General features: G+C 52.5%; 45 protein-coding genes across 45 annotated transcripts; 24 read left to right on the top strand and 21 right to left on the bottom strand.

The window, feature by feature from the left end:
* Positions 1–3,918: 3,918 nt before the first annotated feature.
* On the bottom strand, positions 3,919–5,817 carry J4E86_009359 (uncharacterized protein; the record flags this gene model as incomplete). The annotated part of the gene is made up of 1 exon (XM_051449865.1): positions 3,919–5,817. The coding sequence occupies one exon, from the start codon at positions 5,815–5,817 to the stop codon at positions 3,919–3,921; it is 1,899 nt and encodes a 632-aa protein (XP_051299202.1).
* A 2,645-nt stretch (positions 5,818–8,462) lies between these two features.
* On the top strand, positions 8,463–9,646 carry J4E86_009358 (uncharacterized protein; the record flags this gene model as incomplete). Its single annotated transcript, XM_051449864.1, has 4 exons — positions 8,463–8,673; positions 8,724–8,949; positions 9,014–9,551; positions 9,605–9,646. 4 exons carry the CDS (start codon positions 8,463–8,465, stop codon positions 9,644–9,646), a joined length of 1,017 nt encoding a protein of 338 aa, XP_051299201.1.
* A 201-nt stretch (positions 9,647–9,847) lies between these two features.
* Positions 9,848–11,191, bottom strand: J4E86_009357 (uncharacterized protein; the record flags this gene model as incomplete). The annotated part of the gene is made up of 1 exon (XM_051449863.1): positions 9,848–11,191. One exon carries the CDS (start codon positions 11,189–11,191, stop codon positions 9,848–9,850), a length of 1,344 nt encoding a protein of 447 aa, XP_051299200.1.
* A 596-nt stretch (positions 11,192–11,787) lies between these two features.
* J4E86_009356 (uncharacterized protein) lies at positions 11,788–12,690 on the top strand (the record flags this gene model as incomplete). The annotated part of the gene is made up of 1 exon (XM_051449862.1): positions 11,788–12,690. The coding sequence occupies one exon, from the start codon at positions 11,788–11,790 to the stop codon at positions 12,688–12,690; it is 903 nt and encodes a 300-aa protein (XP_051299199.1).
* Positions 12,691–12,982: 292 nt separating this feature from the next.
* On the top strand, positions 12,983–14,038 carry J4E86_009355 (uncharacterized protein; the record flags this gene model as incomplete). The annotated part of the gene is made up of 2 exons (XM_051449861.1): positions 12,983–13,301; positions 13,374–14,038. 2 exons carry the CDS (start codon positions 12,983–12,985, stop codon positions 14,036–14,038), a joined length of 984 nt encoding a protein of 327 aa, XP_051299198.1.
* A 2,390-nt stretch (positions 14,039–16,428) lies between these two features.
* On the top strand, positions 16,429–19,029 carry J4E86_009354 (uncharacterized protein; the record flags this gene model as incomplete). Its single annotated transcript, XM_051449860.1, has 2 exons — positions 16,429–18,279; positions 18,454–19,029. The coding sequence occupies 2 exons, from the start codon at positions 16,429–16,431 to the stop codon at positions 19,027–19,029; spliced, it is 2,427 nt and encodes an 808-aa protein (XP_051299197.1).
* Positions 19,030–21,856: 2,827 nt separating this feature from the next.
* J4E86_009353 (uncharacterized protein) lies at positions 21,857–22,766 on the top strand (the record flags this gene model as incomplete). The annotated part of the gene is made up of 3 exons (XM_051449859.1): positions 21,857–21,977; positions 22,037–22,404; positions 22,455–22,766. The coding sequence occupies 3 exons, from the start codon at positions 21,857–21,859 to the stop codon at positions 22,764–22,766; spliced, it is 801 nt and encodes a 266-aa protein (XP_051299196.1).
* Positions 22,767–23,109: 343 nt separating this feature from the next.
* J4E86_009352 (uncharacterized protein) lies at positions 23,110–26,244 on the top strand (the record flags this gene model as incomplete). Its single annotated transcript, XM_051449858.1, has 1 exon — positions 23,110–26,244. The coding sequence occupies one exon, from the start codon at positions 23,110–23,112 to the stop codon at positions 26,242–26,244; it is 3,135 nt and encodes a 1,044-aa protein (XP_051299195.1).
* Positions 26,245–27,242: 998 nt separating this feature from the next.
* On the top strand, positions 27,243–27,747 carry J4E86_009351 (uncharacterized protein; the record flags this gene model as incomplete). Its single annotated transcript, XM_051449857.1, has 2 exons — positions 27,243–27,394; positions 27,483–27,747. The coding sequence occupies 2 exons, from the start codon at positions 27,243–27,245 to the stop codon at positions 27,745–27,747; spliced, it is 417 nt and encodes a 138-aa protein (XP_051299194.1).
* A 630-nt stretch (positions 27,748–28,377) lies between these two features.
* J4E86_009350 (uncharacterized protein) lies at positions 28,378–29,022 on the bottom strand (the record flags this gene model as incomplete). Its single annotated transcript, XM_051449856.1, has 1 exon — positions 28,378–29,022. One exon carries the CDS (start codon positions 29,020–29,022, stop codon positions 28,378–28,380), a length of 645 nt encoding a protein of 214 aa, XP_051299193.1.
* Positions 29,023–32,402: 3,380 nt separating this feature from the next.
* J4E86_009349 (uncharacterized protein) lies at positions 32,403–33,130 on the bottom strand (the record flags this gene model as incomplete). The annotated part of the gene is made up of 3 exons (XM_051449855.1): positions 32,403–32,449; positions 32,532–32,940; positions 32,993–33,130. The coding sequence occupies 3 exons, from the start codon at positions 33,128–33,130 to the stop codon at positions 32,403–32,405; spliced, it is 594 nt and encodes a 197-aa protein (XP_051299192.1).
* Positions 33,131–36,145: 3,015 nt separating this feature from the next.
* J4E86_009348 (uncharacterized protein) lies at positions 36,146–41,136 on the bottom strand (the record flags this gene model as incomplete). The annotated part of the gene is made up of 2 exons (XM_051449854.1): positions 36,146–40,144; positions 40,195–41,136. 2 exons carry the CDS (start codon positions 41,134–41,136, stop codon positions 36,146–36,148), a joined length of 4,941 nt encoding a protein of 1,646 aa, XP_051299191.1.
* A 1,927-nt stretch (positions 41,137–43,063) lies between these two features.
* On the top strand, positions 43,064–44,712 carry J4E86_009347 (uncharacterized protein; the record flags this gene model as incomplete). The annotated part of the gene is made up of 4 exons (XM_051449853.1): positions 43,064–43,084; positions 43,144–43,231; positions 43,279–43,648; positions 43,695–44,712. 4 exons carry the CDS (start codon positions 43,064–43,066, stop codon positions 44,710–44,712), a joined length of 1,497 nt encoding a protein of 498 aa, XP_051299190.1.
* Positions 44,713–45,533: 821 nt separating this feature from the next.
* Positions 45,534–46,442, top strand: J4E86_009346 (uncharacterized protein; the record flags this gene model as incomplete). The annotated part of the gene is made up of 1 exon (XM_051449852.1): positions 45,534–46,442. One exon carries the CDS (start codon positions 45,534–45,536, stop codon positions 46,440–46,442), a length of 909 nt encoding a protein of 302 aa, XP_051299189.1.
* Positions 46,443–47,664: 1,222 nt separating this feature from the next.
* Positions 47,665–49,472, top strand: J4E86_009345 (uncharacterized protein; the record flags this gene model as incomplete). Its single annotated transcript, XM_051449851.1, has 2 exons — positions 47,665–49,391; positions 49,460–49,472. 2 exons carry the CDS (start codon positions 47,665–47,667, stop codon positions 49,470–49,472), a joined length of 1,740 nt encoding a protein of 579 aa, XP_051299188.1.
* A 941-nt stretch (positions 49,473–50,413) lies between these two features.
* On the bottom strand, positions 50,414–51,303 carry RPS2 (40S ribosomal protein; the record flags this gene model as incomplete). The annotated part of the gene is made up of 3 exons (XM_051449850.1): positions 50,414–51,008; positions 51,059–51,132; positions 51,190–51,303. 3 exons carry the CDS (start codon positions 51,301–51,303, stop codon positions 50,414–50,416), a joined length of 783 nt encoding a protein of 260 aa, XP_051299187.1.
* A 947-nt stretch (positions 51,304–52,250) lies between these two features.
* J4E86_009343 (uncharacterized protein) lies at positions 52,251–53,417 on the top strand (the record flags this gene model as incomplete). The annotated part of the gene is made up of 1 exon (XM_051449849.1): positions 52,251–53,417. The coding sequence occupies one exon, from the start codon at positions 52,251–52,253 to the stop codon at positions 53,415–53,417; it is 1,167 nt and encodes a 388-aa protein (XP_051299186.1).
* A 302-nt stretch (positions 53,418–53,719) lies between these two features.
* On the top strand, positions 53,720–55,871 carry J4E86_009342 (uncharacterized protein; the record flags this gene model as incomplete). Its single annotated transcript, XM_051449848.1, has 4 exons — positions 53,720–53,903; positions 53,960–54,696; positions 54,745–54,942; positions 54,990–55,871. The coding sequence occupies 4 exons, from the start codon at positions 53,720–53,722 to the stop codon at positions 55,869–55,871; spliced, it is 2,001 nt and encodes a 666-aa protein (XP_051299185.1).
* A 558-nt stretch (positions 55,872–56,429) lies between these two features.
* On the bottom strand, positions 56,430–56,795 carry J4E86_009341 (uncharacterized protein; the record flags this gene model as incomplete). The annotated part of the gene is made up of 4 exons (XM_051449847.1): positions 56,430–56,497; positions 56,552–56,614; positions 56,664–56,716; positions 56,770–56,795. 4 exons carry the CDS (start codon positions 56,793–56,795, stop codon positions 56,430–56,432), a joined length of 210 nt encoding a protein of 69 aa, XP_051299184.1.
* Positions 56,796–57,742: 947 nt separating this feature from the next.
* On the top strand, positions 57,743–59,095 carry J4E86_009340 (uncharacterized protein; the record flags this gene model as incomplete). Its single annotated transcript, XM_051449846.1, has 3 exons — positions 57,743–58,233; positions 58,283–58,887; positions 58,980–59,095. 3 exons carry the CDS (start codon positions 57,743–57,745, stop codon positions 59,093–59,095), a joined length of 1,212 nt encoding a protein of 403 aa, XP_051299183.1.
* Positions 59,096–60,651: 1,556 nt separating this feature from the next.
* Positions 60,652–62,077, top strand: J4E86_009339 (uncharacterized protein; the record flags this gene model as incomplete). The annotated part of the gene is made up of 2 exons (XM_051449845.1): positions 60,652–61,051; positions 61,104–62,077. The coding sequence occupies 2 exons, from the start codon at positions 60,652–60,654 to the stop codon at positions 62,075–62,077; spliced, it is 1,374 nt and encodes a 457-aa protein (XP_051299182.1).
* Positions 62,078–62,261: 184 nt separating this feature from the next.
* J4E86_009338 (uncharacterized protein) lies at positions 62,262–62,714 on the bottom strand (the record flags this gene model as incomplete). The annotated part of the gene is made up of 2 exons (XM_051449844.1): positions 62,262–62,395; positions 62,456–62,714. The coding sequence occupies 2 exons, from the start codon at positions 62,712–62,714 to the stop codon at positions 62,262–62,264; spliced, it is 393 nt and encodes a 130-aa protein (XP_051299181.1).
* Positions 62,715–64,238: 1,524 nt separating this feature from the next.
* Positions 64,239–64,745, bottom strand: J4E86_009337 (uncharacterized protein; the record flags this gene model as incomplete). Its single annotated transcript, XM_051449843.1, has 1 exon — positions 64,239–64,745. One exon carries the CDS (start codon positions 64,743–64,745, stop codon positions 64,239–64,241), a length of 507 nt encoding a protein of 168 aa, XP_051299180.1.
* A 3,549-nt stretch (positions 64,746–68,294) lies between these two features.
* On the bottom strand, positions 68,295–70,192 carry J4E86_009336 (uncharacterized protein; the record flags this gene model as incomplete). The annotated part of the gene is made up of 3 exons (XM_051449842.1): positions 68,295–69,413; positions 69,463–69,696; positions 69,752–70,192. The coding sequence occupies 3 exons, from the start codon at positions 70,190–70,192 to the stop codon at positions 68,295–68,297; spliced, it is 1,794 nt and encodes a 597-aa protein (XP_051299179.1).
* A 2,783-nt stretch (positions 70,193–72,975) lies between these two features.
* Positions 72,976–74,460, bottom strand: J4E86_009335 (uncharacterized protein; the record flags this gene model as incomplete). The annotated part of the gene is made up of 2 exons (XM_051449841.1): positions 72,976–73,163; positions 73,212–74,460. The coding sequence occupies 2 exons, from the start codon at positions 74,458–74,460 to the stop codon at positions 72,976–72,978; spliced, it is 1,437 nt and encodes a 478-aa protein (XP_051299178.1).
* Positions 74,461–75,021: 561 nt separating this feature from the next.
* On the top strand, positions 75,022–77,833 carry J4E86_009334 (uncharacterized protein; the record flags this gene model as incomplete). The annotated part of the gene is made up of 2 exons (XM_051449840.1): positions 75,022–75,083; positions 75,274–77,833. The coding sequence occupies 2 exons, from the start codon at positions 75,022–75,024 to the stop codon at positions 77,831–77,833; spliced, it is 2,622 nt and encodes an 873-aa protein (XP_051299177.1).
* Positions 77,834–78,218: 385 nt separating this feature from the next.
* Positions 78,219–80,262, top strand: J4E86_009333 (uncharacterized protein; the record flags this gene model as incomplete). Its single annotated transcript, XM_051449839.1, has 2 exons — positions 78,219–78,908; positions 78,967–80,262. 2 exons carry the CDS (start codon positions 78,219–78,221, stop codon positions 80,260–80,262), a joined length of 1,986 nt encoding a protein of 661 aa, XP_051299176.1.
* Positions 80,263–83,978: 3,716 nt separating this feature from the next.
* J4E86_009332 (uncharacterized protein) lies at positions 83,979–85,583 on the top strand (the record flags this gene model as incomplete). Its single annotated transcript, XM_051449838.1, has 1 exon — positions 83,979–85,583. One exon carries the CDS (start codon positions 83,979–83,981, stop codon positions 85,581–85,583), a length of 1,605 nt encoding a protein of 534 aa, XP_051299175.1.
* A 384-nt stretch (positions 85,584–85,967) lies between these two features.
* On the top strand, positions 85,968–88,618 carry J4E86_009331 (uncharacterized protein; the record flags this gene model as incomplete). The annotated part of the gene is made up of 2 exons (XM_051449837.1): positions 85,968–86,676; positions 86,808–88,618. The coding sequence occupies 2 exons, from the start codon at positions 85,968–85,970 to the stop codon at positions 88,616–88,618; spliced, it is 2,520 nt and encodes an 839-aa protein (XP_051299174.1).
* Positions 88,619–89,046: 428 nt separating this feature from the next.
* On the bottom strand, positions 89,047–89,462 carry J4E86_009330 (uncharacterized protein; the record flags this gene model as incomplete). Its single annotated transcript, XM_051449836.1, has 2 exons — positions 89,047–89,058; positions 89,103–89,462. 2 exons carry the CDS (start codon positions 89,460–89,462, stop codon positions 89,047–89,049), a joined length of 372 nt encoding a protein of 123 aa, XP_051299173.1.
* Positions 89,463–89,924: 462 nt separating this feature from the next.
* Positions 89,925–91,808, bottom strand: J4E86_009329 (uncharacterized protein; the record flags this gene model as incomplete). Its single annotated transcript, XM_051449835.1, has 2 exons — positions 89,925–91,647; positions 91,672–91,808. The coding sequence occupies 2 exons, from the start codon at positions 91,806–91,808 to the stop codon at positions 89,925–89,927; spliced, it is 1,860 nt and encodes a 619-aa protein (XP_051299172.1).
* A 347-nt stretch (positions 91,809–92,155) lies between these two features.
* On the bottom strand, positions 92,156–92,857 carry J4E86_009328 (uncharacterized protein; the record flags this gene model as incomplete). The annotated part of the gene is made up of 3 exons (XM_051449834.1): positions 92,156–92,244; positions 92,309–92,759; positions 92,813–92,857. 3 exons carry the CDS (start codon positions 92,855–92,857, stop codon positions 92,156–92,158), a joined length of 585 nt encoding a protein of 194 aa, XP_051299171.1.
* Positions 92,858–94,126: 1,269 nt separating this feature from the next.
* J4E86_009327 (uncharacterized protein) lies at positions 94,127–95,341 on the bottom strand (the record flags this gene model as incomplete). The annotated part of the gene is made up of 4 exons (XM_051449833.1): positions 94,127–94,473; positions 94,525–94,680; positions 94,737–95,175; positions 95,309–95,341. 4 exons carry the CDS (start codon positions 95,339–95,341, stop codon positions 94,127–94,129), a joined length of 975 nt encoding a protein of 324 aa, XP_051299170.1.
* Positions 95,342–96,732: 1,391 nt separating this feature from the next.
* Positions 96,733–96,997, top strand: J4E86_009326 (uncharacterized protein; the record flags this gene model as incomplete). The annotated part of the gene is made up of 2 exons (XM_051449832.1): positions 96,733–96,935; positions 96,967–96,997. The coding sequence occupies 2 exons, from the start codon at positions 96,733–96,735 to the stop codon at positions 96,995–96,997; spliced, it is 234 nt and encodes a 77-aa protein (XP_051299169.1).
* Positions 96,998–97,867: 870 nt separating this feature from the next.
* J4E86_009325 (uncharacterized protein) lies at positions 97,868–98,765 on the bottom strand (the record flags this gene model as incomplete). The annotated part of the gene is made up of 2 exons (XM_051449831.1): positions 97,868–98,686; positions 98,733–98,765. 2 exons carry the CDS (start codon positions 98,763–98,765, stop codon positions 97,868–97,870), a joined length of 852 nt encoding a protein of 283 aa, XP_051299168.1.
* A 619-nt stretch (positions 98,766–99,384) lies between these two features.
* J4E86_009324 (uncharacterized protein) lies at positions 99,385–101,073 on the bottom strand (the record flags this gene model as incomplete). Its single annotated transcript, XM_051449830.1, has 3 exons — positions 99,385–100,413; positions 100,466–100,780; positions 100,963–101,073. 3 exons carry the CDS (start codon positions 101,071–101,073, stop codon positions 99,385–99,387), a joined length of 1,455 nt encoding a protein of 484 aa, XP_051299167.1.
* A 666-nt stretch (positions 101,074–101,739) lies between these two features.
* On the top strand, positions 101,740–104,175 carry J4E86_009323 (uncharacterized protein; the record flags this gene model as incomplete). The annotated part of the gene is made up of 2 exons (XM_051449829.1): positions 101,740–102,519; positions 102,598–104,175. The coding sequence occupies 2 exons, from the start codon at positions 101,740–101,742 to the stop codon at positions 104,173–104,175; spliced, it is 2,358 nt and encodes a 785-aa protein (XP_051299166.1).
* A 1,656-nt stretch (positions 104,176–105,831) lies between these two features.
* Positions 105,832–108,983, bottom strand: J4E86_009322 (uncharacterized protein; the record flags this gene model as incomplete). Its single annotated transcript, XM_051449828.1, has 4 exons — positions 105,832–106,002; positions 106,055–107,676; positions 107,748–108,906; positions 108,960–108,983. 4 exons carry the CDS (start codon positions 108,981–108,983, stop codon positions 105,832–105,834), a joined length of 2,976 nt encoding a protein of 991 aa, XP_051299165.1.
* Positions 108,984–112,577: 3,594 nt separating this feature from the next.
* On the bottom strand, positions 112,578–113,888 carry J4E86_009321 (uncharacterized protein; the record flags this gene model as incomplete). Its single annotated transcript, XM_051449827.1, has 3 exons — positions 112,578–113,391; positions 113,465–113,705; positions 113,858–113,888. 3 exons carry the CDS (start codon positions 113,886–113,888, stop codon positions 112,578–112,580), a joined length of 1,086 nt encoding a protein of 361 aa, XP_051299164.1.
* A 1,106-nt stretch (positions 113,889–114,994) lies between these two features.
* J4E86_009320 (uncharacterized protein) lies at positions 114,995–116,895 on the bottom strand (the record flags this gene model as incomplete). The annotated part of the gene is made up of 5 exons (XM_051449826.1): positions 114,995–115,207; positions 115,257–115,355; positions 115,406–115,555; positions 115,604–116,742; positions 116,805–116,895. The coding sequence occupies 5 exons, from the start codon at positions 116,893–116,895 to the stop codon at positions 114,995–114,997; spliced, it is 1,692 nt and encodes a 563-aa protein (XP_051299163.1).
* Positions 116,896–119,983: 3,088 nt separating this feature from the next.
* J4E86_009319 (uncharacterized protein) lies at positions 119,984–121,455 on the top strand (the record flags this gene model as incomplete). The annotated part of the gene is made up of 6 exons (XM_051449825.1): positions 119,984–120,201; positions 120,258–120,303; positions 120,363–120,520; positions 120,576–120,687; positions 120,749–121,309; positions 121,402–121,455. 6 exons carry the CDS (start codon positions 119,984–119,986, stop codon positions 121,453–121,455), a joined length of 1,149 nt encoding a protein of 382 aa, XP_051299162.1.
* Positions 121,456–124,761: 3,306 nt separating this feature from the next.
* On the top strand, positions 124,762–125,859 carry J4E86_009318 (uncharacterized protein; the record flags this gene model as incomplete). The annotated part of the gene is made up of 3 exons (XM_051449824.1): positions 124,762–124,843; positions 124,899–125,064; positions 125,148–125,859. 3 exons carry the CDS (start codon positions 124,762–124,764, stop codon positions 125,857–125,859), a joined length of 960 nt encoding a protein of 319 aa, XP_051299161.1.
* A 1,964-nt stretch (positions 125,860–127,823) lies between these two features.
* On the top strand, positions 127,824–129,759 carry J4E86_009317 (uncharacterized protein; the record flags this gene model as incomplete). The annotated part of the gene is made up of 5 exons (XM_051449823.1): positions 127,824–127,991; positions 128,050–128,428; positions 128,478–129,043; positions 129,097–129,457; positions 129,509–129,759. 5 exons carry the CDS (start codon positions 127,824–127,826, stop codon positions 129,757–129,759), a joined length of 1,725 nt encoding a protein of 574 aa, XP_051299160.1.
* Positions 129,760–130,415: 656 nt separating this feature from the next.
* J4E86_009316 (uncharacterized protein) lies at positions 130,416–131,717 on the top strand (the record flags this gene model as incomplete). The annotated part of the gene is made up of 1 exon (XM_051449822.1): positions 130,416–131,717. The coding sequence occupies one exon, from the start codon at positions 130,416–130,418 to the stop codon at positions 131,715–131,717; it is 1,302 nt and encodes a 433-aa protein (XP_051299159.1).
* Positions 131,718–131,984: 267 nt separating this feature from the next.
* J4E86_009315 (uncharacterized protein) lies at positions 131,985–132,975 on the bottom strand (the record flags this gene model as incomplete). Its single annotated transcript, XM_051449821.1, has 2 exons — positions 131,985–132,137; positions 132,196–132,975. The coding sequence occupies 2 exons, from the start codon at positions 132,973–132,975 to the stop codon at positions 131,985–131,987; spliced, it is 933 nt and encodes a 310-aa protein (XP_051299158.1).
* Positions 132,976–134,554: the final 1,579 nt, after the last annotated feature.

Genomic DNA, 134,554 nt, shown 5'->3' with positions numbered 1-134,554 from the left:
CGTCACTAATCTTTCCACCTGGTATATACTAGAGGCCGCCCATGGTGGCTTTGAAGAGCTAGTGACAGTGTGTGCGGGGAGAACAGCCTTGGAATCCGTGCCACTTGACCAGTTGAGACTACTTTAGTCGCAGAAGCTACTCTTGTCAAGCAGTCCTCGACCCACGCTCTCAACGCGGTAGGGGAGCCGTGCATTTTGACAGGGCATGAATCCGCAAAGGAGTATGTGGCTGACGCACGTCAGTACAGCGAGCAATCGTGGTTGCAAAATGCAAGGCCAGAACCTATTTGGGTTTTGCGGCAGGATTATGATCCGAGCCTCGCGGGATGTTCGAATTCAGAGTACGCAATCGATTTAGCTATGCGCCCGCTCCAGAACCACAGTTGAGCCATGCATGAGCCAGCCAGACAGCATGTTTCAGGGTTGTGATTGCGCACTGCCGCAGATCCGTACTCAGGCAGGTAAATGACATCGTCCACGCTGACTGTTGAGCTTCGGTGGTCTCGAGTCGACAAGAACGTATACGGCAGCATCCGAAGAGCTTGTTCAAAACGCAAAAAAGTATGGGAAGTCGCACCGCCACAAATTCTTGCAATGGCCAGAACTTCCAGCGCACGGCATGACCCTGCTGGTCTTGCGTGCTTGGGTATGGGCATGCGGGACACAGCGATGAGAAGGGCCGACAGGAGACAAGCTATAGCGCAAAGGGCCTCTTTCGCGAAGATCCTAGTCGACCTCTTGTTGTGTGTTGCACATTCAACTCCGAACAATTATTGACCAGGTCGTGATTGTACCCGCCTGTATGCAAGACGTGTTTCATTTTCTGTTAATGGTGTTCGAAGGCACATGTCCTATTGGTGTGCGGACAGGTCTGCAGAGGCTTTGGCGACCTCCGGAATATTGACAAGCGATTCCCATCGAAGGATAAGCGCAGAGAGGCTTTCCACCGCTGCCACCAGCTTCCAAGCATACGATTAACCCCAAATGACACGACAGATTGAAGTGGGTTTAGAATAGTCAACACACCGTTTAGATCCGGAGCCGAGACGGCGATGGCGCGACGTTCTCTCGCGTCGTTAACTAGCCACGCGATGTAGGCTCGGGGCTTACTCTGTAGTCTTACTTTCTTCGCTTGCATCAAAACCTGATTCGATCAAGGTTGAAGCGACCCTCCGCCTGTAATGGGGTGCGGTGCTAGACTCACTAAGCGGTATATCCGCTTCTGGAAGGCCACACAAACGTGCGACCACAACAGCAACAGGCCATGGGCAGACACTTGGAACGCCCAAAGCCACTGCGACGGGTGATCAGCACAGGATTACTTGCTACTGAGTACCAATAGTTCGGAACCCTAGTTAAGATATCACGATCTTAGGGTTCCATGCCATGCGAACGATGCTACAACGAATGACAAGCCTTGAATACTCAGCGGGGTGTAATCATGCTTGACTGATAGCGCTGTGCGCCATCGTACACCAAGTCGTGCGAGCTCGGGAGCCAAATTTGGGCTCGTTACGATCGTACACCTCGCATTGCGAATGCATAGTTCCGAGGAGAAGACTTCGAGTGTGGGCGGCATGGCCCGTTACAGGGCTTAAGTGCCATGTTGGTTATGGACCGCCGTCGGCCGGGCTCACCGTGAGGGAGTAGCGAGGCGTGAAAGGTAATTCGTTGGCGTCGGTCTCGCCTATGCACGCGCAACCCCGCAAGCAAGCCACGAACCCAATTAGGAGGGTGAAAACACCGGCCAGATGGTTGATCATCCTTCCCGCGCACCGTGAGCCGTGCCATGCTGTGTTGGGACGCGACACACATGACGGCCCGAAAGCGAACAAGGATGCGGAGTAAACGTACGAGGAGTTCTGCTGTCGCTGCCCGCGCATGCTTTTCTCATCACCCATGCGCGTGTCCAGACCGTGGCTTCGGCTGATAGATTACCTTCCACGAGCAGAGCCTCATGATCATCGCAACCCTGCTGCAGCATGCGTATGGCTGAATCCCAATCTCTCAGGCCTCTGAGTGTCAGGGCAGACACTAGAGATGTCCACACAGTGCGGAGAAGTGGTAATTGCCGGATTTCTCAAGATAGTCGGGAGTGGAAGAGAGCTGACCGCGTATTCTCGTTTTTCAATGGAAGCGCCAACAATACAGTTTGTTCTTCTTGAGTGCGCCCTATCGTTGGCTTGCGCAACAGAGCCTCCTAAACGTGTCGCTGGGCTTGACTGTGACTGCTATCCAGCAAGCACGGCTACGGTACCAGAAGGTTTTGCTTGCCTGGCGCCGCCCCGTATCTGCAGGCTGAAGCGGCTGCCTCATGGTGCACATGGGCGCCCCAGGCTGGCGAGTTTCCGCCGTCGCAGTGGGGTTGAGAGGCCTAAGGCCGAGCAGACCCTGACCAAAAGTGATCAGACCACCTGGCATCTGAGCAAAAGCAATTCTACGCTGCGAGGGGCACTTGTGGAACCACGAGATAGCAGAGCTAATCTGTCCTTCTTTGACACGGTACGTCGCTGGAGGACGAGCCGGCGAAGGACTTGATTGGCGCCAACCTTGGAGTCCTCCTTTAGTACGCTGACACGTTCTGGCCCCCATTCTTCGCCAACCCCAGTCCTGCAGGAGAGTATCAAATCAAGCGACATTCACTCCACATGCGCGCGCGAGCCCATAAGGTGATGAAGAGTCTTGGCTGTGAGGGTCCAGGGTGCCTGCACATGGACCGATGTCGTCCTCCTTGGTGATCCGGCATACGATATCAGAGTGTCTGCTCGCCGACCACTCTATAGACCCTCGCTCCTAAGGGTACTATTTCGAGAGCGGTTGTCCTCTGAGCGTGGCTTTGGATCGGCAGGATCAGCGGGATCGAAGGATGCGCTGCGCGTGTCGCTGTCCTCCTAGGGCACAACATATCGACCAGTGCGTTATCGTTCTATGCGGAGTAGGTGAAGATTTATGTAATGTAAGGAACGTAGAAGAGATGTAGTTGAAGTAGAGTTGATGTGGAGCGAAGGGTCCCAACACTTCGGGTCGCCTTCAGCCCTAGTGGAGGAAGGTACGAATGAGGCAATTGCGCCTAGTGCTCGAACGCCGTTTTCATCGAGGCTACGGAGACTACTCTGCCGACATTGCTCGTATCGTATCGTAGTCGAGGTATGTTCTGCGCACGTTTTTGCTGTGGGAAATGAGGTACCTGCCTGCGGGCATCACTGGGTATATGACGTATTCGATGGGCCCACACAAAGTCTAAGCTTCCAAAGAATCCTGGCAACCACGGAGTTTCAGCAACACGTCTTAACAAGAGGTCTCATACTACGTTCAGAACAATGCGCGCCGTTCCTTCGTTCCAATCCTTTTAAGATCTCGTTGTATCGTGACAACGGTTACGTCTTGTTCAGACAACCAAGTCAGAGCAGGGAGCTGCGATCCTTCGCGGCAGCTTATCTGGCTGCGCGACGCTAGAATAATCATGCACTAAAATGCAACATTGTCTGGGATGTTGTACATCGTTCGCGGCACGGATCCAAGGAATAAAGCGTCTGAGTAATGAAAACAAGTTGGAAATTTCTATCTAGCTAATGTCTACAAATTCTAACTTTAAATATGCACCACATACGCAAAGGTACTCCTCATCAAATGAGAGAGATCGCAATTCTCTGACTCCAACTTTGAATATCAACGCTGACTTACTCTGTATGAAAGGCCCGGGTATCGAAACAACAAAAATGCCAACTGCAAACGAAGGTAATCTCGCCTGACCATACAAGACACCATGGCTCGGCCAAATGCATCGCACCTACCTCTCCCATGGCCTCAATCGGCGATTAATGAAGCGCGGGGGCTTCACTTGCTTCGGTTGAGGTCGGTGGAGAAAGTAACAGATATAGCCAGGATGTGCTTGAGAAGTCGATCAGCTGTACTGATCTACTTTTTCGCGAGTCTTTTCTTTCGCCTTTTCGCTGCTTCTGCTGCTTCTGCTGCCTTCCCTGGTGTCACCGATCCTGCCAATTCTTCTGCCTTCTTCAAATCTCGTCCAGACCATTCGTTGTTCCAGCAAGTGATCGCTGTTGCGAACTTGAGCAAGGTGTGGAAGTAAGTGAACAAAGGATAGACTGGGATGATAAAGTACAGCACGAAATCCCAAGGATGTTCCCAAAACCATGGCCAGGTCTTGTTGAGTTTGGCGAACCACATGAAGAGCATCAGGCAACAAAATCGCGTATTGCCGCTCGGGGAGTCGAGATAGAGGCTGGAGTACCAAAAGGTGAAGACTGCCGCAGCATCCCAGAACAGAGCCCCGTTGTACATCCACGGGAAGTACACAGTCCACACCGAGATTGGCCATTTCCACCAGATGGTTCGGTCGATGAAGAGCGCTATTGGGTTTTGTCGAAAGGTTGTCCGACTCCAGCGTTTGCACTGGTCTATGAATTTGGATCTTTTCACGTTTCCCAGCGACGTGGACATGGTTGCTTCAGGCGAAGACTGGATCTTCATGCTATACCCATGTTTGATGACCCACCGCGTGATGAAATTGTCGTCATCGGCAAGTAATGGCCCGACTCCCTTTTTTGTTAGGCCAATAGATTTGCACCCAGCGAGTAAATACCCTACTAACGGGACATGCCAACTGGTAAGCCATGTCAACCATGTGAAGACGATCTCTCCAACGTACTCGTTCTCAAACTCCTCTTTGAACGTTTCTTCTTGTACTATCTCGGCCAAGATGAGCATGGTTCGACCAGACACGGCAAAGACCCCACCATCAGCGGTGTTAGATGCCTCTGTCTCGTAGCTGTGGCGCATAAGGTATAGCGCACCGATAGTGTTCCACATGCCCGCCCAATACCATTTCTTATAGTAACCCAATTTGCTCATCTTTTCAGGCTTGTAATTGGGGCGGTCGTATGTCACCGACTTGTGCGTACCGACGAGGCCGACTTCTGGGTCATCGAAAGCTGGGAGAGTCGCTTCCAAGAGTTTCTCATGCCAGATCGCAGTATCGTCGACCATAGCGATAACACCCGTCATTACACGATTCTTTCCCTCCTGGTTCACCTTTCCGATGGCCTGACAAGTCTGTCTGCGTTTGTTGGAGTGATTGACGTGTGTCCATTCGACTCTTGTATCTACGTCCATTGGAACATCTTTATCTCCTGGTAGGGATATCTTTATCTTCTCTTTTGCGAGGTCCGATTGCAATTCCCTCATCACATTTCCGATATCCACTTTAGCCTTGTCGTTGTTAGCGGAGAAGATCAGACGCGCTGGCTTGTTGAGGATGATCGCTCTAGCCATCGTTGCGAACCTCTTCGGTTTGTCTCCAGGGCCAACTGTCGGCACAATGACCGTACAGTGTTTTGGTTCGAACTTGGATCCTCCAGATCTCGGTTTAGCTACCCTGTATCCAGAATAGAAGAATCTGGTGACGACAGTACGGTAGTATCGAAATACCATCAAAGCGAAAAACCAGAGTTGCGCCTTATCCTTGACCGACAAACTCTTGTATACGGTGAAATTGAGGAGAGCTATCGGTGCGATATGGAGAAGATTCCATGCTTCGTGGGGCTTGTTCCGAGTAGGGGTGTTCTCTCGATTAGAATCGATCATGGTGAATTTGACCACCCAGGTGGCCCATCCAACTAGTGACGATGTGTTATAGACGTGGAACCACGATGGTGTTGGACCAATTTTCGGTTTGGCTTCCAGCAACGATAGCAATGCTATCCAGAACAGGGACACAATACCGAGGATAGCGGCAAGCTTGTGCATGTTCTTCGTAAGATTCGTATCCGGGGACCGGGGCGGACCGAAATCATCCATATTGCTTGTATTTTGGTTGTGATTTCGCCTGCTGCTGCTTTCTTGAGTTTTGCAGTTGTGCTAGAAGTAAACCACAGTGGAAGTTCGTTCATATAGTCCAAAAGAGTCATTGTACCACTAGAGGTAATGAGTGAAATTCGCGGGCCATGATGGTTGATGAGTCCATCACAGCGCCCTCGGTGACTGTCGTGATGAATTCTGTCCGCAAATACAAGAGAGTGAACTTCCACAAGGCTGAGAATGGTGTGACTGGCATCCATAGTCATCTTTGTGAGTATACACTGCACCAGGATTTGGCAGTGAGACAGTCACGACTCCGAGTGGAATCGGGAGTCTTAAAGCCTTGACCGGTCTCTTGCATCGGTGTACTCCTTCTATTTTGAGAACTTTGACGGAATTCTCCTCTTCATAGAAGGGTGAGTAACTTGGGTGGCAGCAACGTTGAACGATACCCCGATGACATATTTGACTTCGTGTATATGTCAGCGAAAGCACTTATCGATTCAAATTTCTCTCTACAACCTTGAAGACCACGCGAGCATTAAGCGGACATTATACTCATACAAAGCTTTGCGTCGCTGTAAGTGATTGCTGACGATATACTCATGGAAGATGTGGCTGCCGCGTTCACCGCAGAACTCTTTAGATATACTAAGATCAGATCGTCCCTACGAGTCATCCAACACCCGGAATCGTCCGCCCAAATTGCTACATCAGCACGTTCACCAGGCTTGAGCAAGAATACCTAGGTACTATAGCATATATGTAACAAATATAGTTAAGATTTGCGCATCTTCGAGAGTATCATCACTGCGTATGACTGCTGTAGTATCTTAACACAGGAACCCAAGAATATCATTCCCGATCGGGAATACTGCTAAGGCTTTTTGGTATGTATATGCTTCACCAAGGCTGACTCTTCTTCTTTGCCTTCCATACCTCGTGCGCACGTTGACATTAATACATTGATATAACCCAGGCACCATGCATTCCTTACCATTCTTGATAATGCATGATGCTAAAGCCACTCCCTACATCCATCATACACATAGCGCAGTGATTATGGTGACTGGACACTTGCGCAAGGACGGACGGTTACTTGTCTTAGTCATCTGTGACACCGATCGCTAGCTGCTTGAAGAGATATGACTGGAGCTCATGTATTCGTCGGTAGACACCCTATTGGATACAACCGGAAGCACGGATATATGTCTAACAGTCTTGGTGTTATATCATTTCTTTGTCCCATCGAGCCGTGCGTAAATGCATGCCGTGTCCCAACACATTGCCGTGTATACTCGCCAATAGCAACGAGCTCAGTACACCTGACTCCTGAATGATAAGAGGAACGTTCACATAGCAACATAGTTCCAGCTTTGACGATGAAATCTACTCTCCGTGAAGATCCTGACGACGGCATCTATGCTTACGGGAAAGCCGCTCCCGCACTCGCGGCTGCAACCGACCTCTGGACTCAGCAGCTTCTCCTGCTCACACAGCGCACCTAGCTTTCTCTTCAAAACTATTTCATCGTTCTTGACTCACGAGCAGGTAGTCAACAAATCCGTTGAGCGGTGAAGGACTGTCGCAGGACATCAGAGGACCAGGCGCTTCGCGCTCTTAGTCGACCCAAGCAGTGCTACCTCGAACCACGCGAGCTCCCCGCATGCTGATGATAATCCGGGGTCGAGACTCAGACACCGATGAACCCGCCATAGAAAGCACTTGTGTGGCGTGGGAGCAAGCCAGTGTGACCTACAACATCAGATGCCTCGTCCATGGGGATAAACCTTGCGGGGTCTGTACCACGACACACCAAAAACTCATCTAAATCTCGTCCTTACCGTCCACAGGTCGACCTTCTCTTGTCCCGAGACTCTCTGGAATGTTTCTAGTTTTGGAATGCAGATGTGGTCGGGCAAAACAGGCAGTCGCGGGGTGAAAGCGCTATTCCCGAAGGAACCTCGGGAAGGTATGTCGACGCGCCACGTGAACGTCTGGAGAAGGGAAACAGTGACCTTGGCCGCACCCATCTCCTTTTGACACGCATTTCTGTTTGTCACATTTCACATCTCCATGTTACTTTTCCCCCGTTTTGCTGTCGCTTCGCGATGCGGTTCGCGGGAACAAGACCAGTTTGATGAACTGGCGATGGCTCTCCACCACTCACGAGCCCCAGAGGCCGATTACCAGCAAAACTACTGAAACCGCCCAACGACCAGCGAGTCTAACTGCCACTACCTCTACCACGAGGCTACAAGTGTCTAGACTCCCATCATGCGGCACGTCCACGTTTTCTGGGGTCAATTTCGAACTGCTCAACTAGGCGAATTACCCGCGAACCGCTCGAACCTTGCACCTTCGTCCCTACAAGTGCTGCAACATCGCGAGGCTTTTGTCCCTAATCTGATCATCGCGCCCAATGGCATGTGTATACAGCGAGCCAGTAGGTCATGCAATCTCCAACGAGGATCCCCCTCTGCTAAGTGCAGCCGACCTAGATGCATCTTCGACGGTGAGCAAGGGGTATGGAAGCATGCGCATCTTGGCCGCGACGAAGATGCGCATGGCTATAAGTATATCACGGAATCCCGGGTTTGATATCCATTCGTACGACAATACACCTTGATCACACATACGATACCATGTCTCTCAAATCTCTCCTCCTATCTCTCCCCATCCTGTGGCGTGGTGCCACTGCACTACCAGCCGGACCTGGCTTTTGGGCTAATGGTTCATCCTATGTCTATTCCTCAGACGACATTCATGCCTCGGCTGCATACAACTTGATCGACACGTACGATGCCAGTAACTGGGTGAACAAGTTCGACGTCCAGGATATCGGTGATCCTACACGTATGTGCACTGGCAAAACGTTATGTCACTTGTGTCTGACAAACATCTAGATGGCTTCGTAGACTACGTTAACGGGCAACAAGCTCAACAGCTTGGTTTGCTCAAGACGCAAAACGGTCAAGTTTACATGGGTGTAGACTCTACAACGCACCTTGATCCCAACGGTCCTGGTCGAAAGAGTGTACGCGTGCAGAGCAAGACAGCCTACAACCGGGCGCTTGTGATTGCAGACTTTGCACACGTGCCCGGTAGTGCATGTGGCTCGTGGCCCGCCTTGTAAGTTCCTCACCTGCCTGTAACATCGCCTTCATGCTGTGCAAGACTAACGGTGTACTTGCAGTTGGATGGTCGGTCCCAACTGGCCTAACCAAGGCGAGATCGACATCTACGAAGGTGTTCACAAGGCCCCCACCAACCAAGTCACCCTTCATACCTCACCTGGCTGCAACCCAGGGATCGGCTCAGGAGGTGAGACAGGAAGCCGCGGAGGCGGGGACTGCGGTGCCGGCGGCGGTTTCAACGGCTGCGGCATCTCCGCCAACAACCCCGTCACATACGGCTCACAATTCAACGCCAACGGCGGCGGTGTATACGCCACACTATGGACAGACGGCGGAATCAAGGTGTGGTACTTTGCCACCCGCGACATCCCAGCAAACATCCGGAGCGGAAACCCCGATCCCGGAACTTGGGGTACCCCAATCGCGAACTTCGGCGGAGGATGTGATTACAATGCCAAGTTTAGGGACTTGAACATCGTGTTCGACATCACCTTCTGTGGAGACTGGGCGGGTGGTGTCTGGGGCTCGAACTCTTGCTCCCAGCTTAACCCCAGTTGCAATGCTTATGTGGCGAACCAGCCCCAGGCCTTTGGTGATGTAAGTCTTCCTCCTCTGGTGTTGTTGAGAAAGAATATACTAACAGTGACTAGACGTACTGGCTCATCAACTCTGTCAAGGTCTACAGTGTCTAGATACTCACGACTCCGCCTTCTTTTCTCATCCTCCAGCTTCGCCAAGATGGCAACCCCATTCGTTCGATGTAAATACCTTTTCTTTTCACACTTCTTGCTTCGAAGGATCACGCATCTTGGACAATCGCTCTATACCACTTTCGTCTTTACCCAACTCTTCTACTTGTATATACCTACCTTCTATCAGATATCCCATAGTTTTTACTGCGCATCAATAGCCTGCTTCAACGCTTCAACTTCGCCTTTCTGCCACTCAGTGACCTTGCCCTGCCACTTTTCTCCCTTGCCGCCTCCTTTCGCCGCGCTCACAACCTCCTTCACCTTCGCCGCCATCTTCTCAACCAAGTCAGGTTTGCCAAACACGACGATGGATCCAGAGCTCTTGACCTCGCCCGAAGACAAGACAATGACAGCCTCTCGCTCTTTGACAATTTCCTTAACTTCGAAGAGCACAAGGTTGATGAAGTCAAGACCATCTGTTGCGCGATGCATAAAGGCCGTATCGTGGCTTTGTAGGTAGTTCTTTATGCGATCACCCTCGAATGCTGCTATCTCAGCTAGTAATTTCTTCTCCTTCTTCTGCCCTTCAGAAATTTGGTCGCTCATTCTCTGTACTTTTGCCGCAACATCCGCAGGCGCCGACCCGGATGACAAAGACACAGCGATGGAGCGAAGACCGTTGATAGACTCCGTAGCCATCTTGATCGCGCGATCTCCAGCCGTGAAGAAGAGCCGGCAGTTGGTGCCTCGTACCGACTGCATGTGGTGCAGCATTATGACATTGATGTGCGACGAGTTCTGCAAATGTGTCCCACAGCAAGCGTTGTAGTCCATATTCCCAATCCTGATAAACCTGACAACACCTTTCTCTTTATCGTAGTCTTCAGGTAGGCTATCGCTTCCCTTGCCTTCTGGTGTTTCTACAGTGATCGGCATGCTCTCCCTAACCTTGGCATTGCAATTCTTCTGGATAGTTTGGAGTTCTTCTTCCGATGGTTTCCGTGGTAGTTCTACGTAGTTCATTTCTCCGGGCTGACCCATGCTCCAGCCGAGCGTAGGCAGGTCCATGGAGTCCATGAGGGCTGAGAGGAGATGTTGGCCAGTGTGTTGTTGCATGAGGTCCCAGCGGCGGGCGAAATCGACCGTTTGACGGACTGGTGTTCCAGGCTCGAGAGGTGTGGGAGAAAAGTGGATGCAGCGGAGACCGTGACGTTGTATACTTCTTATCGGTACTTCCTCCCCCTTTTCGTCTTTCAGTTTTGTAAGGACACCATAGTCTGTATGTTGGCCACCACCTTCCGGGAATAACACGGAGTCCGCAAGCTCGATAAGCCATGTCTTGCCGGATGCTGCATCTCCGTTTTCAAAACCTTTGGTGGGGTCTGTGGACTTCTTCGTTTTCGACTTGCCATTCTGTTGTGAGGACTTTGGTGGCACGTATTCTTCGCAGGATACTACCTCCGTCTCGAGTGTTTGGAGATAAGAATCCTTTTGGCATTGCAAAGCACCAACAATGGCGGGAGTAGGGGCTGCAGTCACGCCCATAGTGACAAAGCTGTAAGATCGATATGTGGGTTGAGGACGTTGGATGGACGATGGAGTATGACTCGACGTCAAGAGCACTCTGGAGCGAAAGACAGAGAAGCCGAGGGAAATAGTGCGTTTAGTCAGAGCATTGACTACAGACATGGAACGTCACTACTTGAAGGGCTTTCAATATGTATGGTCCCGCCAAGATACAAATTAGATGTTTGAATTTCTCTTCTGACAGCATCGTCGTCAATCCACATTAAGAAAATGCGGATGGAGATAGAGTGGCTGTATTGAGACTAGACTGCAATGGGACTAGCGTCTTCCCGACCGATCAACGCGCTCCAGGGCTTCCCAGGTGCCCGCCACGATACCACTCTGCACTGTACATCATCGCGTCGCGCGACGAACACGGCCTTCGAAACATTGTCCCCACTTTTTGGCGTATTCATGGCGACGGTGAACGCGATGGGAACGATGGCGGGGCCTGCACACCCACCGCTTCACGGTTTAGAAGCGATGATGACGTACTTGAAGTCAAAAGTCGCGAAGCTTTCGAAAGGCTTTGTTGATCACTACTAATGAACAGACTGCTGACCTCCCTCTTTAAAATGTCGCGACCGAAGAAGCCCACGCATGCAGCCGTAACGCGATTCGTCGAGACGTTCCTACCGCCAAAGGAAAACGATGTCCAGCGACTCTACCACACGCCGCGAAACCCTCGATACGACCCTGAGACCGCCGTGGTTGAGCAGATTGTATTGAGTGTTACCCCTACACCAGGGGTATACTCGTTGATCGGCTACCCACTAGACGAGAGCACCATTGGCGCAACGACGCTCCTCCCAAGAATATACCCCCGGCCGCCGCGAACACTATGCTTTCTGCACCGGCCTTTCCAACTCGACAGGCGCAGCGTGCGCAAAGGAACACTTGTACTTTCGAGCCATACATCTTTCGACGAAGTCCTCACTGTTGGATGGAACACGGTGCTGGCGGAGCGCCTGGGCATGGCGACGGCGGACTGCCTCTGCGTGCAAGGCTACAAAGGAGATCCAGAGAGAAAGATTGGAATCTTTGGTCAGGTCTCTAAATCTCTGGATGCAGTCCTGAGCCAAGTACAGAATGAGTTTGGAGCATCGGAGCTCGCGCACGAAGGATCCTCGGACGAGATACGCATCATTGCGATCATGAACGCCTTCAACGAGGACGAGGTGCATCGCGTGTTGGCAATGGCTCAGGAGCGTGGGTGGATAACGGAGGGTGAAGACGGTGGACACTTGCTTTACCTGACTGGTCAACCCAGAGTCAGTGGCATGGAAGCAGCCAAAGCGCTGGGCATGTCAGTAGCCTGCGTAGGACATCGGCAAGGGGAAGATTGGGGCATTCGCTTCCTCGGCCAAGAGCTTAGGAAAGCGTTCCCTGGTGCGCGTGTGGAAGAAGTGTATGAGGAGGAGATACCCGTTGTCAGAGAGAAGAAAGTGCCTGTAACACAAGATACCGCGCCGCAATGAGTCACCTGGCAGATAGTTCGAACGAACCGTCAGCTGGTTCCGACTGCCTCTTACCTTACATTCCGGTCTTTTACCACCAGTGCTGCCCTCATGCCGTTTCCGTGCAAACGGGGGAGTCGCGGTGAGGCGCACCTTCCCATCTTTAAAGACAGCGGTAGCCTCGCGTGCTCCAACTCCCACGTCTTGAGCCACTTCTTCCACCATCTCCCCCACGCTGTCACTTTGTTCCCAATTGTTTGAATTGACCTCATTAATTCCTTTGGGGTTTGGCACTGCAACTGCGCTTCTCAGGATGCCCATTCCTTATTTTGACAACATCAGCACGGACTTCACCGGTGTATGGACAAGCCCACGAAAGCGAAAGGCACCATCATCTGAGCAAGAGGTTTTGGAATTGCCTCCACCGAGGCGCAAGTCGAGCGCAGCATCATGTCCTCACTCCATGACCATTGTCCGAGCTACCAGGCAACTGTCCGCAGAGAAGGCGCAGTGTTCAATCTGTCTCGAAGACTACCTCAGCACCCCCGACGGCCGCGAGAAGGTGATACCAGTCAAGATTGGCTGTTCTCATATTTTCTGCCGAGAATGTATTGAGACGCACCTCTCCTCGAGTACGAAGTGCCCACTACCTTGGTGCGATGCGCACCTTCCCTTACGACCAGATGCGTGCGAGTTGTGCGCAGCATGGGCGCGAGAGAATGCGGCTGCTGGATCACTTGTAGTGACAGTACGTGCTAGAGAGATGCTCGGTAGTATCAAGGATGCCCTTCGACAGCTCGCTCAAGACGACGAAACCTATACACTACCAAAGCAAGCAGAGAAACGACTCCTCGCTCACGTTCGTACCACCCTGAAGCGATACGAATGGCAGTTTCATACAGGTCTCGACCTTGCTGAGCTGCTGGATCCTTTCTTGCTCGCCATCAACATCGCAGATGCGCGCAAGCACTATGGCTCAGAGCTCAGCGCACCCAAACTCGAGCATACCCAATTCCCACCCCGCGAACACGATTTTGACGATTACCCACCCGATGAAGAACCCTGGATTGCAGCGTTCCTGAGGCAATGGGCGTTGGAATACGAGAAAGAGAACGGAGAGATGAAGGAGGGCTGGGGCGTCTGGTCGATGAAAGCAGATGATGAGGCAAGTTGGGAGTGGCCATACAAGCGGATACAGGCACACAAGACTGGCAGTGATGGCCATGTTGAATACCTTGTCAAATGGGTAGGGCAGCGTCACTTGGCGTCTTGGGTCAAGAGGGAGCAGCTGGTTGCTGAGGCTCGCGACATCTACGACAAGGCGCATGGGGTATCTCATCGCTTAGAGGTGATTGAGGGGTGTGACTGAGGTTCTCCTTCCAGCCTTCGTCTTGGGATGACATCCGCATGACGGATAGCGAGTGGTGTGTTTGATGAACATTCTGCACTTTTATTGTTTTCAACGTCTTGACTACCATCTCGATCAAAATTGGGCACGACGGAAACTGTGTCGCACTATATACTTACAAAAGAGCCATACTATACGAACCCCTACTACATACTCTGTGTAGGAATCTCCGCATGCTTGTGTACTCTTCATACACATGGTTTCGATTCAGTGTAGGCGGCAGCCAACACCAACTCTAATATGCTCTAGTGTCGTGTTACCCTGCGATGACGTGGTTTTGACTAGTAACAAGGTTTACTTTTCCATCTAGACTCCTTGCTCAATGTACTCGAGTCATTGTGCGGCTACGCACATGTCGTTCCTTCCAGCCGTGAGTCGCTGTCGTCTAGGAGGGATCGTTTTTTATGGAGTAGTATCGTAATAACATCGCACTGAAAAGTTATACAACCTGTCCAATTTTCGAGTTCCCTATCGTAGAATCGAGTGTAGAATCCCAGGGTCTAGTGTACCAACGTAGCGGATTGGCCGTCTTCTTGAACATCTACGAATCCCTCAATCTGCAAGACTTCGGCTGAATACACGGCGTCGTAAATACGACGTATATCGAACTAGCATTGTAATTGTGTCGACTCAAGAGCGCGCTGAGTGTGTCTAGCCTCCGATTGGAAAACAATGACGACGGTGCTAGAGGCCGAGAAGCAACGTTTCGGCACCGTCTACTACTACTGCATTTATTCCAGCCCGTTCTTTTCGGCACAGTCCGATGCACTACCGGAACGTCCTCGACTACTACATTCACGCTTTCCAAATAATTCCTTGGGTTCAGCCTCACCGATCATCCGATATGAAGACACCTAGACGGGCCTGCTAAGCTAACAGCGCCTCTAATATTGAGCATACGACTCTTGATTTGTCGACCGGCATTCCCTGCGCTAATTTGTTTTGGTGACCGTGCTTGAACGTTGATGAGGTACCTCTGCAAGCCTCGTCAAGGAAAAGGTTACGGCGCCCTTGCACTCCGAGAATTGCGTGTCGCACATTGACCTTTGCTCTTTGCCGTTGCTGCCTGTGGTCTCCAGAGGTGCCTAACGGCTTTTCGTCTCGAGTTTCAGCCTATCTTCTCATCTCGGATCCCGCCCCGCACCCGGCCGTCGCCTGGTTTCTCCTCCAGGGCTGCTACCCGTTTCACCTACAGGAACGCCTCCAGCTTTCGAGTGCTGCAGCTGCACCGACGGCGCTCGACGTTAGAGACGCCCAACATTGTTCCCTTGCTAGCGACCTGCAGGCACCTGAGACTGACGATTTGCGCCAAGCCTCTAGGCTGCATCCGGGATAGAGCGCTCCACAGAACCTCGCTCAGGCTTGCTGTCATCTCTGTATCGCGCGGGCCCTGAAGTTCAGCAAGACGACGCGTTGTCTTCCTTCTCTGCATACGTCTACCCTTCCCCTGGGTCTCATCTTCCCCGCTCCTAAGTGTGGCCTCCTAAGTGTGGCGCTCACCCTCAAGTAAGACCTGTCTTCCTTTTATAAGCTTGCACCCCTCACTCTCTTTCGTCTCGACAACTTTCAGCCACTGCTGCGTGCAGCCAATATCAACATGTATCCGAATCCTCTGCCTGCAAAAGCTGGATTTTTTTTCTTGTCCTACTACAAGGCGCATTCGTACCACCGTAGCAAGTCGCACTACCTGCAGCAACATCCTCATCCCTCATGTGTAAACATGGCTTTCCCATCTGGGTCAGTGAGATTTGCCGGTAGCCCGGCCCTGCTGGTAACATGGGAATATTTCAAAAATCTGGCGATTCCTTCTCTTTCAGTATTACTTTCTCGGATCTTACAGACCGAACGCTAACATGGCATTACCTTTAGGCCTTTCTTACCCATCCATCGGTTCTAGTACCGAACCATTGGGTGACACCTCTTCGTTTTGGAAAAAGTCTAGAAGATTACACATCAAGCAAATCTTATCGAGGAAGAGAAGACCTGTCGACTCCACGGGCTTTGCTTCCAGCGCATATCGCAGGATCCAATCGGAAAACACACCTGAATCCGGTGGTCCTCCGGCCTTGTCGCACGTGCCCATTGTCTATGATCAGATTGTAACACCCGAAAGTCCTTGTACGAATATTGGTTATAGCCCTTCGCGATCGAGTGGCAGTCCTAGCCTCGCTGGCTCTCCATTGCCAAGCGACAAACCCTCCAGCGAATCCAGCGTTTCGCCTCGTCATGTGGAGATTGTGATACCAGATTGGGCTATACTTCTACAAAGAGTCTCACCGTCTTCTATCGATCCCATTTTCGATCTTGGTGGATTTCAGCGCGCACCTACTTCTCTACATATCCCGACCAGGATGGCTAGCCGGACCAACACCCTGAACTCTCAGACATCGGCACCCTATTTATCGAGTCGAAACAACAGCCAGACCAGCTTGCATCATGAAGAAGGCCAAGATGGAACATCGTCGACCCGGACGCCTGGTATCTCTCAGTCACCAGCCATGCTTGCAGGCCTTGCGACACCAACGAGTTCAACCGCGGGGTTGTCGGGCTTAGTCTGCAATGTACATCGCACAACAGGCAGGGAACCTCACCCGCTCGTAGGCGCCACCACCACAATATTAGGCGACAAGCTGTATGTTTTCGGCGGCCGTCGACTTTCCAGAACAAGACCGCAGCTTACATCGGACCTGTACGAGCTTGACCTTGTCAAGCGCCACTGGACAAAAGTCGACGCCAAAGGTGACATCCCGCCTCCTCGGTATTTCCACAGTGTTTGTCCGCTTGGCGACACGAAGCTGGTTTGTTATGGAGGCATGTCACCTGTAAGCTCGTCTTCTAATCAAGCAACTTCCGTGATACAAGGTGCTCCCGCCGATGCACAACCCGAGGTGGTGGTCATGTCCGATGTTCACATCTATGATGCGCCGACAAAAACTTGGATGCACGTTTCTACAAGCGAATCTCCACAGGGTCGCTATGCTCACTGCGCGACCATCCTTCCTAGCTCGGCCGTTTTCAGTTCGACCGGAGCTGCGGTGACAGCCATACGACACAATCCACCTTCATCGAATCCAAACCAAGGTTCCCTGGGTGTGCAGTTGGATGGCGAGGGCGGTGCGGAAATGCTTGTTGTGGGTGGTCAGGACAGCGCCAATCACTACATTGAACAAATCAGCGTATTCAACCTCCGGAGTCTGAAGTGGACGGAAACGAGCACATTAGGCAGAAGTTGTGGCGCATACCGAAGCGTAGTCGCGCCCCTCACTAGCATTGACCCGAACGATATTGGTGGAGGAACACGACAGGGCAGTGAAGCAAGAACACCGGAGGAACGGAGTCCGAACAAGACTGGCGAGTCATCGATGCTCATTTATTCAAACTACAACTTCCTGGACGTCAAGCTCGAACTACAAGTGCGGCACCCCGATGGTACGCTTTCCGAGAAGCCAATGCACGGCAATTTCTCGCCGCCAGGTCTCCGCTTCCCGAACGGTGGTGTTATCAACAACCACTTTGTAGTGAGCGGCACATTTCTGACATCGTCGAAACAAGAATATGCGCTTTGGGCTCTTGATTTGCGAACGCTGAGTTGGGGACGAATCGAAGCCGGCGGCAACATCTTCAGCCAGGGAAGCTGGAACAGAGGTGTGCTCTGGAACCGTCGGAATTGTTTCGTCATTCTTGGCAACCGCAAGAGGAGCTTGGTCGAAGACTATAATCATCGGCGCATCAATTTCTCGAACATGTGCGTTGTTGAGCTAGAAGCATTCGGGCTCTATGACAACCCACGCAAGGTGACGCCTGCGTCAGGGTTCAACTCTGTCAGCGCACCGCCACAGCATGATAGACTTGATATGCTTGCTAGTGGCCGCACACTTCTACCCGCAGCGACCGAGCTAGGTCAAATGGCGTTGGGTATGAAGGAACTTGCCGATATGGATTTCCTCGCTTTACATGGTGAGCGCATACCCGTTAATTCCCACATCATTGCTCGACGCTGGGGTCCTTATTTCAACCAATTGCTCCGCGAGAGTGCTCAAAACGCGGAGAAAGAAAACGCTGAGGCGGCGACTTTACGGCCCACTGCCACAATGCATCCCTCGAGGAACTCAAGCATTACTATTACACCTTCTATCCGAACGAACTACTCAACAGCCACAACGCTTACCGCCAACACTATAACACCATCAGAGGCTACAGCTGTATCAGCGAACTCCTACTCCTCATTAAGCCCACCAGAACCTTCATCACACTCACCATCACAACGGCCTCGAACATTATTCCTACCTCACACTCATCTCACACTTCAAGCGCTTATACATTTCTTATACACATCATCACTACCACCACATAACTCCGCCTTATGTTCACCGCAGATTCTCTGCTCTCTCCTTCAATTAGCGCGACCGTACCATATCGATGGTCTGTTGGAAGCAATTATCGAACGACTTCACGTACTATTGGATAACAGGAATACCGCCGCCATCTTCAATGCTGCGGCCATGGCGGCTGGTGGTGGCTCCGGTATTGCTTTCAAGGGCGTCAACGGTGTATCAGGCACGAACGGGACCACAAATGGCTTCTCCAATTCAGTTTCGAGCAACAACAGCACAGTCGCGGACGTCGAACGAAGCCTGGATGCCGGTCTGCGCGCACTCCGCGTCAACACAGACGTAGATCGAAACCACGACGATGAGGTCAGTTCAGCGGCGTCTGAATCTACGTCGGCCTCGGCCTCCGATAGCGGTTTCGGGGATGGAAGTGGCATTGAAGACAGAGAAACCTGGAATGGTGAAATGAGCGCAGTGGTTGGGCTCCAAAAGCGAGGTCTGCGGGGCCTGATGGAGGGTCGCAGAATCAGGGAAATGGGGAGAGGAAGAGATAGAAGCAGGGACGATGGGGGTTCCATAGGCAATGGCGATGGGGTAGGCCTTGGCCTACAAGGCGCTTGATCAATACGATGAGAGAAGAGGGGGAGGCAAGAATGGTCATCTACATCGCGAGAGGGGGTTGGTAGAGACTGGCGTTAGTTCATTCTTCGATGGGAATTTTTCATGATGATATGGGTGGTTTAGGATCGTGATACAGGTGAATCAATATGATAAGTACTATGGTATCTATACTTCCGTCCCAATGTCATTTCAGTTCCCCATTGCGTCGTTCTTGAAGACTTCTCCTCGGCTCGATGACGCGCTGGCTTTTCATACATGATATGCGTGGCCGTAGCCATCTGAAGAGACTGATGAAGAACGGGTCCCAGTCTTTTTGCTCTGATGGCTTTTAAGCTGTCGCCCTGGTACTGGTATACCTGGAAATGCCCTATCTGGAAAGAAAGATCTTCGTGTTCCAACAGCCGATATCGTTGGTTCGAAGACTCCTCGTGAAATTCGATATTTTCGAGGAGCAGAGTGTATACTGTACTCTGCCCAATCTGAGTCGTAGCAACGCGATGCACTGGACAGGCCACGACATTAGAAGAGCGCCTCTCAGTCGTTTTCTCAAACATAGCGGACGTCCCCTTTCGGGTTTCTCCAACTCTCTCAGTGGCCCACCCTAGCAGCCTCAGGTACCCTCGGCATATAAGGCGGTGGTGCTTCAGATGAACATCTCCCATCCCAGCTCTCCGCTTTCCCGCCAATCACCCTTCCGGACGGTAACCGCACTGTCGCTACGCCATCTTCACTCCTCAACACCCTTAGCCCGCTTCCCGGTCCGCCGTTCATGCGCAAAGCCCGTTCTTGGTCGTGTCTTCGACTCCGGCTACGCACGTAGACTAGGCTGAGGACGACGCCGACGAAAGCGCCAACGAAGATGATGATGATGAGAAGGACGGTGCGGTGGGTGTTGCACGAAGAGTCGTATGTCGTTTCGCAGTATTCTGAGCGTTTTTGATGGGAGGATGGTTTGGAGACTGATGAGTGGATGAAACGGGGTGCCATTATGTGTGTGGGTATCGATAGTATGTAGATATGTGTAGTATAAGGGATGTACCAGATGCAGGCCGTATACACACAGGAGGTACAATCGAATCTCTCGTGCGTAGAAGTCCTTGGTATGAACAAAACACCCCAAAGCGCGAACCCACACCCTACATATCCCTTTTCCCACTCCCCCTCTCCCGGTCAATCACCTCCCTCCACATACACAACTAACAACAAACCACCATCTCGGCCTGAAGGCGCAGCAAGCAGCCTCACACGACTTGTCAATCTGCCAGGTTCCCGCTTACATTTGGTACCGCGCCTCAATAAATCTGAGAAGAGACATTTTTGCGCCGTGCCTTGCCTCAGGCGTCTAAACGGGGTTTCAGCATGGGCGTTCTTTCGTTGGTTGATTGCTTTGCGGATGGGTGGTTGCATGCACTGCCCCGCGGCGTTGGGCCTTGGAGGCAGCCTCACCGGGCGGGATCTAGCGCGTGTGCGAGCGAGGCGCTGTGGGTAGGCATGCGCGCAGCGTAGGCTTTCAGCGACATTGTTATCGAGATGGGCGGGCACAATGGGGTATTTTGGTGGATGAAAGGCGTTGTTGGAACAATGCACTGGGTGCACTGTGGGAGGCAGCTGCGACCGGCTTGCCTGAAGCCCGCAACACCATCCTTTCGAGCGCACAGCGGCTGGCTTTCTCGTGACCTTCACGCTGCGCGCACATCTCTTTGATATTTCCGCCCGCGGCGTTGCTCTACTCCAGAGTCGCTTATCAACTTCCGTTCTCAACTTTGGACGTTTCAACTGCACTGTGAAGGTTGTTGGGCGGCGCTTCGCGACACAGAACTGTGCCGTACGGGGGGCTTAGCTGTGCCTTCTTCGCGCAACATGTGCCTCGATGTTAGGCATCGTGTGATCGCGCAATTGTGCCTAGGCGGCCTACAAGGCGGTTGCTGAGCGATCAGGCCCAGGGCGGTTCATCACAGAAGGCAGGGCAGGGCGCAGTTGGCGAGGCTGTCGCAAGTTGAGTCTAGACGTTGCTTTCGGCATGCAGATGACCAGGACGGTAAGTGAACGCAAACAAAGTGGAATGAGAGCACGTAGCGGTGCTTCTTTTGCTTTCACCATCAATTTGTTTTCTGCACGACCGCGTGTTGGACATGGCTTTCATGCTCTCTCAGACCATTAGAGAAAGCCATCACAGCCTTCTCAGAGTCTGTATGCAGATGGTTCATGGTTGCGTCTGCAGCCAAATCCATGAGATAACGAGCTCATATAGTAACATACATTGTCATCTCGATAGCTACCTCAGCGAACTGGTGCTGTCCAAAACCGCGTTGAGTGACTTGGACTGTGCACTCATACGCGTGTGTCAAACTTCACGCGCACCATGGACCTTTATGTCCCGAACCCGAACTGGATTCTCGCCTCGAGGCCGAGCACCCAACTGGCTCAGGGTCCACGCCACGCTGGTCGACATGGGTGACGTTCCAAAAAGTCCACTTGGAATCCCCCGCGGGGACCTTTCGGTATCCCCGATTAGGCAATCCACAGAAGATGCCGGGAGGCTTCCCCGCAAACAGAGCATCGCGGTCTTCCACAATCGTCCATGCATGCCGTGGAGGAAGACAGTCCGAGGCCAGGCCTATACCAAGAGAGTCCGGTGACCAGACTTCCGCCTGGAGCCGGTTTAAAAGTCCACAATGGCCCCGGCTTGCGTGGAATTGACGAACCGATCTCGCATTTCTTCTTTTGTATAAATACCCTTCCGCGAGCGACGTTGTTTACGCATACTTTGATCTTCAGTCCTGTTTCGTCTCTTTTCGTATATCGCTGATATTCAATGATCCAAACCATGCCTGCTACCCAAGGACTTCCAGAGTTTAGCCTAGCAGGAAAGGTGGTGCTGGTGTCGGGTGCTGCTCGAGGACTCGGTTTGACACAAGCCGAAGCGTTGCTGGAAGCTGGCGCACGAGGTATGCATCTCCACATGTCAAGAGCGACCGGAGGATATCAAACTGACACGCGCCTGCAGTGTACGCACTTGACAGACTCGAAGAACCCTCAGCAGACTTTGCGCCAATCGCCGAGAAAGCAAAGAAAGAATACGGAACCTCGCTCGAATACCGCCAAATAGATGTTCGAGATGTGAAGAAGCTCCACGAGATTGTTGAGGAAATCGCCAACAAGGAAGGCAGACTGGATGGGTTGATCGCTGCTGCAGGTATTCAGCAAGAAACCACTGCGCTGGAGTACACAGCTGAAGACGCGAACCGCATGTTCGAGGTCAACATCACCGGTGTAATGATGACTGCGCAAGCAGCCGCGAAGCAGATGATCAAGTTTGGAACTGGAGGAAGTATCGTGCTCATCGCCAGCATGTCCGGTACTGTCGCAAACAGGGTATGGCGGTCCCAAGTCCTTACCGTTTCTCACACTAACAACGTCAACAGGGTCTAATCTGCTCAGCATACAACGCGTCCAAAGCTGGTGTAATACAACTCGCTCGCAACCTCGCATCGGAATGGGGCGAGCACAACATCCGCGTCAACACAATCTCGCCAGGATACATTGTGACGGCAATGGTGGAGGAGCTCTTCAAGAAGTACCCAGAGCGAAGAGACACATGGCCAACGCAGAACATGCTGGGTCGTCTGTCGAAGCCGGAGGAATACCGTGGTGCAGCAGTCTTCCTGTTGAGTGATGCTAGTTCATTCATGACTGGCGCAGACCTTAGGATGGATGGTGGCCATGCTGCGTGGTAGAGTAGATAGTTAATTGCTAATACGAAGTACAATGTCCAAAGCCCTGTTGCTTTGGGAATATGTGAAGGTGTTCTGTCCAATACGGAGCTTCGGAAGTCGGTGGGATGATGCTGAGTAAGCCGCGTGGCCGCGATTGTCGCAATGTGGGCAGGAGGGTTGGGAACGTTCGCTCTCGCCAGAGCGCGTTTGGTCGTTCTTTCTGCGCCATGAAGACTTCAAACGGGTGACAACAGCACGACTGGTAGGGAAACACCTGCCATGTGCCACTCAACGCCTATTCCATTATATTTACACCGCGGCGTAACCAGCTACCGCCCGTCCAAGACCAAGCATCGTTACGAGCATGACGGCGTCTACGCCCTCTACCCTATCCCGCTCTAGGAACGCCATATTGTTCCTCGCCGGCGTATCCGCTGCATACGCGACATATCTCATTGTCACCAACGTCCAGAGCCCCGGCGCAGGCGATGGCCTCCAGCGCAGCAATGCGGTCCGTAGACGGCGTCCACGCGACCAGCCCTCGGCACCCTCACTCCCTCTGAACGAACGAGAAATACCATTTCTAGGCCTATACGACCTCCTCGGTTACCAGGTACCGCTTGACCCTCGCAATCTGGGCACGCCGAGCGAGTTGCGCGACACGATCCTGCGCGCGCAGCCACACGCCGACAATGATACGATAGAGCGTCTCACCGAGAGCTTCTACAACGAGTTCCTCGACCGCTTACTAGTCGTACTCTACCCAGACCGCGCTCTGTCCCCGTCGCAGGCAGATGATATCCGTATCTGGCTGCAACATCGCAACCCCGATAATGCAGGAGTGCATCGTGCGGCAGTAGCCCGCGCTGCGGCAAGACATGCGCAGATATTCCCTCCTGGCGATAATCTTGCTCTCGATGACGCCGAGAGCGTCGCAGCTACAGACGTTTCGTTGGGAAGCGACGAGGACGCGGATGACGCTATCGATCCCGAAGGCCAAACCCTCCAGCGCACGTTATACCACATTGCGGAGGATCGCGCAAGACTGGAGGGCGTCATACATCGTGGAATCACATGCAATGGATGTGACGAGAAGCCCATCCGCGGCACCAGGTGGCACTGCGCCAACTGCCCGGACTTCGACCTGTGCTCCAACTGCGAAGCAACTAACTCGCATTACAAGAACCACATCTTCTACAAGGTCCGCGTACCTGCCCCATATCTGAGCCTACAGAAACAGGAGCCGCTCTACCCCGGCAAGCCTCACATGATGAGCCCTTCGATCGACCCAGCCCTCAAGAGACGCCTCGTAGCCGAGACCAAGATGGAAGCAGAAGAGATTGAGGCACTGTGGGACCAATTCACTTGTCTCGCAGGCTCCGAGTGGGCGGGTGATGCAACTGGAGTAGGATGGGCCATCGATCGACGCGACTTCAACCACGCTTTCATCCCTCGCTATAACGGCTTCGTCGCCGCACCGAACCTCGTCTACGATCGCATCTTCGCATACTATGATACGGACAAGAATGGCCTCATCGGGTTTGATGAGTGGGTCAAGGGTCTGGACGGCATGCACGACTCTGATGTGAATGTCAAGGCCCGAATAGTCTTCAACGGATACGACATCGATGAAGATGGCTACATATCGCGCAAGGACGTACTACGCATATTCAGGGCATACTACGCCATCGAGAAGGAGGCTACACGAAACTACATCTCAGAGCTGCAGGACGAAGTGACTGTGCGAACAGCTTTGGACACAATACGCTCTAGTCAGCCACTTGGCTCTGCCTTCACGCCCCGTAATATGGCTGCCTCGAACGCCAACAACCCCCGCCTACGACACAAGCGGGAAGAAGACGCGATTACGACTCCACCGCTGCTTGAGCACAATAGCGATGCAGCAGACCGGGCTGAGATGATAGGGACCGCAGGTATCCATCACGTCGTCGCACCCACCTATATACCGCAAACGCCAGGGGAACAACAGGCGGACATCGTCACTCGGAGATGGGCCCGCAGACAATACTACATTGACGAAGAAGAAGGCTTAACGCGGCCCGAAGGGTTTGAGGAATCAGACCCTGGTGAGCCAGAGACTGCCGATGGTGCGAACGGAACGACTGAAGCCGCAGATACAAACGAAGACTTGGCCCGCAACAGGAGCTCGCGGTCATCTTCAAGGGTCCGCTTTCAGGACGACGTGGAGATGGACACACGCTCCAACGCCTCATCATCCAGGCCTGTCGGCGAGCGTTGGGGTGGCTATGAGATACCTCAGCCCGAGCAAGATCTTGGCAAAGAGGTACTGTATCAGGTTACGCAGCAGGCTTTTAACGAATTGCTTAACCCGCTTTTCCTTGAGAAAGAAGATATGGCCATGGACGCACATGAGATGCGCAACGAGCGTCGCGCAAAGGCAGCCGCTATCGACGAGCTGACTATGCACCACTTCACAGAGAGTAAGGCTGCTGTCGAAGCCATTGTTCACGTCGGTGCCTTTCGATACTCCAAGTGCATGATCGATAAATTCTGTCGGGCCCTTAACCATGTACGCCCTATTAAAAGCTTATTCCGCAACGGCGACGATACGCCATGCACTCAAGAAGAAGCATGCCGAGTGGTCGAAGAACTTTACGACAGTGTGGAAGCGAAAGTGCTCCAATCCGTGAAGGTTTCCAGGCCCACAAATGTTGACAACATGACGACGTGGAACACTTTGTTGATCAGGTCACGGCTTCGATCAGAGGTTGTCGATGCTACCATGGAGTGTATAGACAACAAAGGCTGGCTGATACCACCACTTGTGAATGAGAGTCTGCCTAGTATTCACAGGGATCCTACCATGCCTCAATTTCGGCCGAACTCGTCCAATCTTCCATCTGCAGGGACTTTGCAGACTACCTCGAACAGCTCTTCAAATAGTAGTGTCATTTCCGACACTGACACATCCTCGATAACCTCGGGCGAAGATATTATGAATCGTTGTTTCTTCATCGCGGCAGGCTACGATGGCCTGGAACGTTATCCGGGGCAAAGATCCGTTGGCGAAACTGAGCCCCTGATACCTGATGGTATGGACTCTTCTGTAGGGGCTCCTCCGCCTGACTCTTCGGTGCAACAGCAAGACAAAGAAGATGATCCCTACACGATCAATTGGCGATGGTACACCGACAATCCAGAGTTTTACTATCTCTTCGCTCAAGACTCTGAGGGCGTGGACACATTCCTTTGCGCTCGTAACCCGATCAATCATTCCGCGAGTCCACATGACCCTGAGGCGAATCAACTTAAGCCGTTGCAGCGCTCGATTCGACAGCTCGCTATGAACCCGAAGTCTAACTTACATCTCATAATGCTAGCGAGTCTTGAGGCTGTTGAGCAGGAGATTGACGAACGAAAAGGAAGCGGGCTGGTCAACTTCGAGGAGTTTTTGGAGCATATGAGGCAGGGCAGACTGAAGTTCCTTGAGGCTTGGATGGAATGGGTAAGCATGTGAACTCGTGAGCAAGAAGATGGGCGTCCTGCTATGTCCACTTCACTCAGACTTCATATGCTTAAAGGGGATCTTGCAATTCCGACACGCCTCGGCCATCATTCAGCTCACTGTGCTGACGATTACATCTAGCCTAAGGCACTAGCGATTCTCGGATTTGACTGACATCGCTTGTGTAGTTTCTACATTTAACGAGTCTCTCATTACGATTTCACAGCTTGGCTTGCGACTGAGGTGTTAGTCTGGAGCCAAATCTGGTTGGTCAAGGTGGCACTACGGCAAGGGATATACATATCCACGTGAGGAGGAGACAAAGAAGAACAAGCAGGCGCCAGTAGCTCTAGAAGTAGAGCCATTTAGGCCCCCAAAATACCCAGACCTTAGGTCTACAAAATGGACGCACAACGAGTCCCGAAGTTTTGTCCCGGCTGCTAGTCCGACATTTTTCATTCGCTTCGCTTACCTTAGTCTTCGACCTCAGCTGTATGCAAGCTCGCCCACCAAGCCTCATGCAACACTGGATATCAAGTTCCACATTGAGCCCGATACAGCGTTAAGCCACAATCCGTAACTGGAAGTGTTCCGTCTCTACCGTGGCGATAGTAAGCGACCAGCCGATGCACAGCCTAGCGATGACGTCCACCCGAGCTTCTCCATGGGTGATTCTTCTCTAGCTAACGAACTTCCAGCTGTAGAAGACCGTGTGACTCTGGCAAGGTAGTGAGTGGAGTAGGGCATCCTTCTCAAGCCATGTTATTGTTTCCCATTTCGAGGCTGCAGAAACGAGAGATGGACTCAGCGAGCCGGATATTCCAACCCTATGATACGAAGCCAATGTTCTCAAGCCTAGCGTTGGCGTTCGAGGTACTCTAGCGGCATGCATCAGTAGTGGTACCTCAAGAGTATATAAAGTCTCCCATCAACACACTTAATATACTTCTACTCACGCAAGTATTCAACACGACGTGACACCGAACCCATAGTCGAGCCATACAGCCATCATGAAACCCTCAACCTTTTTCACCTCAGCTATCTTCACCCTCGCTGCTGCCTCATCCTTCCCTAGCCCCGAAACACTGGCTACCAGCGACATATGGATAGGCCTGAACTTGAACAAATGTCTCGTCAACGCTGAAATCATTTCCCAAGCCAAGTAAGTTCCCGTTAGTAACTACCATGGTTCTCTCCAAGACTTCCAGAACCTCGAATCTCCCAATACATCCGTCTAACAAACCACACAGTCTCGCCGCGCAAAAGGTCGTAGCCAAAGAAGTCATCGCCGCCTACAACGCCTGGGACATCGAGCGAATCCTCGGCTACCGAACCCCAGACTGCAAGCAAAACATCCTACCCGCCAGCTTGAACCGCACAGCCATGACCAACGACGAATACCGCGTATTCTTCAAAAGAATCGAGCCTTTGTACAAGAACTTCACGGTACACATCCTCTTATCTCCAAAGCACACCAATACAGCCAGACAACTGACCAAGATAACTATAGGCTAGAGTCCTACAAGAAACGCATGACCCCGAGGCACACACTTGCATTATTCACGCGCGGAGTACGGCGACAACTGCGATTGGACCTTATGGGAATGAGTACGCGCTTATCTTGACGTTTACGGAGGATGGCACGAAGGTTAAGTATTTCGATGAGTTTGTGGATTCGGCGTATACGCTGGATTATGGGAAGAGGTTGACTGCTGCGTTGGCGAATGGGACGGGGACTAGTCTTTAGGGGAGATGGGATGGTGTTTGTTTGTGGGGAATAGGTTTTACGATGTATGTGAACATATAAGAGTGGTAACAGTGCATCGTCTGAGAGATAGGTGGTCGTAATGTTCGTCTCTATTGTCTATATGTTTGGGCGAAGCCCTCGCTTCATGCACGTGCCGCGCTGTTATAGCGACGGCACTTCTAGTAGCGGTGGTCACTTGTATATTGTATTTCCCCGGCAACGATACATGGACGTCGTCCTGCGTTTGCGCAGAATGACTCCAGTGGGCCTCTGGTGCTGACTCTGGGACGACCATAAGAGGTGCAAGTCCCTAGTCTTTGCCATTCTTCTCGTATACATGTAGACAGCCGATGCATGTCGCAATGATAGTTTGTTGTTCTGTATCCAAGTAGGCAGCCTCAAGGTGCGATGTGAGGTATCGCTTGTTCCTTCAAACTCAGATTGCGACTTCTGTCCGTATCTGTCGTCTCCTCGCTCCATCTTCCTGTCGGTGTACGAGGTCGTGTGATACGTGCCTCGGCATCCATCTCTTCAAAGTCCTCCGGCTGTGCCGGCTCGCTTATGACCTTTGTTGTAGTGACCAGCTTGATGTCTTTTGTACCGAACCCACAGAGATCGTCTGAGCTTTCACTTCCTGATGGTAACGTAATCCTACTCTTCGATCGTCCTCTCCTTGTATGTGCGTTCGTCGCTTCGATTGTGCATTCGCCTCCAAAGCGCTTGGGCTTCTCGATCCAGAATGCAGCGAAGGTGTCCATGACGTCGTCGTCAGAGGGTGGCTCATCGGAGAATATCATGATGCGTCGGGTGCATGCGTATAGAAGTACATCTAGCCAACCGTTTGATGTGATCATTGCTCCTGATAAGCAGAGGCGAGCAAGCGAGGGTGGGTTGCCGGACATGGACGCCATTCGGGCGGAGGCTAGGGGAATAGTGCATACGACGTAGACGAGCGGGTATACGACCATGAGGTTTGCGATGGAACGTACGCGCTTGGCTTCTTCGGTCGTGTAGTAGCCGGAGCGGATTCGGATCGACAGCATCGCATAGATAATGGCGTATATCAGGACGTTTCCGAATTCACTGCAACAAGTGTTAGAGTAGTAATACGTCTTTTGGGTTTCAGGAACTTACAAGGCAAAAATCCAGATGTAGTGGGTCCATAACCGTAAATCTTCTAGGTCGTGATGGATCCAACACCATACTCCGGATCGTACGTAGATGCTTTGCCCATGTATACCAAGGCCGATTGAAGATACCCCCAAGATGAAGGCCCATAGAAGAAAGATGCAGATGTAGAAACTCCGTGGTTTCAGGCGGAAGTCCAAGATGACGGAAGCAAATGTGTGCAATCCGATAACGAAGCACCAAACTCCACTTCCCAAGTCACCCGTGGAGACCAGCCAGCCCTGCGCAAAACATATTGGATTGGTGACTTCGACGGATCCCAGTCGTAGCCATTCGACGTTCAGTAAGAAGGCAAGCGCCTGTTGGATGTCCGCCCAGAGGAGGTTGAATATCAAAATGACGAATTGGTTGCTTCGTTTCGACCGTAGTTGCCAGGATACCAGTTTATAGGTGAGTAAGAAAAGCAGTGCTACTGATGCAAAGAAGCTGATGAATCCCAGAGCGACAACTGAGCGTAACCACGGATGAATATGTGCCGGTAGTACGAACGAGGCCGATTCGACGTCCAGGGGTTCCCGAATGGTCATTGCGATTGACGAACGATTGATCCTGCAACGTTTCGAAGGGTATATAGGGTACACCTAAAAAGAAAGAGGCCTCCGGCTGTCCAAAACTAACATGTCGAACCTAAAGTCAAAAATATATCGTAGGCGAAGTAAAGTAAAAATATGGCGTTTGACCGAGCACCAGCGCAGGCACAGAGAGGCACTACCATGGGGGCAAGCGGCGATGATGTACAATCGGCTTTAGGGCCCCAGCTTGCTGAGAGATGCCATGAACCCACGACAAGGAGTATCGTAATCTACAGATCCACTATAAGCTGGGGAGAAGAGACGCGATGACCCCGGTCCCCACCCATCAACGCTAGCGTCGCTCGTGGCATCCACATTGTCCTAGCCGCAGCGTGGGAAGGTGCTTGCTAGCCCACAAGCGTTGCAGCGGGTTGTATGCGAAACGTAGCAGGAGGTATTCCCGGCGCGTGGGGATGCTCTAGAAGGCAGTGGCTTCAATCTTGCGCCCGCCGTTATGTCGTCTTTTGCTTCGTGGTTTCTGCGCAACACGGTGGTCTGTGAAGCAACTCACCCGAAAGTCAACAACACCTGAACCTCCCACCTGGGATGAGGGGAACAGAGCGTCATCTGACAGGCGTGCGATCATGCATACCACCGACCCAAAGACCGACCTGCGGCACGGCCGGCATTACTGTATTTTGAGTGTCGAAAAGTCTCGGCACCACTGAAGAGGGTCAGTGGCTTCGGCTGGGCCACGAGGAGCTCTTCCTTCGGTTAATGTGAAGGTCAAACCTCAGATCGTGGTTGGTGGATAGGCAGCGGGAGCTTGTGGAAACACCGGATGATTACACACTCGCAAGCAATGAGCCGTGTTCTTCTCAACGACATCGTGTACTCATCGAGTCCAGGTCTCATGTCGCGGCGCGACTGCGGTGGTGATGAAGGTCACTACAATCTGATCGGCGCTAGCTCCGGATTATCCCCCAGGACAAGATCATCAACACCAGGTTCTCCTAACCAGGTTCCCTCTGGGTGCAAAATCTCCGTCACGAAGCGAAGCACTGAATCTCACTAACATGTTACGCTCTGAACACTGTACGTTCAATCTCACGCAAGCTTCAAACATCGGGCTATCCGAGCGTAGTGTCAATGGCCCGCCTGGCCCGCCTATCCCCAAAGCAGCCGGACTGCCGGTGGGCTCTGCGCACGGCTGCACACCAAAACCATGGCGTGCGCAGGTTGACGACAAATGTGGTACCCTTCGACGCATCCACGGGAGATGGACGTGGGTATCTTTCTAGAAAAAGAGGTATGGAAGCCCTGGTGTGCACAGGCATCGAAACGCATTCGAGCCATGCGACACACGACTCGGAACACAAGACACAAGATCTTGATTAATCAACACCAGCTACTCCAATGAGCTCTTCTCGTCATGCTTTGAGGAGGGCCTTCTTTTGATGAGTATGCGCGCACGGCCCGTTAGCCTTTCTTTTACCCCGGGAAAAATGACTTGGCCGAGCACAGTCGCGATCCTTCTCAGCCAGCCAAGTGCCTACGCCCGATCATGCGTAATATCGCTCCTGACCTTCCGTTCGTGGAAAGTTGTTCGAGGAGCTTCAGCCTTGTATGACAATACGATGGCTCGCTGCACGTCAAACTTTCGGCATCTGCGTCCTTTTTCGCCTTCGGCCCGCTTCCCACGACTTTCTACCGACCGCGACAGAAGCTACCGCCCTCCTGGGCCAGTACGAACTGGTTTTGGGAGGCAAGCGCGCATGTGAGAGAGGCCGTCAGCGTCTAGAGCACGGAAAATTCAAAGTGTGCCTACCACGATGTGAAGCACAGGGCATCGTATACTCAAGTAGAGAGCTAGAAGTCAAGAATGCTTCGTGTAGTTCTAAGATGCTTATTTTTCGTCGCTTTGGGCTACCACGTAGGAGAAGACCTATTCACACCTGTTCGGTTTCTTCCTTGCATGGACAACAGCTTCTTGTCGCTGACATGCGCATCCGGCGCATCCGAATCTCTGGGCACGCACCTGGGTTTTGCAGATCTGACATCGATTATCTTCCTTCTAGAAGGTTTCCGCTATAGTTTAGATGCGTCTAGATATGCGTCACAGTTCTGCACTAAGCTCACTTGAGTGGATGCAGAAGAAGCGAGGCGTTGGAAAGGGGTACCGACTTCGGAGAAAAAGTAAAGTATTTTCCGCGCATACTACAGCTGCTAACTGGGAAGAGATATGTCAAAAGCTGGTCCGAACATATCGACAACGCGATGAATCCGCACGTACGCCTTCGGTGATGATCAAAAGGCCAAATTAACACGACTGTGTTTAGGCTCAATAAGAAAGCGCTAGAAGATGCAACCACAGATCGTGTTGGTGCAGTAATGGAAATAGAGTCGTTAAATCGTAGTCGTGCGCTCGTAGTCGTGTGCTCGTAGTCGTGTGCGCGTGCTCGCACCATCGCCTCGACATATCCGCCAACTGCATCACACACACTGAGCACAAATTCGCGATATGGAAGTCAACATGACAGCCATTTCATTGATATTTGTGCGTAGAAGACGCCCGATAGCGTATGTTGTGCCTCCGGTCCTCGAATCCTGCGTATCTAGCCATGCTCTTTCGGTATACGGCCACTTGGGTTCAGCTCGTGGGTCCTAATTATCTCCCATGTGAGGTCTTCTATAACGATACTGACCATCTTTCTTTTCCACATCTATACCATGTTTTCCGGAATTTTTGCCTCGCTTCCCGTCTCGCTTACTGGACTGCTGTTGTGAAAGTGGAATTTCTTCTTGTGGCTGTGTGGTCACAGATATCCCGCTATCGTTCATGCGCCTATCACCAGGAGCGGCATACACTTGTTGCGCTTGGATATTGTGTTGACCCATCGACTGAGCCGTGTCGTGTGCTGAAGGGGTCTCAGGGTCTGAGACCTCCGGCGAACTAGGTGATGGCTCGCGATCCGTGCTGGGTTGAGCGGGCATCCTTTGGGTGAAAGTGGTAGCCGCAGGTGCTGGGGCTGCCATGTGCGCATGAGCTACCGGAGGGACAGTTCCGGCAGCTGTTTGGACTGGATTACGGATACGAGCGTACGCGATAATGGTAGCTTCGCTGACCTGCTCCTGGTTCGCCATCGCAAATACCCCCTCTGAAGTCTGGGTGAAACCATCCATTTTGAAGTCTCCTTCGGGAGGATTATGGCCGCTCCCTATCGAGTGGAGACCACTGTTAGTAGAATTCTTGATCTCCACCTATTAAACTGTTAGTAAAGCTCTCCACGAAGTCATTGGAAGAGCTGCTTACCCGGGGACCCTTAGTCCGCTCCTGCGTCACTCCAGTCGGCACAGAAGTATTCCCCCGTCTGTCTGTATTTGCGTCGTCCGAGGGTCCCTTTGAAGAAGTATCCGGGTTCTCATACATAGGTCTCTTTGAGGAAGACATATTGGACGTCTTGATAATCTCCCGAAGATCTACGAGGACTTCGTGATGAGTTTGAGAAATATAGAGATGGAGCAACGTTCTCTTTCTGTCGAGTGATTGGAATGCTGATTTGATCTTCTCGTGGGCTGTGATAGGGGTCCAGTTGATACCAAGGACCTTGTTGGGCCGCAGAAGGTGTAGCGCCTGGCACGCGAGTGTAGAAATCGCTATCAGCACAGGAAGTATGGAATCTTCGTTCTCAATATGCTGGCGTGAGAGACGCTGAATTATCCTCAGTAAGAGACTAATATTCGACTCTTCTTCGCGATAGGTTGAATGGCCGTCTTTCAGTTCAGCGCATAGTTTCTCCAAGCGGCCGGAGGACAAGGCTATATAGACCAGCAGCTGACTTACACTTGCCGCGCACCCCACAATCTCCATGGCCATATCTACCCCAAAAGGCCGACACGTCGCACAAGTTTACAACGGCTAAAAGGTAGGCAGGTGTAAAAATGTGCATTTTGTTTCAACAGGTGCAGGATGCAGTCACCTATATTCTACCGGTGAAAGCGTACAGGTGCGACTACGTTTGAGGTTTTAAAATAGTGTCGGGTTGTCATGCCGTAGCCACTGAAGGAAGCCATGATCGGGGGCACAGGGCTAGATTTGCAGCCACGAACCGGTGAAAAGCAGGCTGACGAGAGATCGCCGAGATGCATCTTCGCTGTTTTGGCTACTTTCATCGCATGCATAAGAGCCCAAGTGCACTACGCAGATTTGAAACTCCGAAGAAGATCGCTCATACGCTATCTGATTATCTCGATGAGGAGTAGCGCCACCAACCTCACACGGTTACACAGCTCAAGTCAACAGCCATACACATTCCCTCCTCGGAACGGAACATCGCCCCAACAAGTTTCGACTATCCAGACTCAGATTGGCGGATCTGCAGATTAGGAATCTGGCGGAACAAATTGTGTCGCGACTGCAGCAAGTCGCACTGTGCAGCACTTGGCGACTGATCTTTTGGCCCTCAACCCCATACTCAGCCTTGCATTGCCAAGCTACGAATGCACCTTGCAACACTGCCTTGCAGTGATCTCAATAATTCAGATCTAGAAACAATCATCTCTAGATACATATCCGATTATGCGAAAGGGAGCGCCTTAATTGCCTAGGTACTACCTCAGTAAAGAGGTGATTATCGAAGCGACTTATGCCTATGGGCTGTTTACTGCCTTATCTTCAGCCTCCAGCCAGGCCTTGCAACTGTTCAAAAGCAGCGACTTGCCGATTCCCGGTCAATGACGGTGTGACTAGGCATCCAGAGAAGGCAAACCCAGAGCCCTAGCTGTTGTGAACCCGATCAGGGCCAAGGTCAACTTCGGGGCGGCCTTCAGGGGGCTTCATGCTCTCCGGTGGTATAAGGCTGGCGCTTAAGCAAGGGATTTGTGCTCTGTCTTCGATTGCTGCATCCTACTGATTGGGTATCGATACACTGGGGGCAGAGATGGTGCTAATTACGGAGCGTCCTTCACCTGAGAAACCGCCCCTGGCACAATGCCAGGGGCAAGAGACTCCGTCCATGTGTTCCAGGACATCGTTTGACCCTGAAATATTGGGCATACTTGCAACCCGTAAATGCACTCTCGCTCGTCCACGTACGCCCATCTCTCGCCTAACTTCTCACATGTTGCAGGCCTATAATGGCGAATAATGCGCAATTTGATCTTCACGACAACCACGACGATGGCCTTAACTCCATGGGAAACACTGGGCCTCAGTCCAATCAAGTTCTTACTGTCAATGTGCCTGGGCAGAATACGAGGACAGGCTCACAGGAAGACAATCAGAATTCAATGTCAAGCCCACGCAATCCCAGTGGATCACTACGCCAAAATACCAGCATAAGCTCGCAAAGCCATAGCGAATTAACTCAGCAAAAGAGGAGTCGGAGTCATACGAGACATCATCTGAGAGATCCTTTGACTATAGCGATGATCGCTCTCGCGGTTGTAGCGATCTGCGCCATTCTGGGTAGCGTTATTCCCACGCAGCTCAATTCCAATAACGATAATCACGCAAAGAATGCAGACGTAAGTATATGAGATCCAGATACGGTAATCACAATGATTTAACATGCTCAGTCACCAACGAACCCCCTGCCTTCTCCAGACGCCCCGTCATCACCATCAAACACCACCCCGGGCACGACGATGCTTACTACTACATCCAAAACCAGCGATACTCTCGATGCTATTCTCGGCAGTCCAAGTCCGTCCGAAACGGCATCCACGCCCGCACAAACATCTTCAAACCAATCCCAGCCCGCGAGCGCCGAAATCACGCCAAAGCCCTCAATTTTGCCCCCCATGGCACCATGTGAAGTAAATGCGGACTGCGGGTCGGGCCTGTATTTCTGTTACACCAGAACAGATACTGATACTGGAGAGTCGACGACTAGGACAACAAAAACCTGCTGCGCACCGGAGGTATGGGGTTGTCCGGGAACCGACTGTAGAGAATCGAGTTTCAATGGTTGCTTGGATCCTTATAAGTGTCACACTGTATCGAGTACTTGTATTTATGAATAAATGCATAGATGGGAGGAGACGTTTTTTGTAGCAGCGGCGCTTGGGGGGCACATTGTATACCACTGTTATGTTTGTTTGTACATTAGAGATACCTTGGGAGTTATTCTTATGCGGCAAGCGCTATCAATTCGATATCTGCTCCACTATCGCATCCACACCTTAATGAATGCGTGATCAAACCAACCACCAGAAAACCCTCCATCCCCCAATGCAAACCATGCATGCATCCCCCAACAAACAGAACAAGGAAAAGTGGGGTCATAGTACATGAGTAGGGTAATGAGGAGAACGCGTAAAGAATGCCATAACCACCAAGAGAAAAATGCGTGCCAACGCGACGCTCAGATGAACCTCCCTGTCTGCGCCAAACACCGTGCGCGATGCCAGCCAAACGGACCAACTTCCCCACATAAAGATGGGTATTTACACATTATGCCAAAGCTCAACGACGCGCCTGTGTCTGCGAGAACCAGTCGTCTTGTGTGGAGTGGTACTGCCGCCGTAATTCGGCCTCTTCCTCTTCTTGGCTTGACTTGAGAATCTCTTGCATCGTCTCGATGTCTTTGATGATGACGTTGAACGCCTCGGTGACCTCCTTTAAGACAAGGTTGCGATTGTAGTCTGAACGGTGCTTCCAGATGGCGTCCATGAGCGCGGCGTTGATCTGCTCCAACTGCTCGAGCGAACATCCAGATGTCGAGCGGACCAGTTTGTCATGCAGCGCAATGACCATGCTGTCGTCGAGGATGAGCTGCGGCTTCGGCTCCTCGTCATTGAGAATCTGGTTAAGATTCGAGTGGTGTGGAGGTGCGGGCGCAGGCATGGAAGTAACATGCTGAGACGATTGAGAAGGTTGCGATGGCTGCGAGTTCGATGGCTGGCTGCTGACGTAGTGGACTTCTGTATTTGAAATATGGTCAGTGTTGTGCTCTGGGGAGAAGCGAGTGGAGACCTGGAGTCGCTGGTGGAAGGGGGTTGGCGAACCTTGTGTGTCTGGAAGCTGCGACCCGTTGGGCTCCGGCATCATCTCTGAAAAGTTGGGGACGCCAGATGGTGCAGCGCCGTTGCTACTCTGAGTGCCAAACTTATTGTCCGAAGACCTGTTCGAAGTCTTCTGACCAGAAGTCGTTGTGGAGGCACTGTTGTGGTAGTCGTTGGGATGCGAGTTCGGTGCCATGAAAGTCCGCCCGGACATCTGTGACTTCTGCGTTTGGGTTCCCTGACCCTCAATTCTACTCGGTGTCTGGAATTGGAAGTCGTGTTGTGTGTTGGCATTCAGATCCTGACTGTCAGTCATATGAGTGTCGTCGTTGGAAGGCGCAGTAGAGCCATTCGTTGCATGCTGTGTGCCTTCGCCACTCGTGCCATTGGATAGACCTTCAGTGTGAGGAGCTCGCAGCGGAGTTACCGGTGGCATGGCCAAACGACCAGGCACAGGCTCACCCAGGGTGATAGGCCCTGATGTTTCGGTGGTACCGATGGACTGTTCTGGAGGTACACGTGCAACATCCTCGAAATCCTTGTTTGCGGCGATGGCTCTTTCCCGCTTCTCTTGCGCCTTCCTCTCCCTCTCAAGTTCGCGCTGGTAGACCGCTTCACACTCTTGGAGAAGCCCAGGATTTTGGTGCATGAAGAAGTTGTCCAGATCGACTTCAACATTCGTAATCATCTCATTTCCCTTCAGGGTTCGCTCTGCATCACCAAAAGTCCTTGCATCCTTTACAAGAGTCTTGATATCGAAGAGGTAATCTGCAGGGCGCTTGTAGTAACCGTTGGACAGGCGCTTCTCGATTGTACCGAGGTCCAAATTGTAGTATTTGTTGCCGCTGTCGACGTGTAGCAGAACGTCGACGCCTTTGGAATCCTTGGAGAATTCCCACGGACGAACAACGCCTTGCTCTTCTTGTTGCTCACGTGGCAGGTCTGATCGCACATGATCAGAATCTTGCTCCTCGAGCAGATAGGCATACCAGGATTCTTCCAGAATTGGCTTAAAGAATTTCCTGTGACTCCTCTTCAGTTGGTCCATGATGGGTTGAATGACAATCTTCATCTTGTTGAGGGTGAGCCTATCCTGTTTCTTCTGCGCCTTCTCGCGGGCGGCAAGTTCCTTAGGGTCAACCACTGGAGCAACGATAGGTGCAGCCTCAAGTTCAGGTAAGATTCGCTTCTTCCTGTTATCTGGATCAGGAAAGTCTGCTGGAGACATGCGGATGTAGTGACTGATGCTGTTGAAGAACTCTGCTCGCCCTTCTTGGTCTGGCCGCATAAGATGGAACTGATTGGATTGTGAGAAGGAGAAAAGATCCATCATCATCTGGCGATCAGGCTTCTCCTTCTCATTGAGCAATTCCATGACACCCAGCAGCATGATCGGTTCGTTCGCGCCAACGCTTCGCAGTAGTAGCTTGAAGGTCTTGATAGCTTGGGCAGGCAGTGTCTGATACCAGACATCGACTGAAGGGATGTAGATGACACTAGGCTTGTGCCGCCTGACCTCTGTAAACAGCTGAGTAATGGCTGCCTCAGGTGCTCGCGTGGAGTCCTCAAGGATAGTGGGAAGGTCGAAAGACTGAACATGCAGACCTTCGATTTTGTTCAAGAGAGCAGCACCAAGATATTGCTGGCCCATACCTTGAAGACCGCTGATGAGCAAACGGGGTCTGAAGATTCTGCTGCTCTCGAAGTTGCGCATGGTGGCTTCGCGCTCGAAGCCCTTTTCGTCGTCGCGGTCATCGTACGCTGCTTCCTCGAGTGCGCTGAGCTTCTTCCTCCGTGGGATGAGTTCGTCTATGCGCTTAAGGATGGCGGCTAGTGGCTTCCGTAATAATGGCTCGATGTTCTTTGCCAGTGGTGCTGCACTAGCCGTGACTGTTCGTTGAGAAGATGGCACCATCTTGTTGACCGAGATCATGAAATCCTTCGCTAGGATCTTGATGGTGCTGGGATCAATCAGAAGCTTCTTTTCAGAAGTGTAAATTTGAGGGTAAGTCCCCTGTACGGCATTGAGAGCCGCTTCTGTGCAAAGCGCCCGAAGGTCGGCACCTCCATAACCCTTGGTTAGTTCGGCAAGTTGATCCTTCATCTCCGGCTTCAGAGGTGGCTCCCAGTTCTTAGTGTGGATGTTAATAATGGAACGTCGGCCCGCAACGTCTGGCAACGGGAAGTAGAACTCGCGGTCGAATCGTCCAGGACGTCGCAGTGCGGGGTCTACGGAATCAGGACGATTGGTGGCGCCTATCACGATGACTTGTCCGCGACCATCCATACCGTCCATAAGAGCGAGTAGAGTAGCGACAATCGAGGCGTGGATTTGCTCTTGCTTACTAGAGCGAACAGGCGCCAGTCCATCGATTTCATCGAAGAAGATGATACTTGGCTGGGTTTTCCGCGCCTCCTCGAACAGCAGGCGAAGCTGCCTTTCAGCTTCTCCTACCCATTTACTCAGGGCATCAGCACCCTTGCGCATGTAGAAGGTGACCTTCTGTCCATGAGTGCTGACGCTCGAAGCGAGAGCTCTGGCAAGAAGCGTCTTACCAGTACCGGGCGGACCGTGGAACAAAACACCTCGTGGCGGGGTGATCTTGAAGCGTTGGAACACCTCAGGATATAGCAATGGAAGCATGACCATCTCCTTGAGTTTGTTGATGTGGTCGTCCAGTCCACCGACACCATCAAAGTTGACGTTCGGGTCAACTCCGAGAGGGTCTGAATCTGCAAGAGCCTTCTTGTCTTTGACCTTGCCCAGATTGGCGGGGCCGCCGCCAGAGTCTTGCTTCGGGTCTGCATTGTGAGTCTGAGGGAACCCGAAAGTGGGCGCGGTCGCGGTGGTTGGCGTCATGCCAATTGCGCCGCCGACAGGCTTGGGCATCTTCTGGTTCTCATCGTCGCTACTATCGGAATCACCACCTGCAGCTCCCATGCCAGCCTCGACGCCACCACCGAAGGGGCCCTGACTACGCCACAGGCTTTTGTATGTAGACCGTCCACCTCTTGCCCTAGGTCGCTCCGGAGCAGGGCCATCATCGTCATCGTTCTCGAAGACAGCGTTCTGCTCGGGTCGAACAACACGGTAATCCACGCCTGCGGCGCGAGCGCGGCGTTTGGGCGCTTCCTCGTACGCCACATCCTTGTCAGGATTACGTCGAGAGAGGCGCCGTCGTTTGTTGTACTCCAAGTCTTGTAGCTCATCCTGCAGTTCGTCTTGGTCTAACCCTGACTCTTCGGAAGAAGAGTTGCGCCTGCTACGCTGCGACTGCCGGGTTTTCCCTCGTTGGCGGGTCGATCGCCGTCCAGAGCCTGACGCACTTTCGGATGCAGACTGCTTCTCCTTTTCGTGTTCCGACTCGGACATTTCCTCTTCCTTTTCGTCGTCTGCTGCAGGTTCAAAGTCACTGCTTTCATCGGCGCCTCGCTTACGTTTGGCTGAAACAGCACGGTTCTGGAAAGAGACGTTAGTTGCGGAAAATACATATAGCCAGTCAAACATACCCTGGTGTTGCGACCGCCACGGGTGACAGGCCCTTCCTCTTCTGAATCCTCAGCAGCGGCTTCATCGTGCTGGGACTCTTGGATGACACCTTCCATATCATCGTCGTCTTCGCCCTCGGCATCGTCCTGTTGGGCTTCTTGCGCAGGTGAACTGTCCTTGCTGGCTTTGACTTGGGTCTCTTCGTCGACGAGAAGCGCGTCGAGGGGACCAGGGCTGTCATCGCGTATCATCGACGTCTCCTGGGAGGCCTCCATGATAGCGCTGGGATGTTGGACTCGCGGGCCTTTGCCGCCTCGAGTGGCACGGGCGATGACGGGCTCGGGGCTGCGAGTGCCTTCGCGCACGACCTTGACGTGCCTGCCGGAATCCGAAAGCTGGACAATGGGTTCCTCAACATCGTGTGACAGGCGAGTACTACGTCGCGTGCCATGCACCTCAGGTGTCCTCCCGCGCGCAAGGGATTTGCTGCCTGTGCGAGTGCGCAGATTGCGACCGGAGGCGTGGTCGGGCATCTTCAGCTTCACGATCAGCGAAGGCTTCTCGACCTCTTCGATGGACGGCTGCGCGCGGCGTCGCGATGCGGGCTTGGGCGAATCGTCTTCAGATGGCGTATCTTCGATCTCGTCCTCGCTCTCCTCGTACTTGATCTGCTTCTTGGTGGCGCGGCGCACGCTTCTGCCGGTCGCAGGGTTGATCTCGGGCTCCTCCGACTCGGAGCGCTCTGAGAAGGAATCTTCGGACTCTATCTCGTCGTCTTCGTCAATGTCAGAGCCGCCGTATGCGCGTCGCTGGCGCTTGGAAGACTTCTTCTTAGCTCCAGGCGTGTGTCGGGTGCGGCGCCGTTGGGGCGCGGCGCGTTTTTCCGAGTCGTCGTAATCGTAGTCGTCCGGGTCGGAGGCGTTGGGGTCGATGTCGAACTTGCGCTTCGCTCGGCTAGACATGGGGACTCGTCGCGGTGAGGCCTAATGCGGTCCTGCGGGATGTTGTGAGTGAGCGGCCCCGGGGATGCGTCGCGGTGAGAGCGCGCTTACACCGCCTGTGTGGATTTTACAAGCTTCAAGATGGCATTAGATGCAGGGGAACCGTCTCCTGCATGTGCGCCGATGATGGCGAGGGTATGCGCGATGCCGTCTGGCGTGTCGCCTGGGCGTCGTGTTGTTGTGAATGTGGGAACGATGTCGAGCGCGCGATGCACCGGTCAAGACGACGCAGAACTCAAAGAAAGCGGCTTCAAACAGAATCAGTGTCCTGATAAATGACACTGAGAAGCGAAATAGTCGAGATAGACAGACGTGGTCGAGGGGCGTGTGGTGTTGGGGTGCGATCGCGAAGGCCCATCCAATCCTAAGCGCGCTAAACCCCAACCCGAATTCAGAGCAAGGAACACTTTTTAGATGCACAACCACAACAATAGCGAACGCCTTTATTTCTCGACTTTTAACAATACAAAACGTGTCAAATGCACTGCAAAAGTCGAGTTGGTATCCAGCGAGCAAATTCCGCAGCTTTTCGGGAGTCTTCCGCCACGTCTTGGACTGCTATTTGAGCCCTTTCTTTTCGACTTGTAGCTCTTGCTGCTGTCGGTTCCTGCATGATCGACATGCGGCTCTAAAAGCTTAACGCGTTTAGAGCTCGCTGCCATGTGTGGGGAAGAGCGAACTATGCACGTGCACCACGTGCTGGAGCGACCCAGTTCAACGCCACCCCTGAGCAATCAACTCATGACGCATAAGTCTGGTTCAGTTTGCATTTGCAGAGATCGGATATTTGTTTCGTTGTAGATCTGTCATACACGACTGTTGTTGTGGTCGTCGGAAGACGTCCATACTCCCGCGGTGACCGATCACATTCTCAAACAGCGCAACTCACATGTTGATAATTCTTTGCGGGAGGCAATGGTTTTCATGGAACAATGGTTGTGTTTGTGGGTTCAAGGTGCATGTTAGGGTGGGTGCCTTCGTACCTTTCAAGGTTGTCGGGTGGTTGCTCCATGTTGCCGCGAACATCGACTAGACTTAGGCCACATTTGCCCTGGGCGCTGTCTGAGTTTATTTGTAAAGGAATTCTAGGAGAATCATCGTTACATTTACCCTGATTCATGCGACTTTATGCGCTAACGCCGTCGGGTAGGATATTGGTGTGTCTTGGAGCTTCCACACTCGTGCGTCGTCGTGGCCCATCTTAACAATCGCTAGAGACCAGCCCCGAATAAGCCCCACGATAATGAGGAAGGAACAGTCCAACCACTCTCGATACCAGATCCTCTCCAAGTCAGCAATCAACCGCCCTCTTCTAGTCCAGCTTACACAGGTATACTCAGCATGCCTCACTAATGTTGCAATCTCCGAACAAAGTACACGCTCTTGACGCTGTATACGCCATATACGCGAACACTCTGCCTAGCATGTCACCCTTCCTTGAAGGTATGGCGAGAGTTACTGGAATTTCGCATGCAGATTCTTCAATTGGAAACTCCTTAATACACAGCTCATTGTTCTTACGTTGTCATTGAGCACTGCGGAGCTGCCTCCGTGCTGTCCGCATCCATCCCACCAGAACAAGCCGAACCCCGCAGTTTGGCCATAGCTCTGCCCAACGTCATAGGCTCCCAAAACTCCGCCAGACCTATCTGAATATTAGTCTACGAGAGATTGACGTCTTCGGGTGGGCTTAGCTATCTTTATTTCCACGCGTGCCGCCTTTAGAGTGGCCGAGTTCGCGGTAGTTTATAATCGATCCTCACACCCACATCCAGACGCCATGCGCTCTATTGTGACAGCAACTCGATCTCTCGGACGTCAACAAGCTTACAGAAGTCACTTTCAGAAGAGAACCTTACCATCAATTGTCTCTCGAGGATACGCAAATATGGGCCATTCAGTACCACCAGTATGTCCCTACTTCGTTTGCGCGGTCTTCCGCAACGACCAGCTACTGACCCCATACAGCTCAACGACAAGTCTCTCTTGAAGAACCAGACATATGTCAACGGAGAATGGATAGACGCAAAGTCAGGCAAGACCTTCGAGGTCAATGGTATTCCAGCCCCACCAATCCTCTAGAAACCCTCTAACACACGGCAGACCCAGCAACAGGCAAGCTCATAGGCACCATGCCTGAGATGGACCGCGCAGACACCGAAGCCGCCATCGCAGCAGCAGCCGCCGCACTCCCTTCTTTCCGCAAGCTCACCGGTCGCGAGCGCTCACGGCTCCTACGGAAATGGTACCAATTGATGATGGATAATGCGGATGATCTGGCGAAGCTCATAACCTGGGAGAACGGAAAGCCCATGGCAGACGCTAAAGGAGAGGTCAACTACGCTGCGAGCTTCTACGAGTGGTTCGCAGAAGAGGCACCGCGCATGTACGGAGCCACCATCCCAGCGACGGTTGCTGGTAACCGAGTGTTCACAATCAAGGAGCCTGTTGGTGTTGTTGGATTGATCACACCGTACGTCTTGCGATTTATCTGAGAGAATCATGGCTAACGTTTTCAGATGGAACTTCCCCGCAGCTATGGTCACGAGAAAGATTGGACCGGCTCTGGCAGCTGGTTGCACCGTCGTCGCAAAGTCTCCCGGCGAGACGCCTTTTACAGCGGCTGCTCTCGCCGAGCTTGCGCACCGAGCTGGAATTCCCAAGGGTGTCGTCAACTTCGTTACCGCACTTAAAAACACACCTGAAGTCGGCGAGACAATCACATCGAGCAAGACTGTCAAGAAAGTATCATTCACAGGATCGACCGGTGTCGGCAAGCTTCTGATGAAGCAGTCGTCGGATACACTCAAGAAGCTCTCGTTCGAGCTTGGTGGAAACGCACCCTTCATCGTCTTCGACGACGCCGACCTGGAGACAGCCGTGACCGGAGCTATCACATCCAAGTTCCGATCTTCAGGCCAAACCTGCGTATGCGCCAACAGAATTTATGTTCAGTCCGGCATTTATGATGAGTTCTGCACAAAGTTCACCGAAAAGGTTAAGAGCTTCAAGGTTGGTGGCGGCTACGAAGAGGGCACTACACACGGGCCTCTCATCCATGACCGTGCCGTCGACAAGGTGGACGCCCACGTCCAGGATGCCGTCAAGAACGGCGCCAAGGTCCTGTTCGGTGGACAAAAGCTACCTGATCTTGGTGAGAATTTTTACCAACCCACAGTCCTCCGCGATATGACCAAGGACATGCAGCTTGCCAAAGATGAGACCTTCGGCCCTGTTGCCGGACTCTTTCCCTTCGATACCGAAGCCGACGTTGTCAAGTTAGCCAACGCGGCCGACGTAGGCCTCGCGGGTTACTTCTTCAGCAAAGACATCCAGCGAGTTTACAGGGTAGCTGAAGCTCTGGAGGTTGGTATGGTTGGTGTTAATACCGGTCTCATCTCCGATGCTGCCGCGCCTTTCGGAGGCGTGAAAGAGTCTGGCTTTGGACGAGAGGGAAGCCATCTTGGTATCGATGAATACATTGTCACAAAGACGATCACAATGGGCGGCAATGGCCAGCCGCTCCAAGGAGAGTAGAGGATCAATACAGACTGATTTGCGCCGAGGGGTCGAGAAGCCCCGCCACACCTAGCTTCATTTCCACGTATGCCTGACAACGACCACAGATCATGATGAGGTTTGTGCTCAACCCTCGAGAGATACCGCAGTGCAGAACCATTCGTCGAGTTCCTAGGGAAGGAATGTGCCGTGCACGTTGCAAAAAGAACTATCGAAGGGAGCCGCTAGCGTGTCATGTTCGCGACTTTGGAGTTTAGCGTAACGCGTAGTCCAGCGCAACGCGTGCCTGTGCCATCCTGTCCTTGCGGCCGTTTAGTAGATACCTATCGAGTATTTTGTTTGCTTTTCAATTCTCCATAAGATTAATAGCATCGAGTGGTCTTGCAACGACGGCATTTCAAACAACTAATCGCATCGTCGATTTCACATTCCTTCCTTCGACGATCCTTACCTACCGGTGCCATTTCCGACACACATCCCTGATAGCATCACTTTCGGCCGTTTACCCCTCTCCGCCACATCCACGCCAAAGCACGTTAAGAACAGGCCAAACACCCAGTTCAGACTTTGTCACTTTTAGCTCATTCATAACTATAATGGCGCACGTTTCGTACGACCAAAGCCATGTCTACATCAAGTCGGAGGCAGGCCTCGACCAAAAGCAAACCTTAACTCCCGGACCGAGTCCGACGATGTCAGCTGCACCGTTTCCGCTAGGTCCGAGCAATGTCAAGAGGGAGCAGACTCCGAGCAACATGAAGATGGAGCAGACTCCGGAGCCATATAATATCAAACAAGAATAATATCACCAGCGGGAACGAGAGAGCACTGTTGGCACCATGGATGCGACCACACGCACGACGAACTGGGTACTACAGGGGAACAACGTCACTGTCGGTCAGGCCGTACCAACCTCTCAGTCAGCCTTTTCGACACCTGCTCCAGCTAGCCAGGCGGCGACTGCCCCAGCTACTCAGACGACGGCAGCTCAAATCACTCAAAACTCCATGGCGTCTAGTAGATACGCCCAACCAGAAATCAACGCCGACCCCTCTCCCGCGGCATTGAACCGTCTGGCATTCAAGCGACTCCTCGAAGATGATTCTTTCTGTACAGGATCACCAACAAACAAGCGTATCAAAGCCGAGCCATCCTCCTCAGTCTCCGGCACCGGCGTTCCTCGCATCAAGTTGGAGCCCTCCAGCTCCCACACAGAAACCCGTCCCATGCACCGCGCACCCGAGAACGACATAATCGAAATCATCAAGACATGCACAAAAGTCAACCTCAGACCTTTCGAACTCGAGTACCTCAGCAAGATCCAAACTAGAATCGACTGGGTCTTCAACCATGGCGCAAAGTCTTTCGACATCCTTTCCGAGATCAAGGCAATGCCAAATAACCCGCCTCATTCCTACACGTTTAGTCTCAAGCCCGAACAGAATCGCCGCATCGGCGAATTGCAGAAGAGGATGAAGGACGCTCAGACTCAATTTAATGCTCAGGGCGTGAAAGCTAATCCAACATCGACTCCTAAGGGCAGGAAGATCAAGAATTGTCGGGCGAGGACTATGAAGTCACCGTCGGTGTCTGCAGAGCAGGGATTCAAGGTTGAGAAGCTCTTGGGCATGTTGATGCTGAATGACGAGTCTGGGGCTGCTGTTGCTCAAGCGGCGTCCAACTTGCTTGCTAGTAGGGGGCTGAAGTTTACTTTGTGTGGGAAGGAGCTGCGGTTGGTGGAGATGTAGATGCAATCGCGGTGCTGTTGGATGTTTGGTACTTTCTTTTAGGGAATCTGTAGCCAAAATGGCTTTTTTGTGCTACTAGTAGTAGGAGCGGGCTCTCTGGGTTTTGTGCAGGTAGACTCGTGGTCTTTGTCAAGCACTCTTTTATAGTTTCATTTGTTGTACCTATGTAGTCTCTGTTCGATGAAACATTGAATCTATTGAAACATCTCAATTACTTTCTTGGCTGTGTCGCTATAGGTCTCGTGGTCGCTGAGCGAGAAGCTCTTGATGAGCGTCTACATGGACACTGATAACGGAGCACCATCAGCACCTCAGCACCTCAGCACCTCAGCACCTCAGCGACCCTTCGACTTCTATCCCATATGGAAGCTCGGCGGATGGCCGATCTGCGTAGAGATCGTAGTTTGTGTCAAGGAACACCGGACCATGTGTGGCGCAACGCGCATGCAGCATAAATACCCAACGTCATCGTCCCCGCACAATCCAGGGGAAAGCGATTTGTCGCTGTGACCATTTGGGGCCATAGATACCATCCAAAAAGTATCAGACCTTGTATTGAGCTCAAGGTCAACAAATATGATCAAAAGAATATCGATCCGAACACCATTCCCATAAATTTTCCTGATAGTTGCAGGACATCCCCTCACAGTCGGCTGCTAGCGCGTTGCACTCGCGACCGAAGTTTAACAGGGCACAACGCGCATCCGCAACCCACCGTTCGCAACTTGTCGCACATGTCAAGCACCGTCACCCGTCGACTCTGAGTGACGCGCACAAGATCGCAAGAGGTACTGCAACAAATACCGATAAAAAAAAGCAACTCCATCGACTGCCCGCTTCCGGTGCCCTTTCCGAACGTCCAGCGGTCGCACCTTCCACCTCAACTTACATTCGGCAATCGCCTACAATACACGTCATGATGCGCTGGCTGAGAGTCAGCACGGCGGCAGGAACACCAGGCGCAGAGGAAGGAATTGGGAAAGAAAATGTCATGCCAATGGCATCAGACAACGTCAATGCCGCGGGCGCGGAGGATGAGGTTGAGACCTCGAAGAAGCCGTTGCGCAACGCCCCGCGCCGTGCTGCAGCGAAACCCAAGAAGAACGCTCCTGCCAAAGCTTCGCCCGCGAAGGCAGCGACTCCCCTACGCCGATCCACGCGCGCGCAATAGAGAAAGAGCGGGGGCTTCTTCGACGCGGCTCAGGAAGCCACGCCAGACCCGATGTCAATCGCCTCGATAATAGATGCACCTCCGACATCGACATCGACACCACCACCACCATCACCACAACAGTGGTTCAGTGTTGCCCAAGAGGAAAGTCTATTACGACAGATGGAAAACCTACACAAGAGTGTCGTTGAGTTGAGAAAGATGGGAGAGCCACAGCACGTCGTCTCTCACACTCAGGACGGCGAGAGTCACGTCGAGTTGGGTGAGATGGAAGTGCCACAGCACGTCATCTCTCACGCTCATTCGGACGAGACGGCAGCGGGAGGTGAGAACCGAGAGCCGGCGGTTGAGATGACTGAGTCTTTGCGAGGTACTGTCGCTTCAGAAGAGGCTGTCGCTCCAGGACAGACTGTCGCTGTACAGGAGACTGCCACTTCACAAGCAACAGAAGACAATCATTCGTTTTACTCAGCCACGCCGGCTTTCGATCATACCAGCCAGAACTCGACGCTTCCTGTAGATAACCCAACAATCTCCGCGGCCGGCGTATGCTACGTTCCAACATCGATTCGCCCCGGCCACTCTTCATCGGTGCCTACAAATACGGAACCCAACATCACATTCGTCTCAACCCTACCAGCATCCGAGGCACTTCCATCACAGACCGACACTGCTCAGGCGTCAATTCCAGCCCCGTCGACCTCGAACCAATCGAACGAATCCTCTACATGTCATAGGGCCGTCCGCCCTGGCGGGCTCTCTGCAAGCAAGTATGCGGTTGTCCCAGCTGCACCAATGGAACCTAAAGATTCGACCTCGCAGGTGCCTGTGTATTCAGATGTCCCGGATGCACCAATTGAACCCACATATCCGCCCATGCCGTTCTCTGCATACGCCAACTCAGGCAAACGTCGGCATGTCGAGGAAGACAACGAAGGACCATCGGGCTTTCAGCATGAGCGTTCAGCAAAACGCGTGCGTACTACGCACAGTCGCGAGTCCGCAGGTGACCGCAGTACGGCAGTTCCTCAAATACTTCCCAGCCCTTATGACAGATACGAATGGGCGCTTATCAATGACAACATGAGGGATAGTCAGGATCAAAGCATGAACTCTGAACCTGAAGAGACGCCAGAACGGTCAGTTGTGGGTCAAGACATCATTGATAGAGAGCCAGTCATCAAGGCTGAGCCCACCGATGATGCACCAAGTAGCCTCGCTGTGATCCCGCCGGCGCACCAGACCCTGCTCACGCCAGCTCAGTCCAATTCACCAAGTATGAGCGGGGCAACGACAGGACCAACAGCATCGCAGCTTACGAACCCGCAAGCTTCAGTCTCAGCTCCAGAATATATCGACCTTTTTCGTCTATGCATACCACACCCTAGCGTCCGCCAACCGACACTGGCCGAGGCTAATCTTCTGAGAGACATGGAAAGAAGAGCAGCGATGATTTTGAGTGGCAGGCAGGCGAAAGTCGACATCATAAGCCAGCTCCCAGCCTGGATGCGCGAGGGCATGTCGAAGAACAAGAGACAACAGGTGACTGCCATTCAGAGGCGTATCAAGGCAGCGAAATCAGGCCCCCGTCGCAATGCCGACGTGAGAAGTTTCAACGACAGGGCGGTCGTATCTACGCCAGCGCCCGTGAGAACCGCGCCAGCACCTGTCACGCAAAATTACCAGCAGGCGCCTCTCATGACCGCACCAGCACCACCGCAAGTCCAACCCTCAGCACCTAAACAAGCCCGTCAACCATACGGTCTCGACCCTCTCCAGTACGAAAGGTTTTTTGGTCCAGCTTTAGTATACAGTGCCCTGGAACAAGTCAACAACATGCTGGCAGCTCTTGGGGTTAAAGTACGCTGTTTCCTCAGTGGCATGGACACGATAACTCTAAAGAAAAACCATGAAATAGTACTACCATCTTCGCCAGACTGCGTGCCTCTTTCACTCGAGAACATGCCCTACGCTAGACTGGCCGGTCCGGCTCTGGTGAACCACGCGTTACACCATGTCAATGAGATGATGAGCTCATTGTGGCCTGGTCAGTTTGTGTTGCATGGGAAGGACATGCTGCTGTTGCAGTCGTAGTTTGTCGCATCGTGGCGATACTACTGTGCTTATCTTCGAGGCTGCAATGGTGACGAAACACACGTGGTATAACTTCTTTTCCTGTATATAATTAGTACCGTATTGGCGGTTCATGGCTTCGTACGTGTAGTTGAGAGTACGTTCGATACCCAATCACATTACGTATCAGAACATTTATGTCGATGCGTGTAGCATCTATAATTTAGTCACTCCAATATCATTCTTGGGTGCTTCGTCGACGTGCTCGCACAACGAAGCTCTTTTCAATCGAGTCATACTATATCGTTAAGGTAAACACTGCGTTCTGGATTGGTACCAGAAAACACAGCGTAGTGTACATGTTCAGGGTGGACCGCGCGTTTTAGAGACGACGAGATTCTTCTTAGGGTAGACGGTAGATCATGCAGGAATTTAGGCGCATCTGTAGAAATTACGCCCGCCTAGGTGTGGGCATGACCTCACAACCGGCTACACTTGCCAAATGTATTGGTGTAACTTTTTGAACGCATAGTCTCGTCATTTCGGAGTAAACACGCTTTCGCGAGACAAACACATGGAGTGTCATGACTTCAAGGTCATCATTGAAAGTTGTTCATTTTCATGCCGGTGTACCCAGCACTATCGTTGGATACATACGTGAGGTCCTGAATGTAATACCCCGCGCCATAACCCTGAATGCTAAAAAGAACCCATGCAGAAACACCCTCTAGTACCTCTTACCCTCACGGAGGATGTCGCTGTACTCCTCAAGCGGGGATGGTGTGAGCTTCTTCTCCGCCCACAAGTTGGGGGTGAGGAAACCGTAGGTATGTGCGACGGCGACGAAGGTAGCCTTCAGGGTGTTCTCAAGGGTCTTGGTGGAACCGGAAGAGGCAGTGTAGATGTCGGCGACACCAGCCAATTGCAAGAGACGCTTGACGGCGGGCGATGCGACAAGGCCGGTACCACGGGGAGCGGGGATGAGACGGACAGTGACGGAACCGCACTTTCCGCTCTCCTTGGTGGGGAGCGAGTGAGGCTCACCAAGGTTGGTACCCCAGTAACCTCTTCGGATGGGGACGACGGAGAGCTTGGCGATGATGATGGCGGCGCGGATGGCGGTTGCGACTTCCTTGGAGGTCTTGATACCGAGACCAATGTGACCCTCGGAGTCACCGATGACGACGATGGCCTTGAAGCGGGTACGCTGACCGGCACGGGTCTGCTTCTGGACGGGCTTGATCTTCATGACCTCGTCCTTGAGCTTGGGGAGGAAGAAGTCGACGACCTGGTACTCCTTGATGGGGAGAGAGTGGAGGTAGCTGCCCGCAGTCAGTGAATGTTCCCTGCCCAATGTCGCATCGAAACGTACATCTCCTCCATGCTCTTGATCTTGCCGGCCTTTACGAGACGGCCGAGCTTGGTGACGGGCTGCCATTCCTTCTCCTATGCCAATTGTCAATTTCCCGCACTTTATGCCTCCAAGATGTTTTATATGCGTACTTCGGTCTTTCCGCCACGGCGGCCACGGCCACGTCCGCGACCACGTCCACGGTCACCACCGCGGTCTCCACGAGAACCGAATCCGCCGCGAGCGGGGGCAGGAGCGTCAGCCATGATGTATGTTGGTGGGGTATACGGCTGCTAGATTTGCGATTAGCGACAGTTGAGAGGGTGAGGAGAGGTGGGAGAGCGTACGATTTGGAGTTCCTGGGAGTTAGTGCGTGCTGTTGTCGCGGTCGCACTTGCAACTTTCGATATTGAAATGCTCGCTTAGGTCGTGGATGAGGCTAGCCGTATATGGCTTGGCGCAACCAGGCTGCATGTGGGATGCCCAAGTGAATAGTCCACGGGTGATCACCACAACTGCAAGCCGCAATTCTTGTAGAATCTGCCGCTGCGTTTAGCCAAGTGATTACCTCTCTGTATCGATAGAGTCTTTCATACTCAAAGATGCCACAATCCGAAGTCATTTGCCAGGCACTTCACGCGAGCCTTGCAAGTACGACAGTGCGTCCTTAGGTGGCCAGCGCAGCTCACAGCTCACGGAGAAGCCTCATGACTGATCGCATCCCGTGCTCTGCTTGATCGTTTTGCCCATTATTGTTGCGTGTCTCATGCTCCCAAGCTGTCTGGGATGACGTGGCTGACTAAGAGCTTTCGGAGCGCGCCTGACTCGTTCACATGCGCGAGGTACCAACGCTACCACATACACGAATCCTTCTCACCGACGCTTCTTCAAATATACCACAGAGCGCATAGCAATCTCATGGTTAATCGTAATGTCTATCTTTAATTCTGTCCTCGGATCGCTCTCACCTCCGCGGCGATTCAGAAAGTCCTTCGAAGACCCTCACGCGCGCGAACACGAACTACCACTTTACAACTCTCCGCCTTCTCCTCGGGTACCACCGCCTGTAACTTCCTCCGTACTATGGAACGCCCCAAGATCCAGCCTTTCTCCGCCGCCGCGCGTTCCCGACGACCTACTAGCTTTGCAACGGCGAGCTAGACATCTCGAACAACAGCTGCAAGAGCTACTTGACGCACAAGCTGATGGCCTCATGGGCAGCCTTGGCGCAAGAAACGGTCGCGTATCGAATGGAAGCACCACACCAACTGTTAGCAGTGTTCGGTCCAGTGACCGAGGCGAGGACAGCGGAAACAGCCACAACGCGACACGGAGCAAGAAAGTGGGACTAAACACAGCAAGACAAGGCATATCGAAACGAATAAGGCAACTTGCCAGTATCAAGGCTGAGGAACTAGACCTCTTAGATGAGGATCTGAGGAGATTGCAGAGCACAGTGGAGAAGACAGATGCGTGGAGCCAAAAGCGTGTACGGCTCGCGAAGAAGATTAGGGATATAGAGAGAGAAGATGCTGGTGCAAGAGCACAAGCCTTACAAACGGAAGCCTCGAAGCTAGAACAGGAGATTCGACAGAAGGAAGAAGAACTATGGGCGCTGAAGAGACAACACCGGCGAGTCTTGGACGAGCTGGCTGATACGGAAAACTCCGTGGAAGCAAAATTGGCGTCGTACAAGACATCGCTGTCACTGTTAGATCGGGAGGTTTCCAACTTCCTTGCGCGACCTCCAAACGCGGACCACGTACCAATGTCGTCTTCTCCGTTCCTCACACTACCCGCGAAGCGACGGACGCTTGAAATGGCGCGCGAATACTGGCAAGACGAGTACACAAGGCTGGCTGAGAGGTGCGAAGAGGTCGATAGAGATCGCGGTGCGCTTGACGAGGGTGCAGTATTATGGACCGATGTCATGAAAAAGGTGGCAGACTACGAAACAACCCTACAAGACTCTATGCGGCCCACGACAGAGAAAAGCGCACCCGATCCCACTAAGCTTCTCGAGCAAATGGATGCAATAATTGCCTATCTGGAAGAAAAGCTAGAGTTTGCTTCGTCGCGAAGTTGGAACCTACTGGTTTGCGCTATCGGTGCTGAGCTCGAAGCATTCACCCAAGGCAAGGATATGTTGGAAGACACACTTGGGTCGAAACGAAAGGGCAAGGAACGAGCTACAGGCCCGTTGATAGATCATGATGGGTTTGAGGCTAGGGAGCCAGAGGAGATGACGGGATCTGCGATCAGGATCAGTCGGTCCCCATCGAAGAAGGCTGCGTCGCCTAGACAGACGTACTTTGACTCTGAAGACGATGATCCTGATCCTGAACTCATGATCTCGCATCAGGATACAGATACTGACTGAGCTCGATGCGGGCTTATTGTCATGCTATTGTTCGCGATTAGATACCCTTTTGTGTACCCACGCTTTTTAATAAATGAATTACCGTACACGACATGCTCATATACTCACTCATCCTAGTAACGTCGTCATGTGGACACCGTGCTGCCCGCGGGCGTGGCTCAATCTATCGATAAGAGTGGAGAAATCGGAGATAGCCCGTCTTATTACCGTGACTACTAACAAAGCTCCCGCCCGTTACGAGCATCACCATCATAATCACCTCGGTACAACTTGCGACATCTGCTGGACAGCTTTTCGCAAATATGAGTTCTTCGCACGCCCCGACTAGTCCACCTACCGAGGAAGACACCGCAAGAACCATCGTCTACGATCCAAACGACCCGTTCTGGCGAGACACTGAAGATGATGATGACGACATGGACTTTGTGCCTGCAGAAGAGGGGACCGACGACAATGAGGACGGTGAAGGCGAACTAAGCTTTCATGGTATGTATAACTCTCTCTTGCACGGCTCACGCACTATATACTGACATTATCGCAAGATGCTGCCGAACGATTGAGTAACCTCAGCGGAGTGGAGATCGCATTCGAATACACCGACGATAACGACGAAGATGACGACGAAGAAGAGGATGAGGACGAGGACGAGGATGATGATGACGAGGACGAAGAAGAAGACGAGGACGGGGATGACGAAGATCCAGACGACCCTCGGCAGCCAGTCATGATTACACGTGAGCAGATAATGCAGTTACTTGGGCATGCCGGATTAGGGCGGATATTCGCCACCGATTTAATTCCTCGATCTGGGCTTCGGCGACACAGGTTTGACGATGATGAGCAGGAAGATGAAGAGGACAGCAATGCAGGCACCGGCTATGATCCTATCGGCACAAGGTCTTCTGGCAGAAGGCGAGGGCCACGAGGCAGGGACTTATTCGAAAAGGTTCCCAGCGAGCAGGGCCAGGAGTTGATGCAAGGAGGTAATTTCGGAACGAACCCACGACCGGAGGATACACTCCAGAGGAAAAAGAGGCTAGCGTACAACATCATGCGACGAGAGCTAGGCATCGGTGGTGATGGTCGCCAAAAGAATTCCACGAAGCTGTTGAGGCAAGACATGATACCCGAGTCTGTGGCCGACACAATCATACACTACAATGCGCGATGTTATTCGGGACAATTTTCCGACGATGGTAATTTCTTCTTCTCATGCGCTCAGGACTTCAAAGTGCGCATGTACGACACGTCAAATCCATATGACTGGAAGTATTACAAGGTAGGTAACATCTTGAATTTGAAGCTCTGCAAAACTGACCTTTCGCAGACAGTGAGATATGATGGCGGCCAATGGACTATCACGGATGCTTCATTAAGTCCAGACAACCGTTTCCTGGCATACAGCTCGATTCGAAGTATCGTCGCGCTAGCACACACGGACCCCAGTGACGACTCGGAGCCCCATTACCTTGATTTTTCAGACCTGGGTCGACCGACCCCGCGTGGATTCCGCGGATACTTTGGTGTAAGATAGTCACACATCATATTCGACTTTGCAACTGACCGTTCCAGATTTGGTCGATAAGGTTTTCTGGCGATGGACGTGAGATTGTAGCAGGAACAGGAGACAGCTCTGTCTATGTGTATGACATAGAGCGTCGTCAGTCTGTACTGCGCATACCGGGTCATCAGGACGACGTGAATGCGGTCTGCTTCGGTGACACTAATTCGCCTCATATTCTCTACTCTGGTTCAGACGATACCACACTCAAAGTATGGGACCGAAGAAGCATGGGAGATGGTCGAGAAGCTGGTGTTTTCCTCGGCCACACCGAGGGACTGACGTATGTTGACAGCAAAGGTGACGGGCGATACGTACTTAGCAACGGCAAGGACCAAACCGCTAAGCTTTGGGATCTGAGGAAAATGATGTCGAAAGAGAAGGCTGATCGCATTGATCCCAACGCATACACCAACCGCTTTGAGTACCGATCCAACGCGTACGACTTCGATGACTACCGCCCACATCCACACGACTGCTCGCTTGTCACCTTCCGAGGGCACAAGGTCTTGAAGACGCTTATCCGATGCCACTTCTCACCACCCGGAAGCACAGACTCGCGATATGTCTACTCCGGCAGCTACGATGGATCGGTCTATATCTGGAACCTGGATGCGACGCTTGCTGGCAAAGTCGATGTTCTTAAAGCGACCAGAAACTCAAGGCCACGTGAAACAGATCTTCTCTCAGGCATGTACGATCACTGGGGTAGGAATGAGGGCAGATGGCAGACCTGTGTTCGAGATGCAAGCTGGCATCCCAATGCGCCCATGATTGCTGGTAAGCACCTATATGTACTCTATCTCCTCGATGTTTTGCTGACCGTCGCTAGCGACTTCATGGAATGGCTGGGGAACCTCACAGGGAACTTGCACAGTCCACACATGGAATGACGGCCTAGAAGAAGATGAGGCGGAGCCGAAGATTGGAAGGCGGGTCAATCACATGTTGCATCATGACGAGCGGCTCTACAATACCGAGGGCAGGACGAGAAGGCATCCTATGTGGTACGAAGATATGATGAATGAGGAGTGAAAGCTCCTGCATCAGCTGACCCTATCAGACTTCCGATGAACGGGCGAACGTAGGCATTGTATATAGGAATCTAGGAAGGAGTCTGGGAGGTTATTGTATATATGCAGGGACTTTCGGTTCTGGATCAGTCGATTCTGGCCCACGGATTCAGCTTACATCACGTTAATTGGTCCGCAAACTCCATCAACGTGAATGTTGCGCATGCCTAAATTTGGATATAATCAAACTCCCGCTGACCCAACCTCCGTACTATACAGTCATTTTGAGTATGCCATATGTCCTCTATGGAGCCCACAAGGTAAAGGCCGGTCTTTCCACTCCCAATGCCCCTAATACAAGATGATATGATGAACGGACCGGTGTCGTGGTCGAAGATGCAAAGGGAAGAGAATCGATGTGTTGTGGCGTAGTAGCGTCTATGAGCCGCCGACGAGGATGTTGTTTACGGGGATGTGGACCAGCTTGACGACGTAGCCGATGACTCCTGCACAATGGTCAGTCTGATGGATTTGGGGCGGACATGCAACCTGTCACTAACCCATAATCAGGAAACCGATTCCTACTGCTTGCGATATCCTGATGAACTCCTTCTTGTCGGGTTCTGTGGTTGTGTTAGATACGTCATTATCGGTTTGCAGAGGCGGTCGTACTGGTGCAGCGGTTCATGAACAGAGTACCCTCCCGGAGGAACTCAGCGGGCATACTGCGCGGAGGTTAGCCATTGCTCTCTCATCGTGCGATTGCTGTCGGTCTTACTCAGCGAATTCCTTGACGTTCTCCATGGCGACTGATGCGTGACTGTTGATTTGTGGGGTGGATGGCGTTGTCGTGAGTGATTTGTCGAGTTGAATGTATCGCGGGTTGCTGGAGAAGTCGCGAACTCAGGGTAGCAGCGGCCAAATTACCAGACGGACGCAATCTGGCCTTGCGGAGAAACCCGACAGGGGTAGGTGTTGCGCCAAGCACGCTAAGCGGCGACGCTAACTTCGAGCTATCGCATCCGCGTCGTCGTCTGTCGCTCATCATCACTCGTGCTCGCGCCGACAAGTCGACTCTACCCACTTCCCCAGGTTTGTCACTCAACGCAGTCACTCACTACGCAACAGAGCCGCCCACGAGACACGCGACCGCGACCCGCTTGCTTACGTCGACTCACGCGCAGAGTCAAGGGTTGAAGGGGAACGTGTTTGGCATTTGACTCGAGCTCGTCCTCGTTGCTCTCCATTTCTTCTTATTCCTGGTAGCGCACGATTCAGCGCCGCATCAATTCGAAGGGATATTGTATACAGCAACTTCGCTTCGCGCACACTGTACTGGAAGCTAGCAATAGCAAGCGCAGGAGGCAGGCTGAGGCTTCACACACATCTCTCACACCACATCCTGTACCTTTTACATCTCCGCATCTGCCAGGGGCGATCGGACTACCCCGTCTTGCACTGAGCTGTCTTTCTGGACCTTGTCACCACGCGCCGACAGCGGCACTGTACGTATGGCCTTACACTCTACGCTGTTTGTCTCTTCTCTCGCTTTCGCATTGCAACGGACGGCCAACGCATACTTTCTGTTATCACTCCTCTATCTCATCATGCTGATTTGTATGCCAATCACAGAATTGCATGTACTTTGGCTATTGATACTAGCACATCAAGTACCTAAAAGCGAATTAAAGAAAGAATACCGGAACAAACCTCATCGCTTACTGCAGTTGACTTGACATACCACAGCAGACATGGCTGACGACGACAACTTCGACATCGATATCTACGGCGATGACTCCTACCAAGACTCGACCGCGCAGCAAGACACCACCGTAACCGACGCCAACACTCCCAACACAGATGCGAACGCTGCGACATCAAACAACGCACCGGATACCACGAAGGCGGAAAACGGCGAACAAGCGATCAAAGAGTCCACAGAGGACGCAACAAACGGGGATGGCCATCACGACCAGAGCACCCAACAGATAGCATCCACAGGGGGTGCGGCTGGCCTCGACGTTCACAAACAAGCCCCTCAGCAACAGGGTACAAAGCGCAAGCAGGGTGAGGACGATGATCGCCCGACCGATCCTGGCGCGACCGCAGCGCTCATGATCAACGACGTAAACTGGTGGATTAGCGAAGAAGACATCCGCGGATGGGCTAATCAGAGTGGTTGCGAAGACGAACTTGTCGAGGTAACCTTCAACGAGCACAAGGTCAATGGAAAGAGCAAAGGGTTAGTCACTCCATTGCTTTGAGGGACACCAGGCTAATTGTTCTTGTAGTCAAGTCTTCGCTCTTTTGAACTCACCTCAAGCAGCCACTGCCCTGAAGCACCAGATCGAGAACCTCTTCAGAGACCAAGCCCACACGAAGAAGCCGACCGCGATCTTCAGTCCTCCACACGTCAATCCGTTTAAGACACTACCAAAGGATGTTCCCGCGCGAGACAAGGGTAGGAACGATCGCGCTACTTCCGGCAACTACGGCAACCAAGGTGGATATAACAACAGAGGCGGATACAACAACAACCGTGGCAACTTTAACAGAGGAGGCATGGGCTACCAAAATAACCGTAACTTCTCTCCTGCTGGTGGTAACATGGGCGGCAACATGGGAGGCTACGGGGCTCAAGCACCAATGGGCAACTTCGGCAATCCGATGGGCGGTATGAACAACTTCGGAGGCGGCTTCAATCGCGGTGGTATGATGGGCGGTAACATGCGCGGCGGCATGGGCAATCGTGGTCGTGGCGGCAACATGGGCGTGAACCCTATGGGCGGGAACCCCATGGGTGGCATGAACATGCCTATGGGCGGTAACATGATGGGCATGGGAGCCAACATGATGGGTATGGGTGGTGGCAACATGGGCATGATGGGAGGAATGGGTACGTCGAGAAACTTTCATCCTCCGACTAGTGACTTAACCCCCATACTTCTTGGTCCTTCGCTTGGATGATCGCTAACACTGAGACTACAGGAGGTGGCTTCGGCGGCAACCCAGCATTCAACCCAGGATTCTTCCAAGGCAACCAAGGCGGCAACGATGGCAGCTGGCAGAACCCGCACGGTGCCAAGAGGCCCCGCCCCGAGTAGGGTTCCGAGCGCGAGCGTCTATACCACGTGCCAAGAGAGCTATGCAAGCCGCATCGTGATCGGTCTGAAGACCAGAGAATCTATTATCGCAAGATGCACGAACGCCATGTTGCCGCGAAAGAGTACAAACGTCAACGCGAGTTAAGGGGCCGCCCTTCCGCAGACGACATGTCTGATAAGACCTTGGACAGGATCATATGCGGCGTTTTTCCTTGAAAATGTTTCGTGTCTCATGCGACACAGTGGGTTAATGACCTTCTTGGTACCTGGTCTTTCTCTTCTTTTTCGGCGTTCTTAGGGCGGTCGGGACGTCTTCCAGGAATCAATCTCTTCTTCAATTGTTTTGCTAGTTCTCTCTCTTCTTTCCCCCCAATGGCATACTGTACGCTGATGGTACTCGGAGGCCTTCACCTTTTGATACATCGTTGTCTTAGATCTTTTACTGGGGGTCTTGTCTGCCTTTTGAGTATCGGAAATATCGCGCGTGTATGCACTGATCACACGTGTGGTGACTTGAGTACTTTACACGCGGTCAGCAGCTGCCACGCCGCATTCTCGCCGAACTGTTTTGGATACGGAATAACTGTATTACTACTTTGAAGATAAGTGTCTTCGGCGTTCGCATGTGAGCTACTTACCCTGAGGGCAAGAGACCAAACCGTGATCACAGGAGTGCCAAAATCCTTGGTGGAGAAATGTCGCTTCCCAGGCTAATTTGGAGTCAGGCCCGTAGGGACCACCTGCATATGAACCCAGACTGGGGCTTATAATAGCGCTAGGACGCGATGTTTCTACCAAACACAGCAACGACCAATGGAATTGTCTCAATCGACCTCGCTATCTCCTTCCAGGCGCCTTCTATGCTTTTGCTTCCGCACTGGAAAACCGGGTAAGAAGGCGGCTTTTCAATATAAGCAAATGAAAGTGGAAGCTTGATTGTCGCGCTAGCCGCAAGCGGCGACAACCTGGGGTAATCACCTCATTAACATGCGAGGCTTGTAGAGAGGTGGCGAGGGGAGAGTGGGTCAGGCTATATGGAAGAAAATATGAGGTGAGTTGGTTGCGCCAAAGACATGGGACAGAGTGTATATCTTGGACTTATTCCTGGCCTTTCTGAAAAACAGTCGGCCAGAGCTCTCAAGGATCACAATGAGAATCTCCCATGCAAGTGCAGCAGTGCTGCTTAACAGCGCTTTTGCTGTCGCTCAATGTTCGTTTCCTCATGATCTCGACAAGCGGAGATTGGCTAACACAAGGCAGCGACGAACGGCACCGGCGTAAAGTGCCCTTCGAGTTCAAAGTTCGCGTCAATTTCAGCCGGCACTTTCTTCGCAAAGCTGGATCCAGGGTGGAATGTTGGCAACACGCTCGATGCCGTGGAGACTGAAGGCAGCTGGAACAACCCACCTGTTGTAGGAAGCACATTTGATGATGCGAAAAGAGCTGGGTTCAAGAGCATTCGAATACCTATTACCTGGGCGTACCACTTCACCTCTCAATCACCAGACTGGACCGTCGATCCTGTGTGGCTGCAACGCGTATCAGATGTCGTAGACATGGTCACAGACCGCGGAATGTACGCCATTGTCAACGTTCACCACGACTCTTGGACTTGGGCCGATTTGACAGTTGCGAACACGAATGTCACGGCTGTTGAAGAGAGGCTTGGAAAGCTGTGGGAGCAGATTGGCAAGAAGCTCGCTTGTAAGAGCGAGAAGGTTGCTTTCGAGACGATCAATGAGATCCCGGGGACTACGGCTGAGCATGGCGCAGAGGTCAACAGGCTAAACGACATCTTCCTCAAGGCTATCAACGATGCCGGGGGTCACAATCCGAAGCGCGTTGTTACGCTCGTTGGCGCTGGTGAAGATGGGGCGAAGACGTCGCAGTGGTTTAAGAAGCCTGATCCGAAGTTCAAGAATCCTTGGGGCATTCAGTATCACTACTACTCACCTTGTAAGCAGCAACCATCTTACCACACGAGGTATCATGACTAACCATACTGTAGACGACTACGTTTTCCAGGCCTGGGGCAAAACCACGTGGGGCTCTGACGCCGACAAAGCTGCTCTTGAAGCCGACCTCGCCGCCGTCCGTGGAAACTTCACCGATATCCCTCTGGTCATCGGTGAGTGGGCTGTATCGCCCGTCGCCACTGAGACTGCAGCGCGCTGGCGATACTTCGATTTCTTTCTCCGCACTGCAGCAAAATACAACACTTCGACCATCCTCTGGGACAACGGAGCCGATTTCCTTGACCGTGCGACACATGTTTGGCGCGACGAAGTGGCCTTGGACATCTACCGCAACGCTGTCAAAGGCATCCCGAACGCGCTCCCAGAAAGTACTACAGACGGCTCTGCAACGACGCAGTCTAGCTCTGCGTACATCTATCACCGCAAGAACGAGACTGTAGGAGACGCCACGTTGGGCTTCATGTTCAACGGAAACACACTCAGTAAGATTAGCAAAGGAAGCAGACAACTAGCCAAAGACACAGACTACACCGTCTCAGGCGAGAAGATCACCTTCACAGCTGCATACCTCAAATCGATCATCACACCTACCTCGCCCACCGGCAGTCTAGCAAACCTAACATTGACTTTCAGCCGCGGCGCCGCTCTGCAAGTCAACATCCTCCAGTACACTACACCAGTCCTATCCAGCAAATCCGGGTCCTTGCCAGCAGCCGGTCAGGACTTGCTTGTCCCGATTACATGGTCTGGCCAAAACAGGCCTGCGGCTGTCAAAGCTACCAAAGCTGATGGAATGTATCTAGTGGATGACTGGACGCAGTACCTACCTGTGCTACAGCAGGGTCGGGCGACGTACGGTAACCATTGGGACTGGACTGCGCAAGGTGTTGTTATCAAGGCAGCGGCTTTGGATGCTGTGAGGGCGGCGGGCTTGGATACGACATTCATGATTGAGTTTTATCCCAGGGAACCGGGGAATGCGGTGGAGTACACTGTTACTGTTTGAAAGAAGTAAGGCTTAGAACTTGGCGTGTACTGCGACGGGTCATAGTTCAGATAATGATAAAGTACATGATATGCTGATCTCAACCAACGTTGACTCAATAAATAGCATTACAGTTCAAATATATACACTACTCTCTGCAGAGCGAAAGTATGCCAAGAGGCCAACGTCACCAAACCCATCCAGCTTAGACAACAGCCTTGAAAACAGGGATGACGATGTCGTCGCGCTTGCGGCCGCCACCAATGTCGGTGGTAACCTCGATAGCAGCCTCTCCGTAGACGACAACACCGTTGGGCAGAGTCTCCTGAAGGGTAACGACTACAAGGCAAAAATGTTAGTTCAAAGCTATCAGACTGGCATATGGAGATGTAAACGTACCCTTTCCGTTGTATGTGAAGTCGAATGTCAACTGGTCGCAGCCGTGGAGGTAAGGGTCCTGAGCCTCGACGCAGGTGTTCCTCAGCTTGCCATCGTCGCCGGCGTACTGGTCGTTTGTGAACTCGGCGTGGAGGTAGATTTGGCCAACGTCGGGTCCGAGGGTGATCTCGACGTTCCACTCGCCTTGGTTGTCGCGGGGGAGGACGGCGGCGGAGGCGGTGCTGGCTACGAGAGCGAGGAGGGCGGTGGTGAACTGCATCTTGATGGTGATGGTGTTGGGAGTGGTTGGTTGGTAGATGGGAGTATCGGTAGTAGTAGTAGTGGTGGTGAGGAAGTGATTGATGTTGTTGATGATGTCTGTCTAGCTGAGAGGAATATCGAAATTATATACGCAAAGCCGTAGCTGCCGAGTACCACCGAAATGCACGTTGCTCGTGATTACGGAGTACGAGTACGAGAGCTACAAAAAGCATCTATTTTCACGTTGTAATGCGAGGTGTATCCTGGACCTAGCGGTGTGGAGTTGCCTACCTCTTTCGCACTGATCGCCCGTATGTTCCCCATACAGGGCACCGAGGTACTGTAGCCCTGGGCTCTCAATACTCGCGAGCGCACTGGTGTTGCGCTTCTCCTTTTCGACGCGTTAGTTGACTTATTTTTAGAAAGGTACAAGCTCTGGTCTTCTGGTAAGATGGGGCTGACGTCAAAACATCCGACCGTTACCTGGGTACCGACGATACTATATTCTGACGTCTCAAGAGCCTTTGGAGACCTATTTGATGAGTCTGCGCATCGTTCCAGTCTCTTACTGATGAACATTTGTTTACACATGATTCTCATCTCAACGACGTTGTTTTGGTGAGGAAAGAGTCTGAGCTTCCCGAGGTCTTCACCCACCGGATGAATCGCCCGTAAGCATGGAAGAGGAAGTGGATAAGTAAATCTCCGAGCTACAATGCTACTGTGGCGCCGTCAAACCGGAACAAGCTTTTCAGGCCGAGAACACGAGCGCCAGTCAGGCACGGCACGATATCGTAGCGTTTGATGTGTACGTGCGCTGGTAATGACGATGCAAGGCTCACCAATTGAAGATACCACAACCGACCAGCATTGTACCAAGACAAGCTGACCGTTGCCGCTGAACCGGTATGCTAGCAGTCGATCACTTCGACTTCATGCGTTCGTATTGTTACTTTCTTTTGTTTCTTCGAGCATTTATCAATTGCCTTAAGCAGCCATTGTCTCCGCGCAGCAGGAGCCCTGTAATGCGACTATCAGGACGTTTCATCCAAGCCTAACGCGAATCACTTAAGTCAATAGCCGTTGGACGAGTCGTTAATTGAAAGTTCTAAAAAAGGGTCAAATGTGTGGATGGTTGATATTGAACGATAGAAGTAGCATCGGAACTGTTCCTTCTAGTAAAATCATACAACTGTTACGAACTCGCCGCATCGGTTCATTGAGGACGTCTTTAGCAACTTTCGTTTGTATTGAAGATACATTCGATGTTGGTGGTGGTGGTCGAGCAGATTAAAAACTTAGGGGTGTAACCTCATGAAGCTACGTCATTGTCACCCACCGCTTACGAAGGACTAGACCCCAGGGCTGCCCAGCAGCAATGTCGGTGTTTAAACGTGATATCCATCCCATGAGAGAGCGTCATACATACTACAACCAGCCTCGGGCGAGCAAGTGCTGATGACGGATGTGTGCAGAGAACATGGACGAAGTGTTCTCAGAGGATGATAGGAAGACAAGCTATAGCTTGAGAAGGTATATTCTTTTATCGTATCGCAGCCTCCCATTCTTTCAGCGCAGATCTTAGTCTTACTTCAACGCCGTTCTCATGCCAAAAGTGCCCTGCGCCGGCGACCTCAACACTGGTGAAGCGTGACGCCGGCTCGGCTTTGAGCTGTTCTGACCAGTCCCGGATTTTCTTTGACGAAGCGAAGATATCTTGATCGCCATAGATGGCTAGGGTTATATGCTTTCCAATCACTTCCTGACAGTCGTCTTTAGACCTGCTCCAAAACTTGTGTATCAGCGCCGGTGCAGCCAGTGTAGAGGTTGGCGGCGTGAGCGGCGAGATGAGAAGATAGCGCACATCTGGCATTGTAGTTGACGCACTCTTCTTCTCTGGCTGCGGTATCGGTTCGTGGTTTTCGTTTCGTCGCCTGTGACTGAGGCTTCTTAGCCGCGTTCGGATTTCGAGCCGCGAGCCACCCTCAAGACTTCTTCGGACGTCTCTGCTACTTCTGCGCTTCTCTGGGCTAGTCTCTTCCCCACCCATTGTAACAGGAGGTCTTGGTTCATTCCCTGCTCTACTCTTCCTCCTAGCTCTGGTTTCATCCCGAGCTAGGTTGATCCAGTCCAGATTGCTCTGGTCTGCTAGCTTGCGAGCGCGCAGAACTATCTCGTCGGCTGCAGTACCTGCTACTGGAGCGGACAATGGTTGTAGTATAGTCGGTACGGGCGGTAGGTGTCTAAGGATGAGTGAGCCATACGAATAGCCTCCTAGTATGACTATGGGGGGTTCATCGTCATGCGTCGGCGTTGATTCGCTTTGATTCGATAGTATCGGAGGCTGATCGGGCGCGAAGGTAAGGTCGGAGGTAAGACGTGGTCGAAGGCAGGATATATAGTGCATGAAGAATGCGGCGAAGGATGTATAGTCGTCTAGTTCGGGTCTTCCAGACCAGCTAGTGCGTCCCTTGGATCCGTGAGCACCTCTAGTCCTTGTTAGCTACAAACTGCTACGGTAAAGTTCTGTTATGACCGTACCTGAAGTTGAACGTGCCCACCATCCACCCAGCATGTAGGAACTCCTCCACCACGATGCCAACTACCCGATCGTCGTAGCTACCACCCATTGGCGCATATGGGTGTGCCATTACGATACCTCTCCTCTTCCATTGCGCGATATCAACCGAATCTTCCGGCTTGGTCAGGGTATCTGGATGGTATATGCGGCAATCGAGTGTCGTGTCATCGTGTATCGACGGTATCGTGAAGCTGTAGTGAGCTTCCGGTGGGCGGCGCATCTTCTGGGCCGAATCGAGACCCAGCTGCAGTGCTCATTGCATCTTCGAAAGGTAATGATGCTAGACAGTAGCCGATAGGACTATATGCACAATACAGGATGGTCTTACTACGCGGCTGTGCAAGACCGTGGGGTTGGCTCACAGTTGCGGAGGGCGTTCCGCTGATCGCAGGTCCGTGCTTATTGTGGGTAGCTACTGGCAAAGATGCCGACAGACGCGTCGAAACACCTAAGAACTCTTCCAGTAAGCTCCCAGGTGAACCTATACCACTACTAGAAGACTAACCCTTGCGCAATCTAAGTCCGGGTTTGTCTGATGACTTTGAACACTGCAGGTGTACCGCCCCGTGGCTGTGCTTTTCGGCTGCTACCTGGGTGAGCCTGGGCTGATTCGTATAATATGGGCGACTCCTCTCCCTTCAGCCTGATCCACGCAGCTGACTTTCGGGCGTTCACCGATGAATTCATCTGTTATCAAACGAACAAAAATGCGCTACTTGCCATCGATGCTTCCACACTCATGCATCAATTTCTTACACAGCAAACAAAATGCCAAACACCTGTCGGCACACGCATGTGGAAACCACAGATTCTTTCAGCTGCTGTCTATCTTGCGGCGAACTTGTTGAAGAAGCGACGTCATCATCTACTCCAGAACGACGCTTCAAGTACGAACCGCTCGATTGCGAAAATGAGCAACATATCCGATTAGTACACATACACCCCGGTGCAAGGCAGGACGATATTGTGTGCGACCTTGTCCATGTCAGTCTAGCAACCGTACCCGTCTATGAAGCGGTTTCCTATACTTGGGCGACGATGACTGGCGATGCTTCCCTCTCCCAATTTGTAGTATGTCATGGAAAGCAACTGGCTATCACGAAGAATTGTGAGGCGGCCCTTCGATGCCTCAGAAGAACGCACCGTTCCCGCGTTCTATGGATCGATGCTATGTAAGCTCGCCATGCCGGCTTCATATTCTGTAGAGACTACTTACTTATATAACCAATCAGATGTATCGATCAGAAGAGCACTACAGAAAGAAATCACCAAGTCCGCCTGATGGACGCTGTCTATTCGAACGCCTCTCAAGTGTTGTTGTATCTAGGGTTCCGTAATCCTGGAACGATATCGAGATTCTTGGATTACGTAGACAAAAGATCTCGAGGCATCATTACTAGAGATGCTACCATCCCGAAACCCGTGGTCGTGGAATTCCTGCAGCACCCATATTTCAACAGGGTCTGGGTGTTACAAGAGATATCTCTCGCAAAGCTAGCTGTTCTTCACACTGATTATCAGATAATTCATTGGGATGCGCATACGGTTCGGCAGCTCATGTTTCTCTGCAAGAGCCTGAATCACGACCCTCCAGGTGTTCTACACTGGCTCCCTGCAACTCAGCGAGACAAGCACAACTGTCTAGACTTGTTGCATCGGGCCCGTCGCTGCTTGGCCACGGATCCAAGGGACAAAGTTTTCGCTCTCTATAGTTTTCTCCCCGCGTACTTTCGAGAAGCTCTTCCGATAAATTATGCCACGGGTACCGACGAAGTCTATTGGAACATCGCGACTCATTTGATATCGACTACGAGGCGGCTAGACGTGTTAAAGCACGTATCTCCCTATCAGCCTCTGGATCTCGAACTCATGCCGAGCTGGGTGCCGGATTGGGAGATACGTCATTTCACACACATGGAGCTTCCGAAGTTCACAGCGGTGCAGATGGAAAAGTTTGCGGTCTTTTTTCGCTGTCCAATGTCGATGGAATCATTCTTACATACCGACATACAGCCAACAGCTACACGTACAACACACGAAGAGCACGGGGCGCAGCTCAGCTCTCGACATGATCCCGTTTTATGGTACCGGAACCAAGGTACCGACCTCCACCCTCCAGTAATTGGGAAGGTCTACGCTGTGAGAAACTCTAAGATCCCGTGTTTGCGTGTCAGAGCATACCTTCTAGATAAGGTCACTACACATACCTACAAAATACTTTCTTCGTACTTGAACGTCGGCCGGATCAAAAGCACACCTTTTCTCTATTCGAGAATGTGCCGCTCCTGCGCCAAAGATGGGAAATGGGCATCGTGTAACGAAGCTCTATCTATAAGAAGTTGGAATTATCAACGGCGGGAGCTGTCGAATTTGCGTGAAGTAACGACGACACTTCTTGGGGAAAAGCAGGCTTTTGAGACACAACAATCGATCGGGTTCACGCTATTTTCACCTATCAATGAATCACCGGGGCCTCGACGAGCGAGGAAAGTAGAACCAGGGGATACAATCTGGGCTATAGAAGGACTCGATGTCCCTGTCATCCTGCGTCGTGGGACACAGGATGGCAAATCGTATTTTGTTCTTGTTGGGCAATGCTATCTTCACAGAGCAGGGCTAGACCAAGAGTGCCCTGTATGTGGCTCAGACTCTCAACCATGGTCGATGGAGTACGCGACTATCGAGATCTGGTAGCGTCGCAGTGCCTGGAGAGGGAGAGTTCGTCCATGTCAATTGTGGGTACTACTTCAATTATCTTGTCTCTAAAAATGGAGCTGACCTATTCAATTAGACTGTCGAGAGGGGATACATCGTCTAAGCAAAATGACACAAACGGTTTCACTGGGTCTTTTCGATGAATTTCTAGAGTTGCGGTAAACATTAGTGTGCTGACGTACAAGCATCAAAGTGGCACTGAGCGGCATTTCAAGATTATAAATTATCCGCACCCATCCATACCCAAGGCATTATGCCCTGAGTAAAGAAAGACACTCAACTACAGCTCAACAGCCCACCGCTTCACAGCGGCCGAAGTGCACCACTCCTATCTTCAGCCCACCTACCAGCGATGGCCTGTCTCGTACTCTTCCCCCAAAACGCCACCGGCATAGCAACCAACCCGCCCACAATCTGGAAAATCATGAGTTCAATACCAACCCACACGTATCCATGTGACTCTATCCACGGTACGAGCGCAAAGCTCATGGCCCAACTGAGGAAGTAACAGCCACCAAACACAACAGCAATAGCGGGGGCGGCCCAGCGTGGAAAAGCTTCGGTAACCCAAAGCGTGTTCGCAATCATCATCGTTATGAAGGAGAAGCCGTTGATACCGTATGCGAAGTAGAAAGCAGACGCTCGCCATTGATACTGTACTGCGACGCCGTAGAGTGAAGAGCTCAGAGCGCCGGTAATGACGGGTAGGATGTAGCTGACGAGGTAGTGCTCGGCTTCTAGGACACCTTTGTTGCGGCTCGATAGCCGCTTCAGCACCTTACCGAAGAGGATGGCGAAGATGGGCAAGCCACATAGGGCTCCGACTCCGGATGCGACGTTGACGGTGCCAACAAGACCCGGTGGTATGTTGTAAGGTGGTGCGACAAGAACGCGTGCGTATGTTGCGCCGATGAAGATCATGCTTGCCGAGTTGAAGGCAGAGGCAATGAAGACCCAGAAGATGAGTGGGTTGACGGCACAGTAACCCATCTGGATGACGCAACGACCCGCCGAAGCCCATGATGCGAAGGGTGAGCGTGATAGGCCGACCCGATCACGGAAGCCCGCGAATCCGGTGCGCAGCGGGTATTCGGGAAGGTCGCGATAGATCTCAGAGTCTTTTTCGCGATCTTCGTAGACTGTCAGCTTTTCGGTGGCACTCTGCAACAGAATGAGCCCGTTGAAAGCTACAGTCGGCCTCTTGAAGTATGTTTCCGGATAGAGGAAGAACGTGACGACGAGTGAGATGACGACGGGGATGGTCCAGTAGTGGTAGAATCGCCGCCAGTTGTTTCCGTGGTCGGCTAGGACAGGTACCAGTGCAACGCCCGAAGTGCCAAAGCATCCTGCCATGCACCACATGAGAGCTACCGCTACTGATCTCTGGTTGATGTATGTGAGGTCAATGACCATTAGGAAGGCCTGATGTTGTTAGTAGATAGATTGATAGGGGAATTGCAACCCCACTTACAAGAGATAACGCAAGGCCCTCTGCCAAACCGAGGAAACAGACTGCGGCCACGAGCGAACAGAAACTTTTCGCTTGACCAGCCCATATGATGGCACCCAGCTCGACAAGGGACGCGATCAAGATCGTAGGTCGGCGACCCAACCCGATTGATACTGGCACCCACATCAAGCACCCGATGCCCATGAGCATGGTCGGGCCTGTAACCAACGCCTTGATCTGATAATTTGGTATGTCCTAGATGTAGTATGTGAGCGGTATTCGTCTCGGATAGCTATAGAATGCAGCTTACCTCATCCTGGAAATCTGCTTGGATACTATCGAGTATGACTGACGCTGCTTGAGCCGCAGTGAGACAGATGATAGAGTAGAGAGCTAATGCGAACAGCGCTCCGGCTGTCTTCCACCTGCCCCAGTTCAAAGGATCGGCTTTGGAATTCGATGGCATAGGGAGTTTGAGCGTTCTTCCATCGTTCGTGATGAGGAATGTGCTGCCGGCGAGGTTGTATGATTCGCGCTTCGAAGGGTCTGATGTGCCTGGGGTTGATGACCTAGAGCGGTACCCCATAATCGAAGGTACGGATGGCCTCTTCCCGGATGCATCTCCAGTGATAGGTGCGTATATAGGGTGTGGTTCTGAGACTGGAGGAGAGTTGAGTGGTGGAGCCAGCTCCACCATCGGGTGCGGATCTTCCAACGAGGAAGGAGTCCCGTTGGAGTATGTTTCGGACATCATGATTTCCATGATCGGAGATGTTAAGGAAAGACTGGCGACACGAGTCACCACACAAGTGGATCGTGAACGGACGGGGGGACTAACAAACGAAAAACGACTGAAGGATTGACAACCTGGAAAGCGTGGCGGTCGCTACGATCTATATCCACAATTACTCGAGGCTCGCGCTTTTCGGCGTTCGCGGGTGCGACCGCACTACTGTCGATCATATCTAGAGTTGAGGCTTGGAAAGAAAGTATAAGCTCCTGTCTCTCCATCTGAAGCTCGCCAAAGCCACCGCATCACACCGAGAGCAAAATCGAGCAAGGACCTATCGGCATAACTTCAACGCTTCGTGCGCAAGAGGCAGATCCTCGTACCTGTTGGAGCAGCGTGCGCGAGCACGGGAGATGCCTGAAATCGGCCGATTGGTCTGATCGATTATCACGAACCCGATGGCCTGGGGTCGCGTGTTGGGCCTCAAACATCAACGTGATCTTCCAAGAGAACGGGCAAGGCTACGGCCAATTTGCGGTACCATAGCGTTTCACCTACCGTGCTGATTCAGAATGAGTGACAGCGGCTTTCAACGGCTGCCAGTGCACCGTGTCCGGAGAATGACCGACGATTGCTATTCGCCGTCCATCGACGCGTTTCGGAGCCTCAAGGAGAGGTCTGCGAACAACTGCCCCGAGGTCTGGGCTAAAACATCGTTATGTTTGATATGTAGCTAGTATCTGTATTTGTGAGTATGCTGATCATGCGAACGACAAGCAATTATGGCCTGACGGTGTTTACGCATCCCGAGTCTCCTCGGTGCTATACCTGCGAAGATCCGGGGAAGCGAGCTCCACGTCATCCTTCTCACCGCAGCTGCGAAGGCCTCAAGCCTATGAAACCAAGAAATGCTTGTCGATCAAGCATACGTACAACGGCCGCATGCGTGCAGCGGAGAAATTGTAAGATGAGGCTGGTGAGAACGTTGAAGACTTGGCTAGCTAAGGGCGCGCTATTGATCAAGGGTCCCACGCCACGTGTAATGATCAGCCGAACAGGCGTTTGCAATTTGAGTAAGGCGCCCAACTCGATGCTTACGGCATCACGATGTTCGAGTGTATCGAAGCCATGCAGAGAGGATGGCGCTGGGCCCCAGAGGTAGAGATGGGCACCTCCAGAGCTTGGCATAATCGGGCAACGAAACTGTTGGCGAGGTAGCGCTGAGGTCCTGGAACATCCCGAGGTCATGCACATCTGGCACACTGGGAATTTTGAGTAGATGGACGCCAAGCATCACGACATCTACCAGGGAGGGGACTGTATTCGTCCGGACGGTCGCCAAGGTCAACCCAAAGATGAGCCCCCAAACCCCCTTATTCCTAACTTCCACCAACAACGTTTGGGTTCGCGAGCCAAATAAGCTCTAGACTACAAGTACTGCCACAAGACGTGCGGACGCTAAGAACCATATGTCGGACCGAACCCGTCTGTCACAGAACGAAGCTATCGTTCAGTCATCCCTATGAACGCTTGATGACAAAGGCGAATGAAGAAGCCAAGGCCATTACTCATCTCCTTTGCTGACTTGCATCTGGGCCAGCTTGAAATTGCAAGATCGATACCCAACTATCAGCAAACTAATCCTGCCGATCACCACCTGCCTACTTGAGAACCGTACAACAGAACTACTTGAGCTTGGGAAGCTCCGGATTGCTTGGCCTCCGTGGATGTTGACGAGCCTGACTTCTTGCGCTCCTGTTTGCGCATGTTGACACCCGCCGGCGCGTTGAACCCGACTGCTGGAGTTAACTCCGACGAGCAACTCGGACCATCCATGCAAGCCTTGCGAGCCTCGCTCTTAGAGATTATGCTGATCACTATTCAATTGTAAGTGCATATGTAGTCAAACGCTATGGCTTCAAGCAAGGTGTTTCTACCAGTGTAGTGGGAGTCAGAGAAACGATAGCGGTTTCGATAGGATATGCTAAAGATCAGCCAGTGAGCCCCAGGATTGCGTTCAAACGATAACCTTCGCTGGAGTGCATGGTCGCAGCGATACTTCCATTCTACATACAGTTGGTGTGAAACAAGCTGACGGTCACAAGGCCATTATCTTACTCAACACCTTGCAACTGGGAAGCACATCGTCACTCCATCACAGTACCAAGACAAGAGTCCGGGAGGGCGCGGAAGCAATCGAAAACGGCAAACACCGTATCCACCGTATGAGGATAGAGATATCTTATGGCCGTAAGTTCCTTCCGAATAAGGACGAAGACTGCTGCAGGAGGACAACAATTGGCATGCATGAATGAAGATCGATATCAATATGGATGGGGTTGGGGTAACATGCCCCCGAAGAAACCACCGGATTTTGGAGCAACCTCTCCGCTCTTATCATGACATGATCAATCAGGCTGTACGGGTAAACACAGCGACAGAGTTTCTCGGGGTCTTCCTTTAGAAATCGCGAAAGTTTCATTCCGACTACATAAAGATGCCTCTAGAAGATCCGAATAAAAATCTTGGGGTATCAGGTGCTAGAACTAAAGCGTAAAAAGAGATGGTGGCAAAGCCAAAGGAAATGTGAAAACAAAAAAAGGTACGGTACAAATACCGCCCATCATCGTCCGTCGTGTCTGACTCGATTGAACGCCGCTTAGGAAAGGTGTGTCGTGCAGACACGTTGTGGACAGTGAAAAACACCGAGACGTCGCCCTCTTGGGCGAGTCTGTGGGAAGTGTGTAGGTTGAAAATGTAACGTAGAAGCGAAACGGATGCCATAAAAACTGGGCAACGACAGCTCAGCCGTTGTACCAGCCGTTGGCGCCAACTGTTGCCTCTTCTACTTGGCGTTGAGGTATCAGCGGTGTTGTGATATCATATGCTTCGATGGACATCCGCCAAGAGGGGAAGTCGAGGCTGAACACGGCCTGGTGTTTTTGTACGTCTCTCTCTCGGTGTTCTGAGACGCCACTGGGTGCTGCAGGTACTGGTAGTAGTTAGTATATGTACGACTCCATTAAACTCGCAGACTTACAAAGTAGCGGAAGTCCATGTGCGTCTTTGACTATCTTGGCATTTCCTTCCTTTACCAGGAAACTGATATAGAAAAGGTTCTCAACCGTCTGCCCAAAGTCGTGAGGGTTAATTGCGAAATCAAGCAAATTAACTGCGGGTTCTTCTTCTTTGGTCATGGCGATTCTGTGGCGTCTAAGGGCAGCGATTGGAGCGTCGGCAGTATACTCATCATCTGGGATTGCGTCGATTTCTTCTTGAACCAACGTTTGTGAGACTGTGATATGCTGTTCCAAGCGTGACCTGATACCTCTAACCAAAGTCGTCAAGTTGTTGCTCTCATTTTGCTGAATGTCACCGGTTTGAATCTCCTGGGGGCGAGTTGCTGGACCAAGAGGTTGCCGTTGCGATCGAGCTTTCTTTTGAGTTACACGAACGCGCCTCTGGACTGAGAGTGGGCCGAGCAAAAAACTTGATGTTGGCGGTCGCCTGTTGCGCGGGAAGCATGCTCGCCGACCTAGTAATGCCCAGTCGAGCCCATCTGGATCTTCCTCGTCGTCATCGCCTACGGCTAGTGCGGGTGCGTCTTCCTCGCCTGCGATGTGACCGCCGGATTTCATAAAGTATATGCATTTTGAAACGAATTGATCCAGATCGATGCCTACACCAGAGTTGCCTAAGCTGTTGTTGAGCTTCTTGCCTGCTAGGTCGCTGGCGCTGACGAGGAAGCAGGAGTCAACGGTAGCGTCAGCCGTTTGTCGCACTTTGCCGAACAAGCTGTTTTGTGTCTTGATAGCATCAAGCAGTCCGCTGTCGCGTGATTTAACATAGTCATCGCGATTATCTGCTGTGGTCAGTGATGTGCATGCGACGTGGACCAAATTGCTCGACTCACCTTCCAGCATACGATGATTATCGCGCATGTTTGCCCGCAGTCTCCTTCGCTGCTCGGGGTTCTGGTTTGGGTTGTAGTACTTCTGGTCGCCTTCCTCATCTGACTCTGGTGGGGGCTGCGAGGGCGTTTCCACTTCGTGCATGTCCTCTTCCTCCTCCTCCTCCTCCTCCTCGTGTTCGTCGTTTCCATCATCGTAGATTTGCGGCTGAGCCATTGCGTAGTTGTCCGTTCTCCTCCTCTTACTGCCGTTGCCAGTTGTTGAGCCCGAGTCGGGGGTCGGCATACGCACCGACGCGCTGCGCATGCCACCAGCCTTGCCTCGTCGCGGCGTGTTTGCGCGTGTCTCAGGCTGTTCATTCTCTTTGTCCGAGTTCATTGAGCGCGTTGGGCTGAGAACGGAATAAGACGTGGTGCGCGCATTGCTATCGTTCCGGGGCGCCACAGAGGGGTCGCGATAAAGAGAGTCGACGGTGGAAGCGCGTGTCTGGGGGGTAGCCGAGAGGTGTGTGTTGAGACGCGCCATGCCGCGTCGTGAAAGTGAAAGCGAGTAAGGGAGCGTTGGAGGGGTATGGCAGGGCAATGGTGGTGGTGATGCGGGCGATGTCCTGTGCCTGGGACGCGGTTGCCGAATGTGCAGAGGCTAGCGCGACTTGCTAGAGGCAAGTGCGACCGCGCTCGTCAGCCAAGCCGTGCAGCACGCGAAAGGGCTCTTTCCATTCGCGGACCCCTGCATGCGCGTCGGCTTGTGGAGCTTCTGACCCGCATGGCTTCATCCAGTGCGCAGTGCAAGTGTCTCTCCTTCACCCCGCCAGACGATGCGATGAACGGGCGTTCCCGCTAGCACCCTCGAAACCTGTCATGTGCTGGTAGGCGATAAGACTTGCACATGCCTCACACCCATGGCATGCCGTAGCATCCAGCTTCCCCACTGCGCACGATGGAAGCCTTCAACTTTGCGACGTCTCTCGACCTGACCGAGTTGGCGGTCCATGTCAGAATGTAGGCATCCTCGCTGTAGTAGTACTGAAGTCGTGCTGAGTAATGCAGAGATCGTCTTGATGGGAACCAGAAGCCCATCCCGTACTCGGTGTTGTTGAAGAGGCCGGACCTTAGGCACCGAGCTTCGAATATCAAGTGGGTCGCCTCTCACCTGGTGAGAGAGGAGAGAGGAGTACTGACAAGTGCCTAGCCCAAACTTTGAGCTGTATGTTACTGCGCAGATATGGGCGGATAGCAAGCCCCTTACCGTGCCCGTCCAAACCGCCTACAAGTCCTTCAAGAACGCGCGCATCTGGAACGAATGGCTGCAGCTCCCCGTGACGTATGCGAACCTCCCCGCCTCCGCCCAGATAGCCATCACGATATGGGACCTATCGCCTGCCGAAGACACCGACTCGAGTCTCCATGCCGTGCCCTTTGGTGGCACAACCATACCTCTCTTCGACAACGACAACACGCTCCACAAGGGCAGACAACGCTGTCGGATACACCGCTTCAAGGCAGCAGATGGCCTGACCAACACTACAACTCCGTGGGTAATACCGCCGGCGCGTAAGAGTAGAAAGGCGCAGGTCGTTGAAGATACCGTGGATGAGCAGGTCGCCGAGATGGAGAGACTAGAAGGCTTGCTGAAGAAGCAGGAGATGGGCGATCTGCCGACCAACAACTGGCTCGACGGACTGGTATACAAGAAGATGATGCAAATACGGAAGGAAGCGCTCAAGGCCGAGGCTGCGGCTTTGAACCGCCAGAGCAAGACGAACGGAACGAACGGCTCTGCAGACGGCGAAGACCAGGAACTCTTCTATCTCGACATCGAACTGCCCCGTTTCGACCACGCCATCGTCTTCTCCGACGTCGAATACCCACCGCCCCCCGTATCAGACTTGCGATTGCCAGCCGAAGCCGATGTGAGGCTGCGTCCTCCACCCGAAGTGTCATTTGGACCAGGTATCGACATCGACGGTATTGGATACGGCGATGCGGATGCAGGACGGCTCATCAAGATTTACGACCCTGAAGTCGGCCGACGAGTGAACCCTGCCGAAGACAAGCATCGCGAGTTGATGCGCAGCCAGCAGACCGATTCACTCGACCGCGACCGCAAGCCCAACGTACACGTTCGAGATAAGCTCAACCTGCTGCTCTCTAAGGGACCGCTCGAGGAGATCACATCACACGAACGAGACGATATTTGGAAGTTCAGATACTTCTTGCTACGCGACAAGCGGGCCTTGACCAAGTTCGTCAAGTGCGTGAACTGGAAGAACCCGCGAGAAGCCCGGCAAGCTGCACCCTTGCTCGATAAGTGGGCAGAAATAGATGTCGACGACGCGCTCGAACTCCTTGGACCCCACTTCGACCACCCCGTAGTACGAAGCTACGCTGTCGAGCGCTTGAAGAAAGCCGACGACGAAGAGCTCCAGCTCTACCTTCTACAACTGGTGCAAGCACTCAAGTATGAAGCACCAGGCGAAGGTGATGATTCGTCGCTAGCGCGTTTTCTGGTTACTCGCGCAGCCAACAGCTTCACATTGGGCAACTTCCTACATTGGTATCTCATGGTGGAGATCAGCGACTTCAGCACCGACCAGGAGCCAGAACATCGTGAACTCTTCGCCAAGGTCGAATACGACTTCATGGTCGAGCTGGAGAAGACGCCTGAAGGTGTCGAAACCCGCAAGACCTTCCAGCGTCAGGGCGAGCTGCTCACCATCTTGGCCAAAATATCGAAAGATGTGCGCTTCGGTGGAGGGGATCGGCCTACCAAGCTTGCCCGTCTCAAGAAGGCGATTGCTGACCCGAAGAACGAACTCACCAATTTCGACCCACTTCCTCTGCCCCTCGATCCATCTGTGTACATCACCGGGATATCAACGGAAGACTGCAATGTTCTAAAATCATCTTTGCTACCTATGGTGCTATCCTTCAAGACCACAACGTCGAATCCATATCCAATCATATTCAAGACTGGCGATGACCTACGGCAGGATCAACTCGTCATTCAAATCATCACATTGATGGATCGACTTCTTCGCAAAGAGAATCTGGATCTCAAGCTAACACCCTACCGTATTCTCGCTACTTCCACCTCCGCTGGCGCCTTCCAGTTCGTGCCTTCGATGAGCATTGCAGCAGCGTGCCAGAAGCACAAGGGCTCCCTACTGGCCTACCTGCGCGCTAATAACCCTGACGATAGCGCACCACTCGGCGTTCGGAAGGAGGCAATGGACACTTACATCAAGTCCTGCGCTGGCTACTGTGTAATAACCTACCTTCTAGGTGTTGGCGATCGCCATCTCGACAACCTCCTGCTTGCCCCATCGGGTGCCTTCTTCCACGTAGACTTTGGATACATTCTGGGAAGAGACCCAAAGCCTTTTGCACCAGCTATGAAGCTTTGTCGCGAGATGATTGAAGGCATGGGTGGAGTGCAGCACCCAAACTATCTTGTCTTCAAAGAGTACTCCTACACAGCATGGTCTACCTTGCGCAAGTCCTCGAACCTCATACTCAACCTTTTTGCTCTCATGCAAGGAGCCAACATCCCCGATATCAAGGTAGAGAGGGAAGGTAGCGTAAGAAAGGTTCAAGAGCGTATGTGGCTAGGAAAGGGTGTTGGTGGTGCCAAGGGTGAAGACGAGGCAGCGAGAGAATGGGAAGGGCTCGTCGAGGAATCATTGGGTGATTGGAAGGCGGGGGTCATTGACTGGGCACATGAGTTTGTCCAGACCTATTGGCGGAAGTAAAATCAGACTACGATTCAGTACGATAGGTGGAGCTGTCGGCATAGTGTAGGAATCCATGCACATGCCGTTGTTCATTAATGAGGCGTTCCCCATGCCAAGGCCAACCCCGCCAGATCGACGTGTCCAGGACTAGCACGCGGCGCGTATCCCGGTGGAGACTCCGATGGAGAAGCCCCTCTCCACACACTTGGGAGGTTGTATGACTTCACTCACGAAACGTGCCACCGGGGAAATGCAAACGGCGGGTTTCCCAATCGCGAGTACCCGTAGCATCGGTAAGCGTACGTGGAGCTGCTACAATGTAAAAGACGTGTCTATGCCCCTCCATGTCTGGGGCAGCTACACGTATCCGTAAGCTTTGCACGGCTACTCCGATAACTACATCATGTTCACATCGAAGGATAACCGCCTTGTTTTCACATACGATGCCGAGCAGCTATGGATCGAGCCCTGGGGCAAGAACGCAGTCCGCGTTCGTTCCACCAAGATGCCCACCATGCCACAGGAAGACTGGGCGCTCCTTCCACAACCCAAGGTTTCTGCCAACATCGAAATTGCCAACAGCGACGAGTCAGCAACCCTGACCAATGGCCTCGTCAAAGCCACCATCAGTAAGCGAGGCAAGATCACGATCTCAAACACCAGCGGTAAAGTTCTCTTGGAAGAATACGCCCGTAACCGCCGCGATATTGTCGACCCCAAATGCAGCGCGCTGGAAGTCGAAGCCCGGGAATTTTATCCTATTCATGGAGGCGACTACAAGCTTACCGCTCGATTCGAGAGTCTGGATCCCAAGGAGAAGATCTATGGAATGGGACAGTATCAGCAACCTTACCTTGATATCAAGGGCACGCAACTGGAACTTGCGCACCGGAACTCCCAGGCCAGCGTACCCTTTGCGGTCTCATCGCTTGGGTATGGCTTCTTGTGGAATAACCCGTCGATTGGCAATGTGGTGTTTGGCAAGAACATCATGAGTTTCGAGGCGCTGTCGACCAAAGTCTTGGATTACTGGGTTGTAGCTGGCGATACACCAGTGCAGATTGTCGAGTCGTATGCCGATGCCACTGGGAAGGTAAGTCCCAATGTTCACGCCATGAGGTGAGTAAAAAGCTAAAAACATGTTATTTCAGGTACCAATGATGCCAGAATACGGTCTAGGCTTCTGGCAATGCAAGCTGCGCTACCAGACCCAAGAAGAACTTCTTCAAGTCGCACGCGAGTACCGAAAAAGGAATCTCCCTATTGATCTCATCGTAATCGACTTCTTCCACTGGACCATGCAAGGAGACTGGAAGTTCGATCCAAAGTATTGGCCCGATCCCGATGCCATGGTCAAAGAACTCGAAGAGCTGAAGATCGAGCTCATGATATCCATTTGGCCAACTGTAGACCGTCGATCAGAAAACTACGAGGAAATGGTCGAGAAGGGTCTGCTCATCAGGACTGAGCGTGGTGTACGAACAGCCATGACGTTCCAAGGCCAAACGGTTCATTTTGATTCAACGAACCCTGCTGCGCGGGACTACGTGTGGAACAAAGCGAAGCAGAGCTACTACAAGAAAGGCATCAAAGTATTCTGGCTGGATGAAGCAGAGCCAGAGTACCGACACTACGACTTCGACAACTACCGCTACCACCTCGGCCCCAACGTACAAATCGGCAACATCTATCCCCGAGAATACTCGCGCGCATTCTACGAAGGCATGGAGGCAGAAGGCCAAAAGAACATCGTCAACCTAGTCCGCTGCGCATGGGCCGGTAGCCAACGCTATGGCGCCCTCGTATGGAGCGGCGACATCTCCTCTTCCTGGGGCACGTTCCGTAACCAACTCGCCGCAGGCCTCAACATGGGTCTCTCAGGTCTACCCTGGTGGACAACCGACATAGGAGGTTTCCACGGCGGCAACCCCGATGATGAGGCGTTCCGCGAACTATTCGTGCGCTGGTTCCAATGGGGCACCTTTTGCCCTGTCATGCGCCTACACGGCGACCGCGAGCCACGCCAACCCAAGACCGCAGATAGCCCATCCTGCCGCAGCGGCGCAGACAACGAAGTCTGGTCGTACGGCCCCGCTGTCTACGAGATCTGCAAGAAGTATATGGGTATCCGCGAGGATCTACGTGAGTACACGAGGAAGCTTATGGAGGAAGCGCATCAGAAGGGTTCGCCGGTTATGAGGGCGCTGTTCTATGAGTTCCCGCAGGATAGCAGGTCTTGGGAGGTGGAAGAGCAGTATATGTACGGAGACAAGTATTTGATTTGTCCGGTGCTGGCGAAGGGCCAGACGAAGACGAAGGTTTATCTTCCGCCACTGGAGGGTGGCAAGAAGTGGAAGAGCTTTTGGGGTGGAGAGACGTGGGATGGTGGGAAGGATGTTGAGGTTGAGAGTCCGTTGGAGGTTATGCCGGTGTTCGAGCGCGTATGAGATGATGTCGACAGACTCTAGTTGAACAATCTATTCCTCTATTAGGGCTTACTTGACTCCAACGCGCATTCTCTTCTTCGTTGAGTAATCGTTGCCATGTCGAAGGTGACCTTGATGTTTGCAGCCCGTGCGAGCCCCACCCTTCCAAGCTCGTGTTTACTTCCCAGTTATAAGCCACGCCATCCTCCGCCTGCCACTAGATCCCATCGCTCCTGCCCCCGCATGCATCTTGGCTGGGTGACCATAATGACTGGGATGCCTTGTCCTTTGTCTGACCTCGAGTTCGAGCTGCCTGGGCATATATTGACGCCCTCTCCGCACGATACCTGCTTCGACCTTTCCAGACGATGACATCTCCCGGAGCACAGGAACGGTCGAATGCAGTGTGTTCAATATGCGGTCGCGGTTTCGGGAAGCAAGAGCACCTCGTACGACACATGAGGATCCACACGCGCGAACGGCCGTACCCCTGCCCTTCCTGCCACAAGTCCTTCTCACGCCGTGATGTCCTCACCCGTCACATCGCAGCGCACAATGACCACAGCGACGTTACGACTCAGCTTCCCGCATCACGCGCGTGCTTTCGATGCGCTTCAGATCGCGTCAAATGTTCGCGCGGTCCAAAATGTTCCAGGTGCTTGCAACGTGGCTATAGCTGCCAGTACCCGGCACTTCGCAGTGCGCGAGGCAGAACGGCGGATTCTGGCGCGAATGAATCCACAGACCCCTTCAGTACTGGAGACCTGCATCCGAACAATGTCAATCGAGACAACAATGGCGAGTTCAGGACAGCGGACTTTAACGATGCAATAGGACAGTCCTCTGTCAATGCATGGGCGTGGAATAGCAACATCGACAACAACTTGCTCGCTTCTGACCCATTCGGCATGCCTGGTTTGAGTCTTTCAGACGTGAACTGGTTATCGCCCCAATACTCAGGCCCCATTGACCTGGATGCACTACTCGCAAACTTCGGAGGCCAAGCTAATGGCACCGTGGAGCAATGGACTAGTTCCATCGCGCCAACAACACCCTCAATACCTGCGATCACCACAACATCACATTCATTAGATCCGAATAGAATCATACCTGATACAGACCAGCAGTCAAAGGATATTGCCTCCGTAATATCTACATCGACGTCGGAAAACAGATACTACGTTGATGGGGCAGGTGCCAGAGCCCCGTTCGGTGGCAGATCGCAACACTCGATTTGCTCAGAAGAAACCATCGACTTGCAAGATGCGGAAGCCAATGATGCTTCTGCATCGCTTGATACCTCTGACGAAGACAAGTTGTGTCCACCGGCAGCCTATCAATCTCTGCTGGAAGGCATTGCTGCTGAAGGTCGCGATAGCCTAGTCGATATGAGCGCTTCGAACTTTCCTACGTATGAGCAAGTCGTAATTTCTGTTCGCCAATACTTTGACCATTTCCACCCAGTATTCCCCTTCCTGCGGAGGTCTTCCTTCGCCCAAGATGCTTCCAGGAGCTGGCTCTTGCTAATCGCCGTCTCTGTTATCGGCTCAAAGTACTCACGGCTATTGCAGCATTCCCAAACAAGCGAATCTCTATCTGGCCTGCTGAGTACTATTCTGACCCGAAGCAAGTATGGACTAGACGTACAAGGTTCGGCAGGTAACGAGGACGTCGATTACAGCCCGAGCTGTTCCCGGTTCGTTGCCCACCCAGATCTACGGATTCTACAAGCTGGCATCCTGAATATCGCTTACATGCTGCATTCGGGTAAGAAAGTTCTGGTAGAACGTGCCCATGTAGAACGACACTATCTAGTAGAGGGCTGCCACACACTCCATCTACTTGTGCAGACGAAGAAGTCTTACGATCTGACAAGGACGGCTGATTCTGAGCAAAACTCAGACTTTCGTGAATGGCTGTCCAGAGAGGCAATGGTTCGTACTGGGATGATGGTTTGGGTAATTTGTTCTTATTGTGTTCGAAAGACGCGTAGCTAACTGCAACAGACACTCGATACGATATTCGTGTATCAGTTTCAGGCCAAGCCTCTCATCCAGTTCGACGATATTGACGTATTGTTGCCATGTCACGAGGATGTATGGGATCAACCAAGCTTGATTCGACATAATCAAAGGCGTCTCACAAGTGTTACCTTTATGGAAGCACTAGAGATGATCTACGTGGAAAAGCGGCTACCCGTCAATCTAGGAGAGTTCAGCATGAGCTTACTTGTCAGTGCCATCTATCGCCATACCCGGGACGTTCTGGCCCGAGATCGCATTCGTCTTAACTCATGGATACCAACATCTACACCACAGCGACGTAGCGATATGCCACCACCCACACAACAAGACTGGTCGCCGACAACGCGGTCTTCCATCAAGTGGCGTAACAGCGCCTGTGATAGCTTGGATGTTTTGCATTGGCCTGCGAATAGTAAGGTCGCACGCCACTCGGGTTTCGAGCACCACACCGTTCTCCAGCTGCATCTAGCTCGCCTGATCATACTTGCGCCCACTAGCGCCATACAGCGGTTCGCATCGGGATCTGCATCCAACGAAGCCGCGCTAGTCAATGCGGAAGACGGACAGTCATTCGCGACGGCGCGCGTTCAGGTCCTACAATGGGTGATTCGAGATCACTGCAAAGCTAGACTGTGTCTGGTGCACTGTGGGGCCCTTTTTTGGCACGTTCGCAGGTACAGTTGTAGCAGCCTGTTCGAGCCATATGCGATTTACATTGCGACACTCATACTTTGGGCCTTCTGCGTCTGCATGCATCTTCCCGAAGCCGTTGAAGCCATTGGTTCAGATTCAGACGAGGAACCGGAACCATCGTTCCTCCATCTTGACCGGCCACTGGACGATGAGCTAGTACAGACGTATGTGCGTATGGGGCATAAGATGTCCGCATACATTGCCAATGTCGGCAGTCTAGAGCATGAAGCAGCTCCGGTGCGGATTGCGAAAGAAGGGATCTCAATTCTAGCCAAAAGCTCTGGGATTTCATCAAGTCCAGACGCCAATTCACCGTCTTCTGCGCAAGACGCGGGTCACACATGGGGCATCGAACGGTCTTATATAAACCTGCTTCGACTTCTTACGAAAGAGCGATAATATGAATATCATGCAGTCTGTATCATGCAACGTCTCCGACCTTAAGCTTTCACCACATCTCATCTCATCGGAAGAGTAGATCCTGGAAACAGGTTCCCTACAGTTTCCGCTTAGCGTGTCACCCGCCCTCACAATACCTCGGTCATGCCAGCAAGCCCACGATCACGGTAGTACCATGACTGACAACGGCCAAGTTCTCGTATTCTTCGGCACAATAGACGCCGGAGCCTCACGGCGCTTCTCCATCGGGGGCCTTAGTGAAGGATCCACGCTACCGGTAGAGTGGTCACGCCCCGCACGCGTCTTCCTGGAAAATGCCGCGTCTAGGAACATCTCCACCGGAGTTTGGCCTTCGCAGGAACAGGCCAAGCCTGGCATGCACCCCATGGGGTAGTTGTGTTCCGGTGGAGAAAACCTGGGGTAGCAGCCATGTTCCATGCATGGATGATTGAGCGGCTTGGTGCAGGATGGCCAACTATGTATATACCGTGGCCATATCCGTAGATCCACATACTCGACCACAACCAACAGCTTCTGAGGTCTACGTTCGGACTCTTTGGTCCGCTGTCTTCTTTTTGCTTCTACATACCTGGTGCACGCACCGATCCAATCCGATCCATCATGGCAAACATGGACGAAAAGGCGGCAACCATGGAACACCATGAGGTTACCTTCGACCAGGCCAAGGCGGCAGCCGACGAGGAGCACGAGATGACGTTGATGCAAGCCATTCGCAAATACCCCAAAGCTGTGCTCTGGTCGGTATTGCTATCCACCTGCATCATCATGGAAGGATACGACATCGTCTTGATGAGCTCCTTCTTCGCACAGCCGTCCTTCTCGCGCAAATACGGAGAATTCAATCAAGGCACTGGGACGTACGAGATCACGGCATCGTGGCAGAACGGACTTAGCAATGCTGTGAGCGTGGGCACCATCATCGGCGCGTTTGCGAACGGGTACTTTATCCATCGATTCGGTTACCGTCCCGTCTTGCTGGTATCGCTTGCCTCCATCTGCGCGCTGATCTTCATCTCTTTCTTCGCGCCCAACGCTCCCGTCCTCCTCGTCGGTCAGTTTCTCTGCGGTATACCCTGGGGTGTCTTCGCGACCATGGCGCCTGCCTACGCCAGTGAGGTGTGCCCACTAGCTCTGCGAGGATACCTCACCGTATACGTCAACCTTTGTTGGGCATTCGGACAACTCATCTCCGCTGGAGTGCAGTCGGCGTTCTCAGGCAACAACACACAATGGGCATACCGGATACCTTTTGCCATCCAATGGGCATGGCCTATCCCACTCTTTGCAATCCTCTGGATGGCACCCGAGTCCCCATGGTACCACGTTCGCACCGGCAATCTCGAACTGGCCGAGCAAATGCTCATCCGTCTTGGGTCTGTCTCCCAACGTGACATGGCTAAGCAAAAGGTCGCGATGATGGTCCGCACGAATGAACTGGAGAAGTCACTTGAGGAAAACACATCCTACCTTCAATGTTTCAAAGGCATCGACCGCCGCCGCACAGAAATCGCGTGCATGGTCTTTGCAGCCCAACCCATCTGCGGCTCCGTCATGGGCGGCACTCCCACGTATTTCTTTGTCCAAGCAGGAGTCTCCACCTCCATCTCCTTCAAGATGTCTGTTGGCGGTCTTGGCATGGCATCAGTCGGCACACTAATCTCCTGGGTCCTCATGAGCTACATCGGCCGTCGAAAGCTTTACCTCTGGGGCCTCGGTGGTCTAGCAGCCATCCTCTTTATCGTCGGTTTCATCAGCGTAGGCGCCGGCGACTCGTCCGGCGGCAACTATGCACAAGCTGCTATGATGATCATCTGGCTCTTCTGGTACTACATGACCGTCGGACCCATCTGCTATGCCATCGTCGGAGAAGTCTCGTCCACGCGTCTGCGCAGTAAGAGTGTGTGTCTGGCTCGCATCAGCTACTACATCGCGCAGATCCTCACCAATGTGATCAACCCGTACATGTTGAACCCCACTGCGGGTGATTGGAAGGGCAAGACGGGCTTCTTCTGGGGTGGAGGCGCGTTGATCTTTTTCGTTTGGACGTTCTTCCGTCTTCCGGAGACGAAGGGCAGGACGTATGAGGAGTTGGATATCATGTTTGCTGAGGGGTTGCCCGCGAGGGCGTTTGCGAAACATAGTATTGATGCGTATGCGTATGCGCATGGGGATGAGGGTGATCGTAAGGTCAAGGCTGTGGAGTGAGGGCACACTCTGGGCGCTATCTCGTCTCATGGTATGTGAGAAAACTATTTTAAGTAGTAATGCATTCGCTTTAGTGCTACAAGAAAATCTGGGAGTCGCGTGTGGGGTAGACCAGGTCCACAGCTTCTTCACTACCTAGGTAGTGACAGTGCGGAGATAAGACCACCTGATAACGCGTTTGATCCGTGCCACCCCTGCCGCCACGCTACGACGCGTTTGTCTAGAAGTTTCGAGCGTCCAAAGCGATGAATCGCTGTGAGGCTGCAGGTACTCATTCCTGTACTCCATTTCCAAAGGGCTACGCGCTCGACTTATCCGCGAGAAAGGCTCTTCCGCACCGCCCACCCATCCCACAGCCACGACAATCCCAACTCCAACCCAACCATGGAGGGCCCCGCGAAGCCCAAGCTACCAGACGCGTACGCGGACCTCGAAGTGAGCCCAGCAGCCTCTAGTGCCGAGATCAAGACCGCCTTCCACCGCCTCGCTCTCCTCCACCATCCCGACAAGAAGGCGCCAGGCGAAGCTGTCGATGCAGCCGACTTCCGACGAATCCAAGAAGCCTACGACATTTTGAGAGACCCCAAAGGCAAGACGCGCTACGATCAGTCGTATAGCAGTATAAGGACACAATGGGACACCTACAGGAGGGAACATGCCGAATACATGCGGAACCCGAATGCATGGCGGCAGAAGCAATCCGCAGAGAGGATTCGTGCTCAGGCCGAATCGGATCGCCGTGCGGCGGCCATGCGAAGGGCGGCGCAGGAGCAAGCGTGGGCAGAGACAGAGGCTTTCTACGAGGACGAATACGAGTACGAGTACGACGACGACAGTGATTACGAATACTACTCCGGCGGCTATGGCCTTAGCTTTGGAGGTGGCCGCTTCGGTCGTGGCTTTGACGGCTTTGACAGCTACGACCCGGAGGAAATCCTCTTGGCAGAGTTGCTCCGAAGACGCGAGAACTTCGAAGCTGCGGCTAGACGTAACGCTGAAGAAAGGGCCAGGAAGTCGGCCATCGAAGACATCAACAAGCAATGTGTCGAGCGACTGAAGAAGGCGGCTGCGGCTCGACAAGCAGAGGGTGATGGTATACGTATTGTCGACCCAAAAAGAAGCGCGCCATGGCGCAATTATGGGTCATCAGCTTGCAACGCGATTATGATTCTGAACTCCGGAAGGCTGGGTTACGTCCCGACGACGACTCCATTATGGATCTAGGGTGGGAAGGAAAGAATGGGAGACAAACTTGCCTGTTTTGCGCTGCTCACGTACAGGAATACAGTTATCGCTGTCCAAGTGGCGGAGCTGTTGCCTGCCGGGGTTGTAAGAAGAAGATCGAAGCGTCATCCCCAATTCACCCGTTCAATTTTCACGGCACTGGCGTGGCGCCAAAGAAGGGAAAGGGAAAGAAAGGCAAGGGCGGAAAGAAGCCTCAGACGACTAAACGCCACTCTGATCCGGAAGGATCCGACTCGGTCGAGCGAGACCAGGACGAGGAGCAAACCAATGGAGATGAGGCAGAGCAACCACACAACGCGGAAGAGGAGGCCGCAAAGCGGGCAGCGGAAGAGCTTGCGCGTAAGCAGGAAGCCGAGCGACAGAAACAGGAGCGCAAAGCCGAGGCGGCGCGACGGAAAGCAGAACGTGAAGAACAGGCCAAGCTCGCCCAAGAAGCTGCAGAGAAGGCTTCGCAGGAAAAGGCGGCGAAAGAAAAAGCCGAAGCGGCGAAAGCTGCACGAGAGCTCGCAGCTGCGCAAGAAGCTGCCCGACTAGTAGCGGAAAAGAAGAAGGAAGCTCGCGAGCAGGAGGCCAGGGAGAAGAAGGCAGCTCGGAAGAAGGTTGCTGAAGAGAAGGTGGCAGAAGAGCATGAAGTCCAAGAACAGAACGCTCCCGAACAAGACGCCCAGAAAGTCCAGGAGGCTGCCGAGCAAGAAGCAAAACAAAAGGCTGAGAAAGAAACGAAAGCAAAGACCAAGCGTGAAGCAAAAGAGCGTGCTGCGCTCGATGCGAGGGAGCGTGAAATACGAGAAGCTGAAGAATACGCAGCACACGAGGCTCAAAAACGGGCGGAACGTGAAGCCAAAGAACGAGAGGCCGAGGTACTCGCAGCACAGGAGGCCAACTTCCGCGCCGAACTGGAAGCAAAAGAGACGGCAGAACGCGAGGCCAGGGAAATGTTAGAGCGCGTGGCCAGAGAGACAGTGGAACGTGTTACTAGGGAGACTATACAACGTGTCACCAAGGAGACGGTCGAGCGTCTCAACAGGGAAATGGCAGAGCGTGACGCAAAGGCTGCTGCAGAACAACAAGCCGAAGCCTTCGCAGAAGCAGGCAATGCGAACGGGTACGAGAACGAAGAGGAGGTTTTGGAGCCCTACTCAGCGAACACGCCGTCCGCCGAGCCCTCGATCGCCACTAATTCAGCAATTCCGAAAAAGGCCAAGAAGAAGGCCACTCGTCCACCAGCCACCTGCTACACCTGCAACGAGCAAGGCCATTTCGCCCGCGATTGTCCTACGAAGCATGCCGAAGCCACCGCCGATAATATATCCCCGCCTCACGCTGGTACAGGGCCTGCGCCGAAGATTGAAGTGACGAGTAAACCGCCGCCACCAACACCTGCACCCGCAAAGGTTGTGGTTAAGCTTCCAGCCCCTCGTAAACCGAAAGCAAAAGAGGTTGCGAACGACACCACTGCTGTACATCCAGAGGCCACTGCACCTTCCATGGACGCCGTTGCTCCTCCAAGGCCTGCTAAACCAATCAGAGCGCCAAAGAAGAAAGCTTTACGTCCAGCGCCTCCGGGGGGCCAAGGTGTCAATAGCGTGCCTACTTTGATTGATCAACCCACCATTCTACCTCCAATCAACGGTACCGCAAACGTGTCTTTTTCCGAGCAGACAAGCAAGCCAGCCAAGAAGCCGAAGGTGAAAGCCCCGTTGGCTTGTTATGTTTGCAAAGAGGTAGGACACAAAGCGAAGAGCTGCCCTGCACAGCATGAAGGACACATGTTCGATGTTGTCATGTAAAGGCATCGCCTCGTTATCACGCGGGATATAAAGTGCTCTGTACGGCGTTGAATCCATGGAATTGATTTAATGATACCCCATAGCGATGTATTGTCAAACAAGAACGAACACCATAACTAGCACAACAACATGAATGCCCTCTTAGAGCTTCCCACTAAAACAATACAAAAGACAAGTCGCACCACCATCTCACTTCCTACAACTCATTCCTCTCACTCTTCGCCTTAACCTTCAACGCCTCCACCGTAAACCTAACCTCCTTCTCCCCCGTATTCGTATGCCCAACCTTCCCAATCACCGCCCCATCCCTCGGCTCATTCGAATAACTCTCCAACCCATCAAACACACCCTCACACCCCGCCTCCTCAGCATCATCAACCCACAACGGCAAAATCGGGTAAATCGCGCCCGGCGCAAAAAACACCATATCATCCTGCACACTATAATGCCTCTGCAGCATCTCAGTCTTCAACCACTCCCGCACTTTATACGGCATATCGGCCATGTTCATCTGTATGAGTTCGCGGCCGGTGCCGTGCACGTCGATGCCGCCCCAGGACCCGGCGTAAAGTTGCTTGTTGTAGAAGACTTTTAGTTGGGGGGCAGCGTCTTTTAGGTCCGGGTAGAGTTCGTTGAGCTTGTAGATTCTGGCGTTGTAGGTGTTTTTGGAGTGACAGTGTTGGGTGTAGGGTTGCAGGGTTGTGGCGTCCCATTGGGCGGTCCAGAGGGCGCCTATGGGCGTGGGCTCGTCGGCGGCGGGTGTGGAGGATGGGGGTGAGGGGTCTGAGTTGGCGTAGGCGGTTGCTGCGAGGAGCGCTGGTGGTAGGAGCGAGAAGAATCGCATGTTGCTATCAACCGAGGGTCTATATGCTGAAGTGGAATGATGCCAGACGATCTGAGGATACAGTGGTGAAGGTTACGAATTCTCAATTGCGTGTAGAGCCTGTAAATTATCACAGTCCCATTCCGACTATATATTCCATCATCCATTTTTCTTGCGTTCTGTCCTTTTCACTTTGCGCCAGGTCCCATGACGTCTCCGCGTTGATGTTCCGCTTTCCATATTAAGCGCCAGGGTTGTTAGCGACGCGACAGGAACGCGATAAATTAAAAGAACACGGTGGAGGCACGCTGTAATGCTGATCGGCATACAGCTCGCCGAGAAACCGCCCAGTGCGACTCGTTTCGTTGCTTGATGCTTGTGGTTCAGGATGGCGGAGGTTGGGGTGTGGGGGAACGCGGGGTGGAACTTGTCGCCGAAGATGAAGCGTCTGCACATGCAGAAGGGTCAAGCACCGCCGCTTGTCTAGATGAGACAGAATTCTTGCTCTTGTCGCTTGCCTTCTTCAACCTCCTTTACGAGCTCGCCGTTCATAATACTGTCGACATATGCGTTGCCTAGCAGGAGATATCTGTCGCCTTTCGGTCGCAACACGCATGGCGCACTACCCCCGTAGAACACCACGACAACATCACCCTCACGCATACACGCTGGACCGATGCCGAAGTCTTTCTCTTCTGTCCGAAAGAAGCGGTAGCCGCCGCAGAGAATCCCTATTTGGTTGTGGCATTGAAGTGCGTCGCCACTCAAGCTGTCAAACTCTGCCTTTGGGTCACGGTACCATTCGAGGTAGCGTCTGAATTCTTCGTAGCGGGCGTGGCCTGACTCGCTACCTAACTTAGTAGAGTTTCTCGTCGTGTCATCTACAGTAAGTGTCCGAGCTAATACTGGCAAGGCCACGTCGCTCATGGGGTTATTCCAATCTATCCCTTTGTAAGCCTCAACGACTTCGGGATACATTTGAAGGCCCTCAAGCTTAGTGGAAGATTCCAAGTCGAATACCTTATCGACGGTAGTTACTTTGGCGTGAATGATACCGGTGAGGCATAATTGCTCACCCTCAGGATGTTTAGTAACGACGAATTGGGCTTCACGTCCGCTACAGGCGCCACTTTTAAGAACCACGACGCCCTGACCTATGGAAACTGTATCTCGGGGAATGTCCCAACGTGGTGCCCATGATCGGTAATCGTCATCTCCGTCGTAATCTGCATGGTGTGCTACGTGCGCAAAGACCAGTAGGTGTTTGTTTCTAGTGATGGTATGCAACGCCGTATCGGTGAAAACCTGTGCGGTACTCTTTGTATAGTCCGGCATCATCAGATTTCTGTCTGGTTGAAATCCAGAAAGACCAATCAGGCCGTACACCTTGTCCCTGGGATCCGTTGATTGGAACTCGCGGAATTTTTGTAACACTTCGAGAACTGAACAGTTGACAGGATCCAACTCGTAAATGGAATCTACCCCCATAACACTGATCTCTTCGAATGAACTTCCCAGATCTTTATTGGTGTCATCACTTCCAAATTGCCTGTCGAAAATCCACTGCGCTGCCTGGCCGACCTCCGCCCACGGGAGGCATTGTTCGCCCCAAACTACTAGAGCATCTTGCGCTAACTTGACTTCCTGTATACACCAAACTCTTGAGAATAGCGGGCGCTCGAACAGATCTGTCAGACTCATACTCAACATAGGCGTGAAGATGATCATTGGGACTTCTACTACTCTGTGGGTTTCATCGCCGTCCAGATTGATGTCGTGTTTCAGGCTGAACTCGTTGCATGCATCCGCGATCAATTTGCAACACCGAAACGCTTCTCTTATGACGCTATCATCACCGTGACCGAGCCAAACATTGACCTGTGTTGCCTGCGAGAAGATCTTGCTCATTGGGGGAACTTGATGGCTCTTCTCTTGGTCGTCGGCCTCGTTGATGCAAAGAGCGTCGGCCCAGATAATTTGCGTAGTTTCTTTGAGCCTCAGCCTCACAAGAGCATACGAAAGTTCTGGTCGGATCTTGAGGCGTTGACCGTTGCATATGATCGTGACCTTGGGTGGGTCGACCCCCCAAACATACGATAGAGCATTGTAAACAGGTGCTTCGTCGAGGTTGACAAGCTTGAGTTCGCATTCTATTCGTCGATATCGTATAGAAGAAGGTTGGACATGGAGAACACGGATCTGGTTTCTAGAAAGTAGTCTTTCGGCGTACATTGAGGAGGCTGGTCCGCTACCTGAAGCAGATAATGTAGCCTGCGGGTGCCTTGAGAAGGTTGAGCGTACGCCTTGCCTCAGATGCCTGAGCGCAGCTAGGCCGCGAATCCGATGATGCTGTTTGTCGGAAGGCATCGTGATCGAAGACATAATCGTATACGATCCAAGGGTATGATACGTGTAGTGTGGTGATAGATAGCGGGGTAGAGTTCGAAATTAGATCAAATGGAAGGGAAGGCATCAACACGCCAGTATGATGGCTTACACCTGCCCAGGTGGGCAATCGACCCCGCTAAGATCTGATCTCACGGCCTTGTACAGTGGCCAATTAGGCATGAACATGTTTCAAGTCGCATAAGACCGCGACTGCCTGAGTATTCTATTATGAGCATTAAGGCCAGTGAAAATTCATTCGCCGCTCCAATCTATGTTTGGTAATCGCAAATTTTCTTCGTCAAAACTAACCACCATCTGTCTGCTACCTAGACTTTCGCATTTCTCGCAAGTGGCTTGAGTCCCGGCAGCGCAACAACAATGATCGAAAGAGTCATCTCCACCATGCTCAAAGGATCTGCGAGAACAGGTTAGCTTGATCGTCGCGCATATTATACATAGTATCCAGAAGGTGCACTTACAAACAAGGTTCTCTTGTCCTGTCCCAATCTTGAGGCAAGCGAAGCGCACAATGCTCGACGCAATAGTGAGCGCACCGAGCGCGAATGTAAGACCAACACCAGCCGACGACCTCAATACACCCTTCATCAGGAGCACAACAGGAACCGCGTAGACAGCCAGGTAGCAAGCCAAGTTGAGAGTAAAGTTCAGGATAAACGGCTCTGGCGCGTAGAAAACGGAGCACGCGCCCTCTTCTTGAGACCACTGCACAGATACAGGTGTACCGCAGAAGAAGGTATCGTCGAAGAGGATAGTCAGGTAGCTCGCGACGACAAAAGCCGTAATACCGAAGAGCATCTTGCGCAGTCCCGGGTGACCAGCGAGGTTGAAGAACGCCCAGTAGAAAGCCAGCATGCTGAGTTTGGGGAAGCCCATGCCGACATCGTAGAAGTAGTTCGAGGCAAATGAGATCTGCACAACGTGTTAGATGTGCGTAGAGTGCGACAACCAAAAGAACAACTCACCTTCGACAGTTTCTCCGACGTCTCATACTCATCCAGCACACCCATCTGATACGTAAGCGTATCGCAAATGATCAACCCCAACGCAACCAGCGCAGAAGCCAACAATAGATAATCCGACGCGTCCAACCTCGAGCGCAGACGAAACAAACGCGTGTACATGCGCGCCGCAACGAAACAGTATGCGAAGATCAGGAGGATCCATTCTGAGATCTATCACATTGTGACAAGTCAGCATCGTGTTTCCCCTTCGAAGATCTCTTGTTGTATCACCGACCAACTTACCATGCAGTCTTTCCCATCAATGTAGTGTGCCATCTTCGCTGCTCCTGTGGTGTGACAGAGACAGTCACGAAACAGTCAGGATAAAAGCCGTTGGATAGATAGTTGCGCCGCACTCGCTTCAATCAGCGTACTGCAAGGAGTATGTATATTGAGCCAATTCCCATAGCATGCAGGGTACTATATTCTGCCGCGCATCCATTATACCATAGCTTCTGAGGGTATGTCTGGGCGAAGAATTCTACCGCCTATCATGCGAAACTGGGGTCGGACTTCTGTCCTCGAATTGTCGAATCGCATGGCAATGGGTGAGCCCTGCATGCAGGCGCGCGGAAGTTTGCCTATAATTGAGGCGTTCTAGCTGCCGTGTTAGATGGGCTGATTCCAACTGTGATCCTTGCGCTTTACACACGGCTGTACCGTGTCGGTGGGTTCGGTCTGTGGTGGGAGGGGGTCTTCAGGCGCATGGGACGAGCGTGTGAGGTCTTATTTCCTGGGTTGTGCAACGGATATCTGATTGAGCATCAAGGCTGTGTAACCTCTGATTCGTGGTTATGTTTTGTTCGGCCCTTCGCTGCTGATAAGCTTGGTCAAGCATCGTAGCTTCCTTTGGTGTTCGGTTAGGCGAACCGGTGGATGAATTTTGCCAAACGAGGCCTCCCGCATGCAGACCCTTCGGCCAATGCCGATCCACAGCTTCGACGGCAGCAATGCGGCACAGTCAAGAGTATTTGCAAAGGTGATTGAAACTCACGGAGCCATGGACTATTGCGGCTCGGCTGGAAGAATATACCGCTCGGCGGCGTTTTGGTGGCGTGTGCGGTCCGCAGTGGGCGGGATGGTAGCGCAATCATTCCGGGTTGATGCGAGTGGTCAGCCCAACGGCAAGGGTCTATTAAGTAACACTACAATGTTGAGATGACCCGGCTGCTAAACCTCGTATAGACAGATTTTGTTCAATCCTTCGAATAAATTTTGCTTTTGCTGCTATTAGCGACTAGTTACATCTAAATGGAATTGACTCCTGAACCACCCTCATGGGTACTTGGCAGAAATCTCGTGTTCCTCATCAGGCGACTTTGAAAACTGCACGCTAACGCGGCGCGTCTCGTAGATGACATCTTTCCTTGACATGGTGTTCAGTTCTACTTCGCTGCCCGAGTCTTCATCTGTGTGCACGCGGGCGGTGTGCTTGCCTCTTCTGGAAGGACGCAAAAAGTTGTGCGACCCGGATGCGGGTGTTTGGTGTCCATACGTGCGAGACCCAGAAGAGTGCGATTTCTTGTTCGAGGAGAAGAGGCTGCCGCGTCGTAGGAAAGATCTCATCGACGGCAATGAGACTACCATGATGGCGACGGCCATTTCGGTCATGGAAAGGACGTCTATAGATGTGTTAGCGACAGTTCAAGTTTTGTTTGACTGCATGCACTGACAGACGTTGGTCCAGGCATATATGACCTCTATCGTTGCGAACCGAAGAACACTCATTGCGATCGTGACGATGCCAAGTGAGAATGTCGCTACAAGACCCCAGATCTGGCGACGCCGGAGCTGTAGTGAACGAAGTAGGGGGAATGGCAACGCGAAGACTGTTGGTCCGATGTTAGTGATTCATGCACTCTCTGGATGATATAAGATTGCTCACTGAACACGTCGGAAGTGATATTAAGGCTCCAGTCGATCCTGAAAACCTCTTTGGAGCTGAAGGTATTACAGGCTGCCTCATCAGGGGACCAATTCGAAGAGACCTGGCGCCCGCACCAGAAAGTGTCGAGAAAGAATGTCGATACCATGGCACTTCCAGTGAAAAGGGTCACTGCGTAAAGTGCTTTTCGCAACCACGGCATTGTCGGAGGGATAAGCCTAAAGTATAGCGCGAGGATTGCCAACTTTGGCCAGTAGATGCCAGTGTCGTAGAATGCATTGCCGGCGAATTGCACCTTCTTGAGAGCGATCACACGAGCTGTCGATGCCTCTGCATCATCCGTCATGCCACCCCATATGTACGTCAGGTAGTCGGTGACGAAAAGGCCAATAGCATCCAGGATAGACGCTATCAAGAGACTGTCGCTAACAGTAGGATACTGTCGTTGTAAAAGGCGGGGAACCAGTCGACCAGAAGCCAAGAATATGGCCAAGGCCATAAGGGTCGCCTCGATGGGCTTTGCAGATACGTTAGCAGAGTCATGTCAGAAAAGAAAAGTACATGAAACGTACGATTACATGCTCTGGAGCAACGCTGTTAGCCATGATGGAGGAGAAATGGCGAATACACCATGAAGCAGTCGAAGAGAACTACGCAGAGAGAAAAGGATCAGATAAAACCTATTATGTAGCGATTCCAAATTCGAGGCCATCGCTTGGGTGTATACCAACTGGTAAGACGGACCCGATAACACGTCCGTTTTACCTTCCTCCATGTGGCAAAGGTACCTGATTGCTGCGATCATACCACTGGCACACCCGACTGCTCGGCTGGCAATATAGACGGAAATAATCAGTATGTCTGCATGGCGGGACCTGCAGTCACAGAAGTCGTTTGGAACGACATGGGTGTATAGGACAAGACAGGGATCTTCGTTGGGCGGTATGTGAATGGACGGCGCCGAAACCGAAGGATCGAAGCCGAACCCGATGGAGTGCTGCCGATACTATGCGAGGCTGTATCTTGTGAGTGCTAGTATACGGTTGCTCCGCGCCGGAAAGGATATGGCTCAATGGCGAGGCTGTTACATGCAAGCATTTGACTGTTATTTGTGAAGATCTTTCCTGTTCAGCCGGCCTCAACGTCTTTTCGTGTTTCCAGAACGTGAATGAGATCGCTTTTTCGGACCTATAATCTCACGGCCAGATGGTGTGACAATCGGGCTGGTGTCGCAAACATGTCGTGCTTTAAAGGTCTTCTTGTGCTTCTTCTTCTTCCTCTCGAATGTCTCTGGCTTCGTAGACTTTTGGTAGCGGTCACATCAGCTGCCGCTCAGTTTCCGTCAGCCTTGTGATGGTGATCAGTTGTGAAGACGTCCCGACGTCGTAGCATCATCACGCCGCAGCATTACAGGTACTCGAAACAGGCACCAACAACAGTCTCGTACTCTATCGTTTCAAAATCAATTCTTCCATCGCGAAGGAAAGGTCGATGTGATTGATGCACCAGAAACCGTGCCGTAGGCACAGAGATCGTCAAGGCAGAGACAACCCGCCAGCGCCGCCCCGCCTGGTCGTGCGCCAAAGCGGCGATGTGATGCCCGTTACAGGCCTCACCACTTCCAAAAGCGATTCTTCCATCGAGAAGGAAAGGTCGATGGAGGCACAGAGATCGTTGGTGTGGTGGTTTGGATCGCCTTACAGTTGGGGCAGACACAACGCGCGAGCGCCGCCCTGAAGGGTCAAAACAATGACGCAACATCCATCCCAGGCCTCACAAGTACCAAAAGCGATTTTTTCGTCGTGAAGGAAAGGTTGATGCAAACACCAAGAACCGTGCCGTGAGCCCAGAATTTGTTGAGGTAAACACAACGCGCGAGCGCCGTCTCGCCTCGCCGCGCCCAAGCGATGACGTAATACCCAACCCAAGTTTCACCAGCACGAAACGCGAAAACCCAACGCGTAGATCACACCAGCGAAAACCGCGCAACAACACCATGCCCTTTAGCCTGCGATCCTTCTTGAAACCCGCATCCTACAACGACAGCGTTTCCTACACCGACAGAGTCCTCGCGCAGATCTTCTCCTGGTGTACCCTCCTCGGCTACATCCTCCTCCCCTCATTCTTTCCACAGCTCAACAGCGTCGACGAATATGCAGGATGCATAGAGTGCGAAGAATACTGGGACTGTTCTGATGTGTACGATAACCTTCCACCTACAGCTATACAGATCCCGGGTTCATTTTATCTCTGTGCCCTAGCCTGCTGCGTAGGTCTACTAGGGTGGTTGTATCTATGGTGGAAATACCAGAGGAAGGTTCAGTGGTTGATAAACTGGGTTTTCTTTCCCGCGTTCGTGAACAGTCTCGGGGGAATCGGTATGGCAGTTAGTAAAGTGGTGAGCGCGCCTGAGGGGCAGTATAGTGTGGTTTTGAAAGTGGCGATGGTTGTGCCGTCGGCTTTGTCGGCGATGGCTGCAGTGTTGGCGTTGTGGTATCATGGTGGTATGTTCCGGATTGCGAAGAGGAAGCAGGAAGTGGATCCTGTGGCTCTGGAGAAGGAAAAGGGACGGGATGAGGAGAGTTAGAATGGGGAATTTTGGTATGGATTGAAATACTGATTTAATAAGTATTGGGTATCAAGAAATGAATGCCGTCAATCATGGAAATCTCATCGCGACGCATATCAAGCATCCTTACCCTCCTCCTGATTCCTCCGAAACATCTTAAGTCTCCACTTCTGTGTACTCCCCGCATGCGTGATAGCCTTGTACATGTTGAAGAGAAAGATGCCGATAAAGACGATTGTAACGAATGCCAGTACGACAACCACGGATATCTGGAGAGAGTCAGCTACCACAACGTTTCATCTCGTGCGACGCGAGTACGTACCATGCTGAAAACAACGAAGTAATAAGTGGCTTTAAGGAAATGGTGATTTTCTTTCAGTTCGTCCAGACCCACTCCAACTTGCATGGCGGATAGAACCAGACTAAAGAACACGAACACGATGAGGATCCAGGAGAAGTTTCGTTGGAAGAAGATTACGTAGCGATTGTATCCGTACCTGTTTGAGGTGTGTTAGCAGATGAACCTACCCAAGCGTTTGCTTTCAATGGACAAGAGATAGACTCACAGATACCCTCTCACGAAATGCGTATGCGCGAATCGTGTCCGATAGATGCTGTTGATTCTTCCCAACCTGAGATCACCGAACTGGTATCGTTTGTTGACTTGCTGCAGCGTGTTGATATCCACATGGCCCATGAAATCCCTCACGAAAGCTTTCCACCAGTGCCAGGTGACAAAGCTCGGTAGAAGCGTGTACTCGTGCGCGATCTTCAAGTCCAGCGGTGTAGTGATAAGCCACACATAGCTTACCAGAAAACCCGCCGCACTCTCCCACAGGCCTTTTGCTGTCTCGTCATCAGGATCCGCATCCGCAGGCTTGCAGATGTAATCTTGCCAGAACTCATAGCTGAGCATCCATTCCGGCAACGGCTTGACTATAAGCTTAGTCGAGTACTTCAGCAGATGTAAATCCATTTGTTGTGTGCCTAGCACTTCCATGCCCAGCATCGTGTATCTGTGCAATGGCCTGGCGCGCATGGGCCGGCCTGCCATCCATAGGTGTCCATGTATGCGGTTCAAGCGAGAGAGATCGAGGTCGTATAAGAGGAACTGACGGGGGTCGTCGTTGGCGAGGTATGCTTCGTTGTTCTTGCCGCTTATAGTGGGAAGGGACTCTTCTGCCGTGAGCGGTATTGCTATGACCGAGTCGAGCACGGGCTCACGCGGTTGGGGGCCTGTCGTGGTCCGACCCAGGCTGGTAGTAATATGACCATTCTGATGCGCGGTGTCGGATGGCGATGTGGGACTACTGAGTGTGGCAGCGGTAGCGGTTGGGGGTGGGATGGGACGGGGAGAGAAGGGCGGCGTCAGAGCGGTGGTCTGGTACTTGTAAGCATTCGTTCAGCGTATGTCAATGCTGTCATACACCTAACGTCTGTAGCGTGATCTTATCAGCCATACTGTCCATCAGCGATAGGATAGTGGGTTATGATAAGAGTGAAGTGCGGCGCGGTGCTCTATATGACGCTTGACGCCGACAAGCCTGCTGCGGCTGTCGCACGAGGCTCATAGATGCAGGCACACCTGCGCGCATCAGGCAGGCACCTCATGACGCAGGGAGGCATCAACTGCGCCTTCTCGACGGCGCGCGGGAGCTACGGACTGCAATGTGGGGGCTGAAGGCGGGGGCTAGACTGCCTCGAGCTGAAGTTTGGCTCACGGACGCAGATGTGCCATGGGGGTTCCATTGGTGAGCGGCTTCGTGAGCACTATTAATAGTAGCGAACAGGTACCGAGCCACCACCATGAGAGGAGGCGCGATCTAGTTGTCAATCAATACAAATCTGAGTATAGCATGAAGAGCATTACATGTTATCATACTTCAGTTGTTAGAGTCAGAACGCAACCCCAGTTTGTACAGAAATACAAAAGCTACTCAATCTGAATTGCCTAAGTTTCTTCCTAGTTGTTCTGTGTCTGCTCGCCATGCCATCAAGAGTGCCAAATTACCGTAACGCCACCTTCTAATGCAGTTTTGGATATCATTTAAGCCCCTTCATCCCCCCCTATCGAACGAATTATTTGCAGTAGTTTGCAGGAAAGCTGCCCTGCTTTCCATTAAATTCTCCCTGCCACCAATCCTGCGAGCTTTGCGTCTTCTTGATCACGCGAATTCGGTCGCCTTCTCTGAAGTTCAAATCGCCGTCCGTGAGACTGTCGAAATCATACATGGCTGTCACGTACTCGTACTGGAAAGATGATATCTTCTTTGGTGGCGGTGGGGGCGGCTTCTTTTTCCCTGCGGCTGGATTAGGCGACGAGGGATAGCCGGTTGGCGTTGACCCGTTCGAGGCAGAGGGTATCTTGTTGAAGTAAGAATCACCATTGGTTCCATTCGAGTAAGAGGAAGCCTGTGATGTAGACGAGAGACGGCGATCATACATACCCTGCCCAGCGCTCAGATGCGGTGAACCGCCGATCTTGGGCTTTGAGGCGCTAAGAGAGCTGTATGAGGGCTTATTAGAGAGGCTTATGGGCGGGCCATTCTCGGAGGTCGATGACAAGGTCTGGGATGGTCGCGGGGGTCTTCCGCCTCCTGTGATGGTGGGCACACTGTCGCTGCTGCTGACTCTCCGACCAGGCATGACCTTATTCCTAATGCCCAAGCCTGTCAACGTCTCTCCCTTATCTGGTAGTCTCATTGGCAAATGGACCGCCTTGCCCGTCTTCAGCAGGCCCAGGCTGGTCTCCATTTCCTGGCGCAGTGGTGTAAAGTTGGAGTCCCATAGTGGGATAACTTCCTCTGGCTCTGGTGGTGGATCGGGGTATCCTTGCTCGTGTGAGTACTGGTGTAGTACAGTGTACAAGTTTCCAATCAGGTTGTTTTGCAGCACGATCTGGTTCGCGAGGAGATGTGGTAGAATGGAGAAGGTTGCGGCATTCAGGCGTGGCAGGCGGTCTCGGAGGTTCTCGTCGGCGAGTTGGTATGCGTGTGTGGAGCGCTCGAGATCGACTTCGTGTTTGGCAAGAGCGCTGTTCTCGCGTTCCGAGCGCGTCTTCTTGGCCTGAAGGGTTTCGCAGCGGCTTTTGTAGCGCTCATAGTCGACCTGCAATGGCGTGGTCAGCATGGCTCACAGCGTGGTCTATAGGCTGACTGACCTTTGCATCCTCTCGCTTCTTGATAGCCTTCTCCATGGGCTTCAAGGCGTCGCGAGCCAGCTTCGCTGGGATGACCAATTTCCTGTCAATGTCCTTGACTTCCTCCATCATGTCGGTCTTCAGCTCGGAAAAGGCCTCGTGTAGGCCATGGACACGCTCCAGGACCGCAGGTGGGGTTTCGGCATGGGCATGGGTGCTGTTGGAGCCTTCGCCGCCGAGTGGTTTGAAGATGGCGTATATGAGCTCGACCGACGTGAGTTGGTGGTTGAGGATGTTGGTCCACGCGTCCCGCCATTGCTTCGCTGACGCTTCGAGCTGAGAGGGGGGTTAGTTGGAGATTCAATGCCAACGTGTACACTCGACTCGTGTGCCACACATAGCATGCATAGCAGTCAATTGACGTGGGTGGTTGGAACTGGATGTGATGGGTTTGGATGGCTGGCCCCACTAGTTCATAGGACCGAGCAATGTGAGATGTTAAGCCACACTGGACGTACCTTTTCCAACATAACCTGCGAGTCGGTGAAGTCCTTCAGCATGGCTTCGACATCGGCCTCGTTGGGCGTCCTCGTAAGGAAACGCCCGGTAATCCTCTGCATGCGCTGCATCTTGCGATGTGATGGCAGCTATCGTGTGCGACGCAGGCCTGAGGTAAGAAGGACAGAATAATACGAGTTATGGGCGGAGGGCAGTAGGTAATGCTTGCGCGTCGACTAGCGGTGGCTGTGCTCACTGCTGTGTGTTAATTGAGGTGAGAGTAAGCAGGGGTACCGAAGGGCCCCGCACCAGGTTGTCGCGACAATTCGCCGGCCGCTTAGACCGATTAGTTGTCTAAAGTGGAGTGTGAAAGCCTCGCGGGGAGGAGTGATTTGCCAGGTCCCCTCCTCGACGCGGGAAGCGAATTCAAGATTGCGGTTACACCTGATGCCCGCCTTTGGTACCGTCAGCTGTGGACCGGACGGCATCATGGTGCGAGGCCACCCAGCGTTGGGCCGCCGGGTACGAAGACGTGTCATGACTGAAGTGGAAAAGCTTGGGGAAACGCGTACCCCTGGTGTATTTCCGGTGAAAGCTCAAGGCATTAGGGTCTTAGGGCTGGGTAGCCGCTGCCGTAGTCTGCAGACGCTAAACCACGTGCTCGCGCGCGGAACAGCAGGCGCGGTTTGTTCCGCCGAGGCGCGTCACCGTCACATCTCTCGACCTTCACCCTCACGACGACCCCGCCCTATGCCGCCCATGCACGCCCCGACGCGTCTCGACCGTATACTCACGCGATGACGGCACCTCTTCGTAATACCCAGCATGCCTCAGCCATAGCCGCGATCACCGCCTCCCAGAACAGCGCGCCCGTGGCAGAATTTCGTTGCCTCTATACACAAGACGTCAAGAGGAAGCAGAAGCGGTGGCAGGATGGCTATCTCAAGTTCCATACCTTCAACAGCCGGGTCATGGTATATGACCAGGCAAGGAACTTTCTCGGAGATACCTATCACAAAGACAGCAACGAGCTGCAGGAAGGAGACGAACTCAGCCTGAACAATGGCGCTTTAGTAGAGGTCGCTGAGGCCATGAGCATCACACATACCGATCTGACGCAACTACTCGAGAAGAAAACGAAAGAACAGCCACCCCGCCCGACCGCTCCTTCCCAGCCGAAACCGTTCCAGAGGCCATCGTCAGTGGCACCGACCAATGCCCAGCGAAGTGCATCCCAACTACGCCACAAATCGCTCAATACACTGCTTGGGACACCGAAAGGGCCAATTGGAAAGGCGCAACCTATGAAATCTCCATACGAGGCTCGAAAGGAAAAGGAGAATGAGCTGGTCGAGGAACCCACCCCGAAGAGACAAAAGACTAGCCAGCCACGCACAAACTGGAGAGCATCTAGCCCAGTCCAAGAAGACAGCCCCATAGCGAAGAGAGATTCGGCTGTACAAGTACAACCGCCAGACACAGCGAATGCTCGGAAACCTGCGAAATTCATACCGCCGACAGCGACTGTCATCACGATAGAGTCCGAGTCCGACCCTCACCCTGCGGACTTGTCCGATGTCACTCTCCCGAGCACACCCCCGAAATTTGCCAGAGCGAGAGCACGATCTAGCGCACTTCATACCCCAGCACCACAGCCCGCTGTACCTCAGCAACCGCCCGTACAAACCCCACGAATACCCAAAGGCAAGGTGCCAGTACCCAGTGTACGAGCGTTGGAGACTCCGAAGCAACGAGCGCCACCATCTTCACCTCCAGTGAGCGCCTCAAATCGCCTGACGAACGTCGACTTCGCGTTACAACCAACAAAGCAGCCACCCAAAGACCCCACTCCGCCACCACCTTCGCCTCCTCCTAACCGCAAAGCGAAATCGCTTCGATTGTCGGCGGGTGTAAAGCGCGGAACCTTGCTGTGTCAGTCGCTGCCTCAGAAGACCATAAGGGCAGCTAGTGAGGCCAGAGCGACCAGTTCCAATGTCAGAGCTCGACCGGTATCACGCGTCACGAGCAAGGAGCCATCACCTGCAATATCACAGAACAGTAATCCGCAACAAGAGGTCGCCTCTGCAGCGTCGAAACGGGTGGCTAAAGCCAAGCGAAGAAATACAGAGGCACAGGATGGTGACAGTCTCGCGCCAAAGAAAGCCAGAGTGTCCAGATCTCCCCCGCTCCCATCACGGAGTGTTCTCGAAGATCCAGAAGTTATACATGGCCTCATGGACCAGCAACTAATAATTCCCTCGTCTCCACCTCAGCCTCAGTCCGTATTCTCTCCTTCAGAGACAGTCTCCGAACCCAAGCCTACCACTACCAAGAAACTGGCGGACCAGACACCGATTGAACCGCCATCTAAACGTCAACCTACGAAGTCGAAATCTCCTCCACGAGACAAGACTGTCCGAAAAGCACAGCCAAGAAGCAACATTGTGGATAAGTCTGCATCAACGCGCAAGGCCCCATCGCCACCTGTTCCCGGTCTTGATCCACCGATATCAGCATCGCGAGACGTCTCGCCAGCGCATACTGAAGCCTCTGAAACACAATCACGCACATCATCAACTTCGCCTCGCAAAGTCCCACTCTCGACTGGCGGCTTCCCCAAGCGGCCGCCGAAGCGATCCAAGAAGCAAGCAGCCGCAACGCCCTTAGTACAAGAAGAACCAGCTCCAGCCCCTCTAAATGAGTCTGTACCTCTTCCGCCGCATCCCCTCCGAGCGAACAAGAAAGGACCCATGATGAGCACAACTGAACTAGCATCTCTTCTCCAAAAGCCTCACAACCTAGCCAAAGCCCTTCCCGACCCCATCGAAGACGGCTCAAACATAACCAGCGCAGGCAAATCGCCCAGCCGAAACTTCAGGCGCGTAAGAAGCGAAAACGACGCACCGATACCCAGTACAGCGGATGACTGGGAGAAGCGCAATCTACCCAAGACGTCCAGCAACATAGCCGATACCGTAGACGATCCACCGATCACTGCTACTGTACCCGAGGAACCAAAGAAGAAGAAAAGCAGTGGGCTAGATGCGTTGATTAAACGAACTGATCCTAGAAGGAAGTTCAAGAGGACGCAGAGTCTGCAGGTGGATACCAATGTTCCGTCGGCTGCTATGGGAGAGGTCGAGCTACCTAGTCCCGTTGTAGATAAGGATGTTGGGCCGTGGAGTACTGAAGCGGGCGATCTTTTTGATTGGAGACCGCCTGGGAAGGAGTGAGGGATTAGCAGCGGATTGCCTTGCAGCAAGTACTGGCAGCCATGTCACATGAGAATATGTAGCGATGATACCATGATATTGATACCCTGGAGCATCGGTAATAGGAAATTGCAGTCTTTGATGGTGCTGATGTTCATCATCGCAACGATTTTATCAGCTGCGTTTTGGATTTTGCCCGGCCTTCTTCGTCTCCATGGAATAGCTCATTCTCGTTTTTGAAACACTCGTACAGAACTCGGACAGAAGTTCGTGCACGTAAATGTTTGGAAAGCCATCAAGTCGATTTAAGGTGCAGACATGGGGATCTGCAGGCTTTGCTTATCGCTCATGACGTATCCTGCCCGAATCCACACATATGCGGTCGACCTGGCCGTTTTGGGCAGCAATCTCTCATGGAATCGAGGAACTGGTTATTCTGGTCTCCGGGACATGGGTAGATCATGTCTCCGTTTTGAAGGAAGACGAGAGACGCGGAAGAATCATGGATTCAGTGCCGGCGCTTCTTGTTCTTCTCTCGGTATTAAACATGGCGACAGGACAGACAGAAGACAACATAGAGGATGGCCGTGCGGATTTTGGAAAGATGATGGAGGACGTTTGTTCGAAGAACGTAGCATGTGATTCTACGGATGATATCTTGGTGGGGAGTGCGGAAGAGCGCACATATCTCCGGTACGCAGATCTTTTGATAAAAGACGGGGGTCTCGAAACCGCGCCATAAAATCACTTTGCTCCCTTTTTGGAAAATATCGTCCTGGAAAGAGGAGTGTGGGGGAAGAAGGACAAAGTCGTAGGGACGTTGCTTTTATACGTTGACTAGCGGAAAAGGTAAGAAGGATATCGGCGGCTTAGCAGAGCTTTTGTAGCTTCGGTGTCAGCAAGAGAAACATGCTCCTTTTCGCTTTATGATTTTGAACTTGAAAAATTTGGAAAAGAAGAAGTAAATCGCCAACTCCAGAAACACATGATGAGCGTCGACCGCTGTTTTGTTGAACTCGAATTCGGTATGTACGGTATCGATGTATTTCGAAAAGGACCGATCTGAGTGTCGCAGTTTCGTAGCTCGCACTAGATGCCATCTCTAACGGGTTTATCTTTTTGGAGAAAACGGAGGGAGAACGACATTGAATCGCGCGCGAGCTCTTTCTGTTGACTGAGAGCAAGGAAATGTCCCTACGCAATGGATGCAGTGAATTTGGCAGAACTCAGACAGAACACATGCTGCAAGTCTCTCAGCATTTTGATAAATCGTGAACAAGGAGTGATGTAAAGGAAGAAGGAAAGCACACTGCGAATGGCGTTTATATACTGCCAACGGACACTAGTCATTCAGAGAATAGAGATAGAAGTAAAAAAGCTTGACTCATCATTCCCCACATTGCTACCAAAAGATACCCCAAACGCCAGCATGCTAGCTTCACGCCCGCACGACTTGCGCCCCATCCAGACATTACCTGGACTCCAGAAACACCCATGGCTATATATACCAAGCAAAGCAATACTGACCTCGAACACTTCAAAGGTCCGCTGCTTGAGAACACAAAAGAGGATATATACGCAAACACCTCGTTTCCTAGCCAAAACAACCAAACGCCCGACTCTGCGACACGCGCGAGCCACAAGGCCCAAAGCCAATCCACATCTTGACCACCATGTCTACGATGTCTTGGTCTGCTTCTTTGCTGTTCCGATGTGCGTGTTGTGTACCTTCGTTGCGAATTTGAGACTCGTAATCGTCTCTTGGAGATGTGCTTGTAGCGGGCTGACCATGACGAACATGAGCGTTTTCGAGTTGCCACCGAGCGAGTATTGGAGGAGGTATGTGAGCTGTGTAGATGTTAGTATGTGAGTCACTCGACATCAGCGCTGTGTAACATACCTTGGAGTTCCTGTACGGTACGTGTGTACCCTCCTTTGACCCAAGAGCGTTGATAACGTCACCCAAACAGCTCAAACTCTTGTTGATATTTTGCGTCTCCTTGAGACGCGCACCCTCAGCCTTGGAGTGCTCGAGTCGCTCAGATCCGGCAAGATCGACCAAGTTCAGTGTGCCTTCGCTCCTCTCACCGGTGATCTCGTTGGTTCCGACGAGTTTCAGGATGAAAACAGAGTGACTTCGGCTGGAACGCATGTTGGCCTTGGTAGCTGCTACCGTCCTGTTCTTGTCGGCAGTCATCAAAATCTCCTCAACACTCTTCGGACCGTCAAGCTTGACACTGACTGCGTTCTCAAGGATCGTTTGCTTTTTCGCCGCATCGTGTCGCACCTCTACCTTCTTCTTATCTAGATCCTCTGAGCGGCCAAGCAAGTCGTTGTATGTCTCGTTGTAGACTTCCAGGAAAGAACCTTCCATGTTGTATGTCCAGCCCTTCTCTTGTAATCGCTGCGCTTCGTTCCAGATCTGAGCGGTTGCACGAGGGATCATACCGTCAGCCGATGACATGGTGAACGTCTTTCCGGCTCCTGTTTGACCGTAGCAGAAGATGCAGACGTTGTAGCCATCAAGAGCGCTCTGCACAAGTTGACTGATCTCCTCAAAAACTTCGCTGTTCTGCGAGGCTGGACCAAACACACGATCGAAAGAGTAGGCATAGGCGGAGGTGATATCCTTGCCAGTCGCACTTTGCTTGCTTGGACCGAGAACTGCCACTTCCTTGCTGTCGGTATCGGTGTCAGGAAACGAGATTTGCGCCGGGTTGCGTTCTGTGTCATGGGTTGGCCTCACACGACACATAACTCTGATGTTGCCCTTCAGTTCCTGCACTTGGTTGAAAAGCTTCCGTCGTAGTGTTTCTTCTTGACGAAGTTTGTCCTCCGCTCTTTTCGCAGCCTCGATGGCATCGTCCATTCGCTTGTGAAGTTCGTTGAAGGAGTTTGCTTGCTGCTGGCTGTCTGACTCAAGGAATTTAATCTTCTCCATCATTGCCTTGTTTGCCGCATCCAATGTGAGGTTGTTAGTAGTCGATTCTGTAAGCTGTGCTTGGAGGCCATTCTTGAGCATCCTCTCACGATCGAGTTCGGATTTGACGTTGGTGAGCTCGCCCTGGACAAGTTGCGCTTCGCGGTGTTTCGTGTCTGCTTCCATAGCAGCCGCTCGGAGTTTTGAACCATACTCCTCCTCGATCTTTTGTGCTTCTTGTGCGCGCCTGCTTCGCTCCGACTCGGTGTCGGCGTCCAGCTTCTTCCGTAAGCCAGCTAATTCCTCGTTGTGTTCTTTCAGCAGCTTGTCGATCCGTTCGTCAAATTCGCTGCGCATCTTCCTTTCTGCCTCATCTCGTTCCCTCTGCATTCGGTCGGTGTCCTTCCGGTGCTGCGACTCCAAGTCTTCGACTTCGTTGCGTAGTTTTCGCCGTACATCGTCGACTTCGTATGTGTGTTTCTGTTGCATCATCTCGAGTTCCATCTTTACTGACTTGAAGCAACTTCGGGTATCGTCGAGCTCGGACTCCAAGCCTTTGTTGACAATTTCTAAGCGCGCGCGGATGGCCTCGAGTTCCGTGACTATCGGAAACGGTGTTAGCATGTGTGTATTTGACTGGAGGCGAGACTGAAAAGCAGATTTCGTAACATACCGCGACTTTGAAGTTGTTGGATCGACTCCTTGTAGTCAGTAGCCTGTCGCACGTCTGTTTCCATCTTCTCCTTGAACATGCGGAAATCGCGTTCCATAGCCTCCATGCGGTCGTTGTAAAAGTCTGGGCAGCGATCGTTAGTGAAGCGATTCAGAAAAGGTGCTTGTGCTGATCTGCGCGGCGTAGATGGAGGTCGATACGGTGACGGGTCTACCTGCTGCTGCCGAACAGGTGTAGGTGTAGGCTGGGGAAGATGGGACTGGGGTTTCTTTGGCTTCAGAAAAGGATTCGTCCCGTTGTCAGAAGTCATACCACATCCGACTTGACTGCCACGCACGTCTGCCTTGGCCGCGCCCAATGTGAGCGCGCCAACCGCGGTGCAGATGTCGTCGCAGTCGGTGTCGGCGGGTTCTTCGATGACCGGAGTGACGGGGCGGAAGTGGGAAGGGGATGAGACCGCTCGCGGACCTGACACACGAGCGATTCTCTGTTCGGATACACGGAGGGAGGTTGTGCGCTTCTTCAATTGAGGAAGCATGCCACCAGGCACTCTTGCACTGGGGTAGGGGTTCGTAGACATAAGAAATGGTTGCACACCTTTGCGCTCTGCTTGCTCACTGTCGTCATCGTCATCTCTGCTCAGCATTGCTGTCGCCGGACGCGGCCCTTGCTGGTAGGACTTGCTCCGAACATGGCTTCCGTGGCCGTAGGCTGACTTTGGCCTCGCAGCCCCGGTAGTCTTGGGAGCTCCACCAACACTGCCACTGAGCGTGGAGGCGGCAGGATGTCTCGCTGTCGGTTTCGAAGTAGCGCGCGACGTGGATGCTGCAAGTCCACGTGCCAGGGTACCTTTGATGCCATTCGAGGTCTTGGGCGGCGGGGGTATTCTTCGAGAAATCGGCTCGCCCGCTTGCTCGGCGAGCGTCTTCCGTTGCTTGAACGCAGGCTCGGGTACTGGGAGAGTCAGCGACCTGTCCGGTGCGACTGGTATGAAGAGGGGCAGTTTACAGCCGGAGGGCTTGTGTTTCGCCGTGGGTATCGGCATTCCACTGCGTGCGTTCGCGCCGGCTTCGTGCAATTCGCCTAGGGCTTTAGGAGGCGGCGAGGTGATGTGGGAGAAGGTAGACGGCGGTTTGATGCCCGAGCGCTTCGCGATACCCTACAACGGTGTTGAGATTAGACTCGAGCCGGGCAAGGGATGCGGATACGTACAGTGTTCTCGTTGGCAGTATCCATGATTGAATTGTGTGTACCTACGTCTAACGAAGGGAAAGATAACAGTAAAGCATACCCCGGCGCGGCCAAAAGCACATGCGCGTCGTCGTTGTCGTTGACGTTGGTGTTGCGGATGTCGGATATCGATTGTTTGGGCCTGCGCTCGGACGGTAAACAGAGGAAGGCGCGATCCCTGTCATCGCATGCTAGTTTCGGTTAGCCGGCGCAGCGAGAGCAACGCCCGTCTCGAATGCAGCGTCCTGCAGTGTCGATTACGCCAGCCTCGGTGTGCAAGGTATGGCCGTATGCAATCTTCGACTCCATGCGAATCTAGTTCAATATGACACGATGTCAACCATCATACGGTGTCAAGCATACGTCATCAGTCCGACTTCCAAGCACCTAACGCATACTCTTCGACCTCCGAGAGCAACGCGTTGAGTCAAATACGAAATCACTCTATGGTTTGCCTTCAAAGCTGTTCAGCCGTGTGCGCGCATGTGATGACTTACGACCCCGCGCCTCCAAGTCAGGCTTGCTTGCTTATCTTCAGCCTGGGGGCCAGAATCTCTCTCCTCTTTAAAATCCTCTTCACGTCTTTGCATTGCGGACAAGACGTTGTAGTTGCATATTCTATGACCTATTTGGGGTACTTATATCGATTTCCTCCGAACGACCGTTATGGAGAGCACATGCAACGTCAATGAGTCGCCACTCTGCGATAAATGCTCCGTCTTGCGCTTCAACGATAAAGACCTAGGTGGGCACAAGGCTCAAAGCAATGATGGACAAGACATCTTGAGTTTTCCTGGTGGAGACGGTTCCCAGGAATGGTCCCGGCAGCTATGGTTGGACTACACACACCATGACAGTTTGCCAGACTTGCCTCGATTAAAAGCGTCAGCTGAAACAGGATGTGCGTTCTGCGCCATCCTACGCAGTACCGCACTCGAACTGGGCTTTGCGAAACCTGTTCAGGTGACATTCAAACTATGCTACATCTGGTATCCCAAAACAATACCACAGTACGGGCTTTCCACGCTCGTTGCGAGTTGGCAATCGGAGCACATCGAGTTTGAGACATTATCCAAGCATCCATTCGTCTTCTACGTCGACTGCGACGAAGGTGATGGCAACCAAATATTCTGAAAGTTCTTACTGATTGTACTAGGCAATTGTCAGAGATGGCTCAGAACAGCACTTACTCCACATACCCAATCTTTGTGTAAGGAAAATGTCGCTTGGATGAGGCGGACTTTAGAGCAATGTAGCATCGAGTGCAGGTCGGACACGACATCAGAACTCCTGCCAGCTCGCCTCATCGACCTTGGAGGCGGCGACCAGGAGGGGACCATCCGTTTGATAGAAACTCGGGACACTCAAATGCAGCACCCGGGTCTCTATGCCACGCTCAGCTATTGTTGGGGTACAAGAACCCAAGCTACACGACAAATCACGACTACATCAGCGACCTTGTCTCAACGTCTCGATAGTATTCACTTCGACGAGATGACACCCGTGATGCAGGACATGGTCACAACAGCACGAGTGCTATCAATCAGGTATATCTGGATTGATGCGCTATGCATTATCCAAGATGATCTTGGAGATTGGACGCACGAGGCTGAACGTATGGGGTCCATCTATGCGAACGCTCTTGTGACAATCTGCGCTATATCGACTTCCTCATGTCTGGATAGCTTCCTTGATCGACCTGCCGATTCGGTCAGCATTGCCTTCCAATCTTCGTTACAGCCTAATATACACGGACGACTCAATCTGCGCCCTCAGCGCCGCCCACTTGTTACGGCTTTTGAGGGTCCCCTGACCAGACGAGACGCGGACATCGATTGTGGTGCGTGGTTTCTTCGAGCTTGGACACTCCAAGAAGAAAAAATGTCACAAAGGATACTCTGCTTTGGGGCTAGGCGAGTTCATTTCTCGTGTCCCATGGGAGAGATGACTGAGATGGAGCACTGTCCCTCAAAAAAAGCTGCATCAATATTCTCTCATAAACTGCTGCGATATAAGAAAGGGGAGCCTGACGAATACATTCGCAGAGAATGGCACAGGCTTTTAGGCTCTTACGTTCACCGCCAGAGTACCAAGTCCACAGATCGGTTTCCTGCGATAGCAGGACTGGCAACGTTAGTGGCTGAAGCAACTAGATGGACGTACGTTGCTGGGTTATGGAAAGACTCATTACTTGAAGAGCTGCTTTGGTACATATCCTACCCGCATAGCTGCCCCGCCGGGAAGGAACTCTTGGAACAACTCGACGTCGGATCTCCGGATACATATATTGGTCCCTCTTGGAGCTGGGCCCATTGCCGCAGTATTAGGTTCCCGGAATTCAACCCGACGAGGTCTAGGTATTTGTGGCACGATGAGGTTCGAGAAGTAGACTTTCGTTCGGAGTGTCTTTACTTAAAAGCTACATGCACCTCCGAGAGTATCGATGCGAATCCCTATGGACGACTCAAAAGCAGCAAGTTGAATATACGTGGCAAGATTATCAAAGAAGACATGCATTGGTGGAAAGAATACTTGGCACTCTTCCCACGGCTATCTGTCACGCAAAACTCATGGATCGCCCACTGTGACGTTGACTGGAATCTTGATTCTATAGATCAGGGGCTGAAGGGGGCGCCCGTCTTTCCTCTACTGCTTGCGAGTAACTACGGGCCTAACATCGCTTATGACATGGAAAGATGGGAGCTCAGCGAACCTTCAAGCATATTACAATACGGCGAGAACGGCGTCATGACCAAAGAAAGCGTGCAAGCGTGCGAGAAACCAAGTAACCGTAACGCATACGGGCTGCTCATACACCCCATCGACAATAGCGCTCGCTACGTTCGAGTCGGCCGATTCCGTGCTGGAGAAGTAGGAGCATTGCTACCATTCAAGGATCGCCCGTTTGAAGACGTCGAGATCGTCTAACCAAGGCTGAGAAGACATCACACGTACTCCGCCGGCAAAGACGTCTACATCGCATATCACGGCTTGAGACGTTTCGAAAACATTTCGACTTATCTTGAGCCTGGCGCAAAGCGAGAACAAAACGGCGGGAATCTCAGCAACCAACGTATCTGCAACGCTATCCATGATGAGCAAAAGTGGCGGAGAGGCAGGGAAGGCAGAATTGATAAACACAGGACAGGGTCTCCAAGCTCAGCATTTCACACTACTTACAGTTTCTCTCGTAGTAATCAAGATGTCTTTCTTTGAGGAATATTTGACTAGAGCTCAGGTGCCTAACAAGAAACACTCTGCAACCCAAAATGTTAACCTGAACCAGCATCAAAAGACCCCAGACTCTATGTACTAGCCTGACCAAACAACAGTTTTGAGGTGCCTTCTCTACCCATACGTTGAGTTCTAATTTATTAACTTCATCTGAATGCAAGTCACATCGCAGGGAAGAAGCCAACGGATGTGACGGAATAACAAGGGGTACTGAATCTAAAGGTATATATTCAAATAATGCGCTCGCAACACCAAATGCAGTGCTACAAAACGGGCATAAAGCCATAGCCTACTCTCATCGTTCTACATCGAACTATCTTTCTCTTTCCTCCGCCACCTTCTCTACCTCCCATCCCATACCCTCATCTATCGTTTCCTCCTCCCCCAAACCTTCAAAAACTCCACCTTCTCCTCCACCCCCAATCCAACCCTCTTAACCCTTCCCAGCCTAGCCAAATCCTCCGCAACCCTCTCAAGGACCTGTTGTTCCTTCTCACTCACAACACCATCGTCGCCATTGACCTGGCCACCAACATCCACATCCATGCCATCACCCGCCTCACCATGCTTGCCACTGAACCCGTTCCTAAAGTCCGGTTGGTCGAAGATATTCGCGTCGTAGCCAGATGCCTTCACAGAGTTCTGTTTCGAACCCGATGTAGAACGGGAAGGCGAGTCCTGGTTGCTACTGTTGTATACGCGCGAAGCAATGCGGACGCGCATTTGGTGTGACGGCTTACTGAGGAGGCCCCAGAACCAGGAGGGGTAGCCGCCCGGGACGGGGGTTGTGACGTCTTGGGGTGTGTAGCGGAGGTTGACGGGGTAGATCTTGGTCTTGCCGTCTGCGCTCAGCAGGCTGGGGCATAGTGGGAGGATTCCCCTGCCGTTTGTCGTGGTTGTTTCGGGGAATACGCAGATTATCCTGCTGGGGTTCTCGTCGGTGAGTTGTTGGAGGGAGACGAGCTTTGAGGCGTCTGGTGGAGATAGGACGGGCGGAGAGAACGCGTGTACTATCGCGCGGAAGAGGGTTATGCGTTCGACTTTTCGGTGGTGGGGGTATGAGCGCGTGAAGATGGGCTGGAAGATGCCGGCGAGGTAGAGCGGGTCGAGCGGTGACGTGAAGGAGGACGCGATGATTGTGCCGGCTTTGGGGAGGTTGTCTTTCGCAGAATGTAGCTGTCTGTGTGATGTGTTAGCAATGGTTCGTCGCATTGAACCTCGAGACTTCAATCGCTGTGAATAATTTGACATACCCTCTCTTGACACCATCAACCTGCAAGTCCACCCACCAAACGCCAGGGATGCCCAGCATCAGCCACAGCACCCCATACTTCAATCTCCTACCCACGGAAATCCATTCGAGAATGCAGAAGTATAATAGTGAGAAGGCGACGAAGAAGGGTGCGCGCACGCAGAAGAGGAAGAAGTATAGCGGTTGCCAAATAATGCCGACGAGTGGGGGAGGGACAGGGAGGAATGGCGCTATAGCCGTACCTGCAGACGAGTTGTTAGCTATGGACTTGCTTTTGTGTTGCGAACGACAGGTAGTGGGTACATGTCGCTGGCGGGAAACGGCGACGTGTAGTAACGGGGTTTGAGAACCGGTGGCACTCTGGCGCAATTGCGGAGGGATTGCTCAAACGTACCTTTGTCGCGGAATTGACTGTATCTCTCCATGACGAGTGATGTCTAGCAAAGGAAGATGCAGATGTGGGCGTATTGTCACCGAGCCATGTAAGGCGAGGCCGATTTGCGGTAAACGCGAGCGAACTGTGCCTTGGCAGGAATTGGGCACTTTCACACAGCGAGGCTATTGTAACGAAGCAAAGAATTGAGGGGCAGCGCTGCAGGTAACGGCTGGATAAGCTTCTTACGTTGGAAGGGTCCAACGTGGCAAAGACGTAATGCGGGCTGAGTCTGGGGCACTTTTGGTCACGCGAGTCATGTATTTTCGACATGTGAATGCCAAGACCATCGTTCTGTTGGTTAGTGAACGTCATGGGTGCATGTGACAGTGCAGACAGGAGGAAGTCTATATGGTACGACACTTCTAGAGCATCTAGTAAGATTCTAGATTGTGGCCTGGCTGTTGGAGTAGTATTGACTATCTAAAAACTACCTGCCTAGCATTCGACGGTGCCTGCAGGCGCTGTTCGCTCCTGCCAAACTGTGAAAACACACCTGTGGACGTACATGAGGGAAGAGGAAACCAAGTCAAACAACACACCACCAATACACGCTCCAGTCGTGGGATGAATAGACGTTGCATGTCCCAGCCAGCAATGCAAACCAACAACAAAGCATACTGTACAAAGGAAATGGTATTGATAGTACTGCAACGCAACCCCGAAGGGCTCACGCGCCGCATATGTAGAAAGGGGGTATGTGCCAATATTACTGCTTATTTTCGCGGCTCCACAAGCCAAATCGACTCCATTCTGCGCCGTGATCCTCCTGTTTTGTTGCGTAAAAGAGGAATGTGACTCGTTGCAGCTCGGGCGCTGGTGGGGGTGGGTATCGAAGCACATTGCGCCGAAGCCATGCTCGCGGCACTGAAAGTCAAACATGCAGTCTGAACCTGCAAGACGCTCTTGAACCGCTAGTCTCGCATCTGCCCCCTCCAGACCGCCTCTCGATGCAGATTACAACTGATTACAAAGTACAAGTTGGAAGCCGCAAGAGCAGTGCTCCTACAGCTTCACCTCGAAGAAAAGTGATTATGTCGGCGCGGTGAAAAAGGGCATGCGCAAGTGTTCACTCATCACTGTCGTCTCAATTCATGCTTATAAAGCAACATCAAGCACCAGACTGACATCGCTGACCTGCTGACCGGCAAGATCCTCAAGTACAGGTATCAGGTCGAGGAGCTCGTTGTCGTGTGCGTCAGAGAACCAGCTACTGATGGGGACGGCGTGTTGCGGATGGAAGATGTACGACGTGGGTGAGTTGTCGATGATGATGGTATCTTTGAGGTCGCGACCGATCTGTGAAAGGTCCTGTGATAGGTTAGCATTGAGCAAGCGGAGACAACATTGGCAATCATACCTTGACGTAGTTGCCCTGGTGGTTGTAGCAACTTTCGCGGAACAGCCGGTGGTGAACAACGCCGTGGATGTCAAGCTGGTCGAGAAGGGGGTCACCGTACTAATATCGTCAGTATGAAGCATGTGTTTGTGAGTCCATCGTGTGCTTACCTTTGAGACGGACGCGGTGAACACGACGACCTCGTAGAGCTCGCCAACCCTCTTCATAAACTGGTCGACGCCTGGTCGCTTGATGACATACACGTTGTGGTATTGGCCTTCAATCTCGACAGGGATGGTGAAGTCGGCTTGGTGCAGAATCTGGCTACGTTAGCAAATCAAAGCAAATACAGCGGCAGTGGAACATACCTTAAAGCTGCTGTGGACTAAAGTCTCATCCAGGTCGAGAACCAGGCACTTCTTTCCTTGGAACCTGGGTGCGATAGGTCCCAAAAGGTACTTCTGTTGCTCTGCCGCCTCTGCAACGTCTGCAGTCTGGTGCTGAACAGCGACCTGTCTCTCTGCCAGCGGGGGTGGTGGAGGAAGATCGACCTTGGGGTGCTCAGCCTCGGCCTCTGCGCTTGTCTCCTCTCCCTCTTGATGAACATCATTAGTCGAGAGCGGCACATCTTTCATCTCAATGTCGTTGTCGATCTGCTTCTGCTCCTCGGTCTGATCCTGTATTATGCGCTCTTGCTCTGCTGACGGCCGAGGAAGTACCGGAGTAGCGGTGGGCGTAGGGTTTGTGATGCTTATCTGGGGGTGACCAGTCTGCAGGGTGCCGGGCTGGGGCGGTGAAACTGTGTCTGTTGGCTGCTTCTGGGATGGGCTTCTTGTCACGACCTGGGGTTGGTCTCCGACTGACGCCTGCTCGGTTGTGCCATCACCATGGCTGGGCTTGTCGGCGAGACCTGAACCTAATGTGTCGTTTCCCGTCTTCTCATCAAGTGGGTCTTTCGAGTCAGTGTTGCTCGATTCCGCGACAGTGGGTTCCTGTTTCTTGATGGGTGTTGACTGGGAAGTGCGTCCAGCGGGCACCTTCTGGGCCTGCTTGACATTCTCCAAAGGTGTAGCATCGTCGGTTGTGCGGGACTCCTTGGGTGCAAAGCAGGGCAGACAAGACAACAGGCCACCAGATTTCTTGGTCTTGCTCCGTGTTGATGCTGGACGGTTGGCCGTGGCAGGCATTGGGGGCACTTGCTCGTTCTTCTCGGAGGGGGCAGCGCGCGGGTGGGAGCGCTTGCTGCTCGCCGTGCTGCCTGCGCGTCGTTTGCCCATGAAGCTTCGTTTGGAATGCTTAGAGCCTCGCCCAATGCTCTCAGCGTCTGCTGCGGTTGCGCCGCTGAGGCCGGTGTTGGGAGTCTCGTTGGACTGCGAACCGGATCGCGGGACGTTCAAGAGGGAACGCTTCTGGGTCGAGTCACCTTCAGCAGCTGCAGTCGAGGGGCCTTGCGACGAGGATTGGCCTGGAGCGAAGGAGTTGGTGGCAATGGCGCTTTGCATGGCAGCTGCAGCGTGTTAGTAATCAAGTATTCGAGGACGTTAATGTGGTGGTAAGCGACAAACATACCGGTGCCGTTGGCGTGCTCCGACGGCCCTACTGCCTTCTCGCTAGACATGCGGGTTGCATCAGCAGAGAGCTGCGTGGGCTCGGTGCTCATGGCTGCGCGTCGAGTATGTCAGACAGGCAGCGCGCAGGTGTCGAGGGCGTAGCGATAGGCTCGAGGCGGGACTGAGGGCGCCCTGGGTCGTCGCGTGGTGGAACTCGCTCGTGGGTGGGAGCGGTGGCTGGCAGACTGGCTGGCAATGGCGTGACCCGGTCGCGATTGCTCAGATTGATGCGCGAGATGGAAGGAGCGGTCGCCGGTTCTCGCAGCTGGGGCAGTCGCTATCGTCGAGGGAGTCCGAGGGAAGGAGCGAGGGCGACGGGGAGCGAAGCTTGGATGCGCTGCTTGGGATGAGGCTGGTTCGCTAACGCGGACGGAAATGAGACGCCGTCTTTCACCGTCATCAGCGCCAAAGCTCCACAACAACTGCCAGTTCACTGCAGCGGCACGGATTTCTCACTCTGTCTTCACGCGACTGCGCCTGTGTTTGCGATGCGGCTCTGCTGCTGCTCGATGAATACAATGCGCTCACGGCGACAGTCGTCTGGAGAGCAGTATCGGGGCTGTGCAAGACGGCACACTTGGGCGTGACAGGGGCCCTCTTTATGGGGGACCCCCAATAACCACACCTCGCCCCTAGCTCCAATCGCCCTAGCAGCAAGCATGGCCAGGCCCATATACAATACCTACACTCCACGCTGCACATCTCCAAGGGCAGGACTATTCATCATTCATCTATCCAATCACGCCCGCGACCCCATCGCGGACGCGGCGTGTCACACAGGGAAATGACAGCCAAGCATCTTGCCCCAGGGCACATTAGCCATAGTCCGCAGCCAACACCTCCATTCTCGATTGCCTCTAGGCCCGAGAGAAATACGCTTTCGGGCCCTGCATAATCTCGTCTTCGCGAACCTTCAAGAGCGACCCATTCCCAGACCAGGCGACCGTTCGTGCGGCCGCATTTGCAGTTGACTCACGGTTAGGCGCCATCTTGCCATGGTACGGGGAAGCGACGTCGCGCCAACCTATCACAACCCACATCAGCCGTAAGACCCGATGCGCTTCTGCCGCCAGATGCTGGTCCAATATTGGTGCACCGGCATTATCCTTCCAGCGACGCGCAGCACTTACCAGCCGACTCTCAACACACTCGTCATGTTCCTCGTCGTCGCAGACACCGCAGCGCTGGAGTTGTTGTCTTTGCTGTCACATGTCAGCGCCTGTCGTGTTCCACAGTGGCAAGCGCTGTGCAGGACGGCCCGTCGCCGTGCCGATCTTGCAGTTTCATGCGATGGGCATCCATGTCCGCAGAGGTCACGAGGTCATGAGGCCGACGTCAATGGTTTGCGTCTGCACGCTATCCGCCTCCCCCGCTGTGGTGGTGTGCGATATGCCTCGACGCAAGAGGCTCCCCGCAATGCGCGCCCACGCCGAACGACGCGGGTGAGGCGATCTACGCTCACAAGATCCGGAGAATACGAGCGGAGGATCAACCGACCGTTGAACGCTAATCTGTCTCTCGTACTTGAGACACGCCCCAGTCGCACAGCCAAGTGGCCAGAGTACACGTTCTCGTCACTGTACGACAGTTCTCGAAGTGCGTCCTAAACAGCGGCGTTGTTCCTGATCTCTCACATAGCGCACAAGGTCGGCATACGCGTGACCGGTTAGTATGCCCCCGCAAAAATGTCAAGCCTCCTCCCTACTGAGAAGGTCGACTTTGATTTCTTACAATTCTCCATTGTCATTCTCTCTGCTTCAGCTGCCTGAGGTACTGGTAGACGTTGTCTGTGTCATTTGCTGTACGTTCTGTACACTGGCTCGCCGTCGGGACTGGTGGCCATGTCGCTCGTCGCTATGGGCAGAAGCTTCTGTCGCATCATTCCTCTGGCTGTGCATGACCTCTAGTATAACTCGCTCGTTGTCCGGTGTGGGATAGAACCGGATGGAGATGCATGCGACTTCGGTGGTGTGCATAGACTTCAGCACAGCTTCCCAGGAGCCCTATGTCGGTATCGGCATCCGATGATATATGCGTCTGGACATTGTTTCGCATGGTCGAACCCACGACTGTGAGCATGCTTTGGGCAGCTTCACATAGCGGACGCATCGACTCCATATAGCTTCCGCAGCAGACCAACTCAGTCTAGCGGGTTCCAGAAGAGGCTCTAGCGGCGGCAGCCAGCAACGCTATGCTTTCGCGCACCAATCACGACTATTTTGTTTTCTGTTTTAGCTATTTGGGAAGACGATTGTCTCCATCTCAACCCAAAAGAGCTTCGGAGTTTTGGGGATCGGAGCCAAAACATCTGCTCATTGGTGTTTCGGAAGGAAAAGTGGGCATGGCGGCTGTTTCTGCATAGCGCACGTTGCTGATCTTGTGTTGCTTGTTCCGCTCAGCATCTCTAGTCTCAACTGCATAATCGTTACAAGATCTGGCATAAGCAATAGAGCATCTTGGCAAAGGCAATGGGCGAGAGATCAGAGACCTCCTTTGATTGACTTTTGACAGGAATAGCTACACATACATTCGGTTCAATGCTCTCTAGTCCAGATGGAAAGCCTGGTCCAAAGTATTGAAGACATCATAGCCGATCATCATGTTGTAACATCTCTCTTTGGAATACGTACAGTCTTGCTATACGTATACAGCTTTGATCGGATCGGACATTGAGCCTCAAGCTTTCGGCGATCATGACGGCGAGGCGAAAAACGTGGACTGTGGGTCGGAGCTCCGCATCTCACGTATGCGGCGCGGTAGTATAGTCTACGGGTCTTCTCGAGCGCAAAAGCAAGCACTACTGACGCCTCGAAGTCGGTACTCGCCCAACAGCCACACCGAAACAGCCGCCTTGCTTATGTCGACCAAAGTCAACTACGACTTGTGTCGTGAACTCACCCTGACAGTGACACGTCCGTGAGAATGTACTCCTAACGATGACACCCGGCGGGGAGACTAGACGGCAGGCCAGTTTCGACGTATATGCAGGGAAAAAGCAGAGCATGAGTGATGCGAGGCAAGGTGTTTAAGATACATACGACAGCCATGCATTACTGAGATGGTTGATGCTGTGTGAGCTGAGCTGCCCAACTTCCACTCCTTTCCGTGATTGATTCACGTCGCCAGTTTCTTTCGACTATGGCGCTGGCTACTAATCTTCAACCGCTGGCTTATGCCGTGGCCTACGTTACCTTCTTTCTGGGCACCACCTCGACCTTTCTGAGGTTTTATAGTCGTTACGTCGATGAGAGTATGAGGAAATGGGGACGGGACGACTACTTCGCTGTGGTGGTTTTCATCTTCAGTGTCGCTCAGCAGGGCGTCTTGCATATGTTCCTCTACTGGGGATGCGGGCTGTGAGTACCGAATAGTTACCTTATGTGGAGAAGACAGGACTAACCGTTACGCGCAGACATATGGACGCTCTTAATACCTTCCAACAACTGGAAATCGTCAAGGTATGCACCAAAGCAAGAGATATACTAGCAAGGGCATCTTTACTGACCAAACACCTCAGTGGCTCTTTGTCGAGGAGATAGTCTACTACTCCGTACATTGGGTTATGAAATCCGCCTTTCTCTTCTTTTACCTCCGGCTTGCGCGCGAGAGTGCCGAGTTTAGCTATGCTGTCTACGCTGGCCTTGGTCTTAACACAATCGTGTGGGGTTGTAACATGTATGTCCTCATGTTTCCTCACTCTCAATACCATGGAACTGACATCTGAGACTAGGCTTCTAGCTTGCATCCAATGCATGCCCTTTGATGAGATCCTACACCCTGGCACCCATCCCGATGCCTACTGCATGAACAAACTCATCGTCCTCCTGGTGCCGTGTCTTTTGGTAAGCATAAACCATAGTACATCACCCCGCAGACCACCCCACTAACCTTGACCCCCAACAGAACATCGGTCTAGACATGTACATCCTCCTTCTCCCCATCGCCATGCTCTGGAACTGCCAAATCAGTTTCCGCAAAAAGATCGCCGTCCTCAGCGTCCTCACCTTCGGCAGCATCTCCGTCATCATCGCCACCTTCCGCCTCATTCCACTCCTCGAATTGGGATCTCAATCTGACGAACCCATCGACACATCCTGGGTTCTCGGCAAAATGATCATAATCGCCGCCCTCGAAACGCAATTTGCCATTGTTGCCGTCAACCTCCCTTCTCTCAAGAAACTCTGCACCAACTTCACCGGCGAAGAGAGTCTCGTTGAGGAACCGCAGAACTTGAGGTGGAAAGCGAAGAAATTGACGAGTCAATGCAGCGACGACTCTGACGACGACGAATTCTACGTCTCGGGTGGAAACGGACGCGGATACCATTGGCGCAAGAGCAAGGCTAGCTCGCATACAAGTTTCCGGACAAGCATCGCACCCAGTTTCGCTACAGATGAGGAATCGCTTCAGGCTAGTGTTGCTGTTGCGCTTCCGGTGCTGTGGGTCAAGTCGAATGTTCAGACGGTGAGGGTTGGTAGGGGGCATGTGAGCAGAGGGCATGTGGTTCGGAGTCTGGTTAGATGTAGTATGGAGAGGGTTGAGGATTGCTTCCCCAGAGGACACTTTTTGAGGACGTATGGCAGGCCGGAGTCGAGGCGGCCAGAGAGTAGATTGCCGACGTGTATGGAAATATGATGTTTGTTTCGATTGGATTGGAATGATGCTATTTAAACGACGGCATTGGCGTGTGTTACCTTCGCAGTATCATATATGGGATCTTGATGTTCAGTATACCAGGTATCGGTACCACCCCGAGAGAATATAAGGCTTCTACTACTATCTCTACTTCTCTCACCTGCTCCCATCCTCACACTTCCATCACTACACATACACCAAACTCCCTCAATCTCTCATCCAAACTACATCCAGAACTCGTGGCCCAGTGGTAAGGCGCTCGCATCCTATCTGGGGTTCAGCACAGCAAGGTGCACCTTGACTGAGGCGGGGCAGGAGGTAACTCCTGGTTCGTCGTTTGCTAGGTGGATGAGAGACACATCGGGCTTTAGCTAGATGTCGTCGAGGTTGGGGTTGGACCATCACGCCGGTAACGGCCTGATGGGAGGTTTTGCGAGAGACGTCTGTTCGAATCAGACCGAGTTCATATTTTTTTGCTGATAATGAGGAGTTGGGGATATGGTGGGATGGTAGGCAAGAGGGGGGTGGTGGGGCCGTGTGGGTGTAGGTGAGGTTGGCATGACCTCGGGATGTTGTGAAAGGATGAGAAGGAACGATTGGACGCGGCGCTAGGATGAGGGATGCTTATATGCACCTTAGCTTTATTAAGTTCATTCTAGTCCTCCTAGTCTTTTGTGCCGCTAGTTCCCTAATCGTCTTCTCGCGCAACTTCTTGATACCTATCTCAACCACCCTCCTACTTCCTAACAGACTGCTTCTTAGGTGAAACACACCGTGACCCCACTGGATCAAGATGACTAACCGCACCCCTTCTACCATGTCTGCAGGCGGAACTGGAAGCTTGCTGAGGACTTAGATTCGCTACATGCTGACCTGAGCTATCGCTAGAAGCTTCTCGAGAAAAGCCGAAATCGAAAGGATCCGGTAACTCCTGCGCATCATCGTCGTATGTATTGTGACTTTCGGGAAGCAAAGGCTGCGGCCCCGAGCGAGGAGGTTCGAGAGGCGAGACTGGTGACCACGGGTCGATTTGTTGTGGCGATGTTGGCCAATCAAAGTTGCTGGCTGATGGCAGTGGTGGGAGTTGTATGGGCTCGTTGTCAGATGAGGGCGTCATCAAGTCTCTTGCGAGAACGAGCGCCTCAAAGAACCAAAGAGCACTGCAAGATGTCAGCGCAGCTCTATATGCGTGGAAAGTTGTACTTACCACTCGATTGTCCCCATGACAAGTTTCGCTACCCATAGTTTGAATAGATACTCTTTGTCGGCTTGTCGGTACCAACCCAGAAAGCACATGAGAAGAAGGTCGACTAACCAGAGTACGCCCATTAAGACGTGAATCGCAAGATCGACTTTTATGCTGTATGTACTCGGATACACGAATCGGAATGTGATGGAGCCGATGCAGACTGTCATTGTGAAGGTAGCCTCGTGGCAGGGTTAGCTGTGTATGTGGAATTGAATATCGAGACATACCAAGCCCATCGAGAAGAACAGGACGTTTTCTGGAAGGGACGGGTACAGCCACGCGCTGAGACAGAGAACAGCGATGGCAAACGGGATCCGCACTGCGTGCAGAACAACTGACTCTGTCCATCCCGACGGAGGTCCCAGCTGGAAGTAAGCTAGTATGTTGCTCATGCTGGTCGAAGCGAGGAGAACAGTTGGTGATGAAGTTTGAAGGAGACGCCTGTTAACGAGAATGCGACAATACTGTTGTGAAAGATCGAGATGATAACGGTGAGTATAGTATTTTTGTACCAAACACTGTCATGGCTGCCAGACAAGACTCACATTTGTCTCAGACACTTCGAATACATGCCCCTAAGCCTGGCCGATCTAATTTCCTAAATTGCTATCAAAGACAGCTGTGTTGAGACACCAGAGACACGGAGCTTCCACAATCCGATCTACATGAACTCGAAACGTTGCAAAACTCTTGCTCATTGTAGTTGAAAGCCTGCCCATGTATGCGTCTCATCTGGAGGCATGTCTCAAGACCAGATCCCATATCCTAGATTATTGGACGTCTGGACAAGACGCGCCCATGCCGTAGGTGTAATTCTTCATCTAGTTCATCTTCCATACGCTCAATCCGAACTTGGAAGTGATCAGCAACATCTGAAAGCCGTGTCGTCTCTTCCTGCATTTGCCAATATTGATGCTGCAAGCCCAAAGTGACGACGAAAAGGCCGATGTATAGGATGAGGACAGACACGAAGAAGCAGAAGAATATGACTGCTGCCAGGAAAGCGATGAGCACTTCCGCGTCGATCTTGACTAAATCGCGCAGCATTGGTAGTCGGTTTGTAGGAGTTGAGTGCTTTCCGTTGGGTTCTACCGTAAGTCTCAATCGGAGATTAAGCAGGGGAGATGGTGTGTAGCGAGAAATCTGTATCAATAACCCCCAGAGTCATATATGTTCAGTCCTTTGTTTGCTGCAAAACAAGCACGCGCAAGTGCAGTCAACAGCTGTTGCACGTGGAATGTCACGGAATAGCCTTCAATGGCGTAACAACTGTGATTGTGATCTCCTTTGAGACACGTCGCGAATGCCGTAGCTGCCAAGCTGTGACGACTCGCTGCTGGGAAGAACTGGTGGGATTCGCGATCTAGAACCGCTTGAATGTGATGGCATGGCAGTAGAATGAGGAGTAAAGAGTATGCTATCGTTTCACTCAACTTCCCTAGATGTGCCCGCCTCGTTGCGCCACGCGCTAGTGGCGTGTCTAGCTCACGCACAGACTCCTCCACCTCCTTTCCCGGATTGGTGTCTTCGGATCTGTTCTTCCCATCACCAAAAGGACGCGCCGCGCACTAGTGACGAGGCTTCGACAACAAATCTTATCCAAACAACCGTCTGGTCAACGTCAAAGTCAAAGTGCAAGTTGTGCCGCGGCGGACGCGCCGCCCCACGCTTCCCGTCCTTGGCTTGGCCAATGGCATCGCAGAACGTCCTTCCTAAGGTGACAAGCTCAACCACAAGCAAGCATGTGGATATAGACGCGTCCCAATGGTTTCATCGTCCTGGGTATTCACAGAGAACTACGGAATGAGCGGTAGGTAGCGTGGCTGCTTAGTCCTCCGCATTAGGAAGTCCAGACTTGGATCTCGTGTGATGAAGCAAACGATGGCGTCCGCGGTACACTACGAACTATGAGAATGAGTCGGTTGTGTCATTTCTATATGTAGGTAGAGATTCGCTTGATTGAGATTGTCGCGAGACGGTTCTGCGGTTCTCCTCCCAAGTCATTCTTTTCCAACAGTCACTCATTTTCAACATGCTTACTTTCTCTTCTTTCTTTGTTGCTGTGCTGCTAGGCGCCATCGGCAGCAATGCTGCGCCACTCATCCAGGAGCGAGGTATGTTGGTAGTGCGACATCTCTGTCGTTGCGTTGCGTAACTGACGGGTGACAGGTATCGCGCCAAACCTTCTGGGCAACTTCAAGTTGATGGAGCAGTATGCGTCGGCAGCATATTGCTCAAACAACTATGACTCCACCGGAGATCAGATTGAGTGCTCCACCGGCAACTGCCCGCTCGTTCAAGACGCAGACTCTACCACCGTCATCGAGTACAGCCGGTGAGTCTAATCCCAGCCCCCGCAGACGTCAAGTTTCAGCTGGTTGAATGGCCATGAACGATCCGGAAGCTAACAGCATACAGAGAGAATGCGATGACCGATGTGACGGGCTTTGTCGCAGTCGATCATACAAATAAACTCGTAGTTATCTCCTTCCGCGGCACTCACACCATCGAAGACTGGCGTACGAACCTCGACTTTGGCACCACTACAACAGATATCTGCCCAGGCTGCACTGCCCACCGCGGCTTTTGGCAGTCCTGGCTTGATGCGCGCGATAGTGTCTTACCCGCCGTGCAACAAGCAATAACCGCCTTCCCTAGCTACAGGATCACCGTAACAGGCCACAGTCTGGGAGGCGCCGTCGCTACTCTCGCCGCCGCCAGTATGCGCACTGCTGGCTACAATGTCGCGTTGTACAATTTCGGATCACCGAGGATAGGAGGAAGTAAGATTAGCTCCTATATCAGCAACCAGCGTGGTGGCAACTTCCGCGTCACGCACTGGAACGATCCCGTTCCTAAGATGCCGTTGTTGACCATGGGATATGTTCACATCAGTCCTGAGTACTACATCAACAAGCCGAGTAGACAGCCGGTATCGGCTGGCGACATCCAGACCTTCGCCGGTGCTGCCAATCTTTTCCAAGGAAACCAGGCCTGGTTAATTATGGATGTCGAAGCCCATCGGTGGTATTTCGACATGGTGTACACCTGCGGAGCGAAGAAATCGAAGCGTGGAGCTTTGGAGATGAGGGGTGTCGAGGGAAACATGGAGGTGGTGACTACGTTCTGATACCCCGGACAATTGCAGGTGTCTTCTTTAACGTCCGGTATAATGTATATTATGTCTAATGCTCGATTCCTGTCCAACCTCCCCTTCCTACAAAATCTTCAACTCCTTCGTCGCTTTCAACATTTCGTGCTAACCTTCCGGTGACAACGCTCCGCTCATGGTCTCGACCGCGTACGAGGAACGAGTTGAAGCCTCCAGTCCATTTCCCCCTTCCCCTGCCGGAGGTATCCGGACTAAACCCGCTACTCTGCCGATCGAGTTGGAGAAACCACCGCCGTTGATGTACCGACCCAATATCGTTCGTCGAGCCCGGATATGCATTGGTGGTACGCGTTTGATCATCCTCTTCTGTGTCGGTGTCGAGATCTTGATCCGCTACTTCCTCGTGTACGGATGCGTCCGCGACAATAGCTTCGTCACTTGAGGTCGCGGGGGTTCGTGTTGCAGAGCCACGCTGAGATCGTCCCCTTCTTCGTCTCGCTGTAAGCTTTTTGATTATTTCATTCGATGGGAGGCGTAATATGACCGTGTAATTGTGTGGCAATCGTGTACCGTGTAGACGTAGGCGTATGTATCGAGTCTTGAAAGCTGCTACCAGCTTTGAGCTCTCCTGGCACTCTCCGCCTGCAACTTCGCTTCCCTCATTTGCCGCTTCGTCGTCTTCTGTTTCGTCGTCATCCGTAGTCTGTGGACTTGGCATCTCGTTCTTTCTCTTACTCCTGGGTAAGATACTATAAGTTCCGGTATCCCATATAATGAGGCTTCCAGTCTTTCTGCTGGCACTCTCGATCAAGTGGTTCCAGTAGTTGTGTACTCTAGTCTCAATCGCCATTCTGCCTATGCTCCGCGAGTGGGGGTCGCCAGGAAGTCCTTTTGGAATGGCAAAAGACATCGAGCTCGTTTCTGAGAACTGAAGACGGAGGTCATAATGTACACCCGCAATCGGGTGGTTGTGTTGATGAACGACAAAGTGGTGACCATAACGGTTGGCGTTGGACTGGTAGAGGGTGGCAAAATCATCGATTGAGAGTCTTGGTACGTCAAGTGCTGTGTTTCTAGAGCTTTTCACCAGGTGATTTCTGAAGTAAGTAAGGTGATCGTCAATCTTGACCTTGCCGGCTTCTACTGCTGCTAGCGCGGGTAAAGCCTTTGCGACAGTTGGCGTTGCATCTGAATGCACATTTGGTTTTGAATTTGGGCTCCTGATATCTGCCTCAGACGTTCTTCGTCGCTTTGAAGGCCGCGGTGGCGATATGTCGCGTGCGAGACTTGCTGGTAAGCCCATTGCGAGTCTGGCGCAGTTGACAGCTCGCTGTCACCTATGATCGGGCTTAGGAAAAGCACGAATCTCACACGTTCATTCTTCGCCGGGTTGTGCTCCTCATCATTGTAGGCGAGGAGGTTGGCGTTCGTTTTGTGAGTGAGATGCGCGTTATAATCGCAAAACGCCGCGACGAAGCGATGACGTCAGCTGCCCGCGACATCCAACGTTGAACACCACGAGCATTCCGAAGCGATGTTAATAATCGTACGCGCAATCGAAGAGGTAGACGTCGGGATGCCAAAAGCGAAAGATCCGGATCGTGACGAGAAGCATACACGCGTGTGCGAAGTGTGGGGTCCCCGCAACAGCCGAGGTCTGTCATTGGCTGTCGGCAAACTTCCTTCTTCCTGCTCGGCAGACCTGCCCAAACAACGACCATACCTCAACGTCAACGCGCGAACACAGGCACGAAGAGGTTAGACGGCACCCATACTCCGGATATGATGAGGTTGAAAGGGAGACGCAGGCTCCACCGATGGGGATCTGGTCGTTCCGGGGTGTGGATCAGTGGATCATCGGAGGAGATAACGTAAAGTCGAAGGTATAAGTATCCCTATTGCTCTATCCGATGCTGGTCGCGATTCTGGACTCCCCTCATCATATCCTGTTGTGTCTTCGAGTTATTTGAAGCTTCTTCATAATGTCTTTCGATACGGAGGTTCTCATAATAGGTGCGGGCATGAGCGGCCTGGGCCTCGCTGTCCAAATCATTCGCAAGTACGGTCTTCGTAACTTTGAGCTCATTGAGAAGAGTGACGATATCGGTGGCACTTGGTTGGCAAACACATATCCAGGCTGTGGATGCGATGTAAGTTGTTCCGGGTCCAAACAGCTATCGGTGCCGAAAACTATGCTAAGCTGACTAGGTTGCCTCACACTTCTACTCCTACAGCTTCGCGCTGAACCCAGATTGGTCGAGAAAATACTCCATGCGTCCTGAGATTCAGGCCTACTTCCGCTCTGTGGCCGATCAGTACAAGATCGTGGATCACGTCCGCTTCCATTCCATAGTGGAGAAAGCAGCTTGGAACGATCTCGACAACGTCTGGGAGGTATCTGTCTTGAACCTCCAAACCAAAGAACGGACGACGCGTCGAGCGAAGATACTTGTCTCGGGGGTGGGGTCACTCTCAGTGCCTAAGCAGTGCGATCTGTCCGGAGTGGAGACCTACCAGGGCAAACTCTTTCATTCTGCGCAGTGGGACCACAGTTTCGATTGGAAGGACAAAGATGTTGTCGTACTTGGTATGTCTATTTATATCGGCTCGTCGGTTCTGTGCTTACAAAGCCCCAGGCAATGGCTGCTCAGCAACTCAATTTGTTCCTATCATGGCCAACGAGCCCAACCCTGTGCGTAAACTCACACAGTTCGGACGACAAGCGCAATACCTTGCAGAGCGCCAGAACCCATACTATTCGAATACCTTTAAAGCCGTGATGCGCTACGTCCCACTAGCAATGCGCCTCTACCGTGCGAAATTCTACTACGACATGGAGCGCGACTGGAGTGGTTTTGACATTGAGACCGGGCGCAGCATCCGCCAAAACCTGGCCAAGGAGAATGAAGCATACGTAAAGAGCATGGCACCGCCGAAGTATTGGAGCGCGCTCATCCCAAAGACCGAAATCGGGTGCAAGCGGAAGGTGTTGGACACAGACTATCTGAAGACCCTATGGAGAGATAACATTGAGCTGGTTGCCGACGATCCAGTGGAAAGAATCACTGGCGATGGCGTGGTAACAAAGAGCGGTCGCAAGGTGAAGGCAGATGCCATCGTGCTTGCCACTGGCTTCGCAACACAGCAGATGCTTTGTCCGATGGAGATAGCAGGGCGTGACGGACTACGCTTGAACGAATACGTGAGTTTACCACAGATCGCTACATGAGACCTATATACTGATGCTCATCGCAGTGGGATAAGACCTCACAAGGTGTCGCGCAAGCTTACTTCGGTACGGTGGTCCCACAGTTCCCGAACTTCTTCATCCTCATGGGGCCCAATACCGTCACCGGTCATCTCAGCGTCATCTACACTGTCGAGTGCCAGATCAACTTCACTCTCCGGCTGCTAGAGCCCATCTTCAAGTCACTGCCATCATATCGATCGCAATCATTCATTCCTCAGATGCTGTCACCACCACCGGCGACCGTAGAGGTCAAGCCGGAGGCTGCGGTCGCAGACTCGCAATGGACACAAAAGGCAGCAAGTAAGCTGGTCTGGAATTCAGGTTGCGTCAATTGGGCTGTAGATCCGAAGACGGGTCTAAATAATAGTAAGTGGGGAGGGTGGACGCTGGTGTGAGTCCGTGCGCTAACTCTGTCAGTGATGTACCCCGACTGGCAATTCCTCTATTGGCTCAGGAGCATCTTTTGGAAGAAGGGTGACTTCGTTTATCGTAACGAAAAGACAGGCGAAGAATTTCGACCGGTTGCTACCAAGACTATCCTCTGGCTGGCTACAGCAGGAGCACTTGCTAGCGGCGCCTTCTTCAGAAGGGAATGGATCCAAGATGAACTGCCTGTCCGGCTAAGGAACTTCGACGTGAGGGCATTGGTACGGAGCCTGAAAGCCTGAAAAATGACCAGATGAGGGGGTGAGTCAGCGCATGCCTGGATGGGACGCCAGTATCATCATCTAGGTCACCCACGCCTTCAGGCAACAACATCGTCCGATCAAGGCAAGTATGCTCATGAGACGGAATAGATGATCTTTTTTCTACCAATAGTACCAAGTGGTGCGATTCGTCTCTTGCTACGGAGCGTTTCGCCGCCATCAATGACGTCGCGCGCACGAAATGGTCGTCTCTCCAGCAACAAGTAACACTGCTCCCTGGTTCCCGCGATCGCAGCCTTCAGGACCGTCCCCGTGTCGCGTTAATAAGCGCAAGTCTATTGTCCAACTGTTCTGCACGAACAATACCAGCAAAGTGAGGGAGACGGGATATCTGACTTCCGGGTGTCCCTTCACCTTCACTTTACCAAATCGTCTCCCAGCCCCCTCAATTTCAGCTTTTCAAGCCCACGACCTTTTCGCTAATATTAATCGCACACTGAGAGTACTTTGGACTGCAAACTCTTCAGCTCTCTACACGATCAATCATTTCCCTCTCGTCCCCAACAAGCTCGACTTGATCATCTCATATCTTCTTACTTTACATTCCACAACCCAAGATACCTCCTGAGATGTCTCCAAAGAATCTCCTCCCAGATTTCGCAGTGGCGGTCAGCCAGATGGCTGTTGAAGCTGCAACCACAGCCTACCCGACCGACTACATCGTCGAGCACATCCTCAAGCTCAGTAACTACCTCATCAACCTTGCGGGAACCTGCAAGCTCTTTGGCAAGCCCGAACTCGATATCTACAGCCCCAGCCTCAGCACTCTGTTCGACCGCCTGCAGAAGAAGCAGGTTGGCCCAAGCCTGTTGCCTCACGGCTTTCTCACTCCCGAGCGCATTCACGGACGCATCTACGAGCGTGTGGACGAAGAGGCCACCGACCGTCCTCTCGCCGACTACGAGGACATATACTATGCGCTCGTCGCACGCATGCAGGAGATGCATCAGTTGTTGAACCTCCGCATCGACAGTGGCTTCAACCTTGCGTCTGAGGACATCTCTGAAGGCGGCCCCAGCATCGCCGAGCTTCACAACAGTCTGTCTGAATACTGGAACGTCCTCAACAACCCATCATGCGGCAAAGCGCTCGACGATGCGATCCGCGAAGCAAGGCTCGAGTCGCTCCGATACGAATTGGTCCACCAAGTCGAGAACAGGAAATTGAAAGCAGAAGACGCGCATGAGCAGTTGTCACAGCTCTACAGCTCCGATGTCTACAATGGCATCCTCGGACTCAACTTTGTCCAGGACTGGGCGCCGCCCATGATCGGTGCTTACTTGGAGTCGAAGTACCGCCGCATGCTCGACTTGGAGAAGGAAGAAGCTGTCGTCAAGGCCAGGCTGTCGCGCCGCCAAGCCAAGATGAAGACGCTGCGCGAGGCCCTCGCCGCCAAGTCCGCTGAAGAGAAGCTCATTGCCCGACGCCACGCCCGCAACAACGCACGCAGGGCTGCTCCAGTATGCGACGTCGACTATGAAGTCAGCCGGCCCACCAAAGCCACGCCCGTCGGACCCGAAGACGCCACCAAGCCCACCGGCGCCGAGCCCAACATCCACAACATGTACCACTTCACAGGCAAAGCATCGATGCAGCACTCCCCCGAACACCAAGCCCAGACCCACCCCGGTCACCACTACGAAGAGCACACGGCCGCCTACTGCAACCAGCCCATTGAGGATATCATTGCTCACCAGGAGATGTTCAAGGCAGCTGCTCAGTGGCAGATCAAGGAACAGCGCGTGTCAGAGTACAGCGAGTACCTCCGCGCTCGCGCTAGCCAGGGTGCTCAGCACAGGGTTGAGGCTAGTCAGAGCTCGGTGTCGTCGGGCAGTTCCTTCGGTCCACCTCCTCCTGGTTATGTTCGCGGCCCTTTTCATCATCCGGATATGGATTACAGTCAGTATGAGAAGTTTTGAGGGTGGACTACGTGGTAGGATTGGTGGTTAGGATACATGGATTGATGAAGCTGTCGACGGATAGGCAGGGCAGTGGATGCTTGAATCGATGGATCGATCAGTGAGGGCTATACCCAAGTGGTGCCATACGACAGATTATACGTATATAGACAAACAGTGGCACCTGGGACGATTGGTCTTCGACGCTCACGTCGTTGCGATTCCTTGCTTGCTCAGATAAACAATTGAAACAATTCACTCTTAAAGCTCCACCTTGACTTCCTCTTCTCAGAAGATGTAGTCCGGATCCACCTCAATGATCATGTTCTCACCGTAAACACCTGGTCTCGGTGCTGTGAAGTCTTTGATATGCCAGAGTTCCTCGTTTAGACGCTCAAATTCTCCAGGTCGCTGCTCTTGACAGTCGTAGAGATTGAGAGTCTGGCTTGGTATCAGCATACAAGTAGCAGCCGTCAACAAGCATACGAGAACAACGTACCTGCAACCCATCCAACCTCCCCACTACCTCTGTCGCCTCATCCCCAAGTAACCCCCCACACTCCGCTACATCTAACATCTTCAACTTCGCCCTCCCCTCCCAATCGCCAAGGGAAGTCCACATCTCCCTCCCCAGATACCGACACCGGTTCAACCCCAGCTCCTTACACCCCCTACTCTCTTTCAACAGCACCGCCAACTGCTCAGCCCTCACATCACAATTCTCCAACCTCACCACCGTAAGTCTCCCACTCCACTCAGCCGCACTCTCAGTAAGCACATCCCAAGCCTTACCCTGCTCTTCTCGTTCAATAGCGATACGCGACCGCGGGATGCCGCGTACGTAACGAACGCCGCTTTCGATTCTGAGTGAGAACGTGCGTAGAGCGCGGAGGGAGGTGATAGCTTTCGCCATGGGCAACGCCAATGCCCAAACACTGATGTTGAGATGCTGCAGCATGGTGCCATGGCGCTTTAGTATACTGGTCACCAACGCGCTCTGGAAGTTGTGCAACGTCAGGTACTCGTAACTTTTTGCCTGGGGGATGCGCAGCCAGATGTCGTACGGTTTTTTGGTACTGGTGATGGATGGGTCGAGGTACTTGAAAAAGGCAGGGGCGAGGGGCGCGATTCCCAAGGAGAGGGTGTGCAGGTTGGCATTGGCGAGGATGCGGGCGTGACGGGAGGTTTCTGAGAAGCGGAGGAGGGAGGATGTGGGTAGGGGGGTGAGTATATGGTTGAGGATCTCTGTGGGGAGGTCGAGGAGGTGGAGGGTTGACATCGTTGAGTTGTTTTGTCTGGGTTGATGAAAAAGTGGTGAGCTCAGGTCAAATGATTGAAGCTGAAGAGAACAGTACAATCTTTCAAATCCAAGGCTGGGGAATAGATAGATTTTAGTAGCAGGCAGACATCTCGGTGCCATTGTTGTCAGCAGCGAAACTCTAAACCATATATACTTCCACGTCACGCATGTCTTACACAAGCGGCATCTTCCTCCTCTGCCTTCCTTCCTGCCCATCATCATCACAGCGCTTATTCTTTCTCGCCGAATGGTCCCTGTCACCTTGTTTGAAGCAAACGTTTGACCCCGGGAGGCCGCGTCGTGGCGTCGAGCATGACTGATTGGACGAGGCAACTGTGCAGCATGCTGCTGTGTAAGGCGCCCCCAAATCCGCCCTGATGGAATGGCATCGGTTAGGTAAGGATAGCCTGCTTTGAACGTCCTCAACCTTTCTAGTTATAGAGAGCGTGCAGTGCGAAGGATCTGGCTGCATATTTGTATATAGCCGCATGCGCTGTTGTTGGGGATGAACTGGGGAATTCGTATCGAGTTCGTTATTTGTCGTCACCAGGCATACGAATGTGATGGCGCGGGCTTTGCGGGCGGCGTGGTTGTATCACTGCAGCAGGATGATAATAGTTGTGTTGTATTGATTGCATGGCAGCGCAAAGTTCGGAGTCGCCGGTGCACCGTTGGTCAGTCGCTCGCCGATGATCGCGCGCGGAGGATTGGGTGCCCAGGTAGGAGGATTCGGGGCCGGGGGGCGGCGGGTGATATCAGGAGCCGCGTCCGTATTCGTCGGTCGCTGCATGCAGACATGCACAAGATTGTTGGTTAGGCATCTATACACGTGATCTACCTATTCACTATACATTTACTTACTAGCGTTACCTCTCTACTATATATACTAGAGGTTCCTCTCTCTACATAGAATATTAATATATTATATACTTCTCTCTATTCTATAGGTTATAAGCCTATTAACGCTTCTAAGCGTAACTTAGCTACTTATATTACTTCTCTCTACTAACTATATAGCGCTTAACTATATTATTATCTACGCCTCTAACTATACTATCTTATAAATACTTCTTACTCTCTATTAAATATAACTACTCTCTATAGCGTTACTACTATTCTTAGTAAAGACTTTAAAAAGCTTAATAAACTTAATAACTATAATAAGTAGTTTAAGACTTTTAAAGAGCTTGCTTTTTTTAATAGTTATTCTAATATCTATAATAGTTAGGTTACCTCTCTTCTTAAGCCTAAACTTCTAACCTTTACTACTTCTAGGCCTTAGTAATCTACTATTATAGTTATAGAGAGAGAAGTAGACGAGCACTAGGTTTTATAGAAGACTAACAGCTATATTAGGTATAATAACAACTAACCCGCGAGAATAAAGGGAGCGCTAAGAAACACGTAACCTACCCTATAGTTCTACGTATATTATATATATTAGCGTTATTAGCTATAAAGAGATTCTTAGGAATTCTACTTAGCCTTACTACGTTCTAGCTTCTAGAACTTCCTAAGACTTACTAAGACTTATAAGACTATAGAGTTACCTTAAGTA

Source organism: Alternaria arbusti (genome assembly GCF_024043155.1).
Source record: "Alternaria arbusti strain BMP 1465 chromosome Unknown scaffold_16, whole genome shotgun sequence".
Lineage (NCBI taxonomy): Eukaryota > Fungi > Ascomycota > Dothideomycetes > Pleosporales > Pleosporaceae > Alternaria > Alternaria arbusti.
This window is presented reverse-complemented; position numbering and strand designations above follow the sequence as displayed.